At 46.5% G+C, this 144179-nt stretch overlaps 5 protein-coding genes across 9 annotated transcripts in view; 3 read left to right on the top strand and 2 right to left on the bottom strand.

Moving 5' to 3' along the window:
* The window catches only part of lmnb1 (lamin B1), a 20951-nt gene extending 15131 nt beyond the window's left edge, over positions 1-5820 (bottom strand). Inside the window, exons 1-2 of one of the 2 annotated variants that reach the window (XM_029647109.2) lie at positions 5728-5820; positions 5049-5428 (exon numbers count right to left, since the gene is read on the bottom strand). In XM_029647109.2, the coding sequence (XP_029502969.1) occupies positions 5049-5413 (365 nt within the window). In that variant the 5' untranslated portion in view covers positions 5414-5428; positions 5728-5820. Of the gene's footprint in view, positions 1-5048; positions 5429-5647 lie in introns of both variants that reach the window. The other variant, XM_029647103.2, reaches the window with a different exon arrangement.
* A 25758-nt stretch (positions 5821-31578) lies between these two features.
* LOC115118470 (la-related protein 6-like) lies at positions 31579-34682 on the top strand. Its single transcript, XM_029647087.2, has 3 exons — positions 31579-31871; positions 32232-32445; positions 32597-34682. Exons 1-3 carry the CDS (start codon positions 31846-31848, stop codon positions 33641-33643), a joined length of 1287 nt encoding a protein of 428 aa, XP_029502947.1. The 5' UTR covers positions 31579-31845; the 3' UTR covers positions 33644-34682.
* A 223-nt stretch (positions 34683-34905) lies between these two features.
* phax (phosphorylated adaptor for RNA export) lies at positions 34906-39094 on the bottom strand. The gene is made up of 5 exons (XM_029647093.2): positions 38959-39094; positions 36942-37570; positions 36646-36766; positions 36334-36417; positions 34906-36172 (listed from the first exon to the last, which is right to left on the bottom strand). Exons 1-5 carry the CDS (start codon positions 39061-39063, stop codon positions 35885-35887), a joined length of 1227 nt encoding a protein of 408 aa, XP_029502953.1. The 5' UTR covers positions 39064-39094; the 3' UTR covers positions 34906-35884.
* A 6341-nt stretch (positions 39095-45435) lies between these two features.
* Positions 45436-52264, top strand: aldh7a1 (aldehyde dehydrogenase 7 family, member A1). The gene is made up of 18 exons (XM_029647075.2): positions 45436-45745; positions 46739-46792; positions 47220-47285; positions 47387-47467; positions 47695-47818; positions 48374-48506; positions 48756-48800; positions 49016-49093; positions 49238-49335; positions 49440-49481; positions 49691-49785; positions 49938-50022; positions 50158-50264; positions 50565-50681; positions 50877-50974; positions 51242-51315; positions 51397-51472; positions 51787-52264. Exons 1-18 carry the CDS (start codon positions 45449-45451, stop codon positions 51839-51841), a joined length of 1725 nt encoding a protein of 574 aa, XP_029502935.1. The 5' UTR covers positions 45436-45448; the 3' UTR covers positions 51842-52264.
* Positions 52265-52365: 101 nt separating this feature from the next.
* LOC115118437 (rab-like protein 6) lies at positions 52366-93548 on the top strand. 4 transcript variants are annotated; one of them, XM_029647045.2, is made up of 18 exons: positions 52366-52703; positions 54086-54187; positions 54410-54562; positions 57349-57483; positions 57976-58023; positions 58568-58594; positions 59911-59963; positions 62399-62490; positions 63528-63668; positions 64139-64244; positions 70376-70479; positions 70753-71225; positions 75283-75418; positions 78365-78568; positions 79688-79946; positions 89870-90008; positions 90165-90223; positions 90310-93548. In XM_029647045.2, exons 3-18 carry the CDS (start codon positions 54433-54435, stop codon positions 90481-90483), a joined length of 2280 nt encoding a protein of 759 aa, XP_029502905.2. In that variant the 5' UTR covers positions 52366-52703; positions 54086-54187; positions 54410-54432; the 3' UTR covers positions 90484-93548. The 4 variants fall into 4 exon arrangements, with proteins under 4 accessions (XP_029502905.2, XP_029502900.2, XP_029502924.2 ...); XM_029647040.2 differs by having other exon boundaries at positions 54387-54562; XM_029647064.2 differs by lacking the exon at positions 58568-58594 and having other exon boundaries at positions 54086-54562.
* Positions 93549-144179: the final 50631 nt, after the last annotated feature.

Below are 144179 nucleotides of genomic sequence, written 5' to 3'. Positions count from 1 at the left end.
ACTGGCAAATAATGGGCATCTGTTGTTCAATGTAATCTTCCAACAGGTGTAGAGTCTGCTTGATGCTTCAGTCAATCAAAATGGCTTCCAACAACACTTCCTAGTTCAATTAAAAGATGTCACATGTTTGTCGCCATACTTTGCCAAGAGGGAGAAACAAAATTATTATCATAGGCTGTAGAAAAATGTGATACATTTCCAAGTTGTGTGAGAAAGGAGGAGTTGTGGAATGTTCCCTTTGCGAATCACGTGTAGAAATGCATTTCTTAAATTGCTACGTCCCAAAGTCTTGAGGGCAAATATGCATAGCTGTGCAAAGCCACTATAGGCAGATGTTCTGAGGAACCAGTAAACCATGTGTTTGCACACACTTCAGTGCAACTGCCTGCTACTTCATCTTCAGCGACAACGCATTCAAATCTTCATAGTGGAACGAGTAATGTTCTAACGTTAGTCTAGACTACAAAATGACAACATATGGCCACCATCATTTTTACAGAGCACAGGTGTTAAAGCTAGAGGTCGACCGATTATGATTCTTCAACGCCAATACAGATTATTGGAGGACCAAAAAAGACTGATTAATATGACCAATTTTGTTTTTGTTACATTTATTTGTAATAATGACAATTACAACAATACTGAATGAACACTTATTTTAACTTAATATAATACATCAATAAAATAAATGTAGCCTCAAATAAATAATGAAACATTCTCAATTTGGTTTAAATAATGAAAAACAAAGTGTTGGAGAAGAAAGTAAGTGCCATGTAAGAAAGCTAACGTTTCAGTTCCTTGTTCAGAACATATGAAAGCTGGTGGTTCCTTTTAACATGAGTCTTCAATATTCCCAGGTAAGAAGTTTCAGGTTGTACTTATTATAGGAATTATATGACTATTTCTCTCTATACCATTTGTATTTCATTAACCTTTGACTATTGGATGTTCTTATAGGCACTTTAGTATTGCCAGTGTAACAGTATAGCTTCCGCCCCTCTCCTCGCCCCTACCTGGGCTCGAACAAGAAAAACCACAGCCACCCTCGAAGCAGCGTTTACCCATGCAGAGCAAGGGAAACAACCATGTTAAGGCTCAGAGCGAGTGATGTTTGAAACGCTATTAGCGCGCGCTAACTAGCTAGCCATTTCACGTCGGTTACACCAGCCTCCTCTCGGGAGTTGATAGGCTTGAAGTCATAAACAGCGTGATGCTTAACGCACAACGAAGAGCTGCTGGCAAAACACACGAAAGTGCTGTTTGAATTTATGTTTACGCGCCTGCTTCTGCCTACCACCGCCCAGTCAGATACTTAAGATACTTGTATGCTCAGTAAGATTATATGCAACGCAGGACACTAGATAATATCTAGTAATATCGTCAACCATGTGTAGTTAACTAGTGATTATGATTGATTGTTTTTTATAAGATAAGTTTAATGCTAGCTAGCAACTTACCTTGACTTACTGCATTCGCGTAAGTCTCCTTGTGGAGTGCAACAAGAGAGAGGCAAGTCGTTATAGCGTTGGACTAGTTAACTGTAAGGCTGCAAGATCGGATCCCCCGAGCTGACAAGGTGAAAATCTGTCGTTCTGCCCCTGAACGACGCAGTTAACCCACCGTTCCTAGGCTGTCATTAAAAATAAAAGTGTTAACTGACTTGCCTAGTTAAATAAAGGTGTTAAAAATATATATTATAAATACAATCGGCCAAATCGGTGCTCAAAAATACTGATTTCCGATTGTTATGAAATCTTGAAAATCAGCCCTAATTAAATCGGCCATTCCGATTAACCGGTCGACCTCCAATACAAACTGAACAAGTTCCACAGACATGTGACTAACAGAAAGGGAATAATGGGTGCCGAACAAAGGGGGGTGCAAAATCAAAAAAGTAAGTCAGTATCTGGTGTGGCCACCAGCTGCATTAAGTGCTGCAGTGCATCTCCTCCTCATGGACTTTACCAGATTTGCCCGTACCCCAATCTTCCACCAACGCACCTCTGCAGATCCCAGACATTTCTGGGGGGAATGGATGGCCCTAGCCCTCACCCTCCGTTCCAACAGTTCCCAGACGTGCTCAATGGGATTGAGATCCGGGCTCTTCACTGGCCATGGCAGAACTGACATTCCCGACTTGCAGGAAATCATGCACAGAACGAGCAGTATGGCTGGTGGCATTGTCATGATGGAGGGTCACGTCAGGATGAGCCTGCAGGAAGGGTACCACATGAGGGAGGAGGTCTTCCCTGTAACGCACAGTGTTGAGATTTCCTGCAATGACAAGCACAGTCCAATGATGCTGTGACACCGCCCCAGACCATGACAGACCCTCCACCTCCAAATCGACCCTGCTCAAGAGTACAGGCCTCAGTGTTACGCTCATTCCTTTGACGATAAACGCAAATCCGACCATCACCCCAAGTGAGACAAAACAGTGACTCGTCAGTGAAGAGCACTTTTTTGCCAGTCCTATCTGGTTCAGCGACGGTGGGACTGTGCCCATAGGCGACGTTGTTGCCGGTGATGTCCTGCCTTACAACAGGCCTACAAACTCTCAGCCCAGCCTCTCTTAGCCTATTGTGGACAGTCTGAGCACTGATGGAGGGATTGTGCGTTCCTGGTGTAACTCTGGCAGTTGTTGCCATCCTGTACCTGTCCCGCAGGTGTGATCTTCGGATGTACCGATCCTGTGTTGTTACACGTGGTCTGCCACTGCGAGGACGATCAGCTGTCCGTCCTGTCTCCCTGTAGTGCAGTCTTAGGCGTCTCACAGAGCGGACATCGCATTACCATGTGTACTGTAAATGCATGTTGTCAACAGTAGACTGCTGATCAGGAAGTAACGTGTTTTAACACTCCCCAATAGAAATCTATATGGAATAGTAGTATGTGTGTGAACTTTATTGCTGTTCAAATGACCTCTTATAGGCTAACAAAACCTGCCATGTGACTGTATAATCACATGATCAGGAATAGTACAAAAAGCTTAATTACTTCTGAATATTCAAATTGCCCATCTGGACAGTCTTCCAAACTGACCCCAGTCTAGTTCTGCCCAAAAAAAAACAAGCCTTTTTTATCTGGCAATAGAGTATGCAAATGAGCAAATAATTGGATAAAGCATTAGAGGAAAGAGGCAAGACGTCAGGAATTGGTTTGCGGATTATAGACCCCTTTCCAGTTGACACACTGACGTCACGCAGATATGCGCGCGAACACTCGATGGCAGTCAGATAACCGTCGCCATCTGTTCCCATTCAACATAGCCTAGATTTACATTTGTATTACTTCTAAAAATAACTTTTTGCGATTCTCATACACTTACGATGTTTTGATTCTTGCTTGTCACTAAGATTATATTTGGTTGTGATCTTTGCAAAGTAACTATTTTGGATGCAGCATTTGTTAGCTAGAATGCTAACGCTCATTTATATAGTCTGTAGCAAAAGTTAGACAGAGCTATTTTACTGGTTGAAGTGTTTTTTAAAGTTTAATAATTTGCGATGACAAAACATTAAACAGTACAGCATTAAAATCCAAAAGTAGCTTGAAATGCACTCGTAAACAACATGTAAAGAGGCTAATTTTGCTGGTGTTTTAAGAACTCCTCCTTGATCTGCTGCCCTCATGCGACAATGTTTGCAAACACAGAAAGGGTCTACTGTGAACTCTGAGATGGGCGAAATCAGCATTTTACCTATACTTTCAATTGATATGAATGTACTGGTTGTTTTTATTCTTAGACAAACTCAAGGGCTGTAAATGTGTGGATATTATCCAAATGAGTCAACGCCTCTAATATACTAACTGTAACCAGCCAGTAGAAAATTATCGTACTGATTTTAAAGTCACATGTACATGCTACTTTGTTAGCCCTAAACACCAAAACAAGTCTGTGGCAATCAAGCGTAAACAGTCATTCAGACTTGTCAAGTGACTTCTACCTGCCTCTCGTACCATTGACTTACAGCATTTACATGCAGCCAGAGGGTGGGGATAAGGATAGTGGACAGTTCATGTGGTACTGTAGTAAATTCCTACAACATTCATCATAATCATTGGCTCATTTCATTCCCCTCTTCCTTCGATGACTATGAATAATTGTTGTGGGAATGACTACTTCTGAATCCTCTCCCTGACTCAAATAGCTCTGGGCCATCTACACCTCGGGAGAACCACAACATTCCCTGCATGTTTTACAGCTTACAACTTTATAGGCAGGAAGTTAGTAGAGAAAAGTAGAAAGTGAAGTGACCAAGCCCAAAAGCATTTACAGCACCAAGTGACCAAGCCCAAAAGCATTTACAGCACCAAGGGCTCAAATGCCAAGTGAGATAAGGGCTTGTAAAGTAAGCATTTCCTTGTAAGGTCTACACCTGTTGTAGTCAGCACATGTGACAAAATTTTATTTGAAAAGTCATGATTTTGGAGTTACAGTCCACTTTAGTAGGATACTATAGAAATTATGTCGTATAAGAGTTTATATTGTATCATGTTACTTTTTGATAGAAAACAAATGACAAACAATGAGTTTGTATACACTCAAGTTGTATTTTGATGGGCAGTGGTCGCTTGGAATGGCTCAGATTTCAAGATTGAGACAATGACGCTATGAGATCCATTCAACCGTTAGGATGGGGGAGGGGCGCCTACCTTAATTCCTATCAAAAAGGTGTGGCACTTGGAAAAGACAGTAACACCCATGCTTGAATTTATACGGAAAACAAAACTGACTCAATTGAAAAACAAAAACGAATAAAAGTTGTTTGTATACATTAGTGTTCTACTAAAACCAGTTATAAAAGGGAACAAACAAACTGTGTGTTTTCAACGTAGGCTACTTGTTCACATTCTCGTGGGTAGACCATTCGTGAACAGTAAAGAAATTGGATACATTTGAAACAACTTTACCGAGGTTATCGGTCTGATGTTGCAACCACTTGGCTCCAATGTTGCAATTCATTCACAAATGTGCAACACTTCGGCGAATTTTCACATAGGCCTAATTTCAACAAATGTTCTCGTAAATAAAATAAGTTACTTACTTCTGCAATAACTGCTCATGGTCGGATTTGATCTTTCCCAATTCAATCTGCAACCTCGCGCGTTCTTTGGCGGTGTCATCGAGAGATCTTCTAGCGTCAGCGAGCTCGGTTTCATACAGTGATTTCAAACCAGTAAGCTCCCGGGTTCTTACATCTTCCTTCTCAGAAATCTGCAGGTGAAGAACGCTGTTCTCGGACTCTAGACTCCGGACTTTGTCGATATAAATGGCTAGACGGTCGTTCAAATTGCAGAGGTCTTCTTTCTCCTGCAACCTGGATATCCTCGTGGGGCTCAATGGAGTGCTACCGGCGGTCGAGCGGGTGCTTATTCTTTGGCCGGCCGGAGTTGAAGTTGCGGTTGCCATTATGAAGCAAAAATGCTGAATCAAATAGAGAAATATACATTCAATTAAATACGGTTTAAAAACGACAAAATATATATTTTAAACGGTGGGAAAATTATGACCACGGCAGACTAAATTTGGCAAAGCTGTAGGACATGAAATACAGGTCGCTTATCCGCTAACCTAAGCAACAACAAAAAAGGTTACAAAATACATCAATTTACAACAGAAGGAAGTAAACCAAAAGTAGCTCACGTAATGCAATATAAAGCAGGCAGGCGGTGGAATGGGGTTAGAAATATAAGAAAGCCGCCAAGCTCATGCAAGTATCTTACTTTGTCTCAACCAAAAGAAAGCAGGCTTGACGAATATGGCCGCTCATGAATATGTAAAACTAACGTGACCTCAACCAACCAATGGTAACATGCAACGCAATATGTCCTTTCAACTTTAGCATTCGAGACAAAATTCAAAATAGATGGAATGCGTTTTCATGCTGCGCATCGTGTACTCCCTAGGCGGACGGTTGCCTCCCACAATGTATCCAATGTTGCGCCACAATAACCACTAAAACAACCACACGTGGTCAGTATGAGAAACCTCTGTATTTTATGCAACATATATGTATATATATTTATGCGTGTGTCGTATAAAATACAGAGGTTTCTTATATATATATATATGGCCTAATATTTAATTTTTATGGATTTACTTAGCATTTAATTAGATATCCATATTATTAAATATTTAATTTGTAGTCCATTGTGACACTTTTAGTGTAGGCTACATAACACACACAAAATGTATGTTTTGATGATGACCATTTAAGCTATAACCTCTTGCCTCATATGAAAGATTTGAAAGATTTAATTAACAGAGTTGGTAAGCTCAGTGTAGTGTTGTAAACTGTGAAGGCATGTAGGCCTATGTAAAAGTATATAAGCCCCCCATCACACCTGTCACTAGGCTACCACAAGAGCTCCTGCCAGATGGTCAACTTCACAGCACCGACAGACAACAACAAGCAGTGGAGGCTGCTGAGGGAGGACAGCTCATAATAATGGCTGTAAAGGAGCGTATGGAATGACAGTATTTGATACAATTCGACTAATTCCGCACTAGCCATTACCACAAGCCTGCCCTCCCCAATTAAGGTGCCACCAACTCCTGTGACAACAAGGCTTAACAGGGCATGTGATAAATAACATACTAGTCAAGAGATCTTTTCTCTGGGTTTCCAAGATATTACACAGAAGTTTATAGGCTTGTCATTGCTCTCAAGTAGCCTAATCAAAGTAGTAACTCTGTCATTGGTGTTATTTTAAATATGCCAGTGAGTGAATAGATCATTCATACAATCCACAAAACATCACAATATTTAAAAAAATCTATAAATCTATTGATCTGTGTCTAATATGGGGTAGTACAGAACATGTACTGTAGGTGTAGTACTGTACAGTTGTGGGACACATTGACACTTTATTTTGTCTACAGTCAACCCTGTTCACTGCCTCAGGCTTGTATTTCCTGGCATGTCTGCTGTCTGTCTACTGTACTCTGACAATATGGTAATGAATCAATACATGCATCTCACAGTATAGGACCTTTGTACAGAAGCTGCCTGTATTTTGGGGGGTTTGTTAAAGTTGCATGGTGTTTATTTCTTATTATCATAATTGTAACTTTCTTTTCATTTTATTCTTTCTGCTTGTATTTATATTTTGATGTATTTTCTGTCATTTATGTTATTCAGGTCTCATCTGTAAAAGACACATTGGTCTCAGTATGACTCCCTGATAAAATAAAGGTTACATTTAAAAAAAAATAAGATTACAATTATGACATAACATTCGATAACAAACAAAAGCTTGATTACAAAATAAAATTAAAAGATAAATGTATGAACAAATATATTTGATGATGATAGCATTTTATAAAGCAAATCCTGACAGGCCTCTAAAAGGTTTTGGTCAGAGGGGCCAAGATGGACTTTGCAGACACCCTCTTTTGACTGAAACCAGTTGGAGGTGTAAGCACATTATTTGACACGATGTAATGCAACTTACTTTCCTTTTACAGGCTGACCTTCACTTCTCCTTGTGATGCCTATCTCTCCTAAACAGATTCAAGGCATCAATCAATCAAATGCTATTTTGTCACATGCTTCGTAAACAACAGGTTTAGACTAACAGTGAAATGCTTACTTATGGGTCCTTTTCCAACAATACAAAGTAAAATATATATATTTTTTAAATAGAAATAGTGAAACCAGGAATAAATACACAGTGAATGAGTAAAAAATAACATGGCTATATACGGGGTTTTCCAGTACCGAGTCGATGTGCAGGGGTAAAAGGTAATTGAGGTAGCTATAGACATATAGGTAGGGGTAAAGTGACTAGGCAACAAGATATATAATAGCAGTAACAGCAGTGCATGTGGGGAGTGTAAAAGTTTGTGTGAGGGGTCCGTATGCATGTGTGCGCATGTTATATGTGTGTGGACATATGTCTTTTGTGTGTGTGTGTGTTGGGGTGTCAGTGTAAGTATGTGTGAGTTGTGGGTAGAGTCTAGTGTGTGTGCATAGAGTCCGTGCAAGAGAGTTAGTACAAAAAAGGGTCAATGCAGGTAAGCAATTTGAATAGCTATTTAGCAGTCTTGTTTAGCAGTCTTACGGCTTGGGGGTAGAAGCTGTTCAGGGTCCTGTTGGGTCCAGACTTGGTATACTCTACCGCTTCCCGTGTGGTAGCAGAGAGAACCGTCTATGACTTGGGTGGCTGAAGTCTTAGAATTATTTTAAGGCCTTCCTCTGACACCGCCTGGTATAGAGTTCCTGGATGTCAGGGAGCTCAGCTCCAGGGCTGTACTGGGCCGTACTCACCACCCTCTGTAGCGCATTGAGGTTGGGTGCCTTGCAGTTGCCATACCAAGCGGTGATGCAGCCAGTCAAGATGCTCTCAATGGTGCAGCTGTAGACCTTTTTGAGAATTTGAGGGACCATGACAAATTTTATCAGCCTCCTCAGGGGAAGAGACGCTGTCATGCCCTCTTCACAACTGTGGGTGTGTGTGGACCATGTTAATTCCTTAGTGATGTGGACACAGGAACTTGAAGCTTTCGACCTGCTCCACTACAGCTCAATCGATGTGGATGGGGGTGTGCTCGCCCCTCCGTTTTCTGTAGGCTGCCTCATCATCATTGGCGATCAGTCCTACCACCATTGTGTTGTCAGCAAACTCGGTGATGGTGTTGGAGTCATGCGCGGCCACACAGTCTAGGATGAACAGGGATTACATTAGAGGATTAACTACACACCCCTGAGGGTCCTGAGCTTGGTGATGAGCTTGGAGGGGTGTTGAATTCTGAGCTGTAGTCAATGAACAGCATTCTTACATAGGTATTCCTTTCGTCCAGGTGTGTGAGGGCAGTGTGGAGTGCAATAGAGATTGCGTCATCTGTGGATCTGTTGGGTAGTATGCAAATTAGAGTGGGTCCAGAGTGTCTGGGATGATTGTGTTGATGTGAGCCATGACCAGCCTTTCAAAGCATTTCATGGCTATGGATGTGAGTGCTATGGGGCGATAGTCATTTAGGGCAGGTTACCTCAGCGTTCTTGGGTAGGGGAGACTATGGTGGTCTGCTTGAAACAAGTTTATATTACAGACCGGGTCGGGATAGGTTGAAAATGTCAGTAAAGGAACTTGTCAGCTGGTCAGCGCATGCTCTGAGTACGAGTCTTGGTATTCCATCTTGCCTTGCGGGAATGCGAATGTTAACCTGTTTATAGATCTTATTCGCATTAGCTCTGGAGAGCGAGATCACACAGTCGCCCCAAACAGCTTGTGCTCTTATGCATGGTTCAGTGTTGTTTGCCTCTAAGCAAGCATAGAAGGTATTTATCTTGTCTGGCAGGCTTGCACCGATGGGCAGCTCGTGGCTGGGTGTCCCTTTGTAATCCGTGATAGTTTGCAAGCTTTGCCACGGGCATCAGAGCCGGTGTAGTAGGATTCCATATTTGTCCTGTATTGGCATTCTGCCTGTTTAATGCCTGTTTAGGTTTAGGCATGAACAAATCCACATATTTTCAGAAATGTATCATATCTGTAGTTACCTGATCATTTATGTATCCATTTTTTTTATGTATAATTTCAATAAATATCCTAACATGATATGTAATATTCATCCTCATATGTATGATAGAAAATAGGCTAAATCTGACTCATGAATGTCCAACGCCCAAATAATTTTACCTTTTCAGGCACCGAAAATCATAGTGCTTCTTCACATGAAGGTGATACATCTGAGCATGCATTTGCATCACATTCAGTAGTAGGCTATACAAGGCACAGAAAGGCAAACATCGTCATCTTTAATCCAAGTTGCTATTTCCAAAGCACATCTCTGCTATTTCTGTTTAAAAGATGCAGCATAGGAAATCCAAAACTCCAATCACAACACATGTTTTCTGTAAAGATGCAAACGTAGGCCAATCTTTGCTAAAAAACGTGTTTTATTCACACCCTAAATCCCCCTGCTTGCCCTATTTGTGATGGACGATGGATGCAGATTGGGTGGCCTAGTGGTTAGAGCATTGGGCTAGTAACCGGAAGGTTGCAAGTTCAAATCCCCGAGCTGACAAGGTACAAATCTGTCGTTCTGCCCCTGAACAGGCAGTTAACCCACTGTTCCTAGGCTGTCATTGAAAATAATAATTTGTTCTTAACTGACTTGCCTGGTTAAATAAAGGTAAAATAAAAAAGTGGTCCCTCACAGTCCAGACCCAATGTGGTGGTAGTGTTGGTCTGTGATCCACTCCAAACTGTAAATGCATAAATAATTCATACAAATTGTGCCAATATTGCACAAAAATAATGTAATTTCAAATATTACCACAAGGTAAATACATAAATAATTCATACAAATTGTGCCAATATTGCACAAAAATAATCAAATTGAGAAAACTAACTGGAACAAGCTAACGTTAGCTAGCTAAGTTGCTAGTTACAGTTCCTTGCGAAAGTATTCGGCCCCCTTGAACTTTGCCACATTTCAGGCTTCAAACATAAAGATATAAAACTGTATTTTTTTGTGAAGAATCAACAACAAGTGGGACACAATCATGAAGTGGAACGACATTTATTGGATATTTCAAACTTTTTTAACAAATCAAAAACTGAAAAATTGGGCGTGCAAAATTATTCAGCCCCTTTACTTTCAGTGTAGCAAACTCTCTCCAGAAGTTCAGTGAGGATCTCTGAATGATCCAATGTTGACCTAAATGACTAATGATGATAAATACAATCCACCTGTGTGTAATCAAGCCTCCGTATAAATGCACCTGCACTGTGATAGTCTCAGAGGTCCGTTAAAAGCGCAGAGAGCATCATGAAGAACAAGGAACACACCAGGCAGGTCCGAGATACTGTTGTGAAGAAGTTTGAAGCCGGATTTGGATACAAAAAGATTTCCCAAGCTTTAAACATCCCAAGGAGCACTGTGCAAGCGATAATATTGAAATGGAAGGAGTATCAGACCACTGCAAATCTACCAACACCTGGCCGTCCCTCTAAACTTTCAGCTCATACAAGGAGAAGACTGATCAGAGATGCAGGCAAGAGGCCCATGATCACTCTGGATGAACTGCAGAGATCTACAGCTGAGGTGGGAGACTCTGTCCATAGGACAACAATCAGTCGTATATTGCACAAATCTGGCCTTTATGGAAGAGTGGCAAGAAGAAAGCCATTTCTTAAAGACATCCATAAAAAGTGTCGTTTAAAGTTTGCCACAAGCCACCTGGGAGACACACCAAACATGTGGAAGAAGGTGCTCTGGTCAGATGAAACCAAAATTTAACTTTTTGGCAACAATGCAAAACGTTATGTTTGGCGTAAAAGCAACACAGCTCATCACCCTGAACACACCATCCCCACTGTCAAACATGGTGGTGGCAGCATCATGGTTTGGGCCTGCTTTTCTTCAGCAGGGACAGGGAAGATGGTTAAAATTGATGGGAAGATGGATGGAGCCAAATACAGGACCATTATGGAAGAAAACCTGATGGAGTCTGCAAAAGACCTGAGACTGGGACGGAGATTTGACTTCCAACAAGACAATGATCCAAAACATAAAGCAAAATCTACAATGGAATGGTTCAAAAATAAACATATCCAGGTGTTAGAATGGCCAAGTCAAAGTCCAGACCTGAATCCAATTGAGAATCTGTGGAAAGAACTGAAAACTGCTGTTCACAAATGCTCTCCATCCAACCTCACTGAGCTCGAGCTGTTTTGCAAGGAGGAATGGGAAAAAATGTCAGTCTCTCGATGTGCAAAACTGATAGAGACATACCCCAAGCGACTTACAGCTGTAATCGCAGCAAAAGGTGGCGCTACAAAGTATTAACTTAAGGGGGCTGAATCATTTTGCACGCCCAATTTTTCAGTTTTTGATTTGTTAAAAAAGTTTGAAATATCCAATAAATGTCGTTCCACTTCATGATTGTGTCCCACTTGTTGTTGATTCTTCACAAAAAAATACAGTTTTATATCTTTATGTTTGAAGCCTGAAATGTGGCAAAAGGTCGCAAAGTTCAAGGGGGCCGAATACTTTCGCAAGGCACTGTACCTAGCTAGCTAAGTTAGTTAACTGGCTATCTAATATTAACTAGTAATACAAAATACGCCTAAACGCATTAAAACGTTAGCTGTCACCTTGAACCTTGATTGGGGGTTAAACAAAATTCCTTATGGGAAGGCAATTTTGTTATTAGTTAGCCAGCTATCCCTACTGGTTGCTGGGCAAATTAGCTAAAGTTTTTGATTCTAGTTACTAAGATAAATAAAACATCTCAAATTAGCTATTCACTTTAGCGTTAGGTGAGGTATTTTCTGAACAGCTTCTCACTTCTTTGTTTCCCCAGTCGTCAGTTCGAGCACACACCGTTTACACACTCATTTGTGGCGCCAAAATGTAAAAATTACATTTTTACATTACATTTAAGTCATTTAGCAGACGCTCTTATCCAGAGCGACTTACAAATTGGTGCATTCACCTTATGACATCCAGTGGAACAGCCACTTTACAATAGTGCATCTAAATCTTTTAAGAGGGGGTGAGAAGGATTACTTTATCCTATCCTAGGTATTCCTTAAAGAGGTGGGGTTTCAGGTGTCTCCGGAAGGTGGTGATTGACTCCGCTGTCCTGGCGTCGTGAGGGAGTTTGTTCCACCATTGGGGGGCCAGAGCAGCGAACAGTTTTGACTGGGCTGAGCGGGAACTGTACTTCCTCAGTGGTAGGGAGGCGAGCAGGCCAGAGGTGGATGAACGCAGTGCCCTTGTTTGGGTGTAGGGCCTGATCAGAGCCTGGAGGTACTGAGGTGCCGTTCCCCCTCACAGCTCCGTAGGCAAGCACCATGGTCTTGTAGCGGATGCGAGCTTCAACTGGAAGCCAGTGGAGAGAGCGGAGGAGCGGAGTGACGTGAGAGAACTTGGGAAGGTTGAACACCAGACGGGCTGCGGCGCTCTGGATGAGTTGTAGGGGTTTAATGGCACAGGCAGGGAGCCCAGCCAACAGCGAGTTGCAGTAATCCAGACGGGAGATGACAAGTGCCTGGATTAGGACCTGCGCCGCTTCCTGTGTGACGCAGGGTCGTACTCTGCGGATGTTGTAGAGCATGAACCTACAGGAACGGGCCACCGCCTTGATGTTATTTGAGAACGACAGGGTGTTGTCCAGGATCACGCCAAGGTTCTTAGCGCTCTGGGAGGAGGACACAATGGAGTTGTCAACCGTGATGGCGAGATCATGGAACGGGCAGTCCTTCCCGGGAGGAAGAGCAGCTCCGTCTTGCCGAGGTTCAGCTTGAGGTGGTGATCCGTCATCCACACTGATATGTCTGCCAGACATGCAGAGATGCGATTCGCCACCTGGTCATCAGAAGGGGGAAAGGAGAAGATTAATTGTGTGTCGTCTGCATAGCAATGATAGGAGAGACCATGTGAGGTTATGACAGAGCCAAGTGACTTGGTGTATAGCGAGAATAGGAGAGGGCCTAGAACAGAGCCCTGGGGACACCAGTGGTGAGAGCACGTGGTGAGGAGACAGATTCTCGCCACGCCACCTGGTAGGAGCGACCTGTCAGGTAGGACGCAATCCAAGCGTGGGCCGCGCCGGAGATGCCCAACTCGGAGAGGGTGGAGAGGAGGATCTGATGGTTCACAGTATCGAAGGCAGCCGATAGGTCTAGAAGGATGAGAGCAGAGGAGAGAGAGTTAGCTTTAGCAGTGCGGAGCGCCTCCGTGATACAGAGAAGAGCAGTCTCAGTTGAATGACTAGTCTTGAAACCTGACTGATTTGGATCAAGAAGGTCATTCTGAGAGAAATAGCGGGAGAGCTGGCCAAGGACGGCACGTTCAAGAGTTTTGGAGAGAAAAGAAAGAAGGGATACTGGTCTGTAGTTGTTGACATCGGAGGGATCGAGTGTAGGTTTTTTCAGAAGGGGTGCAACTCTCGCTCTCTTGAAGACGGAAGGGACGTAGCCAGCGGTCAGGGATGAGTTGATGAGCGAGGTGAGGTAAGGGAGAAGGTCTCCGGAAATGGTCTGGAGAAGAGAGGAGGGGATAGGGTCAAGCGGGCAGGTTGTTGGGCGGCCGGCCGTCACAAGACGCGAGATTTCATCTGGAGAGAGAGGGAGAAAGAGGTCAGAGCACAGGGTAGGGCAGTGTGAGCAGAACCAGCGGTGTCGTTTGACTTAGCAAACGAGGATCGGATGTCGTCGACCTTCTTTTCAAAATGGTTGACGAAGTCATCTGCAGAGAGGGAGGAGGGGGGGGGAGGAGGATTCAGGAGGGAGGAGAAGGTGGCAAAGAGCTTCCTAGGGTTAGAGGCAGATGCTTGGAATTTAGAGTGGTAGAAAGTGGCTTTAGCAGCAGAGACAGAAGAGGAAAATGTAGAGAGGAGGGAGTGAAAGGATGCCAGGTCCGCAGGGAGGCGAGTTTTCCTCCATTTCCGCTCGGCTGCCCGGAGCCCTGTTCCGTGAGCTCGCAATGAGTCGTCGAGCCACGGAGCGGGAGGGGAGGACCGAGCCGGCCTGGAGGATAGGGGACATAGAGAGTCAAAGGATGCAGAAATGGAGGAGAGGAGGGTTGAGGAGGCAGAATCAGGAGATAGGTTGGAGAAGGTTTGAGCAGAGGGAAGAGATGATAGGATGGAAGAGGAGAGAGTAGCGGGGGAGAGAGAGCGAAGGTTGGGACGGCGCGATACCATCCGAGTAGGGGCATTGTGGGAAGTGTTGGATGAGAGCGAGAGGGAAAAGGATACAAGGGAGTGGTCGGAGACTTGGAGGGGAGTTGCAATGAGGTTAGTGGAAGAACAGCATCTAGTAAAGATGAGGTCGAGCGTATTGCCTGCCTTGTGAGTAGGGGGGGGAAGGTGAGAGGGTGAGGTCAAAAGAGGAGAGGAGGGGAAAGAAGGAGGCAGAGAGGAATGAGTCAAAGGTAGACGTGGGGAGGTAAGTCGCCCAGAACTGTGAGAGGTGAGCCATCCTCAGGAAAGGAGCTAATCAAGGCATCTAGCTCATTGTTGAACTCTCCGAGGGAACCTGGAGGGCGATAAATGATAAGGATGTTAAGCTTGAAAGGGCTGGTAACTGTGACAGCATGGAATTCAAAGGAGGCGATAGACAGATGGGTAAGGGGAGAAAGAGAGAATGACCACTTGGGAGAGATGAGGATCCCGGTGCCACCACCCCGCTGACCAGAAGCTCTCGGGGTGTGCGAGAACACGTGGGCGGACGAAGAGAGAGCAGTAGGAGTAGCAGTGTTATCTGTGGTGATCCATGTTTCCGTCAGTGCCAAGAAGTCGAGGGACTGGAGGGAGGCATAGGCTGAGATGAACTCTGCCTTGTTGGCCGCAGATCGGCAGTTCCAGAGGCTACCGGAGACCTGGAACTCCACGTGGGTCGTGCGCGCTGGGACCACCAGATTAGGGTGGCCGTGGCCACGCGGTGTGGAGCGTTTGTATGGTCTGTGCAGAGAGGAGAGAACAGGGATAGACAGACACATAGTTGACAGTTTGAACTCCACAGTAGATGTGATTCTTGTTGCTAGGCTACAAGTTACTGTGGTTTTAGCTTATGGATTGAGCGTGTTTATCCAGAGGGAATACAAAAATTATAGCTAGTGTCTGAAAGAATGATACTCATTAAATATTTGTCAAATTATTGAGCCATATCCTCAAAATTCAAATGAGCATAAAAAAATGTGTCCTTAATAAGCATATCAAAATGCATATAATAATCCTGATATGGTCCTCAGTCAAGAGCATGTGCATTGTATATGCTGAGAAAACATACTATGTAGACCTACTGTCAGTATTTGTCAACATGAAAATAGCATGTCACATACTTCAAGATATTGAATGAGCCCATATCCGGCCATAGGAAATGTCGATGTGTGATATTCGGAGTCATCCCTATATCAAATGTTGAAAAGACACATACAGATTCAGAATTTGTCAGGATATGGTGCATATCCACAAAACTCAAAATATTCATTGGAAATGGTCTATATTCTGTAGAATATCAAAAATGTGTCATGTAAAGATATCCCCTGAAATGGAAACTTTTTAACCAGTGAATGCTATCGGATGACGCAGTCTGTGCTAGCGAAACAGTCCTGTAGCTTATCATCCACTTCATTGGACCACTTCAGAATTTAGCGTGTCACTGGTACTTCCTGTTTGAGTTTTTGCTTGTAAGGAGGAAGCAGAAGGATAGAGTTATGGTTTGATTTGCTAAAAGGAGGATGAGCGAGGGCTTTGTGTGCATTTCTGTGTGTGGAGTAAAGGCAGGGTTGGGTTACTTTCTAAATGTAATCAGTTACAGTTACAAGTTACCTGTCCAAAACTGTAATCTGTAATGTAACTTTTGGATTACCCAAACTCAGTAACGTAATCTGATTACATTCCGTTACTTTTAGATTACTTTCCCCTTAATTAAGAGGCATTAGAAGAAGACAAAAATGTATGTTACCAATTGAACGACATCTATTGCAGGAAAATCAACGTCAAAGTTTATATAGCTGGCCATATATGGATGTTACATTTTATTTTATGGGTTGGTTATGTAGGCTTCTTCTAACCCATCAGCTTTCTACTACATATAATAATAAGATTAAATTATATCTTTACATTAAAATCCAAAGTCTATCTGAATTCCAGTCATTCCAATAAATGTTATACCCCTTGATCTTCAAGAATAGGACTTGGAAATATGAACGTATAGATTAGCCAAATTGTTTTACCTGTGTCACACCCTGATCTGTTTCACCTGTTCCTGTGATTGTCTCCACCCCCTCCAGGTGTCGCTTATTTTCCCCAGTGTATTTATCCCTGTGTTTCCTGTCTCTCTTAGCCAGTTCGTCTTGTATGTTAGTCAAGTCAACCAGCGTGGTTTTCCCTGTTCTCCTTTTGCTATTCTCTTTTTGATAGTCTTCCTGGTTTTGACCCCTGCCTGACGCTGGACAACTTTCTCGCCTGTCTGATCATCCTGCCTGCCCTGACCTTGATTCTGCCTGCCCTTCGGTATCTTTTGGACTCTGAACTGGTTTTTAACCCTTTTTCCTGTCCACGACCATTCTCTTGCCTTACCCTATTGGATTAATAAATAAATATTGTTAGACTCCAACCATCAGCCTCCTGGGTCTCGTCTTGTGTCGTGATAACCTGAACAACCCCAAAACTACTACCCTACTCTGTTGTTTATTATTTTGTTGTCATGGAGGACTGATTGGGTTCATTGATTCAAGTTGAAAAATAAATGCTGCACTCATGGAACGGCATGCTTTGAGCACTACTGAAAAGTGCTATTTACATGTGAAAAATGAATGCCATATGCTGCATTTGCTATAGGCCTATTGTTTACCATTTTGTTGGTAACACTATGATATCTTGATAATATGCAGATGTTTAAATTGAAAATCCACAGATGAAACTATAACAAAACAGTCACCCCGCCTCTGTTTTGGTACAAAGCTGAGGCATGGGCCTGTAAAAATGTAACCACTCTCAGATTAATAGACAGAGCTATGGATGCAAGGACTGACCATCCATGATATCAAAATGTATGTTTTAACTGTGTTTTGAGGCTATACAGTAATAGTTCACATTTACAAACATTGGAGAAAGACAAGTTCATATTTTGGGTTCTCATGGAGTGTGACAGTTGAACTAAGCACATGAGGCATTTATAAACTATATTCTCCAACAATAAATGGATATATATAATTTATAGGTCCAAAAATTGATGTAGCAACTACAGATGGCCCCTTTATGTCTATCAAAAGTGTGTGAGTTTGAGCATGTGTCCATTAGGCTTATGGATTAAAAATAATTATTACCAGGAATTTGATTGAGCAATAAAAGCCCCACTTTTATTCCATAGGCTGGGATCCGCACTATGCAGCAGTTGCAAGAGTGCATTTTTCACTGGCTTTCCGCTAGTTTAAAAAACAATGATTGACAGGCAGTTTAAACTTCTTGAATTCAACCATTATTGTGTTCAAATACATTTTTAGATTTGTTAACAGCCATCCACAACAACCAACATCCGTAAGGCGCAAATAGCTAAATGAGAGAGCAGCAGTGTGATTCACATCAATGCGCTATGTAGATATCAATAATAAGTGATATCCGCATCGCCATCGTTTACACCACTGCTGTCATCCTTACCTCCAAGCGTTTATTCAAGTTGGATAATCTTTGGATGCCAATAGCAGCCACACCATTGGAAGACATAGCTTGGACTGTAGCCTACAAAAGCCTATTCCTGCTCTTTGCCCACGATCTAACAAACACGTGGTGTGTCATCATAGTGGTGTCTGGCTTGTGGTTAGACTCGTTCAGGTGGAACAAACTTAAACGTGCACCTTTTTTCAATGCTGATTTGAATGTCGTTGAGAAAACAGAGAAGTGTCAAAGATTTTTTTCCGCAAACATCCTGCAACGCCTGCTCCCACTTGTCATGACGTTGGCCTGGGGGTAGGTTTATGACAGTCATAAATACCTCTTCCCCCCTTTTTCCTCTCTCTACCCTACTGATGTTACATTTGCAAACCCCTTTGGTTAATATAGAGATTCTAGGAACATCAGAAGGTGGGGGGAAATTAACTATATTCTGGTAATCTGATTGAATTGAACATATGCAGTGGTACTTAATGAATATGATGTCAGTTCGGTTGTCATCTGAGATATTCTCATCAATGATAAGATGACAAACTCTACAGTGGAAAGTCTACACATCAGAGTTATCGGATTCACATGGAATTGTTGTTCAATTTAAATGTTTGAATATGAAATTATTCATGATGGGATGAAATGTGATTTTAGCTTCTAAAATGTGAGATTTGGGTTATCATAAGGTAGGGCTCTGCTCAATCAGTGGCCCGCCCCTGTGAATGGACATGGGCTATAAAACTTTTCAAACACGCCCTCCTCTCCCTTCCTATATAAAGCCTTGACGACAATATAACCTCCTGTTCCGAGGACGTGAGGACGACGGTCCGATGTCAGAATGGTTCAGATAATAACTACAGAACAAAGCCAACATCAGCGTGAGCTTTGGTTGCGAATGGTATGAACATTGAACTCTTATTCACTACAGAAGTGATACCTCCTAGCCGTTGAGTTAGCAACAGCAGCTGCAAACGAGGTTTAGGAAGGAACAGACAGAGTATCCCGTCTACCACACAATGACGTTACTACAACATATTCAATTTACCAGCAGAGACATTCTTCAAAGGACAAAGGACTCGGTTGGGCAACACGGCCTTCCATCTACCACCAACCTACCGAAGCGCAGCACAGAGTAAATATTTATTGCATTTTCCTTTTCCAAATGGGTGGTAATTTAGAATGCATAAGATACTGTATTTACGACAGCACAGCTTCTCCCTTTGTCCCTCAGTCTTCCCACTCTTTCACTCAAACCCAGACCCTTTTCTTTTGTGTAACCAGCTGTCATATCTGTTCCGCCCGCTTGGGACATTTTCCTTTATGACGTAATTTGTAATCAAGTTATGATTTAAATATGTGTATGTGTAATTCTGTGTGATTAGTTAGGTATTTAGGAAATAAATAATTAAACCCAATTTTGTATTTGTCACGTTCTGACCATCGTTCGTATGTGTTTTCCTTGTTTTAGTGTTGGTCAGGACGTGAGCTGGGTGGGCATTCTATGTTGTGTGTCTGGTTTGTCTATTTCTATGTTTGGCCTGATATGGTTCTCAATCAGAGGCAGGTGTTAGTCATTGTCTCTGATTGGGAACCATATTTAGGTAGCCTGTTTTGTGTTGGATTTTGTGGGTGATTGTTCCTGTCTCTGTGTTTGCACCAGATAGGACTGTTTAGGTTCTCACTTTTCTTGTTTTGTTTAGTCTGTTCATGTATAGTCGTCTTTATTAAAAACATGAATAACCACCACGCTGCATTTTGGTCCGCTCTCTTTCACCAGAAGAAAACCTTTACAGCATTGCTGATTCAAATTGTTAGCCAGGGTTCGTGCAGATAACCAAGAATTTATAACATTCAGATGAGACTGAATTAAGATGACGATTAATATTGACTGCTATTGATGTAAAATATTACTAGGTCTTTAAGAGTTTATTGGGAAGTTAACAGCTCTATAAATATTATTTCGTGGTGCCCGACTCTCTAGTTAATTACATTTACATGATTAGCTCAATCAGGTAATATTAATTACGGAGAAATTATTTTATAGAATAGCATGTCATATCACTTAATCCGGCATAGCCAAAGACAGGACACACTCCTTCTCCCCAGCATTACGCACTCCTGCCATCATCAGTACGCACACCTGCCTTTCCCCGTCACGCGCATCAGAGTATTATTGGACTCAATCTCCTGTTTATTATCTCCCCTATATTTGTCTGTTCCCCACGGCTGCATTGATTGTCGAATGTCGTTGTGTTGCCCGTGTGCCGACGCTGTGCGTGTCTTGTTTCCTGTCTGTTCCTTATTAAATGTTGACTCCCTGTACCTGCTTCTCATCTCCGGAGTCGGTCTTACAGAATGCAGCAGCTACCAAATGAAGCATCGGTGGTGGTCACGTCGGGGGCCACCATCGATGGAACAGTGGGTGCCTAAACCAGCTCGTCAGGCTGTCAAGCTCTAGCTGGCTTGAGAGGTTTTTTGCCCAGGTTGGCTCGGAGGAGCCCATCCCATGTCAGGCTTCAGCTGGATCATCAGGTTTTTATGCCCGGCCGGCTCATCAGGCTGCTACACCTCCTCTGGATCATCGGACTCCCACGCCTCAGCAAGATTGACAGGCCTCAGCCGGATCGTCGGGCACCTATGCCACAGCCGGCTTGCCAGGCTCTCACGCCTCTGCCGGTTCTTTGGGATTTCACGCCCAGCTGGCTTGTCCAGTACCCGTGCCTCGGCCGGCCCATCAGGCTCGCCCAGGGGGATGCCGGGTGGCGCCCCTAGAGGGAGGGTACTGTCACTCCCGCTCCCGCTCGATCTCCCTGGCACTCGAAGGTGCCAGGCTCCCCAGCATTACACATTCTTGCCACCATCAGTACGCACACCTGCCTTTCCCCGTCATGCCCATCAGCATATTATTGGACTCACCTGGACTCAATCTCCTGTTTATTACCTCCCCTATATTTGTCAGTTCCCCATCTCTGTTCCCCGCGGCTGAATTGCTTATCGAATGTCGTTGTGTTGCCCGTGTGCCGACGCTGTGCCTGTCTTGTTTTATGCCTGTTCCTTATTAAATGTTGACTCCCCCGTACCTGCTTCTCATCTCCGGCGTCGGTCCTTATACATCCTTTCTCAATTTAAAAATAATCCTCAAAGTAATCATCAAGTTTTTCAAAAGTATCTGCAATCAGATTGCAATATTTTTTGCTGGTAACGTAATCCCTTTAATATAAATAAAAAATATGCCTCCTAGACTGATCTCTCTGCTACCGCATGGCAGGCAGTACTGGAGCACCAAGTCTACATTGATGATGGCTCCGACAGAGATGGTCACCTCGCTTCGAGTTCTTAGGAAACTACGCAGTATTTCGTTTTTTAATGTATTATTTCTGACTTTGTTACCCCAGGAAATCTTAAGTCTTATTACATACTGCCGGGAAGAACTATTGGATGTAAGAGCAACGTCAACTTACCAACATTACGACCAGGAATACCACTTTCCCGAAGAGGATCCTCTGTTCAGACCACCACCCAGGACAATGGATCTAATTCCAGTAGTCGACCCAAAACAACGGCGCCGCAGAAGGGGCAGACGAAGCGGCCACCTGCTCCGTAGACGTGCACATCGCCCACCACTCCCAAGTACACTACTAGTCAATGTCCAGTCTCTTGACAAGAAGGTCAATTAAATTCGAGCAAGGGTCTGTTTCACGGAAACATGGCTCTCTCGGGATATGTTGTCGGAATCGGTTCAGCCACTGGGCTTCTCCATGCATCGCGGGTGTATGCTTCATGATTAACGACTCATGGTGTAATCATAATAATAACATACAGGAACTCAAGTCCTTTTGCTCACCTGACCTAGAATTCCTTTCAATCAAATGCCAGCCATTTTACCTACAGTACCAAGAGTATTCTCGTCAGTTATAGTCACAGCTGTGTACATTCCCCCTCAAGCAGACACCAAGACAGCCATCAAAGAACTTCACTGGACTATATGCAAACTGAAAACCATCCTGAGGCTGCATTTATTGTAGCTGGGAATTTTAACAAAGCAAATCTGTGAACAAGGCGACCTAAATTCTACCAGCATTTTGATTGCGCTACGCACATGGGCAATACCCTCGACCACTGCTACTCTAACTTCTGCAATGCATACAAAGCCCTCCCCTAGGCAAATCTGACCACGACACCATCTTGCTTCTACCATCTTATCAGCAGAAACTCAAACAGGATGTACCAGTGACGAGAACCATTCAACGCTGGTTCGACCAATCAGAAGCCATGCTTCAAGATTGTTTTGATCACACTGACTGGAATATTTTCCGGTCAGCCTCAGAGAACAACATCTACCTATACGCTGACTTGAGGAGTATATTTATAAAGAAGTGCATTGGAGATGTTGTACTCACTGTGACTATTAAAACCTACACTAACCAGAAACCGTGGATGGATGGCGGCATTCGCGCATCCACCGCATTTAACACGATCCACCCCATTTAACCATGGAAAGAGGTCTGGGAATATGACTAATATACACAGTGGTTATTCACTCCGTAAGGCAATCAAACAAGCAAAATGCCAGTACAGGGACAAGGTGGAGTCGCAATTCAACGGCTCAGACACGAGACATATGTGGCAGGGTCTACAGGAAATCACAGACAACAAAAAGAAAACCACCCACTCTCCTTCTCCGTGGCTGATGTAAGTAAAACATTTAAACGTGTTAACCCTCGCAAGGCTGTGGCCCAAACGGAATCCCTAACCACGTCCTCAGAGCATGCGCAGACCAGCTGGCTGGTGTGTTTACGGACATATTCAATCGCTCTCTATCCTAGTCTGTTGTCCCCACATGCTTCAAGATGGCTACCATTGTTCCTGTACCCAAGAAGGCAAAGATAACTGGACTAAATTACTAACACTCCGTAGCACTCACTTCGGTCCTCATGAAGTGCTTTGAGAGGCTAGACAAAGATCATATCACCTCCACCTTACTGACCACCCTAGACCCACTTCAGTTTGCATACCGCCCCAACAGGTCCACAGACGACACAATCACCATCACACTGCACACTGCCCTATCCCACCTGGACAAAAGGATTACCTATGAAAGAATGCTGTTCATTGACTACAGCTCAGCATTCAACACCATAGTACCCTCCAAGCTCATCATCAAGCTGGAGGCCCTGGGTTTCAACCCCGCCCTGTGCAGTTGGGTCCTGGACTTTCTGACGGACCGCCCCCAGGTGGTGACGGTAGAAAACAACATCTCCACTTCACTGGCCCTCAACACTGGGGCCCCACAAGGGTGCATTCTCAGCCCCCTCCTGTACTTCCTGTTCACTCTCCATGACACCTACAGCACCCAATGTCAGAGAACGGCCAAAAAGATCATCATGGACATCAACCACCCGAGCCACTGCCTATTCACATCGCTACCATCCAGAAGGCGAAGTCAGTACAGATGCATCAAAGCTGGGATGAGAGACTGAAAAACAGGTTCCATCTCAAGACCATCAGACTGCTAAACAGCAATCACTAACTCAGAGAGGCTGCTGCCTACATTGAGACCCAGTCACTGGCCACTATAATAAATGGATCACTAGTCACTTTATACAATGCCACTCAATAATGCCAGTTTAACAATGTTTACATATCTTACATTACTCATATCACATGTATATATTGTATTTTATTCTCACATTTGTAATAAAGATGAGACCAAGGCACAGCGTGGTATGTGTACATTCTTATTTACTTAAAGAATGAACACCTAACAAAATAACAAAACGAAACATGACTCTTTACAAACGAGTGCTGTCAGGCAACTACACATAGACAAGATCCCACAAACACCAAAGGGAAATGGCTACCTAAATATATAAAATATAAAAATTAAAAAAGATCTGTGTGTATTAGGTAGTTATTGGGGAATTGTTAGGTTACTTGTTAGATATGACTGCACTGTTGACTGCACTGTCAGGAACTAGAAGCATAAGCATTTCGCTACACTTGCTTTAACATCTGCTAACCATGTGTATGTGACAAATCAAATTTGATCTGATTTGACTGTAGGTCCAAGAGGCTCCTTAACAGCTTCTACCCCCAAGCCATAAGACTGCTGAACAGTTCATCAAATGGCTCCGCGGATTATTTGCATTAACCCCCCCCCCCCTCCCTCTTTTTAAGCTGCTGCTACTCATTGTTTATTATCTATCCATAGTCACCTTACTCCTTACTCCTACCTACAATTACCTCGACTGACCTGTACCCCTGCACATTAACTTGGTACTGATACCCCCTGTATATAGCCTAGTTATTGTTATTTTATTGTGTTACTTTTTATACTTAAGTTTATTTAGTAAATATTTTCTTAACTCTTATTTTTCTTAAAGCTGGTTTAAGGACTTGTAAGTAAGCATTTTTACACCTCATTTTTACACCTCTTGTATTCGTCACATTTGACCATTTGATTTGATTTGATTTGAATGTGACTTTTCTTGTTTGCTTACGGTCCTATGCAGCTGGTTGAGTGCGGTCTTAGTGCCATCATCGGTTTGTGGTGGCAAATAGAAATCTACAAAAAATATAGATTAAAACTATTTTGGTAAATAGTTTGGTCTGCAGCTTATCATGTGTTATTCTAACTCAGACGAGCAAAAACTAAAGATCACACACCAGTTAAAAAGAGACACACCCCTCCTCCCTTTATCTTACCCGAGTGTGCTGTCCGGTCTTGACAGTGCATAAAAAAAACAGCGAGTCCTCGTTCAGTCCCGACTCTGATAAATATAGGATATTACAGTTTTTCAGGTCCTTTTGATAGGATAGTCTGAGCTCATCCAGTTTGTTCTCCAGTGACTGAACGTTGGCCAATAGAACTGAGGGCAATGACGGTCTATTTGCTCGAGGACGTAGGTTGCTGCCTCCCCTGTCTCTCTTTCACCCCCACTTCCTCTTTCAAGTCCCTGGATTCGGGCCTAGTCCGGAGTAAGCAGAACGTCCTGGGCTGCCTACTCGTTGAAGTAGACATTTTCTTCTAAATCGAGGTTAGTGATCGCTGTTCTGATGTCCAGAAACCATTTTAGATCAAGGCCAGAGACATTATGTATATATTTATTTTAGATAACTGTAAAAAAAGACTAAAAAAACACAAATTGGTCAGGAGCTCATAAAACAGCTTCTATCCACTGTAGTCGCCATCTACATTTGACTGACAATTCGGCCTACCTCTATAATGACAATTAGGCCTACCTCTATAATGACAATTAGGCCTACCTCTATAATGACAATTAGGCCTACCTCTATAATGACAATTTGGCCTACCTCTATCATGACAATTAGGTCTACCTCTATAATGACAATTAGGCCTACCTCTATAATGACAATTAGGCCTACCTCTATAATGACAATTAGGCCTACCTCTATCATGACAATTAGGTCTACCTCTATAATGACAATTAGGTCTACCTCTATAATGACAATTAGGCCTACCTCTATCATGACAATTAGGCCTACCTCTATAATGACAATTTGGCCTACCTCTATCATGACAATTAGGTCTACCTCTATAATGACAATTAGGCCTACCTCTATAATGACAATTAGGCCTACCTCTATAATGACAATTAGGCCTACCTCTATCATGACAATTAGGTCTACCTCTATAATGACAATTAGGTCTACCTCTATAATGACAATTAGGCCTACCTCTATAATGACAATTAGGCCTACCTCTATAATGACAATTAGGCCTTCCTCAATAATGACAATTAGGCCTACCTCTATAATGACAATTAGGCCTACCTCTATCATGACAATTTGGCCTACCTCTATTTGTTTGCAGATCCAAGAGGACCAAACAGTAGATTAGTAATGATTCTACTTTTGATTAATAACATCAATTTAAGTAGTGATCCTGATTAATACATTATGTAATTGCACAGTGGGCCTTCTTGGATGAGACAAAATAAATTATTGTGTAATGATTGAGGCCTATGGCTCCAACAGAGGACATAACTGTAACGATGTGCGCTGAGAGTCTGGAAGCAAGTTCAGGGAGTGAGTGTTTTAATAAATAACCACAACATAATACAACATAAGAACCACAAACAACACACAGACATGACACAGGAACAGAAACAATAATGCCTTGGGAAGGAACCAAAGGGAGTGACATATAGGGAAGGTAATCAGGGAAGTGATGGAGTCCAGATGAGTCTGATGACACGCAGGTGTGCATAACGATGGTGACAGGTGTGCGCCACAACGAGCAGGCTGGTGACCTAGAGGCCAGAGAGGGAGCACACGTGACAATATCATAGAATGTGCAGTGTTTGCTTTTAGGCATTACTTGCATCCTACATATCAAAAGCTTTGCGATGATGAAATTACAGAATAAGATATAGAAATTCCTGATAAATGTCCTCTGCCTTATCACCAACTTTGTGAACAGAGTGGGATAAAACAGAGGCTAGTCCGCGAGACCAGTTCCCTTCAAAGAAGGGAATATCTCATTGAGCATTCCCTGAAAGCTCCCTGATAATGCCAAATATCTAATCTCAAACTGAAGTATCATGTTGTTTGTTCTCCTATTCCAAGACAAGCCCCCTTTGGCCCTGGCAAAGGAGAAGGGAGTGTGTTGGCTACATACCAGTCAATCCTCACAAATGAATCACATTTTATTTGTCACATGAGCAGAATACAACAGGTTACAGGTCACCAGGTCACCTTACAGTGAAATGCTTACGAATTGGGAATTCTATAGTGTTTTGCACATTGCAATTGTTTTGCCTAAATTGTTTGACCATCTCCCATGAACCGCCAGCTCCCCGAACTACTTTATAGGTGAAAGAAGCCAACATGAACCATTTCAGACAACAAAATGAGCTGCTAACGCAGGAGAGGTTAGAAGGTGTGACATGTTGTAGGTTTACATTGACCTTAGGCTAAAGTTGTCCTGAACACTTCACCCCTCAATTCCTCAAGTATCACCTTTAAAGTTATACATTAACTTCCTCAATTATCTTGTCAGCAGAACAACGGTTTTGGAATTTCTAGTGTGTTTAGATGTTCAAAGCGAAACATACCTTACTATGAGGTGCTATGCCAAAATTACATTGTGTAAACCGAATCCCATCCAATGAACACAACAGGTCAAATTGTGTTATTTTACATGTTTCTCAAAGCTATAGTTTGCCACTATACTGAACAAAATTATAAATGCAACATGTAAAGTGTTGGTCCTATGTTTCATGAGCAAAAATAAAAGATCCCAGAAATGTTCCATATGCACAAAAAGCTTATTTCTCAAAAATTGTACGCAGAAGTTAGTTTACATCCCTCTTAGTGAGAATTTCTTCTTTACCAAGATAAACCATTCAGCTGACAGGTGTGGCATATCAAGAAGCCGATTAAACAGCATGATCATTACACAGGTGCACCTTGTGCTGGGGACAATAAAAGGCTGCTCTAAAATGTGCAGTTTTGTCACACAACACAATGCCACAGATGTCTCAAGTTTTGAGGGAGTGTGCAATTGGCATACTGACTGCAGGAATGTCCACCTGAGCTGTTGCCAGAGACTTGAATGTTAATTTCTCTAAACTGCCTACAATGTCGTTTTAGAGAATTTGGGGTCCAACTGGCCTCACAACCGCATACCACGTGTAACTACGCTAGCCCAGGGCCTACACATCCGGCTTCTTCACCTTTTGGATCACAATCAAAATCACATCAAATTAATTTATATAGCCCTTGGTACATCAGCTGATATCTCAAAGTGCTGTACAGAAACCCAGCCTAAAACCCCAAACAGCAAGCAATGCAGGTGTAGAAGCACGGTGGCTAGGAAAAACTCCCTAGAAAGGCCAAAACCTTTGAAGAAACCTAGAGAGGAACCAGGCTATGTGGGGTGGCCAGTCCTCTTCTGGCTGTGCCGGGTGGAGATTATAACAGAACATGGCCAAGATGTTCAAATGTTCATAAATGACCAGCATGGTCAAATAATAATAATCACAGGCAGAACAGTTGAAACTGGAGCAGCAGCACGGCCAGGTGGACTGGGGACAGCAAGGAGTCATCATGTCAGGTAGTCCTGAGGCATGGTCCTAGGGCTCAGGTCCTCCAAGAGAGAGAGAGAAAGAAAGAGAGAAAGAGAGAATTAGAGAGAGCATACTTAAATTCACACAGGAAAACGGATAGGACCGGAGAAGTACTCCAGATATAACAAACTGACCCTAGCCCCCCGACACATAAACTACTGCAGCATAAATACTGGAGGCTGAGACAGGAGGGGTCAGGAGACACTGTGGCCCCATCCAATGACACCCCCGGACAAGGCCAAACAGGAAGGATATAACCCCACCCACTTTGCCAAAGCACAGCCCCCACACCACCTGAGGGATAACTTCAACCACCAACTTACCATCCTGAGACAAGGCCGAGTATAGCCCACAAAGATCTCCGCCACGGCACAACCCAAGGGGGGGGCGTCAACCCAGACAGGAAGTTCACATCAGTGACTCAACCCACTCAAGTGACGCACCCCTCCTAGGGATGGTCTGAGACCAGCCACCTGGACAGCTGATGAAACTGTAGGTATGCACAACCAAAGAATTTCTGCACAAACTGTCAGAAGTCGTCTCAGGGAAGGTCATCTGCATGCTCGTCATCCTCACCAGCGTCATAACCTGACTGCAGTTCAGCATCGTAACTGACTTCAGTGGGCAAATGCTCACCTTCACTGGCCACTGTCATGCTGGAGAAGTGTGCTCTTCACGGTTGAATCACGGTTTCAACTGTACCGGGCAGATGGCAGACAGCGTGTATGGCGTCATGTGGGCAAGCGGTTCACTGATATCAGCGTTGTGAACAGAGTGCCCCTCGTGTTTCCACATGATAATGTATGGCCCCATGTCGCAAGGATCTGTACATAATTCCTGGAAGCTGAAAATGTCCAGTTCTTCCATGGCCTGCATACTCACCAGACATGTCACCTATTGAGCATGTTTGAGATGCTCTGGATCGATGTGTACGACAGTGTGTCCCAGGTCCAGACAATATCCAGCAACTTCGCACAGCCATTGATGAGGAGTGGGACAACATTCCACAGACCACAATCAACAGCCTGATCAAGTCTATGTGAAGGAGATGTGTCGCACTGCATGAAGCTAATGTTGGTCCCACCAGATACTGATTGGTTTTCTGATCCACACCTCTACCTTTTTTTAAAGGTATCTGTGACCAACAGATGTATATCTGTATTCCCAGTCATCAATCCATAGATTAGGGCCTAATTTATTTATTTCAATTGACTGATTTCCTTATATGAACTGTAACTCAGTAAAATCTTCGAAATTGTTGCATGTTGCTTTTATATTTTTGTTCAGTGTTTATAACAACTATATAACTTTTATACTTGCAAAGTTTGTGTCTGTAAACATCTGAAAGCTTAATGCCTCTTAAGTTTATGAAGTAACTTAATTAAGTGCATGTACTGTATGTAACTACTGAGAAACAACAATTCATTTTGAACTTCCTAAAAATCTGACCATAGCTTTGACGGTATCAAAGCTCCAACTTGCCAACTAAGCATGTCTGACAAAGTCCTTGCTGGCTGCAGGACAGAGACCTCTGTTCTGTCGGCTTGCAGTTTAGAGTTGGTGATTTGTAGATAAGCCAGTGTGTTCTACTAAACCCACCATTATAGCATGCTTGTGCCGCCTGTGCTGTAATTTACTGTGAACAAACTGTTAGGAGGAGACCCCAGAGCCTGTAATTCTACTGGTTGTCCTCTTCAGAGGGGCTGGAGGACAGATTACTTCTGAATTTCAGTCGGTTTTGGTGGGATGGAGTTTTGGCCTGCCTGGTGACATCAACAGGTGGTAAATTAGTTAATAGACCAATAAAGAGACTTCCAAAGCTCTATGCAAATAACAGCTAATTTTCAGTTTTCCCTTCCCCCCACTCAGACCACTCCCAGACAGTCCGAGCAAAATTCTTACTTGAGAAATTGCTCTTTGTTAAGAAGCTATTTTCGTTTCTTTTTGAAAATTTTAATTGAACTGTTTGCAATGATGTTAGGCTGATGTATTTTTGTGGCGTCATGTTTGTTGAAAAAAATTATGGTGCTCCTGGGTGGCGCAGCGGTCTAAGGCACTGCATCTCAGTGCTAGAGGCGTCACTACAGACCCTGGTTTGATCCTGGGCTGTATCACATCCGGCCGTGATTGGAAGTCCCATCGGGCAGAGCACAATTGGCACAGTGTCGTTAGGGTTTGGCCAGGGAGGCCGTCATTGTAAAAAAGAATTTGTTCTTAACTGACTTGCCTAGTTAAATAAAATAACAATTACGTTAAATAAAATGTAAAAATAACCAGGTTGTATACTGTTAATAAACATATGTGTTTCATTTTGCTACACATGGATGGAGAGAGAGATATGAAGGACAGAGGTTTGAGTCCCCCTGCTGGACATCAGATACTGTCATGTTTTCCAGCTGCTTGTCAACAGTAAAAGAAGGACAAGTGCATAATGAAGAGTTGAATTAACTCAAGGTTGAGTTAACAGGTTTAGTTAACAGGCTAACTCAAGACAATGAATAAGTGAAAAGTGATTATGAAATAATCATAACAATGATAGCAAAAAACACAAGGATACTAGAAATGGCTTAGGGTGTTATTCTTGTTCCAATAGTGCTGTATGGTATTTTATATTAATAAAGCTTTATATAATAAGTATCAGCACATTATGTAGTTAGTTATATATGGTCTGTGCTATCTGGGATCCTTGGGACATCGCTATCCCATTGAAGTTGACATTTTATATGGTAAAGTTTAGGGTTAAGGTTAAGTTCAGGTAAGGGCTGTGGTTAAGGTTAAGGTAGGGATTAAAGTTAGGGTAAGAGTTTAGGGTATGGACGTCCCAAGGACCCCAGATAGCACTGACTATTTATATATGGTGTGGGATAATGTCTGTATGGAAAGGATAATAAAACAATGTTGCTTATGGCATTGTCATTCAGTTGAAACGTTTTTCTTTACTCTCTTTTGCTTTTATGTAAAAAACAAATATTTACAGTACTGTATAATACCATAGGCCTAATTATATGTGTATATCAAGGTGATGCCAGAAAGCAAAAAAAAACAACGTAAATACCGGTTGCCTAATTGAAGCAATCTAAATGATCTCAAAATCTGAAGAGAGAGTTGGGACCAACCCTCAAATACATTTTAGGTACATATGGTAACATACCGTTACATCTCATGGCTGTTATTATACCCATCTATGGCCGTTCCTGAGATCATTTGTCTGGTAGAACTTTTCTCTTGTTTCCTTTTATTTCAAGAACATCCGTTTCTTTATGACCAAGTTGTGCCTCCTTGGGAACGGTTTGAATTGTTGCAATAACGTCAGACGGAAGCAATATCCTTTTTTGGTGATATCCTGTTAAGAGTTATTTTGAATGGCTCGTCAGACAATTGAAAAGTGTAGCCTATTTTGAGACCACACAAACTCGAGAGCTGCTTCGTGATGACAGCCCCCGCAATCTCCACTTGACCGGTGCGGCTCGAGACTATAAATTGGCTCGCAATGGTCATGGGGAGGACATGAACACCTGTATCTGCAAGTAGATTGTAGTTGGGGAAATGTAACTGATCTCGTCAGAGAAGCTTTTCGAAAGCAAGAAGAAAAGTCTAATGTTCAGGAGGACCAGGGACGGAGAGCAGAAATGGAGAGCCCCATAATTGAAGACAGGCAAGTCATATTATCTATGTTGTTTTAATTTGCCTACAAGTTGACAAATTAAAAGGTATGTCTGGTCATTGAATGGCTTAAATTGAATGCACAATCTGGGATATCAATGAATGACATTGACTCTTGAAGAATATAGGCCTATGCCTTATGATCCTATTCGTTGTATAACTGTCATGCCCAGAACAACCAATATTCCATGGTGTTATGGTTATTTGAGTCTTGGTAAACAGATTCCAGAATGTGGTTTTAATTTAACAAAATATAGGAAATGATGCATTTAAATACTGTTATCATACAGTATGGTAATTGTGGTCTGAAAGATCATTTTTTAAATATTGTTTTTTACATGATTTCTCTTAGATTTATCTGCCAACCTTTTTACAAGGAAAATCATAAAGACATGGAGTTGGATGATTGGTCACCTCCAGCTGCTGATCTTACACAGAAGATGGTGACCCAAATTGAACACTATCTTTCCGATGAAAATCTAGCAAAAGATGCATTCCTTTTAAAACATGTGAAAAGAAACAAAATGGGTTATGTGAACATAAAGCTGCTGACATCTTTTAAAAAGGTGAGATACTTTTCTTTTCCCTAATATTCCAACTAATGCAATTGAAAAAAAATATCCTGTTTTAAATATGTTGACTTCAATTTTGTTATAACACATTTTTATATCAAGGCATTGAGATATTAATTTGATATTTACATCCATGTTCTATTAGATGAAGCCCCTGACCAAAGATTGGCGAGTCACAGCCTACGCCCTAAATTACTCCTCCAAACTAGAAGTCAACAAGGAGGGCAACAAGGTCCGTCGCAAAGACCCAGTACCAGAGTCCCTCTTGGTTCAGGTGCCCAGCAGACTTCTGTTTATGTGGAACATCTCTGCTGAGCTGACGTCGAGTGGCAATGGTGGTGATGAAGACGTCCCTGCACCCCAGAGGAGCACTATGGAAACGGCCATCACTCTCCTGGAGCCCTTTGGAAGCATCTGCACAGTGAGGGTGTTCCGGCCGGGGAAGGAGCTCCCACAGGAAGTCCAGAGGTTCGCCAACAGGTACCCTGAGCTGTGCTCCCAGGAAAGTGTTCTGGTAGAGTATGAGGACTTGGAAGGCGCCGGCAGAGCCTACCACCAGCTGTCCCAGTCCGAGGACTTTGTGAGAGTCGTCCTGATCGGGATGACATCGAAAAAGAAAGCAGGGCATAAGATGGGAGGCTGCGTTGAGAACAGAGGTGCCGGTAAAGGGGTATCAATCGCCAACCGCTGCTTGGAGCAGCTCCAGTTCCAAGGGGAAGACTCTTCTGCGTGGAGTTCGTCCGGCGAATCCGAGATGGCCTCTCCGATGCACATGCCTAGGTTCTCCTCAGGCCAGGTATGCAGGAGCCCCTGGGACAGCCCTCGCTCTAGCCCCTACCACAGCCCCAGGGTCCTCCGGGCACCTCTTCCCACCCTTCCGCGGGTCTCTCCGCTCCTGGCCTCCGAGATGTGGAGGAGCCCCGACACCAGCCCGGATCTCAGTCGACGCAACTACGAGAACCCGGCCGATAGCAGCAGTCTCTGGTTCCAGAGGCGTAAACTGGCTGCGGTGCAAACCTCCTCCCTGGATGACAGCAGCAGCAGTAAGCAGGGTCGTCTGGGTATTAAGAGGGTCCTAATGGGGGATTCCCTGCCCCCCGGGGTCATCCGGTTCCCCTACGGGCCAGATGGGACAAGAGGATTTCCCAGCTCCTTCGTAGGAAGAACACTTCAGTACACCCTCAAGACATGACTTCAGACCAATGCTGTTCATGTTGTTTGTTATGTTTTAGAAAGTAATCTACTGAATTGTACAGATTTTATTTTATAGTCTCGTATAGACCTGTGTGCAGGAAAAATTGTAACAAGCATCTTGAAGGTGAATTCTAGAAATAACATTTAGGGACGGTATCCCGAAAATGCTTAGTTCGGGACTAAGATGCACTTACAATGGAGTATCTCCATTAACTTGCTATAAGGACTAGGACTTCTGTTATGCTGTTAAATCCTGTGGCTAACATCTCAACATCTACCCACACAGTGACTATATCTTAACTTCCTATCTTTCCTCATTCTATGACTCAGCTGCAGTTATTAATATTCTTAAAAGGCCCAGTGCAGTCAAAAACGTTCTTGTGTTCTATATATATTTCAACACTATGAGGTTGGAATTGTGTTAATTGCCTGTTAGTGTAAGAACTGTTTGAAAAAGCCACCTGATTTGGTGGGAATTTTGGTGACATCACCAGGCAGTATATTAGTTAATAGACCAATAAGAGTTCCAAACCTCTCTGCCAATAACAGCTAGTTTTCCCCTCCCCACTCAGACCACTCCCAGACATTCCTAGCAAAATTCTTGCTTGAAAAATTGTTCTTTGCTTAGAAGCTTTGTTTCTTTTTGGCAATGTTTAATTGAAAGCAATCATAAGCTAATTGTTACCCAGAAATGATTTGAAACAGCTGCTGTTTTGACTGAGTGCAGGTCAACATTGCACCGTGTTCTAGTGAAGAAAAGCTATTTGTATAGCCCAGTTATGATATAGCCTGAAAATAAACTTGAGTATGTCGATTTGAATGAGAAACTGCCAATATGAATGTCGCCATGACAACATGGGAAACTGTCTGAGCCCTCTAGTACTGTGTCGAGAGTCCCTGCACCACAGCAAAGGGCTTCTATTCTGATTCAAAAAGCTGACAAAGGGGTTTGACAATGACGAAAATGATGCCTCATAAGAGCTCTTTTGTTGCCAATTTCGGCGTGTCAATTAAAATGTACGACGAAGTCTCTTGAATGGCTGAGGAGTGTTTATATGATTACTGTGAACCCCCCCCCAAATCATCATAAATTCACATTAGTATGAAAAGTAGGGGACCAAAAAGAAAAGAAAAGCATAATTTCCCATCCCATATCTGTTACTGGCCAATCAATGACCACCACAGGGCGAGATAACACACATCAGCCTGAATCGTGTACACTACCCATTCAGATGTGAAGAAAGACAAATCAAAATACAGTATGATGTAATCAATTGTATTAAAGCAAAGGGTGGACAATGAATGAGTTTAATAATATTTTATGTAAGGAATGTGTTAAAACACAGAAAATGTATTTTTCCGAGATGTCTTGTCCAGAGACAGGGGGGGCAGCAATGGGTTAGGAAACTGGAACAATTTAGTGCTTTATCTCACAACACAACATATTCCGAACCCATCTCAACATAAACAAATTAAAAAACAGACCATGGGTCCTCTGAAGATGCATGCATTTTTCACAACACTCAAAATCACTGGCATGTGATCAAATTCTTTTAAAAGGGTCAAACAAACTAATTTTATTTAATAAAAGAAAAATCTCAAAACGGATTTGATCTTACTTCTAAGGATTGGTCTTAGTGCAGTTCCCCTGTACATGACAAACACTCAGATCCTGTTCAATCCAACTAGCTCACAAACAAATACTCCCTATAAACATATACAGTAGATAGCAAGTACTGTAGCTGGCATACTGATTGTGCCATTCCTTTGGAGTGGTGCCACATTTGCCTTACATGCCATATTTTTACTTTACATTTGACATTGTGGACAAACAGAGCATTAGTAAAAAAAAGCCATACTAAATCTTATGCTTTCCAGGATGCAAATATATGAGGGGTTGGTATCCATTTATGGAGAAAAACATTTTCTGTTGTTGAAATTATCAGTCAGGTGGTATCTGTGGTTACTAACTAGCTGCTCTGTAAGCACGTTACTAATGCTAACAAATCCTGATGCAAGCGTTGGTCTTCAACTGACTGATAAAGAAGACAACTTAATCTGTTAGACAAACATGAGGATGAAGGTCTAGTATTACATAGCGCTGTCGTGGACAGTAACTTACAGTGCATTCACCATTTTGTATCTGAGCAGCGTCCACCTGTCACAGTGGATGCCACAGCCTCATGGGACGTCCTCATTGGGACGTGCATAAGTTCAGACACTGGACAGCCATTTTGGATCAAAAGACCTCCAGGTCGGCAGCATTGTAGACTACGGGTGTGTCCTCAGTGCCCATGGCAGGTTCTGGTTCCGGTTCCTGTTGGCCCTCCTCTTCGGCAACCACCTCGAGAGACTCCAAGGCCTCGTTGGTGTCGCTTGCGAACGTTTCTCTGGAGACGTCGTCGTGTTCCTGCAGGTTCAGTGTGTTGATGGCCTGCTTCATCTTCTTGGCAACCACGTGTCGCCTTCGCTTCTGCGCTGACTTCTTGCCCTTATACTCCTTCTGGGTTTCGTCATAAAATATTTCCTATTTAAAAATGAAATGTTTACAGAAATGTGATTATTAAAAACGTAGTGTGTGCATATAGGAAGTACAGAAAAAAAAGATAGGCCAACACTGATTCAGTGGACAGGATTAGAGAAGTGCACGAAAAGCCACTTGATTTTACAGTGTCAAAAGTGTCATACCTTAAGGTGCTCACTAGAGATACTGGGAGTGTTCTTCAGCAAGTTGAGATACACCCCTCCAGGAGTCCGTCGCCTGCTGCCATCCTACAGTGAGGTGAACATATCAAATCATTTCACACAGACTTAACAAATGGTTACAGAACAATCTAGCATAAGGGTACTAATTCAAATATGTTTTAGAAAGGCATGCAGTTACACAAGTGATGATTCATTGCGATGAGAATTGGGACATTATGGATATCATATAACAGGAGTTGTCAATTAACTCAGCTGTATCTCTATCTCTAAACTGAAACAAGAACAGATGCATACCATAATGTACACACCACCAGTTTCCTCAAGTGTGGCGGTCTCTCCAAGCAGTTCTATTGCTTTCTTCTTCCCAATGACTCTCACAATTCGCTCAATCAATTCCTTTTTGGGCTCTTGTAGCCTTGAGGGGAGAAAATGGATCCGCAAGTTAGTATGAGGTTATTGTACGACTGTGTGATATTGTTGACACTGTGGAAAGAAGAAAATAATGACATTTTATTTAGCCCGCATGGCAAGCCAAACATTTCATATGGCCAAATATGAAATAGCCGAGACATTCCAACCAACCAGCTCACCTGTGGGCTATCTCTTCAATCACCCTGTCGTCTGGGTCTTCCTCTGTGATCTCATACCGACCCTCGATGTCCATCTCAGCCCTGGGGCCCAGCCTCTCTTTGGCCGATCGCTTCCTCTTAAAATGGCCGCCTCCATTCTCTTCGGCTGCCGGCCCGCCACGCTTCATGTACTCGTCCAGCTGAGTGTCCAACATGGCTACCTCACCCGGCTCCTGTTCCTCCCTCTCCTTCTCCATGAGCTTGCGGGCCAGGACGTAGTTATAGGTCTCCACCTGCCTGCTGGCCATGCTAATGGCACCATCCACACCAAGGAAATCCAGCTCAGCTTCCACTGCCTGCTGGGTCTGCTCCTGAACCACAGAGCCCCAGATGTTGTTGACTTTGCGGCCGCCTGGGTTAGCCTGGGGGGCTCCGAAGTGGGGAGTGGGGACCGGGGCAGGTTGGGGAGCGTTGGAGCACTTCTGCCGCTTCCGCCTCCACACCGCTGCGTCCTCATCCGAGTCTGGTTCGCTATCGCTGGAGTCCGCGGTTCTCATGGTGCTACGGTAGCTTGTGGCTGACGTGGCTGTCTGTGGAAGGGCCCTACTCTGGAAAGACTGGCCACTGAAAACAGGAGCTGCTGCAGGCATCTAGTTGGTAAGAGAAGACTGTCAGATCATTTTCCAATTTAATTATACAAGGCCTGACTTTGAGCGGTTCTGGACTGATTCCCACCTACGTGTGTGTGTGTGTATACAGGGCGCTCTGTGAATGGCGCAAAATAAATTGTTGTGCACTCCGTGGATGCTCTCTTGGTCCCACTTCACATGCCATTCTCCTCTCTCACCTGACATGCAGTATGTAAAATCTGACACTTCACTTGCATAAGGAGTGACATGTCACATTTTCTGGCCTATCCAGACAAAGGATCGATTTCCTTCGCCTGTGATACTCGCAGCTCCGCTTACAATACTGGATATGAAACAGGAGGCCCTAGAGATTGCAGCAAAATCACTGTGATATTCTCAGATGGATTTAGAGCTCTCAACATGAAAAATACCAAATCATTTTGTAGAATTGACACAAGACCACTTTCCCTTCGTCACAAAGGGATGAATCGGTGCTTAAAGCCGATGGTGTAATGAGTCAGCAGGCATTTGAATGGAGTCTCTGCTTCGCTCAAAGGACACTGGGCAGAAAATGCTCTGTTGTAAGTTATATGAAATGGTGCTAAATTTGTATTTTACAGTTATAAGAAAGGTGAAATATTATAGTATGTCCTTTCTAAATAGATGTCTAAACTATATTTATAAAGCATTTCAAACCTTATTCCCCCCACTTTGTGGAATAGGAAAACAATGTATGATTTTTCATATTTGTATATTCATATTTGTACTGTGTACTGGAGTCCTGAAAAGTGATTACCTCAGCAATTTATAGCTATTCATACCAGAAAGGTGCGATTTTAATATATTTCTGGCAGTATAACTAGGTATTGTTTATGGCCCTCATGATAAATAATTACTTTTGGGTATTTACATTTTTACATAAAATTGTACAGGTTTTAATACCAAAGTAGTAGGCTCTTCTCATTACCGGTAGTTGACATGTAACAGTTAATCTATCGTGGACAGATTCATGTGAAGTGACACTTTTGCAATAATTGTACTTCTAGATAACCGAGATTAGTCATTCGTATAGTCATTGCCTAGTTAAATAAAAAAAGGAGTCTAGATTAAATGCAGCAGCATAAATTAGCTTGAGTGGCCACACCAGCTAAATGTAGCACACGCTTTCGATGCACTGGGACCACTGAGACTTGCAAAAACTATATAGCAATCTTTGTGGACAACGTGCTCCTCTAGCAAACTGTAACTAAAGACTGTTCTTCAATTTGTGCTGTAGCTACGTTGCAAAGCTAGCGTCGCGAACGTAGCTAGCTAGCTTTAGCTAACGTTTGCTTCCATTCCCACGTTTGCAGAATCAGACAATCCATATTGTTAATGTTTAAGAACGTCTAATTGAATTATTTTCATACCTGGGGTTTAACGTCAACTGTTGTTCCCATTTCTGAATCAGAGTTTGATCCAGAAATCTCTCCATCCTCCAAATCATCCATTGTATCTCTGTTAACACCCGCCATTTCTCCAGTCTTACTCGGAAGTAAATAAAAGTACCAACATCTACGTCACAACTTTTCCCCTCTTGATAAATTATATTTAAATTGTCATAGTTTGTGATTCAAAAACAAGACATGAACAATACCCGTGTAAATATAGATTGTATGTATTTATATTTATTTAACTACAGTTTGCTGGTATGTTACTATACAAATTCAAATGGAAAAATAGTTAGCAGAGAACGGTTTCGATCCGTCGACTTCTGGGTTATGGGCCCAGCACGCTTCAGGTCAAATGTTATTTGTCACATGCGCAGAATACAACAGGTGTAGACCTTACAGTGAAATACTTACTTACAAGCCCGTAACCAACAATGCAGTTTTAAGGGAAAAAATAAGATAAGATAAGAATAACAAATGATTAAAGAGCAGCAGTAAATAACAATAGCGGGGCTATATACCAGGGGTACCGGTACAGTGTGCGGGGACACCATGTCGAGGTAATTGAGGTAATATGTACATGTAGGTAGAGTTATTAAAGTGACTATGCATAGATAATAACTGAGAGTAGCAGCAGCGTTCCATTGAGGGGGCAATGCATATAGTCTGGGTAGCCATTTGATTAGCTGTTCAGGAGTCTTACGGCTTGGGGGTAGAAGCTATTTAGGAGCCTCTTGGACCTAGACTTGGCGCTCCGGTACCGCTTGCCATGCGGGAGCAGAGAGAACAGTCTATGACTAGGGTTGCTGGAGTCTTTGACAATTTTTACAGCCTTCCTTTGACACCGCCCCTGGGGCCAAGCTTCCTGGATGGCAGGAAGCTTGGCCCCAGTGATGTACTGGGCCGTACGCACTACCCCCTGTAGTGCCTTGCGGTTGGAGGCCGAGCAGTTGCCATACCAGGCAGAGATGCAACCCAGGATGTTTTCGATGGTGCAGCTGTTAAACCTTTTGAGGATCTGAGGACCCATGACAAATATTTTCAGTCACCTGTGGGGGAATAGGTTTTGTCGTGCCCTCTTCACGACTGTCTTGGTGTGCTTGGACAATGTTAATTTGTTGGTGGTGTGGACGCCAAGGAACTTGAAGCTCTCAACCTGCTCCACTACAGCCCTGTCGATGAGAATGGGGGCATGCTTGGTCCTCCTTCTCCTGTAGTCCACAATCATCTCCTTTGTCTTGATCACGTTGAGGGAGAGGTTGTTGTCCTTGCACCACACGGTCAGGTCTCTGACCTCCTCTCTATAGGCTGCCTCATCATTGTCGGTGATCAGGCCTACCACTGTTGTGTCATCAGCAAATTTTATGATGGTGTTGGAGTCGTGCCTGGCCGTGCAGTCATGAGTGAACAAGGAGTACAGGAAGGGACTGAGCACACACCCCTGAGGGGCCCCCGTGTTGAGGATCAGAGTGGCGGATGTGTTGTTACCTACCCTTACCACCTGGGGGCGGTCCATCAGAAAGTCCAGAATCCAGTTGCAGAGGGAGGTGCTTAGTCCCAGGGTCTTTAGCTTAGTGATGAGCTTTGAGGGCACTATGGTGTTGAACGCTGAGCTGTAGTCAATTAATAGCATTCTCACATAGGTGTTCCTTTTGTCCAGGTGTGAAAGGTCAGTGTGGAGTGCAATAGAGATTGCACCATCTGTGGATCTGTTGGTGCGATATGCAAATTGGAGTGGGTCTAGGGTATCTGGGATGATGGTGTTGATGTGGGCCATGACTAGCCTTTCAAAGCATTTCATGGCTACAGACGTGAGTGCTACAGGTCGGTAGTCATTTAGGCAGGTTACCTTAGTGTTCTTGGGCACAGGGACTATGGTGGTCTGCTTGAAACATGTTGGTATTACAGACTCAGACAGGGAGAGGTTGAAAATGTCAGTGAAGACACTTGCCCGTTGGTCAGCGAATGCTCGGATTACACGTCCTGGTAATCCGTCTGGCCCTGCTGCCTTGTGAATGTTGACCTGTTTAAAGGTTTTTCTCAGATCGGCTGCAGAGATCGTGATCACACAGTCGTCCGGAACAGCTGATGCTCTCATGCATGTTTCAGTGTTACTTGCCTCGAAGCGAGTATGGAAGTTATTTAGCTCGTTTGGTAGGCTCGTGTCACTGGGCAGCTCTTGGCTGTGCTTCCCTTTGTAGTCTGTAATAGTTTGCAGGCCCTGCCACATCCGACGAGCGTTGGAGCCGGTGTAGTACTATTCGATCTTAGTCCTGTATTGATGCTTTGCCTGTTTGATGGTTCGTCGGAGGGCATAGCGGGATTTCTTATAGAGTCTAACATTGTATCAATTTACAGTCCCACTGTAACAAAGTGCTTATATCCTTCAGTAAACTTTTTTGAAGGTATCCCGTTTCTCTAATCACCATCACTATTATTATTATTATTAGTATTTTTTTTTTTTTTACTGTTATTGTTGATGTCATTATCGGACTTCGATAGTGTCTTTGTCATTCATGCTAATAAAGCTTAAATTAATCTGAATCTCCCATCACAGAGCATCAATACAGTTATGATGTTTACAATAAATCAAACTGAACTGTTTAGTTGACATTTTATTTCTACTGTCATCATTAGTTACTTTGTCACTACCTTCAAAGAAACAGATTTGAATGTATTCAGATGAGATTGTTTCAGTAAATTAAATTCCAATTAATTCCAGATTAAATTCAAGAATTCATGATGCACGCATTTTCACAGTACTAGATAAATATTTACCATCTATATGCCAAAAGCCTGGGCCTCTGATAGAGACTGTAGAAGTGTCATCAAAGCATGCTTCAGTATTCCCCCTTCTCTCTAGGAACATTTGTGTGCCCAGGCCCCATAGGCGTGTCAAAAGGATCCCACTCTGGTAACCAATGTAGCTGACCGATGTAGAGAGAGACAAGTGCCTCAGCAAAATGCAATCTAAAGCATGTGTGGTCCAAAGATGAGAACTACCATCTTTGGCAAAAGCCTGGGCTCCAGACAGGGACAGTAGAATTCTCCCCACTGCATGTTACAACAGTAAAATAATATGTTTTTCACCTCGTCAAACTGATTCTATATTTAATGTCGTCTTTGAGATGCTCAAACAAGCATGTGTGTATCTGTAGTTGGTGTTCTTCAAATGTATAATGCACTAGACTGTGCAAGACAGAATCCACAAAGAAAAGAGAACAGGCAAATGCATATGTGGTCCCAATGTCTAAAGAGGGATGGCAGGGCTAGTTCAAATTGCAGTAGGATAATTCTCCTCACAGTTTAGTGAATCAGCCTATGCCTGGTGAAGAGCACTTGGTTGATCTCAGGGAGTGGGACACAGGAGAGCTGAATAGATCATGTGAGACAAAAGTGAGAGACATGAATGAATAAAATAAATCATCACAGAAAAGGAATGTAGTTTGTGAGCTAGAAAATAAACATCCTGAGTCTGAGGCAGGGTGCTCTGCAATCATCCTACTCCAACTATTGACAGGGATAATATGGCATGTCTAGTTTGTCAGTATGAATGAAATGAGTGGGTCCTGCATTGATGACTGTATTAGATTTACACTACTTGTCCTATCAATTGTTGCAGTGTTAAATTATTACTTGGAATAAACTGATAGCTAAAATGCTCCTTGTCCTGGTATGGCGAGATAACTTGATCCCGCGTTGGAATATGGTGATACGAGCGATTATTTCAAAGACCACTACCGTAAACCACGCCCCTGTGGGCAGATCTAGGCATGTTGCACTGGGACGTGAAGAAAATTATCTTATTTTACAATTGGTCCGCCGTGGTTCTATGTAGCCTAGTTATGCTAATATATTTGAGACGAGTGTATTGCAGTTAAATTCATCTTTGATTTAATAAGTCAAATATCTTTGAGTAGTGTAGAGGACTGCTAATTCCTATGTAGGTGACATTACATTACTGCTAATTCCTATGTAGGTGACATTACACTACTATAGCTGAGACACATAGTAAAACAGGTCGGGCCCCATACAGGATATTTCTCACACACACACTCACTGTAATCATCCAGAACACTGTCACAACAGGATACTCCTAGCCACAGGTGCTAGCCGGCAGTTCCGCCACAACTCCCCTGAAGATAGGGACGCACACACTTTACACACTGACCCCAGAAGACAGGGATGACGCACATACAGTACACACATAGCTGCCGAGGACACCCAGATAAGACACCCACAGATTGGCAGAAAGCCTAGACTTAGTGACTGAAGATAGCGCACACACCAGATCTCCTTTTCATCTGAACATGGTGTGACGACCAAGAACAGGCATGGCAGGATTCTACGATGACGGACAGACAACAGAGCCAATGCCGGATGACTACACCCCAGCCTGATCCAATCCGAAGATCCGATCTCCTAGATATCAACCTACTTTCTGTTCTGTATATGAAGCTTGTACCCATTGTTAACTAGTGCCTTTTTGCTAGTCTCTGATGAGCTAACAGAGGGGCCCGTATATACGCTGTACCAGATATCTCCACTCTGAAATAAACCTGTCGCTTGTCGTACAATCTACCACCTTGTCTGCATCGATCCTTGACCGAGTCACCCTTTATCATATCCCATTATTAACAGTAGTAAACAGGGAAACAACAACGAGTCCCAGACAGTTCGCAACAGAACATACCAGAGGGGACCATTGTTTTCTAGGCTACCTACATTATTGGGATCAGTGTTTGCAGTGGTGTAAAGTACTTAAGTAAAAATACTTTAAAGTACTATTTAAGTAGTTTTGGGGGGGTATCTGTACTTTACTATTTATATTTTTGACTGCTTTTACTTCACTACATTCCTAAAGAAAATGTACTTCTTACTCCATACATTTTCCCTGACACCCAAAAGTAGTCATTACAATTGAATGCTTAGCATGACAGGAAAATGGTCAAATTCACGCACTTATCATGAGAATATCCCTGGTCATCCCTACTGCCTGGCGGACTCACTAAACACACGTGCTTAGTTTGGAAATCAAATCAAATGTATTTTATATAGCCCTTCGTACATCAGCTGATATCTCAAAGTGCTGTACAGAAACCCAGCCTAAAACCCCAAACAGGTGATGAAGCACGTTGGCTAGGAAAAACTCCCTAGAAAGGCCCAAACCAGGCTATTTTTTAACCTTTACTTAACTAACAAGTCAGTTAAGAACAAATTCTTATTTTCTATGACGGCCTAGGAACAGTGGTTTAACTGCCTGTTCAGGGCTAGAACAACAGATTTGTACCTTGTCAGCTTGGGGATTTGAACTTGCAACCTTCCGGTTACTAGTCCAACGCTCTAACCACCAGGCTACCCTGCTGCCCTATGATGGGTGGCCAGTCTTCTTCTGGCTGTGCCGGGTGGAGATTATAACAGCACATGGCCAAGATGTTCATAAATGACCAGCATGGTCAAATAATATGTCTGGGACAGGTTCTCATTTACAACTGCGACAAGTTCTCATTTACAACTGCGACCTGGCCAAGATAAAGCAAAACAGTGAGACAAAAACAACACAGAGTTACACATAAACAAACGTACAGTCAATAACACAATAGAAAGATCTATGTACAGTGTGTGCAAATGTAGAAGAGTAGGGAGGTAAGGCAATAAATAGGCCATAGAGGTGAAATAATTACAATTTAGCATTAACACTGGAGTGATAGATGTGCAGATGATGTGCAAGTAGAGGTACTGGGGTGCAAAAAAGCAAGAGGATAAATAACAATATGGGGATGAGGTAGTAGGGTGGGCTATTTACAGATTGGCTGTGTGCAGGTACAGTGGTTGGTAAGCTGCTCTGACAGCTGATGCTTAAAGTTAGTGAGAGAGATATGAGTCACGGCCATTAGACATGGGAACATGTTTAGAATTGCAAGACAATTTGCTTCAAAAGGTCAACATTTTCTTTGCAACCCATGACAAAATATGTAGAATTGCAGCATATAAGCTAAATTCTCTCCACCAAGAAGGGGTGTGAACAGTTTGTGTCATGAATAGGGAGGGAGGGGGGGGGGGGGGGGTCCTTGCAGTCTAGAGTCCTAGGGACATCCTTCCTCCCATTGAAGTTGAAATGTAAAATGGTTAAGGTAAGGGGGGTGGTGGAAAAAGTACACAATTGTCATACTTTAATCAAATTAAAGTATAGATGCCTCCTGTCCTGCTAAGCATTCAAAATGTCATGACTACTTTTGGGTGTCAGGGAAAATGTATAGTGTGAAAATGTCATTATTTTCTTTAGGAATGTAGTGAAGTAAAACTAAACGTTGTCAAAAATATAAATAGTAAAGTGAAGTACAGATACCCTCAAAAACGTAGTACTTTGAAGTATGTTTTACTTAAGTACTTTACACTACTGGGTTAGGGTAAGATAAGAGCTTTAGAGTAGGAACGCCCCAAGGATCCCGGATAGTACTAACAGATTATGTCTGAAGGAGGTGCTGCGCGTGGACCAATCACTGGCGAATGTCACGAGGCCCAAGTGGAACTGGTGGAGCACGCCGTTTATTGCACCGGATATCCAACCATGCAGCGCTGCTTCACATTAACCATTGTACGGCACTGGGCCCTTCGAAAGAAACTTTTCACTATCAGCTACCAACAATCAGCAGCCATGTCTACACTTCTGATAAACCAGCCCAAATATGCCTGGTTGAAAGAATTAGGCCTGAGTGAGGATAATGACGGTGTTTACAACGGGAACTGGGGAGGCAAAGGAGAGGTAAAACATGCAAGGGGATTAGCTAGCTACACGTTATGTGGGTCCTGAATTCTAAATATAAATCCAGACATTATCGGCAAGCTAACTAGGCCACATAGTGGACTTTGCTTAGTACGTTAAGCTAAAAGCCCAAGTTTGACAATTGAGACAGATCAAAATGTTACGCAAACTTGTCCGAATAGTTTGTTGCTTTGACTTTTGAGTTTCTTAATTCATTGACACATTTGATAGGTTATACAATGTAACGTTAGTAATCAAATTCAACCAATTTCAGTAGTTATGTTTCAGCGAATATGTCTCCACTGTACTTGGTTAGCATAGCAAACTAAGTTAGCTAGGTAGCTGGTTTACTTTGCTACCTAGATACGTCGTCGAGTTTCTTGAGATACAGGAACCTACTTTACGCGGTCTAGCTGGCTAGCATAACGTTACCTAGCTAGCACATGGTCTCTACAGGTAACAAAAAGCCGTGCGACAGATTTACAGCTGTCAAACTATTACATGACACTTACAGACATACAGTACTTAACGAGGCAGTTATGAAGTCACTGTAAATGTAAACTGAACTTCCTACAGTTTTCTTTTGTCGTTTATATATTTTTTTGCGCACTGCACATGTCTTACCCTACAGCGACACCTATCGGCCAGATATGATACCTATCGGCCAGATATGATAGGAGGTTGAATTTGATTCAATTGTACTGAAAACTTAGTAATTTACTCTCACTAACCCCCAATGCAATTGTCAGGCAGTATCATGGTATAACCCATCGACACCATTCCCTTTTACTGTATTCTTTATAGACTAACGTATAAAGAGTAAGCTACATAATGTCAAGTATAAGTAGTGGACAGTGTGTGTTGAAAAGTGCACTGCTATCTCAGTGGCTTCAGATAGCAATGAAGTATCCAATTCAAAGGCTGTGAACTGTATACAGTAATAATTTCCCTGCTCCTGTGGTGGGGTGTTCTAATCGGTGTTCTTTCTTCAAGGTCATCACCTCATATTGCCCTGCCAACAATGAGCCCATCGCCAGAGTACGCCAGGTAATGTCAATAAGGTCTCACAGTTCTATCAGAGTATACCACTGTCACCATTTCTAAAAATATAAACCACTGCTACCATTTTGCAATTTAACATAGAAATTGTGCATGGCCCCAATTGTGGTTTTCTGTTCAATTCTGCTCACCCAAATGTCAACATGGTTTGTTTAAAATGGCCGACCATCTCATTTTCCAAAAGCTTCTGAATGGCCTTGTCTTCAAGGCGTCAGTTGTTACTTGTTCGAGCCAAACCAGGTTTATATTCATAATGCTTCACTAAAGATCAAAAGTCCAATATTAATCATCTGACCTGGATTCAAAGTTACTTTATATACTTTATTTTTTTTAAGTCTCTCTTAAAGGAGCCTTACTGACCCCAATGCAAAACGTTAATGTAGTGAAGTTACTGGATACTGTTTCCTTTGTTCAGGCAACCATGGCAGAATATGAAGAAACTGTGCAGAAATCGAGGGATGCCTGGAAGGTGTGGGCAGATGTAAGTATGGTGGCTTAACCAAGAATGTGTCTTCATTGCTCATTTCATTTCACCTTTTGAACACGCCAACACTAAAAATCACATTTTCTCGTCAAATCTAGATTCCGGCCCCTAAAAGAGGAGAGATTGTGCGTCAGATTGGTGACGCACTGAGGAAAAAGATCAAAGTCCTGGGCAGTTTGGTAAGACCTATCACAAATGTGACCGCTGTAGTCTTGGCTGCAATCACACAGTAAAAGGGCAACATAACTACGATGATGAGATTCATAGCAGCTCTGTAGACTTTGACACTACCATGCTAGAGCTTGTCTCTTTGGTGTTTCAGGGGAGAGGACAGAGCCATGCTAATAAGGGATGCAGTACTCAAAATGGAACAGTGCTCAAAAGGGAAACTGTTTTCTGTTTGTAGGTGTCCCTGGAGATGGGAAAGATCTATGTTGAGGGAGTCGGCGAGGTGCAGGAATACGTTGACGTCTGTGACTACGCTGTTGGCTTGTCTCGCATGATCGGCGGTCCAGTTCTCCCCTCTGAAAGTAAGTCTGCAGTTAACAATCCATTAAATATAGTCTTATTTATATAGGCTTTTTGCTCCATTTCGGCTCGAACACACCTGATCCTGCTCATCAGTTGCTCACCACAAACTTGTGAACAGGGCCACATATCTAGCATCTGTCCCTGTAGTCTTATTCATTATAATCTAAAAAGGCTAAACTGACCCTAGATCTGCACTCTGAGATGCTTTGTGGATACGGGCCCACGGGCGGCAGGGTAGCCTAGTGGTTAGAGCATTGGACTAGTAACCGGAAGGTTGCAAGTTCAAACCCCCGAGCTGACAAGGTACAAATCTGTTGTTCTGCCCCTGAACAGGCAGTTAACCCACTGTTCCTAGGCCGTCATTGAAAATAAGAATTTGTTCTTAACTGACTTGCCTAGTTAAATAAAGGTAAAACATTTAAAAAGACTGAAGGACAAGCCTGCACACCCAATACTTTTCCAGGACCGTAGTTGGATGTTAGAGAATCTTGGGATAGGAAATGGTGGTGTTAAATACAATTTAGTCAATTTGAAGTAATGTGATGTCTCTTTAGGACCGGGCCACGCGCTGATCGAGATGTGGAACCCTGTCGGTCTGGTGGGCATCATCACAGCCTTCAACTTCCCTGTGGCCGTCTACGGCTGGAACAACGCCATCGCCCTCATCTGTGGCAACGTCTGCCTCTGGTGAGCGCCTATAGGTTCACACTGTTAACTGTTCTACATCATTGAAATTATAGTGTGTATCAGTCTTTCTCTGCCAGTTTCATTTGAGTGATGTCTTTTAATGTTTACACCATGTCGCAAATAATTTCTGCAAGGGGACAAAGTCTAAGCTAGAAGGACTCAAACCTGTTTGAAGGGAATCAGGTTCACATTATGGCAATATACACAGCTCCTATTCCAGTTCTGAAATGTTTGTTGATTTTCCTCTAGGAAAGGAGCTCCCACCACCCCTCTAACCAGTGTAGCTGTAACCAAGTAGGTGTTTTGGGGTATTTTATCAGAGATTGAAGAGTTAATGCAAATTCTCTTATTTTAGTTACTGTCACGTTGAAGACAGAATGTAGACTACATTTGCTCATACTCCAAAATAGACGAGGCTCAATTAGACCACCAAACCATTTTTCAGCAACACACAGATGTGTAGGATTTAGTTGGATTGTGCTCAGTTGTGTCCGTGCGTGTTCCAACAGAATCGTGGCTGAGGTGTTGGAGCAAAACAACCTGCCAGGTGCCATCTGCTCCATGACATGCGGTGGCGCTGACATCGGGTGAGTCCCCTCCCCTAGTGACGGTCTTCTGTCCTTTCTCCTGGTACACTACTCCCTAGAAATACAAAAGGATTTTATTGGATGTAGGCAAGAGGGAGTGTCCAACATATTTCTTACACTAGTCTTTCCCTTTCGACCCCACAGCACAGCAATGTCGAAGGACGAGCGCGTCGACCTGGTCTCATTCACTGGCAGCACCCACGTGGGCAAGATGGTGGCCATGTTGGTGCAGGAGAGGTTTGGTGAGTCGGCACCTTTTTCACCTCTCAACCAAACTTGACCACATTTGGGACGCATTGCTTTATTTATTTTTTAAAGGTGACTTAATAGTGTTCATTTTGTACAGGTCGTAATTTGCTGGAGCTTGGCGGGAACAACGCCATCATAGGTAAGGGCGTGAAGACACTAGCTTGTTGATTATTGTCATGATACTGCGACGTTATACATGCATGAGCAGACATATTATGAATTGCCTCAGAGTAGCTAGCACGGAATGGTATGATAATTACGACTGAGAATAATAGCCTGTCCATTTAATTTCTCAGGAAGTGTGTATATACGGTTATGTTTCTCAGTTGACAGTATGTGTGTCTTCAGTGTTTGAGGATGCTGATCTGAACCTTGTGGTGCCTTCTGCCGTCTTTGCTTCTGTGGGAACTGCTGGACAGCGCTGCACCACCACCAGGAGGCTGGTAAGTTGACGGCAACATATAGACCACTATGCTCATATCTGACCAATGAAACGCGCACATGCAGCAGTCACACTCTGAGCTACAATCCAAGGCCCAGTTCAAATTATTTTACACTCCCTTTCTCCTTAAAGTTACTGATTACTTTGTTTTAGATGCTGCACGGAAGCATCCATGACGTAGTGGTGGAGAGGGTAGCCAAAGCCTACAAACAAGTCCGCATTGGAGACCCCTGGGACTGTAAGTGCTTCTGTAAAACGGATCAGCAAATTCTGTTCAACTTCTATACTAAGGTGGCTGAACATGTGACCACAATACAAGTGTGAATAGCATGGTGCATGTTTTTAATATAGACGCCCCCTTTTTCCCCTACAGCGAGCACTATGTACGGCCCGCTCCACACCAAGCAGGCTGTGGACCAGTACCTGGCAGCCATCGAACAGGCCAAGCAACAGGGTGGCACTGTAGTGTGTGGAGGAAAGGTACTGTGCTCCTGCTGTGTACATAGAGCACCTCTGTGTGATGTGGGCTGTTATGTAGTCTTTATCTCAAGGAGAAAAACCTGTTTAAATGCCATTATAAGAGGACACCTTAAGTTGAAAAATGACACTTGCACTACACAATCCTTTACTCTTTTAGCTCTAGCACAAAATATCAATGGATCAATTTGTAACCCAGTAGAAACCGTAAATAAGACCACAAACCGTTATCTGCTAATGTACGCAATAGCTGTCAAATAAAACCTGAAAAGTGGGAATATCAGAGTTTGTTTTGGTTGCCAGGTAATGGATCGTCCTGGAAACTACGTGGAGCCCACCATCATCACAGGGCTGGCTCACGATGCGCCCATCGTTCACACAGAGACATTCGTCCCCATCCTCTACGTCCTCAAATTCCAGGTAGGGCATCCATTACCTTCTGTCTCAGGAGCCTGGTTAAAGGAGGCGTAACACTGCACTTAGTCTGGTTCAACCAGATAAGCTGTACCCTGTGCAATGTTGAAAACCAGAGAAGGTGGCTACTGGCTCATTTTGATTCTTGGTTATTCGGGGGGGGATCAAATTCCTGCTAACTCTTATCTGTTGTCCACTCAGACTGAGGAGGAGGCGTTTGCCTGGAACAATGAGGTCAAGCAGGGCCTCTCCAGCAGCATCTTCACCAAGGACATGGGCCGAGTCTTCCGCTGGCTGGGGTAAGAGCTGGGTGTTGTGTATGAAGAAGTCCTTCTGAGGTGACGTGGTTCCTGAATGTTAGTGGGATTTGGGTTGTGGCTGAGGACTGGGTCTTAGCTTGAAAACAGGTTTGATCCACTTGATGGACAACAAGAATACAGTCTCAGGTGGACCACAGTACACAACGCTGTGTGTACAGTGCAATATAGCATCTAGTCTAAGTGGTGTAGTAGACATTGGAAAGTGGAGGTAGGCCTATTCATTGGAAAGAAGCTTTCTTCCTCTAGACCTAAAGGATCGGACTGCGGCATCGTGAACGTCAACATTCCTACCAGCGGAGCTGAGATTGGAGGAGCCTTCGGTACGTTGGCTGTCTATCCTTCTGTCTGTAGGCTTCCCTGTGTGCGTTAGGCTAACTGCTGACGTGTGTGTTTGTTTCCAGGTGGGGAGAAACACACAGGAGGTGGACGGGAGTCAGGCAGCGACTCTTGGAAGCAGTACATGAGAAGGTCCACATGGTGAGTGAATAAAATAAATGCTCTCTGCCAAATCACACCCCACAGGAATATTTCAGATTGTTCCACATCTCATCTTTATGGCAGACCCTCTATCACAGTTGGAACACTGCCATGTAATTTCTTCAACGCATAAGCCCCAAATTCACCGCACTATAAACCATGGTTTTACCTGGGTCTCCCGTCAGTATATTTGGGTTATCATACTCCTTTTATAAAGGGTTGGAACGATTACAGACTATGTAATTGAGGGAGGGGGGGGTGGATACTTGATTGACACAGTTTTCCTATTCTAACTTGTTCTTCTCCCCCTTCAGCACTATCAACTACAGCAAGGATCTTCCTCTAGCTCAAGGAATCAAATTTGAGTGAAGCGGGCACACAAGGAAACCGGACCCAGTCAACCTTGATGAATCTACAAGGGAAACTTAAACACTAACTAACCATTTGGACTTTGCATAGTTTATTCTCCAAAATGATAAACTTCTGTCCTAGCAACTTTTACAATCAGAAGAATAATTGGACTTGGCCAAGTGGGGCAACCGGGTGCGTTTTGGGTTGGTCATGGTGGTGGAATGCGGTTCAAGTATATATATATTTTTTGTGACTTTAGGGTTTGGTTGGAAATGGAATATTAATACTCCCATTTTTCTATTGTAAAGATGTTATATTTGGCTGAAGCGGTCATAGAACTAACCACCCTAGTTGTGTGCAATTTGTTTGTGGCACTTAACTCTGCTTTCTAATACTGTACCAGGTGCTTTGTACAAATAAATCATGCCTTTGTTTTGGGAAGATGTTTGTTTATTTTATCAGATTTTTATTGCAGACAGCAAAACAATTTGACAAGCACTATATTGGTGTGTGGCACATGTGTGCAAATGTTGAATCACATCACTTCCCATTTCACATGATTCATTAAGGGGTGTAAAGGTGCATGTAGCCTAATATGGTCCATTTGTTACATAATGCAAAACAAACGACATGCCTGCCAACAGGTATTAGTACTGTACAGTGTGTACTCGCAATATATTGGCTCCACTAGGGGCACCATTGAGCCTGAAATAAAGGTTTATCCAAAACTCCTCTTCTTGATGTTCTGCAGTTCTCGTCGGGATGATGAAGGATAGCAGCCAGCTAGGGAAATGGCTCTTATTGCTTTCAAATGAATGATTCCCAGATTTCTTGCATAAACCATTGGGCTGGGATGGTTTGTTCGGTGGCTGACTGTCAGGTAATTTAACGAATTCATGATAAAACACAGGTCGAGAAGACGAGGATGTGACATAGCTATGTTGTGACGGATAGCTAGGGCTAGTTAGCTATGTTAGCCTCGGCAGAATTGAATACCAATGAACGTGGGCAGTCTTGACACGTAGCAGTTAACACGGGCAGAAGACAGTGGATAAAATCCAGGATATGCACGAATGTAAATCGGGCTGTCGTAGTATGCACTCGGCAGGTTGTTTGTGGAATGTTTTATTGCATATTTAGGTAACTAGCTTACAACGTTATACAGCTGGCTAGATGTCAGCTCAGGCTCTGATGTGACACGTGTGAGAAAGGGTGCACAGAATGATAAGCGCTGTATAGCCCGTGGATGAAACGAGTTAGCGAATGCAATAATTAATAGAAACGCTATTCCTCTAAAAGTATTAGTTAATTCTGCTCTACTGAATTCATAACACTTCTATCTACCTGACAACTTTAGATGGGCTAGGACGTGTATAAGAGCTCCACAGTGGAGTTCTCATAATACCCATAACATCTAACTGTCAAACGGGGAAAGGGTCCCAATTGTTTTTCCACCATAAATATTTCCCACAGGGTATTTTAGAAACACTTAAAAATAAGGGCTGTGTTTCATGTAGGCTTACACTGGCGTGATATTTTGATAACCATGCGAATCTCTCTCGGACAAGGTGATTTATCAATATATTCTGCCCTATTCACTCTCAGATTCGAAAATGTTAATTAGCATCAAAGTAGACCTCATGCTAAACTACAAATCCCTGCAAGTCATTTCTAGCTGACATCTTTGCTAACAGGTATTGTTTCATTTTAAAACTTGCACAAGACAGTTCACAGAATTGTCCATTTTAAATACAGTTAGCCAATTTATTAATTACTACATTTAGCTATCATTAGATAGTTAATCCAGCGATTCTTACCTTTGCCTCAATTCATCAGTCTCTTTCAGATCATGGCATTTGTAATTCTTTAAGATAGCCACATTTAGCATTTCGTTTTTGGGGGTTAAATACAGGCGTACATATTGATAAGTCTCCTTGTCCTAGAGACATTGACACAGTTATCAAAATGTCACACCAGAGTAGCCTACACAAAACACAGCCCTTTATTTCAAGTGTTTCTATAATCTCTTATGGGAAAAATGAATGGTGGAAAAACAATTGGAACCATTTCCCTGTTTGACCTCCAGGTTCTATGGGTATTATGACTCATACTGTGGTACTCTAAACAACATGGGATTTGATTCATTAAACCATCTCATATGGCATACTTACCAGGTACTGCTTTATTTCTCCCTGTATGAACATGTGGGTGAAGTTTAAAAAATCCATGAATGTTCTTCAATTTTCTGTCTCTCTTTTGCAGATATCTACTTGATGGATTCCATTGAACATTATTATTAGAATGCAACCAACTGCCTCAATCACTGAAGACTTTGACAAAGTATCACCTTGCTTGACAGAACAGGTGCTTCTTGTGAAGGAGGCCTCCAAACTGTCCTCGATTTACTGAACTGGAATGCAAAATGAAGACATCCCAGACCATAAATCATGACTCTGGTTTACCTGTCGATTTTTGACGGACGTATAAAATAATCACTTGATGTTTCGGTGTGTGTCTGCAGGATACTGACTCTTTCTCTCTCTCTCTCACACACACACTAAAGGACAACTTCTTGTATCAATCCAGAGTTCCCAAAGAGGACCGTCAAAATGTTTTCGGCTCTTAAGAAGCTGGTGGGCACCGAGCCTGGCCAGCTAGGAAACAAAAGCATTCCAGCTGGTTTGCAGTCAATGAACCAGAGCCTACAGAGAAGGTTTGCCAAGGGAGTACAGTATAACAGTAAGTAATTCAGCTCTTGAAAGTGATATCAAGAAGACCTGAAGCCCGGGATGTTGTCTTAAAGTAATTGTCCAGTGGAAATCTCACTTTCATATTCTGTTCATATTCTGTTAACTCATAACCAAATAATGTTGTTGACTCGTTCTACACTCGTCTTTATTTATTTATTTATTTTATTTCACCTTTATTTAACCAGGTAAGCAAGTTGAGAACAAGTTCTCATTTACAATTGCGACCTGGCCAAGATAAAGCAAAGCAGTTCGACACATACAACGACACAGAGTTACACATGGAGTAAAACAAACATACAGTCAATAATACAGTAAAAAAAAAAAAAAAAACAAGTCTATATACAATGTGAGCAAATTAGGTGAGAAGGGAGGTAAAGGCAAAAAAGGCCATGGTGGCAAAGTAAATACAATATAGCAAGTAAAACACTGGAATGGTAGTATTGCAATGGAAGAATGTGCAAAGTAGAAATAAAAATAATGGGGTGCAAAGGAGCAAAATAAATAAATAAATTAAATACAGTTAGGAAAGAGGTAGTTGTTTGGGCTAAATTATAGGTGGGCTATGTACAGGTGCAGTAATCTGTAAGATGCTCTGACAGTTGGTGTTTAAAGCTAGTGAGGGAGATAAGTGTTTCCAATTTAAGAGATTTTTGTAGTTCGTTCCAGTCATTGGCAGCAGAGAACTGGAAGGAGAGGCGGCCAAAGAAAGAATTGGTTTTGGGGTGACTGAGATATACCTGCTGGAGCGTGTGCTACAGGTGGGAGATGCTATGGTGACCAGCGAGCTGAGATAAGGGGGACTTTACCTAGCAGGGTCTTGTAGATGACATGGAGCCAGTGGGTTTGGCGACGAGTATGAAGCGAGGGCCAGCCAACGAGAGCGTACAGGTCGCAATGGTGGGTAGTATATGGGGCTTTGGTGACAAAACGGATAGCACTGTGATAGACTGCATCCAATTTGTTGAGTAGGGTATTGGAGGCTATTTTGTAAATGACATCGCCAAAGTCGAGGATTGGTAGGATGGTCAATTTTACAAGGGTATGTTTGGCAGCATGAGTGAAGGATGCTTTGTTGCGAAATAGGAAGCCAATTCTAGATTTAACTTTGGATTGGAGATGTTTGATATGGGTCTGGAAGGAGAGTTTACAGTCTAACCAGACACCTAAGTATTTGTAGTTGTCCACGTATTCTAAGTCAGAGCCGTCCAGAGTAGTGATGTTGGACAGGCGGGTAGGTGCAGGTAGCGATCGGTTGAAGAGCATGCATTTAGTTTTACTTGTATTTAAGAGCAATTGGAGGCCACGGAAGGAGAGTTGTATGGCATTGAAGCTTGCCTGGAGGGTTGTTAACACAGTGTCCAAAGAAGGGCCGGAAGTATACAGGATGGTGTCGTCTGCGTGAGGTGGATCAGAGACTCACCAGCAGCAAGAGCAACATCATTGATGTATACAGAGAAGAGAGTCGGTCCAAGAATTGAACCCTGTGGCACCCCCATAGAGACTGCCAGAGGTCCGGACAGCAGACCCTCCGATTTGACACACTGAACTCTATCAGAGAAGTAGTTGGTGAACCAGGCGAGGCAATCATTTGAGAAACCAAGGCTGTCGAGTCTGCCGATAAGGATGTGGTGGTTGACAGAGTCGAAAGCCTTGGCCAGATCAATGAATACGGCTGCACAGTAATGTTTCTTATCGATGGCGGTTAAGATATCGTTTAGGACCTTGAGCGTGGCTGAGGTGCACCCATGACCAGCTCTGAAACCAGATTGCATAGCAGAGAAGGTATGGTGAGATTCGAAATGGTCGGTAATCTGTTTGTTGACTTGGCTTTCGAAGACCTTAGAAAGGCATGGTAGGATAGATATAGGTCTGTAGCAGTTTGGGTCAAGAGTGTCCCCCTTTGAAGAGGGGGATGACCGCAGCTGCTTTCCAATCTTTGGGAATCTCAGATGACAAGAAAGAGAGGTTGAACAGGCTAGTAATAGGGGTGGCAACAATTTCGGCAGATAATTTTAGAAAGAAAGGGTCCAGATGCATAGATAGGAGAAAAAGAAAACACTTGAAAAACCCTAAAAAAAGCTTGCTATGTCCTCATATGACTTCATGTTAGCTAATTTTATAAACAGTTTGACTTTTTCATACTCTGTGCTCACACAGAGCTCTGTTAGTACAGTGTTGTAGGACTACATTAGAGAAGATAATTAAAAATGAATCATGGCTATCGGATCACCTTACCCAATGGTCTATTTTTCTATGGGGTCGAAACAAGTATTGTTTGTTTAGGCCTTGTCTTTTGAATGTCAATAACATTGACATGTTCCATACCTGCAGCAGGATGCCTGCAGCTATTCATTTGGAAAGAATATTATGTTTTACGTAAGCTATGTACCTGACTGTTTCTGCACTCAACAACGTTGTCTTATCTGACTACTAAAGCAGAAACATACTGGCACACAGGCTGTTTCACATTAAAAGGTTAGTTCACCCAAAATACAAATCAACAACATTTTGTGAAGAGGCCTACCTAGAATGTAGTGTTTGGACCTGGAGAGTTAGCCACCCAAGATTTGGGTTTGTTTATTTAGCTACAGCATTAGCATTGTCTGCTCAAATCAATAGGAGTGATAGGGTTCCAGTTAGCATACTCCAGTCTGCGTACCTAAGCCTAAATTCCTCAGGAAGATTTCTGTTATTGTTGCATTCTCTCCATGAGGGTCTTAAATAATATCACAAAAATGTCTCCCTGCTTTCCCTCTCTCTCTCTGTCTCGTTTAGTGAAGATCATCATCCGTGGAGACCGGAACACGGGAAAGAGTGCCCTATGGCACCGACTACAGGGGAAGAAGTTTCTGGAAGAGTACATCCCCACACAAGAAATCCAGGTCTCCAGCATCCACTGGAACTATAAAAGTAAGATGCCGTGTGTTTGTGTGAGAGCCACACACTAGTGGTCCTCTGTAGCTCAGTTAGTGGAGCATGGCTCTTGCCACGTCAGGACAGTGAGTTCGACTCCTGGCATCACCCATACGACAAATGTATGCACACATGACTGTAAGTTGCTTTGAATAAAAGCGCCTGCTAAATGGCATATACTATAATGTTATTTGTACAAGGCGTCAAGTCTATTAGCTATCATGTGTATTGTATGGAGAAAACAACTGCCCAAGCCTTTCAAAAGCGCTTCCACAGAGAGAATAGCATCGTAGTATAGACCTATGTACTGAGATGTGACTTTTAAACAACATCGAAGGATTAAACAAACCTTCAGTTTTTAACCATAGGAATGTTGAAAGCTGTAGTCAAATGTTCCCAAACTGTTGATTCAGAATTGTCTGACTTGTTACAGTTTTCTTATTATCAAAGGCATTTTAGTGATTGCAGATTGTGTTTTTTCCCTCTTAGCGACAGACGACGTTGTCAAGGTGGAAGTTTGGGATGTGGTGGACAAAGGTGAGCCTACAGTGTTGCTCAATGTGATTTGCTGTAAAGCAAAAGTGACCAATGTCATCTGCGGTAGATAGGAATGGGTGCAGGCTTTTGTTCCAGCCAAAGAGTATTTTCATTTAAGATTAATTTAATCTGGTGTTACTGAATTGTTTGGTTAAAACAAAAGCCTCTACCAGCATTGCGTCTCTGCAGAAGTGTGTTTACGTTTGGCCAACCGCTTCTTTAAAGAAAGCTTACTGAAGTGTTCCTGTTGAATGTAAAACACACGTTCAACAAAATGAGGTATTCATAAAACAAACTGTGTACAATCTGTAGTTTTGTTCGCATTGAATTCCATGGAATGTTAGTTGACAGTCAATCTGTTACAAACACACGGACATAATTTAAGCTATAACACTGCCATATTGTTCTACCTCTGTCTGTCCGTCTGACTGTCTGTCTTGATTCATCAGTCATTTCAACTAACTAAAAAACATTTCATGATTTTATTTTTGCCATTCGTGTTGGTGTTTTCTCATGCATTTTCTACTTCCTGTCACCTCTGTAGGCCAAAAACCTCCTCCTGAGGGCTTAGGTGAGAGGTAGCCTAGCCTGTGGTATTGTGAACTAGTCTAGACTGCCTGTGCAGCTAGGACTGAGTCCTAACCTGAGATCTACAACAAAACTTCCACGTCTGTGGAAATCTCCCATTTATGTCAATCTGTTATTGATATCAATGTGTGATTTATTTAGTTGCACTTGTGTATCTCAAGTAGGAATCAGCCCTTGCATTGACTTTGACATCTTGTCCTGTGTGCTGTGCTTTCTGGAAACATATTCTGGGCTTTACATGGAGTGCTGTGTGGCCATGTTGTAGCCATGGTCAATGGTTTTGTTCTATTGTAAAACATAAATATACTTGAGTGGTTTGGTGATAAGTAGCCTAAATGAAGATGACTGCACCATGAAGGGACTCTGAAGGGTTGGGATTATACGGCCTATGTGGCAGAATAGTGGTGATAATATTAAAGTTAGACCAAGAGATATGACAATATCACTGTACATAGCAGGGCAACTTCCTGCTTACAGAAATGAACAACAACCAAATCTGCCAAGATTACTGCCTCTATTGTCTCAACGGAGGGCATCGATTGAAGAGAAAAGACTTGGCAGATGTAAATGACGTGGTTGTTGATAAATGTAATCAGGAAGACACCCCGCTGTGTATGATGTCATGTTGCTGAGTTTACCTTTAATGTAGACTGTTGATGGAATAGCGTGCATAATCATTCTATTGAAATAGCGCTGCAGGTAGATGAATGCCTTGGTTTTGACATTTCTCCTCCTTAAATGACAGGTAGTGAACACCGTGGAGAGCTGAATATGTTAGGTGCCATTTTGAAACCGTGACCTGCTTTTCTATCATCTTGATTATAAATACGATACAATACGATATACTTTATTGCCCAGTTACATGGACATTCATTTCGTGAAGTCATCATACAAATACAGAAACACAACACACTATAAATAGACTTTATGATTCGGGTGGGACAGCCTCTTTCTGCCAAACAGAATGTCAGCTGAATGAAAAACATTAAGAAACTATTTTAAGTTTCTCTGGATCACAATAAACCTGGAGAAAAATCTAACTTGCTTGCCTATATGTGTTGCGGTTGAGCAAATACCCATATTGATAAATGATCAATATGTTAGACACATGGAATTGATTTGCACATAAGCCTACATATTTTAGCATAGTTACCCACTGCTACTTCAAGTATGTGTTGTCTTTCCTCTTATGCATTTTGGTATGCTATACGTCCTCTGTGTGAAACCACGGTAAGTGCCTTTCCTTAATTGCTTTTCTGCCTCGCTAATTGTAATCTCCTGTTTTCCCAACCACTGCAGGGAAAGGCAAGAAGCGAGGAGAAATGCTGAAAACGGAGAATGAACCCCTGGAGGTAAGTGCCGTATGATTGTTAATCATCAATAACAAATTACCTTCATTTCTTACCATTTCTTTTCAAATACAACCAAAAGAGAATCCCCCTGCTTTGAACAGCGCTCATTTGGGGTGGCAGGGTAGCCTAGTGGTTAGAGCGTTGGACTAGTAACCGGAAAGTTGCAAGTTCAAACCCCCGAGCTGACAAGGTACAAATCTGTCGTTCTGCCCCTGAACAGGCAGTTAACCCACTGTTCCTAGGCCGTCATTGAAAATAAGAATTTGTTCTTAACTGACTTGCCTGGTTAAATAAAGGTAAAATAAAAAAAATAACAGAGCTTGAAGTCTCCTTAGCCATGTGTAATATGTCCAATTATAGCACGGCTAAGGGCTGTTCTTAAGCACGACGCAATGCGGAGTGCCTGGATACAGCCCTTAGCTGTGGTATATTGGCCACATATCACAAACCCCCAAGGTGCCATATTGTTATTATAAACTTGTTACCAACGTAAGTAGAGCAGTAGAAATTAATGAATACTTGTGATATACGGTCTGATATACCACGGCTGTCAGCCAATCAGCATTCAGGGCTCAAACCACACAGTTTATAATTAGCTATATGACATATTTTAGTAATTGCAATGACAAGAAAGGACTTCAAGATTCTGTTGGTTGGAGGATGGTTTTTATATAACCATTTTAGTATCAACCTTCCATGTAAATGAGTTGGATATAAATTATATTTCATAATTCATATATAGGCCTTTATTTATTGATATATATGTACACACACACACACACAGTGCATTTGGAAAGTATTCAGAACTTTTCCCACATTTTATTATGTTACAGCCTTATTTAACATTTAAGTCATTTAGCAGACGCTCTTATTCTAAAAGTTATTAAATTAATGTTTTTCCTCATCAATCAAGTTTTTAGAAATACCTTATTTTTAGAAATACCTTATTTACAGAAGTATTCAGACCCTTTCCTATGAGACTCGAAATTAAGCTCTGGTGCATCCTGTTTCCAGGATACACCTATTTCCAGATGTTTCTACAATTTGATTGGAGTCCACCTGTGATAAATTCAATTGATTGGACATGATTTGGAAAGGCACACACCTGTCTATATAAGTTCACACAGTGCATGTGCATGTCAGAGCAAAAACCAAGCCATGATGTTGAGGGAATTGTCCGTAGAGCTCTGAGACAGGATTGTGTCAAGGCACGTGTATGGGGAAGGGTACCACATTTCTGCAGCATTGAAGGTCCTAAAGAACACAGTGGCCTCCATCATTCTTAAATGGAAGGAGTTTGGAACCACCAAGACTTCCTAGACCTGGCCGCCCAGCCAAACTGCGCAAAAGGGGGAGAAGGGCCTTGGTCAGGGAGGTGACCAAGAACCTGATGGTCACTCTGACAGAGCTCTAGAGTTTGTCTGTGGAGGTGGGAGAACCATCCAGAAGGACAACCATCACTGCAGCACTCCACCAATCAGGGCTTTATGGTAGAGTGGCCAGACGGAAGCCACTCCTCAGTAAAAGGCACATGACAGCCCGCTTGGAGTTTGCCAAAAGGCACCTAAAGGACTCTGACCATGAGAAACAAGAGCCTCTGGTCTGATGAAACCAAGATTGAACTCTTGGCCTGAATACCAAGTGTCATGTCTGGAGGAAACCTGGCACCATCCCTACGGTGAAGCCCTGGTGGTGGCCTACAGTGAAGTATGGTGGTGGCAGCATTATGCTGTAGGGATGTTTTTAGCAGCAGGAACTGGGAGACTTGTCAGGATCAAATGAAAGATGAACAGAGCAAAGTACAGAGAGATCCTTGATGAAAACCTGCTCCAGAGCGCTCAGGACCTCAGACTGGGGCGAAGGTTCACCTTCCAATAGGACAACAACCCTAAGCACATAGCCAAGACAACGCAGGAGTGGCTTCGGGACAAGTCTCTGAATGTCCTTCAGTGTCCAAGCCAATGCCCGAACTTGAACCCGATCGAACATCTCTGGAGAGACCTGAAAATAACTGTGCAGCGACGCTCCCCATCCAACCTGACAGAGTTTGAGAGGATCTGCAGAGAAGAATGGGAGAAACTCCCCAAGTACAGGTGTGCCAAGCTTGTAGCGTCATACCCAAGAAGACTCGAGGCTGGTGTCGCTGGCAAAGGTGCTTCAAAAAAGTACTGAGTAAAGGGTCTGAATACTTAGGTAAACGTGATATTTCATTTTTTTTTTTTTTTAAATACATTTTCAACATTTTGGAAAACCTGTTTTTGCTTTTCATTATGAGGTATTGTGTGTAGATATAATTTTTGAATATGGCTGTAACTTAACAAAATGTGGAAAAAGTCAAGGGTTCTGAATACTTTCCGAATGCGCTGTAAATAGCTCTGAATATGAATGAATGAAGGCCTAATGGAGAATGGTTTTCTCCTCTGTTGCGTTACTAGAATGAGACTGAGATGGCTCTGGATGCAGAGTTCCTGGACGTGTACAAGAACTGCAATGGAGTCATCATGATGTTCGACATCACCAAACAATGGTGAGCCTCTGTCTTTCTCTTGATCTCTCTCCTGTCCTCTTTCTTTTTTATAGATCACTCCCTGTCTGGCTTTCTTTCTGTTTCTCCTTCCCTGCCCCCAACACACATCATGTAAAGTGACTTGGGCTACAGGGCAACTAGACAGTCAAGAATTCAATTATATCTGGGTCGGTGTGTGACAGCCAGTGATACGACTATCTGACCCAGGTCAGTGTGTGACAGCCAGTGATACGACTATCTGACCCAGGTCAGTGTGTGACAGCCAGTGATACGACTATCTGCCCCAAGTCAGTGTGTGACAGCCAGTGATACGACTATCTGACCCAGGTCAGTGTGTGACAGCCAGTGATACGACTATCTGACCCAGGTCAGTGTGTGACAGCCAGTGATACGACTATCTGACCCAGGTCAGTGTGTGACAGCCAGTGATACAACTATCTGACCCAGGTCACAAAGATGTGCACAGAACTGGAAAAAAAGTATCTCTGATTATTAATGTCTGTTTGAAGAGCCAGAACTTGATAACCCACCTCTAGTTGACTCTTTGTGAATGACTTAAACCAAGGCTTATTTTAGAAATTGTTGTTCAGCTAGCTTTCAAATCAAATCACATTTTATTTGTCACATACACGTGTTTAGCAGATGTTATTGCGGGTGTAGCGAAATGCTTGTGTTTCTAGCTCCAACAGTCCAGTTAGTGGTTTGACAAGATATTGTATTTCAGTTCACTAATTTATTTTCTGTTGCTCTTGATAAGATAAATAAAAGGTTCCCAGCTTTGCATCTCTAGATATCCCAGCTTTACTAGTATAATCTGCATATTGAAGAACCACACAAGATTGACAGTACAGTACATTATTACAGTATTATTGAGACACAACCATCCTCTTCCTATGCATTTTTATAAATCTCAAGTCGGGAGTGTTTTTGAATCCCTCTTTAATTTGTATATTTATTAACAATTAACCTACTACAATACCCTTTCATTCTTCCCTCTAGCTTATATTTTGCGCTCAAGTCATGGGTCTATTTCACAGGACATTTGACTACATCGTGCGGGAGCTGCCCAAAGTGCCTACCCACGTGCCTGTCTGTGTGTTGGGCAACCAGAGGGACATGGGCGAACACCGGGTCATCCTACCCGACGACACCCGAGAGTTCCTCTGTCACCTCAACAGGTAGGGGGTGTCACAACTGCCGCGGCGTACATTCAGTTGACTCATTCTGTTACTCTCAAGGAGTTATGATGGTCAATGCTTTGCAGGAGTCTATCACTTCAGTTTTCTTCTCCAATGGTAAAAGTGTGCAAAACTCTCTACCCTCCTCTATCTATTACAGAGTGCTACACCACTCACCTAGTCCTTCACATGCAGAAATATCTGTCTCGAAGGGCCACATTTAAGGGAGTGTTGCGCTGTAACCCCTGAACTAATCATATTGAAATCTCTAGCTTTGTTAGTCTTTGTCAATAGATTTCATGAAACACATTCCTGATCAGTGATGTAGTGGTGAAAAAATACGTGGCTATACTGGCCCCCTATACTTTCAATGCATTTTTCAGCAAAAGGTGGGTGAACTGCGTTACTGTCGTTTACCCTCCACTACACCACTGGTCCTGATATGTCCTCTACTTGCTTTGCGTTTTCAGGCCTCCAGGTTCTTCTTACATCCACTACGCTGAATCTTCCATGAAGAATGGCTTTGGCCTCAAGTACCTGCACCGCTTCTTCAATATCCCCTTCTTACAGCTGCAGGTCAGTCCAAATAAAATGGCTGCTTCAATATCCCCTTCTTACAGCTGCAGGTCAGTCCAAATAAAATGGCTGCTTCTTCAATATCCCCTTCTTACAGCTGCAGGTCAGTCCAAATAAAATGGCTGCTTCTTCAATATCCCCTTCTTACAGCTGCAGGTCAGTCCAAATAAAATGGCTGCTTCTTCAATATCCCCTTCTTACAGCTGCAGGTCAGTCCAAATAAAATGGCTGCTTCTTCAATATCCCCTTCTTACAGCTGCAGGTCAGTCCAAATAAAATGGCTGCTTCTTCAATATCCCCTTCTTACAGCTGCAGGTCAGTCCAAATAAAATGGCTGCTTCTTCAATATCCCCTTCTTACAGCTGCAGGTCAGTCCAAATAAAATGGCTGCTTCTTCAATATCCCCTTCTTATAGCTGCAGGTCAGTCCAAATAAAATGGCTGCTTCTTCAATATCCCCTTCTTACAGCTGCAGGTCAGTCCAAATAAAATGGCTGCTTCTTCAATATCCCCTTCTTACAGCTGCAGGTCAGTCCAAATAAAATGGCTGCTTCTTCAATATCCCCTTCTTACAGCTGCAGGTCAGTCCAAATAAAATGGCTGCTTCTTCAATATCCCCTTCTTACAGCTGCAGGTCAGTCCAAATAAAATGGCTGCTTCTTCAATATCCCCTTCTTACAGCTGCAGGTCAGTCCAAATAAAATGGCTGCTTCTTCAATATCCCCTTCTTACAGCTGCAGGTCAGTCCAAATAAAATGGCTGCTTCTTCAATATCGCCTTACAGCTGCAGGTCAGTCCAAATAAAATGGCTGCTTCTTCAATATCCCCTTCTTACAGCTGCAGGTCAGTCCAAATAAAATGGCTGCTTCTTCAATATCCCCTTACAGCTGCAGGTAAGTCCAAATGAAATGGCTGCTTCTTCAATATCCCCTTCTTACAGCTGCAGGTCAGTCCAAATAAAATGGCTGCTTCTTCAACATTCCTATGGAATATGTGGAAAAGGCCCCCTTTTTCTCCTAGATTGGTCCTTTGAGCTGCGTATATACGAGTTGCCCCTAATTACTGATGCCAGGATTGTGGGTTCGATTCCCTTCGGGGACCAGTATGGGGGGGAAAAGTATGAAAATGTAGGCACTCACTACTGTAAGTCACTCTGTATAAGAGAATCTGCTAAATGACGAAAATGTTTTTTTTTTTTAAGAATAATAATAATAATTATCCCCTTAAAATCTCTTAAGGATTCGCCCCTTTTTTTTCAATTTTCACCTAAAATGACAAACCCAAATCTAACTGCCTGTAGCTCAGGACCTGAAACAAGGATATGCATATTCTTGACACCATTTGAAAGGAAACACTTTGAAGTTTGTTGACATATGAAATGAATGTAGGAGAATATAACACATTGTGTCTGGTAAAAGATAATACAAAGAAAAAAACGTGTTTTTTGTACCATCATCTTTTAAATGGAAGAGAAAGGCCATAATGTATTATTCCAGCCTAGGTGCAATTTTGATTTTGGCCATAGATGGCAGCAGTGTATGTGCAGTCTTAGACTGATCCAATGAACCATTGCATTTCTGTTCAAAAATTTGTGACTGCCCAAATGTGCCTAATTGGTTTATTAATAACTTCAAGTTCATAACTGTGCACTCTCCTCAAACAATAGCATGGTATTCATTCACTGTAATAGCTACTGTAAATTGAACAGTGCAGTTAGCTTAAATTCTTGTTAATCTTTCTGCCAATATCAGATATGTCTATGTCCTGGGTTACTTACAACCTCATGCTAATCGCATTAGCCTACATTAGCTCAACCGTCCCAAGGGGGACCCACCAATCCTGTTGAGGTTTTAATGGTTTACGGATAGGTGAAGGGAAGGGTTGTCTAATCTTAGACCTGCAACTTCTACCTCGAGCTTCCTTCAGATGCAGTTTAGTCAAAACAAAATGTCCACCATCAAGGCCCAATTGGTTATATATGGCATCCCCTCTAACCATGAGCCCTCTTTCTATTCATGATTACTTCATCAATGAGTAACACAGGGAAAGAGAAGCCAATACTCTTTTTAAGTGAATGATGAACTACCACCCCAGTACGTGTCAGAGATGATCAGACTATTTTAGACATGGCTTCGGTGTTGTGCATCGATGTCTTGAGAGTAGGGTATAAATATGCAGCACACACTGGCTCGCTATAATGTTCAACACTGTAACTTTACTCTTACGAACACTGCCCTGTCCACGGTTGGTGTTAAAAATTTACAGAGTCATTGTTCATTCAGTGGTGTTACATTATTCAAGGCGAAAATGACACGGGGCACGGAGTCCTGTATCCTCTTCTCTTCTGTCGTTTGAATTTTGGCTGAAAATGAACATTCAGGTTTAATTAGTCGTATGTACAAGATACATACGTAATACACTGTCCAATGAAATGCTCACGTGCAGGTTCCTTCTCGACAATGCAACAACAATAAGAAATAATATAAGAATACGATCATGAAGTTAACAGCTCAGTAGAATAGAATAAAATGTTTAGCATAAGGATAGTACAGGAAGGTACAATTTAGTATAGATATGGACCAACTTTTCCTGATTACCTGACGTCTTTAGCTTTCCCCCCTTTCTTGTTCTTTCTGAAATGTATGGTTGAACACCTGGGCTGAATCTCATGAATGTTTCAGTGCAGGGTAGTATGGCTTCTCGCCTCCCTTCTTCACAGATCTATTTCTCCGTAAGTTCAGAGGGAGGTGGAAGCAAATTAGAGACTGGAGTGGAGGATGAGGGAGGAGGGGATCAGAGAGAGAAGGGAGGAGTGGAGGATGAGGGAGGAGGGGATCAGAGAGAAAAGGGAGGAGTGGAGGATGAAGGGATAAGAGGGTGGAAGGGAAAAGTTGCCTCGTGACTTTTGAAAAACTCAGATAATTGCCTATACTAACGTAGAACAACGCTACATCTTACCGTTACCGGAAGAACCAGATTTTGCATGGAAATAAAATGTTGTTCCAATATTTATGATGATGTATGACAAATGAGGACCCTATAATGTGACATTGGCATACAACAGATCTCGTGTATACATCAGAAGAGGAGATTTCACAGTTGTTAAATGTTGTTTTAGGAATTTCTATCTTTCTCTCAAGGGATTGAATTTCTCGACTACTACAGATATAGGCCTAGCTCAGGCGTCGGCATGTGAAACCCTTGACTGCTAACTACAGAAATAGGCCTAGCTCAGGCGTCGGCATGTGAAACCCTTGACTGCTAACTACAGATATAGGCCTAGCTCAGGCGTCGGCAATGTGAAACCCTTGACTGCTAACTACAGATATAGGCCTAGCTCAGGCGTCGGCATGTGAAACCCTTGACTGCTAACTACAGATATAGGCCTAGCTCAGGCGTCGGCATGTGAAACCCTTGACTGCTAACTACAGATATAGGCCTAGCTCAGGCGTCGTCATGTGAAACCCTTGACTGCTAACTACAGATATAGGCCTAGCTCAGGCGTCGGCAATGTGGAAACCCTTGACTGCTAACTACAGATATAGGCCTAGCTCAGGCGTCGGCAATGTGAAACCCTTGACTGCTAACTACAGATATAGGCCTAGCTCAGGCGTCGGCAATGTGAAACCCTTGACTGCTAACTACAGATATAGGCCTAGCTCAGGCGTCGGCAATGTGAAACCCTTGACTGCTAACTACAGATATAGGCCTAGCTCAGGCGTCGGCAATGTGAAACCCTTGACTACTAACTACAGATATAGGCCTAGCTCAGGCGTCGGCATGTGAAACCCTTGACTGCTAACTACAGATATAGGCCTAGCTCAGGCGTCGGCATGTGAAACCCTTGACTGCTAACTACAGATATAGGCCTAGCTCAGGCGTCGGCATGTGAAACCCTTGACTGCTAACTACAGATATAGCCCTAGCTCAGGCGTTGGCATGTGAAACCCTTGACTGCTAACTACAGATATAGGCCTAGCTCAGGCGTCGGCATGTGAAACCCTTCTGGATGGAAACTCTTAAGAGCTTGAGTGCCTCTGCTTCATTTCCCACATAACAACACATCCCTGATACGTGCCATGTCCCACGACAGTGGTTTGAGGTTTTGCTCACATGAAAGCCTTTCAGTGTTTTCCACAAGTACCTGGAGTAGCCAGCCTTAATATAAAATGTAGCCAGCCAGGCCTCCCTGGGCTTGTCCTCTTGGGTTCGGAAACCTTTACTGAACGACCTACATTTTGCTTGTTTCTTGTACATTCTAATGCCTTGATTCCATCAGAAATACACAGCTAAATGAATATACCTTCCAAATTGGAAAAAGTAGTTGTGATATTATGTAGAAGGACATGACTTTACAATTAATATGTATGAAAATGGATGAATTCAGTGTATTGTTAGTGGTTTTGCATAATGTCTAGGCTTATATGATCAGGATTATTTTCTAAGTAAAATAATATTAAACATGTTTGAACATTTAACCTGTCTTCTCTTGAGATTAAGGTCTTATTTACATGTTTACTGCAAGATTGAATTGCCACAATGGTGTTTGTTCTTGCCACAATGAAATGTGGCTGCTATATGAAACACGCAAAAGAAAATAGATGAATGTCCCGGGAAACAAAAAATAGAAGGAGCACAAAGAAATGTAGGCGCACAATGAAAGTATTTGAGGAAGAGTGTTTTTGTGATAAGAAATTACTAAAAGTTAATGAATTAAAGGTTTTTTTGGGGGGGGGGTGTTCAATGCTCAATAAAATACAATGTATTCTAAAATATTTCAGTCACTTAGGTGAGAAAACATTTTTAAGGGGCGGGCCTTTACCGTGGTAGAGGTAGGATTCCCATGTTTGTCTGAGAGATGACATCCCTTTACTAGTAGCAGTTGAGAACTCAAATTAACAACAACCTAGTGTGTGTGAACAGAACGATGTAAATAGCCAAGAAACACGAGGACAAAGTCACACTTTCGTAGACTTTTAGATAAATTAGACCAACTTCTATGCTTGTGTGCTTCTAAAAATGAATCTTTCAGCACTTCACTCACATTGCACACACCACTCCAGGCACTGTTGCTGCGCGTGAGGTGGGATATATATATATATAATTTCTTTCTTTCTTTATTATTATTATTTTTTTCACCTTTATTTATCCAGTTAAGCTAGTTGAGAACAAGTTCTCATTTACAACTGTGACCTGGCCAAGATAAAGCAAAGCAGTGTGACACAAACAACAACACAGAGTTACACGTGGAATAAACAAACGTACAGTCAATAACACAATAGGGGAAAAAAGAAAGTCTATATACAGTCTGTGCAAATGGCATGAGGAGGTAAGGCAGTAAATAGGCCATAGTAGCGAAGTAATTACAACATAGCAAATTAACACTGGAGTGATGGATGGGCAGATGGTTATGTGCAAATAGAAATGCTGGTGTGCAAAAGAGTAGAAAATTAAATAAAAACAATATGGGGATGAGGTAGGTAGATTGGGTGGGCTATTTACAGATGGGCTATGTACAGCTGTAGCGATCGGTTAGCTGCTCAGATAGCTGATGTTTAAAGTTAGTGAGGGAACTAACACAGAAATTAGGTGAAGTAGTAGAATTTTAGCAACCGGGAAATGGCGGAGCGATGTCTGCATAGTGCACCTTTTAATTTAAGTGGATAAAGTAGGTGCTAGTGGAAAACTCAGGAGATCTAGTTGATGCGTCCAGAACCAGAAATAGAGGAAGACGTGTCACATCAGCTTGCTGCATTTTATCAAATGCCTGGGCCAAATTAATGACTATAATTATATGATATTTGCATCATTATGTTGTGCTTTGTAGGATAATAAAGTCAACAGTACATGCACATAAACCTTCTTCAGGCCTCATGCAATTAAAACCAATATTTATTTAGTTTCTTCAGGTGTGCTCTAGCAGGGCTGGATCAAAAACCTGCAGACCAGGTAGGAGGGTTGGCCACCTCTCTGCTAAACTGTTGGGTTTTGTGGTGTCTGTGGTAAACGGTTGAGCATCGCTAATTTGGATTGGCTGGTTATTGTTGGTGCCATTTTGTTTTCTATTGATTAGCTGTCCACAGCTAGCCTTGACTGATAGACTTGCCTCTATCTCGTTCTCTTTCTCTGCAGAGGGAGACCCTGCTGAGACAACTGGAGACCAACCAGCTGGACATAGACGCTACTCTGGAGGAGCTCAATGTTCAGCAGGAGACTGAGGACCAGAACTATGGCATGTGCGTATTTGCTAACATGCAGGCAGGCTTACACACACACACACACACACAGAGAGAGGAATAGAGAAAGACGTTGAACACACAGACAAACACAGATGCCAATAACCTATCTGTTTCTCGCGATCAGCTATTGCAAATGTATAAGAGCATTATAAAGGTTATTATGATCATTAAAATCACTGTATATTTCCTTGTAAATACTTTGTAAACAAAATGTTGATTGAAATTATATGTTATTATTCATGATCAAATCTGCTGTTTTGACCTCTCCAGTTTCCTGGAGATGATGGAAGCCAGAAACAAAGCTGGCTTCAGCTCCCCGGGGGGCCCTTCCAACGGCCAGAGCCCCTCCTCAGGCTCCCAGTCCCCCATCGTCCCGCAGAGCGGGCCCTCTACTCCTGGGGCCTGTCCCAGCCCCTGCACCCCCCAGCAACCCCCTCTCCCACCACCGCCTCTAACTATCTCCAACCCTATCCCCAGGTCAGTTCAGGGTCCCCCCTCCTACACCAACCCTAACCTTAACCCCTGTCCCCCTCTCCAGAACACTGCACTCCCTAGGGGTCCAGGTCACCCACAGCAGCCCCCGGCCCCCCAGCCACTGCCCCCAACCCCTCAGGGGCTCCACCATGGGGGAACCACACCTGTCCCGACCCCCCAGTCACCCAGTGTCACCCAGGCCCCCCCTGCCCAGAAGAGAGGCTTCATGTCGCGCCTCTTTGGATCAGCCACCTCTGAGACTCCCGCTGGTGAGTGTTAGAACCACACTGAACAATGATATAAACGCAACATGCAACAATTTCAAAGATTTTCCAGAGTTACAGTTCATATAAGGAAATCAGCCACATAAAATAAATAAATTAGGCCCTAATCTATGGATTTCACATTACTGGGAATACAGATATGCATCTGTTGGTCACAGATACCTTTAAAAAAAAAGGTATGGATCAGAAAACCAGTCATGGCGGTTATCTGGTGTGACCACCATTTGCCTCATGTAGTGCGACATCTCCTTCACATAGAGCTGATCAGGCTGTTGATTGTGGTCTGTGGAGTGTTGTCCCACTCCTCTTCAATGGCTGTGCGAAGTTGCTGGATATTGGTGGAAACTGGAAACCGCTGTCGATCCAGAGCATCCTAAATATGCTCAATGGGTGAAATGTCTGGTGAGTATGCAGGCCATGGAAGAACTGGGACATTTTCAGCTTCCAGGAATTGTGTACAGATCCTTGTGACATGGGGCTGTGCATTATCATGCCGAAACATGAGCTGATGGCGGCAAATGAATAGCACGACAATGGACCTCAGGGTCTTTCAAATTGCCATTGATAAAATGCAATTGTCTTCGTTGTCTGTAGCTTATGCCTGCCCATACCATAACCCCACCACCACCATGCTATACTCTGTTCACAATGTTAACATCAGCAAACTGCTCACCCACACGACGCCATACACGCTATCTACCTGGTACAGTTGAAAACCGGATTCATCCGTGAAGAACATACTTGTCCAGCGTGCCAGTAGCCATCGAAGGTGAGCATTTCCCCACTGAATTTGGTTACGATGCCAAACTGTAGTCAAGTCAAGACCGTGGTGAGAACGACGAGCACGCAGATGAGCTTCCCTGAGACGGTTTCTGACAGTTTGTACAGAAATTCTTCGGTTGTGAAAACCTGGTTGGTCTCAGATGATCCTGCAGGTTGTGAAGCCGGTTGGACGTACTGCCAAATTCTCTAAAATGACGTTGGAGTCGGCTTATGGTAGAGAAATTAACATTAAATTCTCTGGCAACAGCTCTGGTGGACATTCCTGTAGTCATTATGCCAATCATCCCTTAAAAACTTGAGACATCTGTAGTATTGTGTTGTGTGACAAAACTACACATTTTAGTGGCCTTTTATTGCCCCCAGCACAAGGTGCACCTGTGTAATGATCATGTTGTTCAATCAGCTTCTTGATATGCCACACCTGTCAGGTGGATTATCTTGGCAAAGGAGAAATGCGTACTAACAGGGATGTAAACTAATTTCTGCACCAAATTGTTGTGCCAATACAACATTTCTGGGATCTTTTATTTCAGCTCATGAAACATGGGACCAACACTTTCTGTGGCATGTAATAGTGCTACAGCTTGGTTTGGCTGTGAAGGTTGGCTGGGGCTGAGAGAGCTAAGGTTTATATCATAGGCTGAATACGGAGAAGGGGAGGACTTTTGGCCAAGGTTTCCATCATCTAGCTAGGTTTCCATCATCTAGCTAGGTTTCCATCATCTAGCTAGGTTTCCATCATCAAGCTAGGTTTCCATCATCAAGCTAGGTTTCCATCATCAAGCTAGGTTTCCATCATCAAGCTAGGTATCCATCATCAAGCTAGGTTTCCATCATCAAGCTAGGTTTCCATCATCTAGCTAGGTTTCCATCATCTAGCTAGGTTTCCATCATCAAGCTAGGTATCCATCATCAAGCTAGGTTTCCATCATCAAGCTAGGTTTCCATCATCAAGCTAGGTTTCCGGTTTCCATCATCAAGCTAGGTTTCCATCATCAAGCTATGTTTCCATCATCAAGGTTTCCATCATCATGCTAGGTTTCCATCATCAAGCTAGGTTTCCGTCATCAAGCTAGGTTTCCGTCATCAAGCTAGGTTTCCGTCATCAAGCTAGGTTTCCGTCATCAAGCTAGGTTTCCGTCATCAAGCTAGGTTTCCGTCATCAAGCTAGGTTTCCGTCATCAAGCTAGGTTTCCGTCATCAAGCTAGGTTTCCGTCATCAAGCTAGGTTTCCGTCATCAAGCTAGGTTTCCGTCATCAAGCTAGGTTTCCATCCAATTGGTTACAGATTTTAATGTGAATATTCTAAAATCCACTTAACTATTTGAGCATTTTCCTACCAGAGATATTTCTTATTGCGTATAAATGGCTGTGCGTGATGACGTAGTGCACATAAAAATAACTTTTAAATTCCCATGTAACAAATAACATTTTTGTATTAAGTTAAATGGGTTTCCATTGCATTTTCAACTCTAATGATGGTTTTGTCACAAATGTGTTGTGTTATATAGCGAATGTGCCCTCCCTGGTATTGGCATGTGCTCTTTAGCCAACAGCTCACAGATACAGTGCGGGTATATGCTGGCCTCACGTGCGCATGGGAAATAGGGAACTGGGACCTAGGAAGTGGTCATTCTGGCATGATTTGTGTTCAAGTGATTTTGAAGTCGGAACAATTCTTCAACCAGTATGATTTTACCTAGCTTGATAGGCTTGCAAACATTGCTTGTAATAAAGTTAGTTAGCTTGCTTAACATTGATAATATGGTTTGAATATCTACATTATCCATATTGATACGGTTGTAATTATAAAACATTTACTTGTTTCAAACTTTTAGTTGAAAAGGTCAGTGGTGAAACGTCACAACTCGGGCAACAACATTTTTCTCTGAGTTTCCCACTTGTAATTACGACTTGGAGGGTCATTAAAGTGAAATTTCCAACTGGGTACTAGGAGCTTCAGATAACTCCGATAGCATGTGAATGTGGCAGTAGCCAACCTACTTGATGAGATTATTATAGACAAAATAGCGATATTAGTGGGAGAGGAATTGAGCATTTCTGGCACAGTTCATATTACTGACACAATAACATCCCACCATGTCTAGCGTCATTTCTTTTGTCGACATTTGAAAAGTTTACCGGGAAAAAATGTGCTCTTTCCATCAGGCCTGTCGTGTACTTCACTCACATAAAAAGGTTGGAGTGTAACCTGGTTAATGTCTATAAACTCAAAATAGCAACCAGTCTACTAATGAATAATGCCTACCAAAGGTAAGAGGAAGCCATTTCAGAAGTGATCACTTCGGCATAATGTGATTGAATCAACAGTCATACACATTAACTGGCGTGAAATCCTTTGAGATAGAGGAGGATCTTTTTGATTTGCATTTTGGTTTATTCATTGAAAATTACATGCTTGAAATAATGTGGCAGCAGCAGCAGGAGGCAGCAGCTAGAGACAGGTAGGCAGCTAGAGACAGGTAGGCAGCTAGAGACGGGTAGGCAGCTAGAGACAGGTAGGCAGCTAGAGACAGGTAGGCAGCTAGAGACAGGTAGGCAGCTAGAGACAGGTAGGCAGCTAGAGACAGGTAGGCAGCTAGAGACAGGTAGGCAGCTAGAGACAGGTAGGCAGCTAGAGACAGGTAGGCAGCTAGAGACAGGTAGGCAGCTAGAGACAGGTAGGCAGCTAGAGACGGGTAGGCAGCTAGAGACGGGTAGGCAGCTAGAGACGGGTAGGCAGCTAGAGACGGGTAGGCAGCTAGAGACGGGTAGGCAGCTAGAGACGGGTAGGCAGCTAGAGACGGGTAGGCAGCTAGAGACAGGTAGGCAGCTAGAGACAGGTAGGCAGCTAGAGACGGGCAGCTAGAGACGGGCAGCTAGAGACAGCAGAAAGATGGTTTTCCATTGAATTCTCATTCACATCACAAACTAGCACTATGCCAATCAAGCGCAGAAAACAAATACTGTTTGAAGCCAGGTCTGGTATCCGTACCACCCATTATCATCACCACCATGTTGGGGCGGTAGGTAGCCTAGTGGTTAGAGCATTGAACTAGTAACTGAAAGGTTGCAAGATTGAATCACCAAGCTGACAAGGTAAAAAAGTCTGTCGTTCTGCCCCTGAACAAGGCAGTTAACCCACTGTTTCTAGGCCGTCATTGAAAATAAGAATGTGTTCTTAGCTGACTTGCCTAGTTAAATAAAGGTTCAAATAAATAAAATGTTCATCCTTCCTCTCCCACTCTTCTCTCCTCAGATGGCACAGACGAGAAGGTGCGGAATGTGGATGACTTTGTTCCCGATGTGGGCACGGCCCGTAGCTTCCCGGAGGAGGGGGCTGCTGCCAAAGCCAAGGAGAAAGCTGGAAGAGCAGGCAACATGGACAGTGACAGGTAGGTCCTCACTCCCTAATAATCACCATGATCTTCTATGACCCATGTCCAGGCTTGTGGCTTTGGATAGGTATATAAGTAAGTGTGGAAATAAGGACTTTTTCAATATTTGGACTACTTTGATAGGCTTGCCAACCCTCCACCTGGAGAGCAACTGGAAGCAGATCAAACTCTCCCTGTGTACTAGAACACGTTTCTAATGATCATTGTTTAGTGAAGAAGATCAAACTCTCCCTGTGTACTAGAACACGTTTCTAATGATCATTGTTTAGTGAAGCAGATCAAACTCTCCCTGTGTACTAGAACACGTTTCTAATGATCATTGTTTAGTGAAGCAGATCAAACTCTCCCTGTGTACTAGAACACATTTCTAATGATCATTGTTTAGTGAAGAAGATCAAACTCTCCCTGTGTACTAGAACACGTTTCTAATGATCATTGTTTAGTGAGGAAGATCAAACTCTCCCTGTGTACTAGAACACATTTCTAATGATCATTGTTTAGTGAAGAAGATCAAACTCTCCCTGTGTACTAGAACACATTTCTAATGATCATTGTTTAGTGAAGAAGATCAAACTCTCCCTGTGTACTAGAACACGTTTCTAATGATCATTGTTTAGTGAAGAAGATCAAACTCTCCCTGTGTACTAGAACACATTTCTAATGATCATTGTTTAGTGAAGAAGATCAAACTCTCCCTGTGTTCTAGAACACATTTCTAATGATCATTGTTTAGTGAAGCAGATCAAACTCTCCCTGTGTACTAGAACACATTTCTAATGATCATTGTTTAGTGAAGAAGATCAAACTCTCCCTGTGTACTAGAACACATTTCTAATGATCATTGTTTAGTGAAGAAGATCAAACTCTCCCTGTGTACTAGAACACATTTCTAATGATCATTGTTTAGTGAGGAAGATCAAACTCTCCCTGTGTACTAGAACACATTTCTAATGATCATTGTTTAGTGAAGAAGATCAAACTCTCCCTGTGTACTAGAACACATTTCTAATGATCATTGTTTAGTGAAGAAGATCTACCGTTGCTGTGCAGTTCAGACACCCACAGTCAATATGTTCTTCAATATAGTGGAGGTGAATGTATTTCAGCTCTATCTTAAAGGGGCATTTCAAACATGTTCATCATCTCTAGCACCAACCCAGCATCAACATATGTGAAAAAGATAGAGGACGATAATAGTTGCGTCAAGTGATTTTTAACCAATTATGAGTAGGCTTTGCCTATTAAGACATTTTCCTTTAATGTGCTTGGTGGGAGGAGGATGAGGGGAGGAGACGTCGCGGAGGAAAGGGGTGAGGGGAGGAGACGTCGCGGAGGAAAGGGGTGAGGGGAGGAGACGTCGCGGAGGAAAGGGGTGAGGGGAGGAGACGTCGCGGAGGAAAGGGGTGAGGGGAGGAGACGTCGCGGAGGAAAGGGGTGAGGGGAGGGGACGTCGCAGAGGAAAGGGGTGAGGGGAGGAGACGTCGCAGAGGAAAGGGGTGAGGGGTGAGGTTTTTGTTCCATCAGGTCTCCTCTGCTCAGAATCTAGGTCATTCATCACTCATTTGCTAGAGAGAGAAAGAGGGAGGGGTGAGAGAGAAGGCACTTTATTTTATTGGATAAGACTTAAAGGGGCGATCTGTAGTTGCTACGTCCATTTCTGGACATAAATTGTTATCTGTATCTATTCATTCTTGAAGAATATTACCTTATGAATGCCTCATCACTTCCCATCAGAACCCAAAATGTAAGCTTGTTTTCCTCCAATGGTTGTAAATGTAAACAAACACTGTATAGTTTCAATACATGGTTAAAATGATCATTTTGATGGTCAGTTCTTGCAGTTCTAGCTTTTGTCGGGAAAACTTCTTTGTTAATGTACATCTAAACTGCGGATTTCCCCTTAATACAGTCTTACGTTATAGAAATGTGAAGCGAGTAATGATTCTTTTTAAATCGGTCAGATTCCTGCGTTTATAATGAAGGGAATCAACTTGAGCTTGAATTTGAAGGAGAGAATTGTCCTACAGGGGCCGTTTGCTATTTTGGAAAATGAGAAATGAGGCTTGAAGTGCTTTGATGTTAGAAGATTAACTTAAAATTATGAAGTTAAAAGGAGAAGTGGAGAGTGGATGTGAGACACACACACACACACACACATGATAGCTTAGTGCTAATAATAAACAACTCTCTTTCACTGAATCAGTCTTCAGGGCTGACTTTTTGAACTGTCATTCTGGTTAAGATTTGAATGGAGCATCAGGTTATCAAGTAAGTGTGTAGATAATGGCAAAATAAGTTATTGTTAATGTAATGACTTTTCGATAACATCCCAGTAGGCTATAACTGGATGATGTAATAATATATGAACAGATAATGCAATAATGTTCAAATCAAATTTATTTGTCACATACGCATGGTTAGCAGATGTTAATGCGAGTGTAGCGAAATGCTTGTGATTTAGTCACTGTTCATTTCATTAACTGTAAGTAAAACGATAGTAGTGGGGAACCTGTAGTTGAACCTTTTGTCCAAGCGCAGCTGAAATACTGACATCAGCAACGTTACAGACGTTAACCATGTTATAAGCCGACATGTTATCCAGCTCATGTGCTACATTTCTTAACATAATTCTAACAGAAGGTTTAAAGAACAATTCTACAGGTGTCACAAACAACATTAATACAACTTTTTTTTTTTTTTTTTAAATGGTTAGAACATCAGACTAAACAAGAGTAGCTTCAAAGTCCTGCATTTGGAAATACATTTAAAACGGTGTGACTTTTCCAGCAGGTGTTGCTTAATGGGGTATCATTACTCAGACGCAAATTATAATCATTTAAAAAGAAATTTGTGGTGCTTGGCCCATCATATTGCTCATGTGTTGGTTATTCTTACATCAGGACATCAGAACTTACCACGTCTCTCTCTGTCCATGTTTTACAGTGACGGTGAGGGCCGAGGGGGGAACCCCATGGTGTCAGGGTTCCAGGACGATTTTGCCCCAGATGAGCTGTGCCAGTCTGTCCCCAAATCTGTGCCCAAGGCAGCCACCGTCCCCAGCATGGGCATCACCCTGACCAGCGATGAAGAAGATGAGGGGACGAAGGCACTTAACGTCGTCCAGGACGGTGGATCGGACAGAAGGAGGTATGGGTGGGAAGAGAACTTGAATTGCATAACCTCAGGTTTTTCTTAAGATGCTAGTATTATACAGTATGTAGATAGAGATTAATGTAGTTATTGGTCAATAGAGATTGATGTAGTCATTGGTCAATAGAGATTGGGTGGTAGAGATTGATGTAGTCATTGGGCGATAGAGATTGATGTAGTCATTGGGCGATAGAGATTGATGTAGTCATTGGTCGGTAGAGATTGATGTAGTCATTGGTCGGTAGAGATTGATGTAGTCATTAGGCGGTAGAGATTGATGTAGTCATTGGGCGATAGAGATTGATGTAGTCATTGGGCGATAGAGATTGATGTAGTCATTGGGCGATAGAGATTGATGTAGTCATTGGGCGGTAGAGATTGATGTAGTCATTGGGCGGTAGAGATTGATGTAGTCATTGGTCGGTAGAGATTGATGTAGTCATTGGGCGGTAGAGATTGATGTAGTCATTGGGCGGTAGAGATTGATGTAGTCATTGGGCGGTAGAGATTGATGTAGTCATTGGTCGGTAGAGATTGATGTAGTCATTGGGCGATAGAGATTGATGTAGTCATTGGTCGGTAGAGATTGATGTTGTCATTGGGCCATTTTTTACATCAGCAGTTGTCACAAAGTGCTTATAGAGAAACCCAGCCTAAAACACCTAAAAAACCCAAAGAGCAAGCAATGCAGATGTAGAAGCACAGTGGGTAGGAAAAACTCATGTACCTATGAAGAATCCTAGAACTAGGCTCTGAGGGTTGGCCAGTCCTCTTCTGGCTGTGCCGGGTGGAGATTATAAAGGGACATGGCCATTAAGGCCAGATTGTTCTTCAAGATATTCAAACGTTCATAGATGACCAGCAGAGTCAAATAAGAATCAGTGGTTATAAAGGTTGCAACAGGTCAGCACCTCAGGAGTAAATTTCAGTTGGTTTTTCATAGCCGAGCATTCAGATGTTGAGACAGCAAGTACAGTAGAGCGAGGGGGAGATTGAGAGAGAGAGAAACAACATGTCCGGGACAAGGTAGTATGTCTGGTGAACAGGTCAGGGTTAACTTATTGATGTTATCATGCATCTTTTAATATTTAGATCTGTATTGTGCTTTCTGATCAGATCCTCCAACGCTTTGAAGACTCAAAACAAGACCGGAGAAGCCAAGAAACCAGCGGGCTTAAAGATGTCGTCCGAGCCCGTCTCATTCCTGAACCCGACCCTAGCCCCGGTGCAGTCCATGCGGGCAGGCAAGAAGAAGGGAGGGGATGAATCCTCCCACTCAGACCAAGAAGCTCCAGGGGACGATCAGATGCTCTCCTTCGTCATGGACGAACCAGACTATGAGGACGAGGAGTTTGAGAAGCCCAAGAAAAAGAAGGTGCCGTTACAGTAGACTGCTCTGTTACAGTAGACTGCTCTGTGGTCTGTTACAGTAGACTGCTCTGTGCTCTTACAGTAGACTGCTCTGTGCTCTTACAGTAGACTGCTCCGTTACAGTAGACTGCTCCGTTACAGTAGACTGCTCCGTTACAGTAGACTGCTCTGTTACAGTGGACTGCTCTGTGGTCTGTTACAGTGGACTGCTCTGTTACAGTGGACTGCTCTGTTACAGTGGACTGCTCCGTTACAGTGGACTGCTCCGTTACAGTAGACTGCTCCGTTACAGTAGACTGCTCCGTTACAGTAGACTGCTCCGTTACAGTAGACTGCTCTGTGGTCTGTTACAGTAGACTGCTCCGTTACAGTAGACTGCTCCGTTACAGTAGACTGCTCTGTTACAGTAGACTGCTCTGTGCTCTGTTACAGTGGACCGCTCTGTTACAGTGGACCGCTCTGTGCTCTTACAGTAGACTGCTCCGTTACAGTAGACTGCTCTGTGCTCTTACAGTAGACTGCTCTGTTACAGTAGACTGCTCTGTGGTCTGTTACAGTGGACTGCTCTGTTACAGTGGACTGCTCTGTTACAGTGGACTGCTCTGTTACAGTAGACTGCTCTGTTACAGTAGACTGCTCCGTTACAGTAGACTGCTCCATTACAGTAGACTGCTCTGTGTTCTGTTACAGTAGACTGCTCTGTGCTCTGTTACAGTAGACTGCTCTGTTACAGTAGACTGCTCCGTTACAGTAGACTGCTCCGTTACAGTAGACTGCTCCGTTACAGTAGACTGCTCTGTTACAGTAGACTGCTCTGTGCTCTGTTACAGTGGACCGCTCTGTTACAGTGGACCGCTCTGTGCTCCGTTACAGTAGACTGCTCCGTTACAGTAGACTGCTCCGTTACAGTAGACTGCTCCGTTACAGTAGACTGCTCTGTTAGAGTAGACTGCTCTGTTACAGTAGACTGCTCTGTGCTCTGTTACAGTGGACTGCTCTGTTACAGTGGACTGCTCTGTTACAGTAGACTGCTCTGTGCTCTGTTACAGTAGACTGCTCTGTTACAGTAGACTGCTCTGTTACAGTAGACTGCTCAGTTACAGTAGGCTGCTCTGTTACAGTAGGCTGCTCTGTTGCAGTAGGCTGCTCTGTTGCAGTAGGCTGCTCTGTTGCAGTAGACTGCTCTGTTACAGTAGACTGCTCTGTTACAGTAGACTGCTCTGTTACAGTAGACTGCTCTGTTACAGTAGACTGCTCTGTGTTCTGTTACAGTAGACTGCTCTGTGCTCTGTTACAGTAGACTGCTCCGTTACAGTAGACTGCTCTGTTACAGTAGACTGCTCTGTGTTCTGTTACAGTAGACTGCTCTGTTACAGTAGACTGTTCTGTTACAGTAGACTGCTCTGTTACAGTAGACTGCTCTGTGCTCTGTTACAGTAGACTGTCTCTGTGCTCTGTTACAGTAGACTGCTCTGTTACAGTAGACTGTTCTGTTGTAGAGTGCTCTGTTACAGTAGACTGCTCTGTGCTCTGTTACAGTAGACTGCCCTGTTACAGTAGACTGCTGTCTGTTACAGTAGACTGCTCTGTGCTCTGTTGTAGACTCCTCTGTTACAGTAGACTGCTCTGTGCTATGTTACCGTAGACTGCTGTGTGCTCTGTTACAGTAGACTGCTGTGTGCTCTGTTACAGTAGACTGCTCTGTGCTCTGTTACAGTAGACTGCTCTGTGCTCTGTTACAGTAGACTGCTGTGTGCTCTGTTACAGTAGACTGCTGTGTGCTCTGTTACAGTAGACTGCTGTGTGCTCTGTTACAGTAGACTGCTGTGTGCTCTGTTACAGTAGACTGCTCTGTGCTCTGTTACAGTAGACTGCTCTGTTACAGTAGACTGCTCTGTGCTGTTACAGTAGACTGCTCTGTGCTCTGTTACAGTAGACTGCTCTGTGCTCTGTTACAGTAGACTGCTCTGTGCTCTGTTACAGTAGACTGCTCTGTGCTCTGTTACAGTAGACTGCTGTGTGCTCTGTTACAGTAGACTGCTGTGTGCTCTGTTACAGTAGACTGCTGTGTGCTCTGTTACAGTAGACTGCTGTGTGCTCTGTTACAGTAGACTGCTCTGTGCTCTGTTACAGTAGACTGCTGTGTGCTCTGTTACAGTAGACTGCTCTGTTACAGTAGACTGCTCTGTGCTGTTACAGTAGACTGCTCTGTGCTCTGTTACAGTAGACTGCTCTGTGCTCTGTTACAGTAGACTGCTCTGTGCTCTGTTACAGTAGACTGCTCTGTGCTCTGTTACAGTAGACTGCTCTGTGGTCTGTTACAGTGTGCTCTGTTACAGTAGACTGCTGTGTGCTCTGTTACAGTAGACTGCTGTGTGCTCTGTTACAGTAGACTGCTGTGTGGTCTGTTACAGTAGACTGCTCTGTGCTCTGTTACAGTAGACTGCTCTGTTACAGTAGACTGCTCTGTGCTGTTACAGTAGACTGCTCTGTGCTCTGTTACAGTAGACTGCTCTGTTACAGTAGACTGCTCTGTTACAGTAGACTGCTCCGTTACAGTAGACTGTGCTGTTACAGTAGACTGCTCTGTGCTGTTACAGTAGACTGCTCTGTGCTCTGTTACAGTAGACTGTGCTGTTACAGTAGACTGCTCTGTGCTGTTACAGTAGACTGCTCTGTGCTCTGTTACAGTAGACTGCTGTGTGCTCTGTTACAGTAGACTGCTCTGTTACAGTAGACTGCTCTGTGCTGTTACAGTAGACTGTTCTGTGCTCTGTTACAGTAGACTGTGCTGTTACAGTAGACTGCTCTGTGCTGTTACAGTAGACTGCTGTGTGCTCTGTTACAGTGGACTGCTCTGTTACAGTGGACTGCTCTGTTACAGTAGACTGCTCTGTGCTCTGTTACAGTAGACTGCGTTACAGTAGACTGCTCTGTTACAGTAGACTGCTCTGTTACAGTAGACTGCTCTGTTACAGTAGACTGCTCTGTTACAGTAGACTGCTCTGTGCTCTGTTACAGTGGACTGCTCTGTTACAGTGGACTGCTCTGTTACAGTAGACTGCTCTGTGCTCTGTTACAGTAGACTGCTCTGTTACAGTAGACTGCTCTGTTACAGTAGACTGCTCTGTGCTCTGTTACAGTAGACTGCTCAGTTACAGTAGGCTGCTCTGTTGCAGTAGGCTGCTCTGTTGCAGTAGGCTGCTCTGTTGCAGTAGACTGCTCTGTTACAGTAGACTGCTCTGTTACAGTAGACTGCTCTGTTACAGTAGACTGCTCTGTGTTCTGTTACAGTAGACTGCTCTGTGCTCTGTTACAGTAGACTGCTCCGTTACAGTAGACTGCTCTGTTACAGTAGACTGCTCTGTGTTCTGTTACAGTAGACTGCTCTGTGCTCTGTTACAGTAGACTGTTCTGTTACAGTAGACTGCTCTGTTACAGTAGACTGCTCTGTGCTCTGTTACAGTAGACTGCTCTGTGCTCTGTTACAGTAGACTGCTCTGTTACAGTAGACTGTTCTGTTACAGTAGAGTGCTCTGTTACAGTAGACTGCTCTGTGCTCGGTTACAGTAGACTGCCCTGTTACAGTAAACTGCTCTGTGCTCTGTTACAGTAGACTGCTCTGTGCTCTGTTACAGTAGACTCCTGTGTGCTCTGTTACAGTAGACTGCTGTGTGCTCTGTTACAGTAGACTGCTCTGTGCTGTTACAGTAGACTGCTCTGTTACAGTAGACTGCTCTGTGCTCTGTTACAGTAGACTGCTGTTACAGTGCTCTGTTACAGTAGACTGCTGTGTGCTCTGTTACAGTAGACTGCTCTGTGCTGTCTGTTACAGTAGACTGCTCTGTGCTCTGTTACAGTAGACTGCTGTGTGCTCTGTTACAGTAGACTGCTCTGTGCTGTTACAGTAGACTGCTCTGTTACAGTAGACTGCTCTGTGCTCTGTTACAGTAGACTGCTCTGTGCTCTGTTACAGTAGACTGCTCTGTGCTCTGTTACAGTAGACTGCTGTGTGCTCTGTTACAGTAGACTGCTCTGTTGTGCTCTGTTACAGTAGACTGCTCTGTGCTCTGTTACAGTAGACTGCTCTGACTGCTCTGTTACAGTAGACTGCTCTGTGCTCTGTTACAGTAGACTGTTGTGCTCTGTTACAGTAGACTGCTCTGTTACAGTAGACTGCTCTGTGCTGTTACAGTAGACTGCTCTGCTCTGTTACAGTAGACTGCTCTGTGCTCTGTTACAGTAGACTGCTCTGTGCTCTGTTACAGTAGACTGCTCTGTGCTCTGTTACAGTAGACTGCTCTGTTACAGTAGCTCTGTTACAGTAGACTGCTCTGTTACAGTAGACTGCTCTGTTACAGTAGAGTAGTTACAGTAGACTGCTCTGTTACAGTAGACTGCTCACTGCTCTGTTAGACTGCTGTGTGCTCTGTTACAGTAGACTGCTGTGTGCTCTGTTACAGTAGACTGCTGTGTGGTCTGTTACAGTAGACTGCTCTGTGCTCTGTTACAGTAGACTGCTCTGTTACAGTAGACTGCTCTGTGCTGTTACAGTAGACTGCTCTGTGCTCTGTTACAGTAGACTGTGCTCTGTTACAGTAGACTGTTCTGTTCTGTGCTGTTACAGTAGACTGCTCTGTGCTCTGTTACAGTAGACTGCTGTGTGCTCTGTTACAGTAGACTGCTCTGTTACAGTAGACTGCTCTGTGCTGTTACAGTAGACTGCTCTGTGCTCTGTTACAGTAGACTGTGCTGTTACAGTAGACTGCTCTGTGCTGTTACAGTAGACTGCTCTGTGCTCTGTTACAGTAGACTGCTGTGTGCTCTGTTACAGTAGACTGCTCTGTTACAGTAGACTGCTCTGTGCTCTGTTACAGTAGACTGCTCTGTGCTCTGTTACAGTAGACTGCTCTGTGCTCTGTTACAGTAGACTGCTCTGTGCTCTGTTACAGTAGACTGCTCTGTGCTCTGTTACAGTAGACTGCTCTGTGCTCTGTTACAGTAGACTGCTGTGTGCTGTTACAGTAGACTGCTGTGTGCTGTTACAGTAGACTGCTCTGTTACAGTAGACTACTCTGTGCTCTACAGTAGACTGCTCTGTTACAGTAGACTGCTGTGTGCTCTGTTACAGTAGACTGCTGTGTGCTCTGTTACAGTAGACTGCTCTGTTACAGTAGACTGTGCTGTTACAGTAGACTGCTCTGTGCTGTTACAGTAGACTGCTCTGTGCTGTTACAGTTGACTGCTCTGTGCTCTGTTACAGTAGACTGCTCTGCTCTGCAGTAGACTCTGTGCTCTGTTACAGTAGACTGCTCTGTGCTCTGTTACAGTAGACTGCTGTGTGCTCTGTTACAGTAGACTGCTCTGCTGTTACAGTAGACTGCTACAGTGACTGCTCTGTTACAGTAGACTGTGTGCTCTGTTACAGTAGACTCTAGACTGCTCTGTGCTCTGTTACAGTAGACTACTCTGTGCTGTTACAGTAGACTGCTCTGTTACAGTAGACTGCTGTGTGCTCTGTTACAGTAGACTGCTCTGTGCTCTGTTACAGTAGACTGCTGTGTGCTGTTACAGTAGACTGCTCTGTGCTCTGTTACAGTAGACTGCTCTGTGCTCTGTTACAGTAGACTGCTCTGTGCTCTGTTACAGTAGACTGCTCTGTGCTCTGTTACAGTAGACTGATTGATGATTTCCTGCATTTATCAGTGTGCCATCAACTAACCTGATTTCAGATGTGTCCATGTAAACAGGATTATTAGGAAAATCATTCTTCTTGCAAAGCATGTAAACGTTTTAATCAAACTATTATATTAATCTGATTATCCACAATAATCGCATGATTGTGTGCATGTAACCGTACTCAGTGATTGACAGAATGAGAACTTGGATTTTATTTGACAGTAGTTAGACCTATGGGTGGCAGCCTTTCTCAACCTAGTCCTCAGGGCCCATATATTTGGCTGGGTTTAGAAATGCTGATTTAGACTGAATGTGAAATAGAAAAGGTCCATCTATTGTAACAACCTCTTTCTCCTACTTTCTATATTAATCTGATTATCCTAATCTGATTGTGTGCATGTCCCTCTGACTCATTCTCAGTAGTTAGACCTGGCAGCCCTTCTTCCTGTCTTTCCATCTGTCTTTGTCCCCTACTCATTCTCTATCGCGCTCCCCTTCTTCCTGTCTTTCCATCTGTCTTTGTCCCCTACTCATTCTCTATCGCGCTCCCCTTCTTCCTGTCTTTCCATCTCTCTTTGTCCCCTACTCATTCTCTATCGCGCTCCCCTTCTTCCTGTCTTTGTCCCCTACTCATTCTCTATCGCGCTCCCCTTCTTCCTGTCTTTCCATCTCTCTTTGTCCCCTACTCATTCTCTATCGCGCTCCCCTTCTTCCTGTCTTTGTCCCCTACTCATTCTCTATCGCGCTCCCCTTCTTCCTGTCTTTCCATCTGTCTTTATCCCCTACTCATTCTCTATCGCGCTCCCCTTCTTCCTGTCTTTATCCCCTACTCATTCTCTATCGCGCTCCCCTCCCTTCCTGTCTTTCCATCTGTCTTTATCCCCTACTCATTCTCTATCGCGCTCCCCTCCCTTCCTGTCTTTCCATCTGTCTTTATCCCCTACTCATTCTCTATCGCGCTCCCCTCCCTTCCTGTCTTTCCATCTGTCTTTATCCCCTACTCATTCTCTATTGCGCTCCCCTCCCTTCCTGTCTTTCCATCTGTCTTTGTCCCCTACTCATTCTCTATCGCGCTCCCCTTCTTCCTGTCTTTATCCCCTACTCATTCTCTATCGTGCTCCCCTTCTTCCTGTCTTTATCCCCTACTCATTCTCTATCGCGCTCCCCTTCTTCCTGTCTTTATCCCCTACTCATTCTCTATCGTGCTCCCCTTCTTCCTGTCTTTATCCCCTACTCATTCTCTATCGCGCTCCCCTTCTTCCTGTCTTTATCCCCTACTCATTCTCTATCGTGCTCCCCTTCTTCCTGTCTTTATCCCCTACTCATTCTCTATCGCGCTCCCCTCCCTTCCTGTCTTTATCCCCTACTCATTCTCTATCGCGCTCCCCTTCTTCCTGTCTTTCCATCTGTCTTTGTCCCCTACTCATTCTCTATCGCGCTCCCCTTCTTCCTGTCTTTATCCCCTACTCATTCTCTATCGCGCTCCCCTTCTTCCTGTCTTTCCATCTGTCTTTGTCCCCTACTCATTCTCTATCGCGCTCCCCTCCCTCCCTTCCTGTCTTTCCATCTGTCTTTATCCCCTTCTCATTCTCTATCGCGCTCCCCTTCTTCCTGTCTTTATCCCCTACTCATTCTCTATCGTGCTCCCCTTCTTCCTGTCTTTATCCCCTACTCATTCTCTATCGTGCTCCCCTTCTTCCTGTCTTTATCCCCTACTCATTCTCTATCGCGCTCCCCTTCTTCCTGTCTTTATCCCCTACTCATTCTCTATCGCGCTCCCCTTCTTCCTGTCTTTATCCCCTACTCATTCTCTATCGCGCTCCCCTTCTTCCTGTCTTTATCCCCTACTCATTCTCTATCGCGCTCCCCTTCTTCCTGTCTTTATCCCCTACTCATTCTCTATCGCGCTCCCCTTCTTCCTGTCTTTATCCCCTACTCATTCTCTATCGTGCTCCCCTTCTTCCTGTCTTTATCCCCTACTCATTCTCTATCGCGCTCCCCTTCTTCCTGTCTTTATCCCCTACTCATTCTCTATCGCGCTCCCCTTCTTCCTGTCTTTCCATCTGTCTTTGTCCCCTACTCATTCTCTATCGCGCTCCCCTCCCTTCCTGTCTTTCCATCTGTCTTTGTCCCCTACTCATTCTCTATCGCGCTCCCTTCCCTTCCTGTCTTTCCATCTGTCTTTATCCCCTACTCATTCTCTATCGCGCTCCCCTCCCTCCCTTCCTGTCTTTCCATCTGTCTTTATCCCCTACTCATTCTCTATCGCGCTCCCCTTCTTCCTGTCTTCATCCCCCACTCATTCTCTATCGCGCTCCCCTCCCTCCCTGTCTTTCCATCTGTCTTTGTCCCCTACTCATTCTTTATCCTGCTCCCCTTCTTCCTGTCTTTGTCCCCTACTCATTCTCTATCGTGCTCCCCTTCTTCCTGTCTTTGTCCCCTACTCATTCTCTATCGCGCTCCCCTTCTTCCTGTCTTTGTCCCCTACTCATTCTCTATCGTGCTCCCCTTCTTCCTGTCTTTGTCCCCTACTCATTCTCTATCGCGCTCCCCTTCTTCCTGTCTTTATCCCCTACTCATTCTCTATCGTGCTCCCCTTCTTCCTGTCTTTATCCCCTACTCATTCTCTATCGCGCTCCCCTTCTTCCTGTCTTTATCCCCTACTCATTCTCTATCGCGCCCCTTCTTCCTGTCTTTATCCCCTACTCATTCTCTATCGTGCTCCCCTTCTTCCTGTCTTTATCCCCTACTCATTCTCTATCGCGCTCCCCTTCTTCCTGTCTTTATCCCCTACTCATTCTCTATCGCGCTCCCCTTCTTCCTGTCTTTATCCCCTACTCATTCTCTATCGTGCTCCCCTTCTTCCTGTCTTTATCCCCTACTCATTCTCTATCGCGCTCCCCTTCTTCCTGTCTTTCCATCTGTCTTTGTCCCCTACTCATTCTCTATCGCGCTCCCCTCCCTCCCTTCCTGTTTTTCCATCTGTCTTTATCCCCTACTCATTCTCTATCGCGCTCCCCTTCTTCCTGTCTTTATCCCCTACTCATTCTCTATCGTGCTCCCCTTCTTCCTGTCTTTATCCCCTACTCATTCTCTATCGCGCTCCCCTTCTTCCTGTCTTTATCCCCTACTCATTCTCTATCGTGCTCCCCTTCTTCCTGTCTTTATCCCCTACTCATTCTCTATCGCTCCCCTTCTTCCTGTCTTTATCCCCTACTCATTCTCTATCGCTCCCCTTCTTCCTGTCTTTATCCCCTACTCATTCTCTATCGCGCTCCCTTCTTCCTGTCTTTATCCCCTACTCATTCTCTATCGCGCTCCCCTTCTTCCTGTCTTTATCCCCTACTCATTCTCTATCGAGCTCCCCTTCTTCCTGTCTTTATCCCCTACTCATTCTCTATCGCGCTCCCCTTCTTCCTGTCTTTATCCCCTACTCATTCTCTATCGTGCTCCCCTTCTTCCTGTCTTTATCCCCTACTCATTCTCTATCGCGCTCCCCTTCTTCCTGTCTTTATCCCCTACTCATTCTCTATCGCGCTCCCCTTCTTCCTGTCTTTATCCCCTACTCATTCTCTATCGTGCTCCCCTTCTTCCTGTCTTTATCCCCTACTCATTCTCTATCGCGCTCCCCTTCTTCCTGTCTTTGTCCCCTACTCATTCTCTATCGCGCTCCCCTTCTTCCTGTCTTTGTCCCCTACTCATTCTCTATCGCGCTCCCCTTCTTCCTGTCTTTCCATCTGTCTTTGTCCCCTACTCATTCTCTATCGCGCTCCCTTCCCTTCCTGTCTTTCCATCTGTCTTTATCCCCTACTCATTCTCTATCGCGCTCCCCTCCCTCCCTTCCTGTCTTTCCATCTGTCTTTGTCCCCTACTCATTCTCTATCGCGCTCCCCTCCCTCCCTTCCTGTCTTTCCATCTGTCTTTATCCCCTACTCATTCTCTATCGCGCTCCCCTCCCTCCCTTCCTGTCTTTCCATCTGCCTTTATCCCCTACTCATTCTCTATCGCGCTCCCCTTCTTCCTGTCTTTATCCCCTACTCATTCTCTATCGCGCTCCCCTCCCTTCCTGTCTTTGTCCCCTACTCATTCTCTATCGCGCTCCCCTCCCTTCCTGTCTTTCCATCTGTCTTTATCCCCTACTCATTCTCTATCGCGCTCCCCTCCCTCCCTTCCTGTCTTTCCATCTGTCTTTATCCCCTACTCATTCTCTATCCCGCTCCCCTCCCTTCCTGTCTCCCCTTTACCAAGGAGCCTTCGGCTGTACTGGAGGACCTGAAGCTGGTCCAGTCCTCTGTTCTCCCCATCAAGAGTGACGACCTGGACCTGTTTGGACTGGGATTCCAGGATGTGGCGCCCAAGAGCAAGGAAAGCAGTGAGGACCAAGATGGTGAGCAAGGTTCCGAAGCAAAGTCATTGGAAATCATTGGAGTCATGATCACTATTCTGGACTAGTGTGTCTGTGTGTTTTATACTTTCACAGTTTGGGTATATGTATTGGTAAAACAATTCAGAGTTGTCTTAATTTTGCTAACTTGTCTTGCAGACCGAGAAAGTAGATCCTCAACAAAGGACAAGAAGAAGAAGAAGAAGAAAAGCAAAGAGGTAAGGTGAAAGGAGATGAGTCATCTTTACACCCTGTTTGTCATCCTCAACCAATAGTAACTATGGGACACGTCTGCTCCTTGCAGGAGGACGACAAAAGCAGCAAGAAACGACACAAACAGAAGAAAAAGGAGGAGTCAGGGAGCGGAGACGAGAAAGAGAAGAAAAAGAAGAAGTCAAAGTCGACCAAGAAAACCGGAGGCGTGGTTGACGACCTGGAGTCTTTCCTCGCCGGAGACGTAGACTACGAGGAGATGTAGAATATCCCCCCCAGCATCCAATCAGGACTACGTTCTACTTCAGCGTTCTAGGGTCAGGATGTAGCCATGAAGACGAGAGAATGCGTCGACTGACTGGCTGAGTGATCGAAGACTGCAATTCTCATTGGGTGATAGTTATTTCCCACTTCCTGACATTGTGGTGCCTCTACAGTGGTTAGATTTTGATAATTTGTGATTGACATTGACGTTGTTTGTTTTGCTTACCCTTTTACTGTACATGCAACACTACCGTCATACAACAACACTACCGTCATACAACAACACTACTGCAAAACTGTAGCTGGTATATCCAGGTTTTGAGTTTACGCTCAGAGGACAAAACCACCATTACTTTGATGTTTCCACGGTTGAATGCACTTGGGTACACTCACTGCAATGTCTTTGCTATTCCATTAGTCTTTTTCCATTGGGCCTGCTTTCTGGGAAAGGCTTTAGAACTGACCCTAGTACGGAGTTGTGACTTTCTATATGGGAGCGCTCTCCTTTACGCTGACCAGTGTTCAGGAGTCGGGGGACGTGTGTGCATTCATTATGAATTATGTTGAACATTGCTTCAGCAGCGATATAAATGTTATTTATGTTTATCTGGTGTTGGCTTTTCGAACTACGACTATGTCTAGGTACAGTAGGAGTTTGTGAGTGTTTACTGAACAAGACATTTTGGGAGTTTCTCTGAACTGATTCAGCAAATTTCACTGTGCATGATCATTTTGTTTTGGTTTGATGTCAATGCCTTAAGGAAAGCTTTACTTCAACACTGGAAAGGGTTACTTTAACACTGGAAAGGGTTACTTTAACACTGGAAAGGGTTACCTTAACACTGGAAAGGGTTACTTCAACACTGGAAAGGGTTACTTCAACACTGGAAAGGGTTACTTCAACACTGGAAAGGGTTACTTTAACACTGGAAAGGGTTACTTTAACACTGGAAAGGGTTACTTTAACACTGGAAAGTGGCGATATGAATGCCTTTTAGTAGTAGAGATCTGATTGTTCAATGATGCCGTCATTCTGGCAAAACACAATGCAAGGGAAGCCAAGATACAATGTTTTTTTTTTTCAACCTGCCGTTCTGTCATGTTGTTGTTTTTACTATGGGGCAGTTGTACAATGTCATTTGACATTTTTTCTCATTTCTTCCGTTAACCAAATGATGTGTTTCTTGAGACATGTTTTAATATTTCCGTGGTTACCTGTAACTTTTACACTAGTTTGCTTGGATCCTATTTCTTGATGTTGCTGAGCACCATGTGGGATGGTTTTGCTGTGTAGAGTGATATCTCATAGCCCTTACTGAACTTGTTTACTTTACTGTAGGGGAGTGTGGAAGTCTGCTAGTCAGTCATAACTACACACTACTATCTATCTACACTCCGATCCAGGGGATGTTTACAACAAAGTAAATGGCCTAAAGCTATTCATTCCACCTTAAGTCCCCTTAGAAAGAATTGACAAAATATCAGGAATGTATTTAGATATCATACAAGTATGCATTGTTACCATTCCATATTTATTTTGAAATATTAAGAAAATATTTTTGGACATTAAACAAATCCCATGTTAATATATCCATTATAGAAAAGTATATGCACAAATATTTATTCATGCATTTGTACTGCATATTTCTCTGTGTGTTTTTACCTTGCTCCTCTCTGTTGTCTCTAAAATAGGTATTTTGGACTGTCTTTAAAAGAGACACTACATATCCAATTCCACCCAGCCATCTAGGAGCCGTGACTCTAGTTTACTGCTAGTTAGGTATCCTTACCACTGCCTCACTGTATATCATCAGGGAGAACATGCAACATTTCCAGACTGTGTATCGGAACCTACTGTACATCAATAGAACTCTTACTTACGTCAATAGAACTGTTCCATCAATAGAACTCTTACTTACATCAATAGAACTGTCCCAAGAGACGGCTCTGCGAGCGTTTGTTGAATCAGGTAGACCTCTAGCTCTGTCTTTCCCTGACCGCTCGTATATTCTTGGTTCTCTCTGGTTGAAGGCGGTATACTCTGGGGACACCGGGGTCCCCTCACACCTTATCCCCTCTTCTGGCTTAGTCCTCTTTCTCACCCTAGGGAGTGATGTCATTTTTTGCTGTAGCCTAACCCTCCCAGCTGGCTTGACGGGAGGGAACCCAATGTGGCGAGGTGGACTCCCAGGCTGACCATGTGGTCATCCTCATGCAGCTGTCAGGCTAGCTGCTAGGCCAGGGCACCCACCCCTACCGCTCACTATGGAGCAAATCCTAACTTCCTCTCCAGTCAAATAATGTCAGTTGGTGTCCTGTTGACATTAACGCATGACTAAGTGGAAGTTAGGAGTCACCCCTATGAAAGTCAAATCCCAGGCGAGCCATGTCAACTCATCTGCATGAGCGTCACTGTGAGAAACAACAACACACCTGGCTGTATCACTGTAGAATTTGAATTTGTAGAACAGACATTGTTAGTGCATACATTATGGAGGAATAGTGTCTTTTCTAGGCATTCTAATTCTGTGTTTATGTAATATAACCCAGTCCTACCCAGACCTGTTTTGTTTTTTGGTGGTTGATTTTGTTTCATTGAATTATTCTGCTTTTTGTTCAATGATGTGTGAAGGAATTTATTTTGATTCATGTAGCTCAAACCAATGCAACTTTTTGTTTACTGCTTTTTCTGTGGTATGATGTCTTCTGGGTAAAGTTAAAACAGGAACCATCCAAATCATGCAAACTGCCAGTGAAATGTGGCAACAAGCGAACTTATTGCTGTTACCTCTTGGTTACATTTTCCCAAAAATTCCACCTTGATTGTAAATGTAATATCCGTTGTGCATTGTCTTCATCTTGCTCCCTGCATATTGTCTTTGTTGAGGTAGTTGTGTGTATAGTTGATTGAACTGTTGGTTGAATTTGGTCTGTTTATGTGTATGCATCTGAATATATTGAGAGATGGTGGGCAACTGGGGGGGGAAGAGATTATTTTGACATTCCTCTTATGCATCTACACACTGTAAGTGATAAAATTGTCTAATAAATGCAAAAATAATTTCATTTTTTGCCACAAAATTTCATGAATTGGCATGTTTGTAATGACCAGAGTTATTGTCTAAACCTTTATTTTACAGTATGTAGTCTGTTCCATTATAGTCTGGTGATAAAACAATCAGCTGAAATACAGAAACAGATATAGCAGTTGTAAGACCTATGTAACAACAGTTGTAAATACAGTCCATTATTTTTGTGACAGCTAAATGTAAAGTGGGATATCTTTTCTGCTCTCCAGAAGCCGTACTTCTGGTTTCAGGTCTAAAAGATCTACATTCATTCAGATGACCAAAACATTACACTTACACACATTGTCATACCGTTGAAGGGACAGTTCAGCAGAATCTTTCTCTTTTTCAATCCATTGCTCCCAAAAGGTATGTTTTCTCTGCAGCCACTGGGGGGCAGTGTGATAAAATAGATGAATGTTTCGACAGGTCGTTCAACTCAAGGCCCAGTGTGTGAAATGCACGAGTGCATTAGGTTCTATAGAGCACTGGATTTCATAAGCGCCAAAGTGCAGTGAGATGAATATACTAACTCTCAATGACAAATTACTCGCATTAAAGACAATGTAACTTTCCAACTTTTTTGCGAGTCAAGTGAAGAGAGCAGTTGGTTTGGTAATTGGTACTTCTGATATCTATACATTTACTGTGTGTCCATGTATTGCTCATTGAGGAATTGCTTTGCCTATGAAGGTTTTCAGTTTTTCTGTGAAGCTCACAGGACGTGTTACTTAGCAACAGGGTTGGGGTCAATTCCATTTCAATTCCAGTCAATTCAGAAAGTAAGCCAAATTCCAAATCCAAACTTTCCTTATTGAAATGCATTGAAAAGAATTGGAATTTCCATGTACTTCCTGAATTGACTGGAATTGACCTCAACCCTGCTTTGCACCACTTCACAGCAAAACTCCATTATTTTCTGTCAACATATTGTTGCAGTATTATCTCCAGCCAGTATGGTCAATCACATGGGACTAACATTGCATTGCAATTCATTCTTATAATTGTACGGCTTTGATGCAAACCTCTGAAATCCATTCTCTGTTATTCTTCGATGATTTGTTGATATAATTTGCAGTGAAGTGAACTAGATGAACGGTATGCTTGTCCCAGGCGATATGCTGCGAAAAATATATGGTGCATAAAGCCATACAATATCAAATGTCATTGAGAATTATGAAGTTGATTTTCTTACGGTAATGGAAATTGTTTTCTATGTGTCAAGTGCAAGACCTGGCTCTACATGTTTTGAAACACATGAACACCCTATATACATGACTCCCAGGTTAATCTCATAATAGTACATGTGGAGATTTCATGGTTTTTATCATCATTGTCATGAAGTGTATGCCGTTTTCACAGTGAGATGGTTATACATAGTCAGACCTGACAGGGCCACACCTGCAGCAATTAAGAACCTGTCAGCTCATGATGTACTTCACTGAGAACTCTCTGCAAAGCTTTGTCTGTCTTTCACGCTCGCTCTCGCTCTCTCTCTCTCTCTCCCTCTCTCTCTCGCTCTTTCCCTCACTCCTCTCTCTCTCTCTCTTGCTCTCTCTCTCCCTCCCTCCCTCTCTCTCGCTCTTTCCCTCACTCCTCTCTCTCTCTTGCTCTCTCTCTCTTCCACTCTCTCTCCCTCTCCCTTTCTCTATCTCCCTCACTCTCTCTCCCTCCCTCTTGCTCTCTCTCCCTCACTCTCTCACTCTCTCTGTCTCTCTTGCTCTTTCTCACTCTCTCTCTCTCTCTCCCTCCCTGTCTCTCTTGTATTGCCCTTTCGTTGGCCTGAGTTTTATTTTTAGCACAATTCATTTTTGCACAAGGGAACCAATTATTGGAATGACACTGGATACTTGACATTGTTTTTCATTCAACGCAGAGAAAACAGGTTTCAAAAGCGATCCAGTGGAGTGGTCACTTTTGTTTACACCACGTCTTTGAAAACTGTTATTTAAATAGGCTTCTATCATAATGTGGACTTTAGGACTTTTGTTTACAACACATCTTTGAACACTTATTTAAATAAGCTTCTATCATAATGTGGACTTCAGGACTTTTGTTTAATTAAAAGAAGGAACCGTCCACACAGACCTGGGTACTCTTCTTTAAGGCTTTTCCAGAGGAAATGAATACCTTATTCTCAGTTCCCCGCTGCACTCCCAGGAGGACGAATACATACATACACTCCAAAACTAAATAAACAACTTGCAGTGTGATGGTGCATACCCCTCACAGCAGCATTCATTTATGACACTGCTATGGTCCCGTATTCTGAAATTGCATCCTGACTCTATCCTATTGGCTGTTGAGGTTGGTTGCCTAGGAGACAGACAATGTCCTGATAGGCAGTTGAGAGAGCCAGCGCTGTCTGAATGTGAGTGATGTTCTCTCTTGGTTAATTCCTTTTCACATCCAGGAAAATGCTGGCAATGTTCCCCACAGTTGATCAATTCAATGTTGTTGAAATTCCCTGCATAGCCTACGTGGAAATGCTAGAATGGATTATGTATGTGATTGGATCACTCTTTAATTTCTAATTAAAGCAACTTTGGGAATTAATTTGATCAGTATTACTTAGTATGCCAAGTATACACCCTTCAGAAGTACAACCTATAATTATTTTCAGAAGTGCTTAACACTCCTATATTCTTCTTCCAATAACTGCAGTTTGGAGGTCACCGCATATTTTATGTGGTTGTTGTGGTTGTTGATCTAAATGTATAGAGCTGTGTAGCTCTTATGAATGGCCTGTTATGAACCATACACTAACGTGTTACAGCATTAGCTCAACTGAGTAGATGTTTGACCCTGCACTTGACTGCACCATATTTAATCCCACCCTGTTCTGTGCTTTAGGATCAACAGACAGGCCGAATAAATTGAACAGATTTATATGAGAGCATGAAAATATCACTTTCTTGTGGTTTAACAGAGCCGTAAATGAGTGTGAAAAGCTCATATCCAAACCAGCACAGTTTGGTTCGGGTCAGTGCAATGGTGTATAAAGGGTATTGGAAAGCACCATCCTGACAAACGGACAACTCTCAGACACAGATGTTACTGTACATGTGCATCCTTGACATAATGGAATCTAGTAAATGATCAACAGACTAGTTGACCTATTGTATCAACAGATATTAGTATTGAACCAAAGTTTCTGACCTAGAAGCAGAATTAATTTTTTCCTATGTGGAAATGGATGTTGCTATTAGATCACTTTTCCAATGGCATTATCACCATTATGATCTCCAGAGGCTGTTTGACACACGTGATCTCCAGATCACAACCCTCCCCTGTCCAACAAGGTTTAAAGAGGGTGCTGTGAATGAATGTATATGTAGAATGTATATAGTGCTGTGTTGGTCCTACTGTCAATGGTCTCCATAGGCTTGACTTCCTACCTATGTCCTATTCTAATTGACAGTTGTCCTTTCTGGATATAGATTTCTACTTCTATAGAATGCCAAGGTTAACCCACACAAACCAGGGCGTAAAGTTCTGCACCAATTAAAGACTCTCAACAAAAGTTACGGTGAAATGTAGTCAGGGAAGGTCTGAAATGTGACTGTAAGGTGTTACTCATGAACCGTCTGACGTAAAAGACGTGTTTCGGTGTTTTCTCTCTGTTGTTGGTGGTGGAGAGGCGTTGAATGATAAAGCCTCTACTGAAGAGGAAATATTAGCTCCTCAATTGCTCTACTTAGTTTTCCCCGCAGATGTTTCCTGGGATAGTGTATATCTGCGCATGTGTAGGCCTATTTGTGAATGCTGCTATGTAATCAGGAGTGTACTGTAGGTGACTTCTGTGTGTTTCTGAGCTTACATATGCTAATATCCACACGTGTGTGAGTGGGTCCGGTCCATTCACATCCCTATTAAGACGTGGTCTATGAAGACTCTTCAACAGCATGGCAACAGATGGTCCTGTCACTACCTGGTCATGGTACAAACACAATAATAACTCATAACGGTTCGGTACGGGACAATTCCCCATGCAACCACCGCCAATTACTGACAATGCACTGAGACATGCAACCACCGCCAATTACTGACAATGCACTGAGACATGCAACCACCGCCAATTACTGACAATGCACTGAGACATGCAACCACCGCCAATTACTGACAATGCACTGAGACATGCAACCACCGCCAATTACTGACAATGCACTGAGACATGCAACCACCGCCAATTACTGACAATGCACTGAGACATGCAACCACCGCCAATTACTGACAATGCACTGAGACATGCAACCACCGCCAATTACTGACAATGCACTGAGACATGCAACCACCGCCAATTACTGACAATGCACTGAGACATGCAACCACCGCCAATTACTGACAATGCACTGAGACATGCAACCACCGCCAATTACTGACAATGCACTGAGACATGCAACCACCGCCAATTACTGACAATGCACTGAGACATGCAACCACCGCCAATTACTGACAATGCACTGAGACATGCAACCACCGCCAATTACTGACAATGCACTGAGACATGCAACCACCGCCAATTACTGACAATGCACTGAGACATGCAACCACCGCCAATTACTGACAATGCACTGAGACATGCTACCACCGCCAATTACTGCAGTCTTATCCCCTACCCCCATCTCACTGAAGTCTTATCCCCTATCACCCCCCATCTCACTGCAGTCTTATCCCCTATCACCCGCCATCTCACTGAAGTCTTATCCCCTACCCCCCATCTCACTGAAGTCTTATCCCCCATCACCCCCATCTCTCTGAAGTCTTATCCCCCTATCACCCCCATCTCACTGAAGTCTTATCCCCTATCACCCCCATCTCACTGCAGTCTTATCCCCTATCACCTGCCATCTCACTGCAGTCTTATCCCCTATCACCCCCCATCTCACTGAAGTCTTATCCCCTATCACCCGCCATCTCACTGAAGTCTTATCCCCTATCACCCCCATCTCACTGAAGTCTTATCCCCTATCACCCCCATCTCACTGCAGTCTTATCCCCTATCACCCCCATCTCACTGCAGTCTTATCCCCTATCATTCCCCATTTCACTGCAGTCTTATCCCCTATAATTCCCTATCTCGCTGAAGTCTTATCCCCTATCACCCCCATCTCACTGCAGTCTTATCCCCCTATCACCCCCATCTCACTGCAGTCTTATCCCCCTATCACCCCCATCTCACTGCAGTCTTATCCCCTATCATTCCCCATCTCGCTGAAGTCTTATCCCCATCACCCCCAGCTCACTGCAGTCTTATCCCCCTATCACCCCCAATCTCACTGCAGTCTTATCCCCTATCACCCCCATCTCACCGCAGTCTTATCCCCCTATCACCCCCATCTCACTGCAGTCTTATCCCCCTATCACCCCCATCTCACTGCAGTCTTATCCCCTATCACCCCCATCTCACTGCAGTCTTATCCCCTATCATTCCCCATTTCACTGCAGTCTTATCCCCTATCATTCCCCATCTCACTGAAGTCTTATCCCCTATCACCCGCCATCTCACTGAAGTCTTATCCCCTATCACCCCCATCTCACTGAAGTCTTATCCCCTATCACCCCCATCTCACTGCAGTCTTATCCCCTATCACCCCCATCTCAATGCAGTCTTATCCCCTATCATTCCCCATCTCACTGCAGTCTTATCCCCCTATCACCCCCATCTCACTGCAGTCTTATCCCCCTATCATTCCCCATTTCACTGCAGTCTTATCCCCTATCATTCCCCATCTCACTGAAGTCTTATCCCCTATCACCCGCCATCTCACTGAAGTCTTATCCCCTATCACCCCCATCTCACTGAAGTCTTATCCCCTATCACCCCCATCTCACTGCAGTCTTATCCCCTATCACCCCCATCTCAATGCAGTCTTATCCCCCTATCATTCCCATTTCACTGCAGTCTTATCCCCCTATCATTCCCTATCTCGCTGAAGTCTTATCCCCTATCACCCCCATCTCACTGCAGTCTTATCCCCCTATCACCCCCATCTCACTGCAGTCTTATCCCCTATCACCCCCATCTCACTGCAGTCTTATCCCCCTATCATTCCCCATCTCGCTGAAGTCTTATCCCCCATCACCCCCAGCTCACTGCAGTCTTATCCCCTATCACCCCCAATCTCACTGCAGTCTTATCCCCTATCACCCCCATCTCACTGCAGTCTTATCCCCTATCACCCCCAATCTCACTGCAGTCTTATCCCCCTATCACCCCCATCTCACCGCAGTCTTATCCCCCTATCACCCCCATCTCACTGCAGTCTTATCCCCTATCACCCCCATCTCACTGCAGTCTTATCCCCTATCACCCCCATCTCACTGCAGTCTTATCCCCCTATCATTCCCCATTTCACTGCAGTCTTATCCCCTATCATTCCCCATCTCACTGAAGTCTTATCCCCCTATCACCCGCCATCTCACTGAAGTCTTATCCCCTATCACCCCCATCTCACTGAAGTCTTATCCCCCTATCACCCCCATCTCACTGCAGTCTTATCCCCCTATCACCCCCATCTCAATGCAGTCTTATCCCCCTATCATTCCCCATCTCACTGCAGTCTTATCCCCTATCACCCCCATCTCACTGCAGTCTTATCCCCTATCATTCCCCATTTCACTGCAGTCTTATCCCCTATCATTCCCCATCTCACTGAAGTCTTATCCCCTATCACCCGCCATCTCACTGAAGTCTTATCCCCTATCACCCCCATCTCACTGAAGTCTTATCCCCTATCACCCCCATCTCACTGCAGTCTTATCCCCTATCACCCCCATCTCAATGCAGTCTTATCCCCTATCATTCCCCATTTCACTGCAGTCTTATCCCCTATCATTCCCTATCTCGCTGAAGTCTTATCCCCCTATCACCCCCATCTCACTGCAGTCTTATCCCCTATCACCCCCATCTCACTGCAGTCTTATCCCCCTATCACCCCCATCTCACTGCAGTCTTATCCCCTATCATTCCCCATCTCGCTGAAGTCTTATCCCCCATCACCCCCAGCTCACTGCAGTCTTATCCCCCTATCACCCCCAATCTCACTGCAGTCTTATCCCCTATCACCCCCATCTCACTGCAGTCTTATCCCCTATCACCCCCCAATCTCACTGCAGTCTTATCCCCTATCACCCCCCATCTCACCGCAGTCTTATCCCCTATCACCCCCATCTCACTGCAGTCTTATCCCCTATCACCCCCCATCTCACTGCAGTCTTATCCCCTATCACCCCCATCTCACTGCAGTCTTATCCCCCTATCATTCCCCATTTCACTGCAGTCTTATCCCCTATCATTCCCCATCTCACTGAAGTCTTATCCCCTATCACCCGCCATCTCACTGAAGTCTTATCCCCTATCACCCCCATCTCACTGAAGTCTTATCCCCCTATCAACCCCCATCTCACTGCAGTCTTATCCCCCTATCACCCCCATCTCAATGCAGTCTTATCCCCCTATCATTCCCCATTTCACTGCAGTCTTATCCCCTATCATTCCCTATCTCGCTGAAGTCTTATCCCCTATCACCCCCATCTCACTGCAGTCTTATCCCCTATCACCCCCATCTCACTGCAGTCTTATCCCCCTATCACCCCCATCTCACTGCAGTCTTATCCCCTATCATTCCCCATCTCGCTGAAGTCTTATCCCCCATCACCCCCAGCTCACTGCAGTCTTATCCCCTATCACCCCCAATCTCACTGCAGTCTTATCCCCCTATCACCCCATCTCACTGTAGTCTTATCCCCCTATCACCCCCATCTCACTGCAGTCTTATCCCCTATCACCCCCATCTCACTGCAGTCTTATCCCCTATCACCCCCATCTCACTGCAGTCTTATCCCCTATCATTCCCCATTTCACTGCAGTCTTATCCCCTATCATTCCCTATTTCGCTGAAGTCTTATCCCCTATCACCCCCATCTCACTGCAGTCTTATCCCCTATCACCCCCTCCCCCATCTCTCATCTTCCATTCAGCCACCAACAGACAGTAATTATTTTCGTCAACAGAAAGTTTGGCATCCAGCCAAGTCTACTCATTACTCAGGAAAAAAAATTGCATTTCACAGCATGGGACTAAAGGAACCATCAAAGGCAGCTTGCCTGACAGCTTTCGCTTCCACAGGAGAGGAGAGAGAGAGATAAAGAGAGGGAGAGCGACCACTGATGAGTAAGCGGTAGACATTTACATTATAGGGGGAGGGAGAGAAAGCTCACACTAAGAGAGTGAACGTTATTTATAATAAGGGTTACATGGAGGAAATTTGACCTCTCTGAAGTGAACGTGGATGGCCCTCCCTTCAGCAAAATATATTTGACCTAAACCCTCCCTAAATGCTTAAAAAATCAAGCAAGAGTCATGTAATTCGTCCTGTAAGAATTACATGGCAACACAAGAATTAGGGCTGATTGCCAGAAGGTTGTGGCTTTGCAGACCACTGTAGACAAGAGTAAGACCTTTTCAAAGTAAAATAATTGGAAGTCTGAGAAAAAATGTACTTTATAAACATTTCATGCAATTATACCTCATTTTACATATTAGCTGAATCTTTTTTAATACCACACAAATTAAATGACAGGCTGAGAATGGATAGAAAGATAGGCCTGTGTGTTCATCTTATCATATTTCTCCAATGCAAATCAGTGTCTTGTTTGCAATGAAATTGTCCCTGTTTGCAAATAATTAAATATGAGACATCATTAAGAATCTGACCATGGTACTTTAAAAAGTTGGGTCTACCTTTCCACCCCAGACAGAGTAGGTCTACCTTTCCACCCTAGACAGAGTAGGTCTACCTTTCCACCCTAGACGGAGTAGGTCTACCTTTCCACCCCAGACAGAGTAGACCTACCTTTCCACCCCAGACAGAGTAGACCTACTTTTCCACCCCAGACAGAGTAGACCTACCTTTCCACCCCAGACAGAGTAGGCCTACCTTTCCACCCCAGACAGAGTAGGCCTACCTTTCCACCCCAGACAGAGTAGGCCTACCTTTCCACCCCAGACAGAGTAGGCCTACCTTTCCACCCCAGACAGAGTAGGCCTACCTTTCCACCCCAGACAGAGTAGGCCTACCTTTCCACCCCAGACAGAGTAGGCCTACCTTTCCACCCCAGACAGGCCTACCTTTCCACCCCAGACAGAGTAGGCCTACCTTTCCACCCCAGACAGAGTAGGCCTACCTTTCCACCCCAGACAGAGTAGGCCTACCTTTCCACCCCAGACAGAGTAGGCCTACCTTTCCACCTAGACAGAGTAGGTCTACCTTTCCACCCCAGACAGAGTAGGCCTACCTTTCCACCCCAGACAGAGTAGACCTACCTTTCCACCCCAGACAGAGTAGACCTACCTTTCCACCCCAGACAGAGTAGGCCTACCTTTCCACCCCAGACAGAGTAGGCCTACCTTTCCACCCCAGACAGAGTAGACCTACCTTTCCACCCCAGACAGAGTAGACCTACTTTTCCACCCCAGACAGAGTAGACCTACCTTTCCACCCCAGACAGAGTAGACCTACCTTTCCACCCCAGACAGAGTAGGCCTACCTTTCCACCCGAGACAGAGTAGACCTACTTTCCACCCCAGACAGAGTAGGTCTACCTTTCCACCCCAGATAGAGTAGACCTACCTTTCCACCCCAGACCCAGCCTACCTTTCCACCCCAGAGTAGACCTACCTTTCCACCCCAGACAGAGTAGACCTACCTTTCCACCCCAGACAGAGTAGGACCTACCTTTCCACCCCAGACAGAGTAGGCCTACCTTTCCACCCCCAGACAGAGTAGACCTACCTTTCCACCCCAGACAGAGTAGACCTACCTTTCCACCCCAGACAGAGTAGGCCTACCTTTCCACCCCAGACAGAGTAGACCTACCTTTCCACCCCAGACAGAGTAGGCCTACCTTTCCACCCCAGACAGAGTAGGCCTACCTTTCCACCCCAGACAGAGTAGGTCTACCTTTCCACCCCAGACAGAGTAGACCTACCTTTCCACCCCAGACAGAGTAGGCCTACCTTTCCACCCCAGACAGAGTAGACCTACCTTTCCACCCCAGACAGAGACCTACCTTTTCACCCCAGACAGAGTAGGCCTACCTTTCCACCTAGACAGAGTAGGTCTACCTTTCCACCCCAGACAGAGTAGGCCTACCTTTCCACCCCAGACAGAGTAGGCCTACCTTTCCACCCAGACAGAGTAGGCCTACCTTTCCACCCCAGACAGAGTAGGCCTACCTTTCCACCCCAGACAGAGTAGACCTACCTTTCCACCCCAGACAGAGTAGGCCTACCTTTCCACCCCAGACAGAGTAGACCTACCTTTCCACCCCAGACAGAGTAGACCTACCTTTCCACCCCAGACCACCCCACCCCAGACAGAGTAGGCCTACCTTTCCACCCCAGACAGAGTAGGCCTACCTTTCCACCCCAGACAGAGTAGGCCTACCTTTCCACCCCAGACAGAGTAGGCCTACCTTTCCACCCCAGACAGAGTAGGCCTACCTTTCCTGCCTTTCCACCCCAGACAGAGTAGGTCTACCTTTCCACCCCAGACAGAGTAGGCCTACCTTTCCACCCCAGACAGAGTAGGTCTACCTTTCCACCCCAGACAGAGTAGGTCTACCTTTCCACCCCAGACAGAGTAGACCTACCTTTCCACCCCAGACAGAGTAGGCCTACCTTTCCACCCCAGACAGAGTAGACCTACCTTTCCACCCCAGACAGAGTAGACCTACCTTTCCACCCCAGACAGAGTAGGCCTACCTTTCCACCCCAGACAGAGTAGTCCTACCTTTCCACCCCAGACAGAGTAGACCTACCTTTCCACCCCAGACAGAGTAGGTCTACCTTTCCACCCCAGACAGAGTAGGTCACCTTTCCACCCCAGACAGAGTAGGTCTACCTTTCCACCCCAGACAGAGTAGGTCTACCTTTCCACCCCAGACAGAGTAGGTCTACCTTTCCACCCCAGACAGAGTAGGCCTACCTTTCCACCCCAGACAGAGTAGACCTACCTTTCCACCCCCAGACAGAGTAGGTCTACCTTTCCACCCCAGACAGAGTAGGACCTACCTTTCCACCCCAGACAGTAGCCTACCTTTCCACCCCAGACAGAGTAGACCTGCCTTTCACCCCTACTACCTTTCCACCCCAGACAGAGTAGGCCTACCTTTCCACCCCAGACAGAGTAGACCTACCTTTCCACCCCAGACAGAGTAGACCTACCTTTCCACCCCAGACAGAGTAGGACCTACCTTTCCACCCCAGACAGAGTAGGCCTACCTTTCCACCCCAGACAGAGTAGGTCTACCTTTCCACCCCAGACAGAGTAGGTCTACCTTTCCACCCCAGACAGAGTAGGTCTACCTTTCCACCCCAGACAGAGTAGACCTACCTTTCCACCCCAGACAGAGTAGGCCTACCTTTCCACCCCAGACAGAGTAGACCTACCTTTCCACCCCAGACAGAGTAGGCCTACCTTTCCACCCCAGACAGAGTAGACCTACATTTCCACCCCAGACAGAGTAGGTCTACCTTTCCACCCCAGACAGAGTAGACCTACCTTTTCCACCCCAGACAGAGTAGGCCTACCTTTCCACCCCAGACAGAGTAGACCTACCTTTCCACCCCAGACAGAGTAGGCCTACCTTTCCTTTCCACCCCAGACAGAGTAGACCTACCTTTCCACCCCAGACAGAGTAGGTCTACCTTTCCACCCCAGACAGAGTAGGTCTACCTTTCCACCCCAGACAGAGTAGACCTACCTTTCCACCCCAGACAGAGTAGGCCTACCTTTCCACCCCAGACAGAGTAGACCTACCTTTCCACCCCAGACAGAGTAGACCTACCTTTCCACCCCAGACAGAGTAGGCCTCCACCCCAGACCTTTCCACCCCAGACAGAGTAGACCTACCTTTCCACCCCAGAGAGTAGGTCTACCTTTCCACCCTAGACAGAGTAGGTCTACCTTTCCACCCCAGACAGAGTAGGTCTACCTTTCCACCCCAGACAGAGTAGACCTACCTTTCCACCCCAGACAGAGTAGGCCTACCTTTCCACCCCAGACAGAGTAGACCTGCTTTCCACCCCAGACAGAGTAGACCTACCTTTCCACCCCAGACAGAGTAGGACCTACCTTTCCACCATAGACAGAGTAGGCCTACCTTTCCACCCCAGACAGAGTAGGCCTACCTTTCCACCCCAGACAGAGTAGGTCTACCTTTCCACCCCAGACTACCTTTAGGCCTACCTTTCCACCCCAGACAGAGTAGACCTACCTTTCCACCCCAGACAGAGTAGGCCTACCTTTCCACCCCAGACAGAGTAGGCCTACCTTTCCACCCCCAGAGTAGGTCTACCTTTCCACCCAGACAGAGTAGGTCTACCTTTCCACCCCAGACAGAGTAGACCTACCTTTTCACCCCAGACAGAGTAGGTCTACCTTTCCACCATAGACAGAGTAGGTCTACCTTTCCACCATAGACAGAGTAGGTCTACCTTTCCACCCCAGACAGAGTAGGCCTACCTTTCCACCCCAGAGAGTAGGTCTACCTTTCCACCCTAGACAGAGTAGGTCTACCTTTCCACCCCAGACAGAGTAGGCCTACCTTTCCACCCCAGACAGAGTAGACCTACATTTCCACCCCAGACAGAATAGGTCTACCTTTCCACCCCAGACAGAGTAGACCTACCTTTCCACCCCAGACAGAGTAGGCCTACCTTTCCACCCCAGATAGAGTAGACCTACTTTTCCACCCCAGACAGAGTAGACCTACCTTTCCACCCCAGACAGAGTAGGCCTACCTTTCCACCCCAGACAGAGTAGGCCTACCTTTCCACCCCAGACAGAGTAGACCTACCTTTCCACCCCAGACAGAGTAGGCCTACCTTTCCACCCCAGACAGAGTAGGCCTACCTTTCCACCCCAGACAGAGTAGACTTCCACCCCAGAGTAGTAGGTCTACCTTTCCACCCCAGACAGAGTAGGTCTACCTTTCCACCCCAGACAGAGTAGACCTACCTTTCCACCCCAGACAGAGTAGGTCTACCTTTCCACCCCAGACAGAGTAGACCTACCCCACCCCAGACAGAGTAGGCCTACCTTTCCACCCCAGACAGAGTAGGTCTACCTTTCCACCCCAGACAGAGTAGGCCTACCTTTCCACCCCAGAGAGTAGGTCTACCTTTCCACCCTAGACAGAGTAGGTCTACCTTTCCACCCCAGACAGAGTAGCCTACCTTTCCACCCCAGACAGAGTAGACCTACCTTTCCACCCCAGACAGAGTAGGCCTACCTTTCCACCCCAGACAGAGTAGACCTACCTTTCCACCCCAGACAGAGTAGACCTACCTTTTCACCCCAGACAGAGTAGGTCTACCTTTCCACCATAGACAGAGTAGGTCTACCTTTCCACCCCAGACAGAGTAGGCCTACCTTTCCACCCCAGAGAGTAGGTCTACCTTTCCACCCTAGACAGAGTAGGTCTACCTTTCCACCCCAGACAGAGTAGGCCTACCTTTCCACCCCAGACAGAGTAGGCCTACCTTTCCACCCCAGACAGAGTAGACCTACCTTTCCACCCCAGACAGAGTAGGCCTACCTTTCCACCCCAGACAGAGTAGGCCTACCTTTCCACCCCAGACAGAGTAGGTCTACCTTTCCACCCTAGACAGAGTAGGTCTACCTTTCCACCCCAGACAGAGTAGATCTACATTTCCACCCCAGACAGAGTAGGTCTACCTTTCCACCCCAGACAGAGTAGGTCTACCTTTCCACCATAGACAGAGTAGGTCTACCTTTCCACCCCAGACAGAGTAGGCCTACCTTTCCACCCCAGAGAGTAGGTCTACCTTTCCACCCTAGACAGAGTAGGTCTACCTTTCCACCCCAGACAGAGTAGGCCTACCTTTCCACCCCAGACAGAGTAGACCTACATTTCCACCCCAGACAGAATAGGTCTACCTTTCCACCCCAGACAGAGTAGACCTACCTTTCCACCCCAGACAGAGTAGGCCTACCTTTCCACCCCAGATAGAGTAGACCTACTTTTCCACCCCAGACAGAGTAGACCTACCTTTCCACCCCAGACAGAGTAGGCCTACCTTTCCACCCCAGACAGAGTAGGCCTACCTTTCCACCCCAGACAGAGTAGACCTACCTTTCCACCCCAGACAGAGTAGGCCACCCCACCCCAGACAGAGTAGGCCTACCTTTCCACCCCAGACAGAGTAGACCTACCTTTCCACCCCAGAGAGTAGGTCTACCTTTCCACCCTAGACAGAGTAGGTCTACCTTTCCACCCCAGACAGAGTAGACCTACTTTTCCAACCCAGACAGAGTAGGTCTACCTTTCCACCCCAGACAGAGTAGACCTACCTTTCCACCCCAGACAGAGTAGGCCTACCTTTCCACCCCAGACAGAGTAGGCCTACCTTTCCACCCCAGACAGAGTAGGCCTACCTTTCCACCCCAGAGAGTAGGTCTACGTTTCCACCCTAGACAGAGTAGGTCTACCTTTCCACCCCAGACAGAGTAGACCTACCTTTCCACCCCAGACAGAGTAGGCCTACCTTTCCACCCCAGACAGAGTAGACCTACTTTCCACCCCAGACAGAGTAGACCTACCTTTTCACCCCAGACAGAGTAGGTCTACCTTTCCACCATAGACAGAGTAGGTCTACCTTTCCACCCCAGACAGAGTAGGCCTACCTTTCCACCCCAGAGAGTAGGTCTACCTTTCCACCCTAGACAGAGTAGGTCTACCTTTCCACCCCAGACAGAGTAGGCCTACCTTTCCACCCAGACAGAGTAGACCTACATTTCCACCCCCAGACAGAGTAGGTCTACCTTTCCACCCCAGACAGAGTAGACCTACCTTTCCACCCCAGACAGAGTAGGCCTACCTTTCCACCCCAGACAGAGTAGACCTACCTTTCCACCCCAGACAGAGTAGACCTACCTTTCCACCCCAGACAGAGTAGGCCTACCTTTTCCAGTAGACCTACCTTTCCACCCCAGACAGAGTAGGCCTACCTTTCCACCCCAGACAGAGTAGACCTACCTTTCCACCCCAGACAGAGTAGGCCTACCTTTCCACCCCAGACAGAGTAGGCCTACCTTTCCACCCCAGACAGAGGACCTACCTTTCCACCCCAGTAGGTCTACCTTTCCACCCCAGACAGAGTAGGTCTACCTTTCCACCCCAGACAGAGTAGACCTACCTTTCCACCCCAGACAGAGTAGGACCTACCTTTCCACCCCAGACAGAGTAGGCCTACCTTTCCACCCCAGACAGAGTAGGTCTACCTTTCCACCCCAGACAGAGTAGGTCTACCTTTCCACCCCAGACAGAGTAGGCCTACCTTTCCACCCCAGACAGAGTAGGCCTACCTTTCCACCCCAGACAGAGTAGGTCTACCTTTCCACCCCAGACAGAGTAGGCCTACCTTTCCACCCCAGACAGAGTAGGTCTACCTTTCCACCCTAGACAGAGTAGGTCTACCTTTCCACCCCAGACAGAGTAGACCTACCTTTCCACCCCAGACAGAGTAGACCTACCTTTCCACCCCAGACAGAGTAGGCCTACCTTTCCACCTTAGGTCTACCTTTCCCAGACAGAGTAGGCCTACCTTTCCACCCCAGACAGAGTAGACCTACTTTCCACCCCAGACAGAGTAGACCTACCTTTCCACCCCAGACAGAGTAGGCCTACCTTTCCACCCCAGACAGAGTAGGCCTACCTTTCCACCCCAGACAGAGTAGGCCTACCTTTCCACCCCAGACAGAGTAGACCTACCTTTCCACCCCAGACAGAGTAGGCCTACCTTTCCACCCCAGACAGAGTAGACCTACCTTTCCACCCCAGACAGAGTAGGCCTACCTTTCCACCCCAGACAGAGTAGACCTACCTTTCCACCCCAGACAGAGTAGACCTACCTTTCCACCCCAGACAGAGTAGGTCTACCTTTCCACCCTAGACAGAGTAGGTCTACCTTTCCACCCCAGACAGAGTAGACCTACCTTTCCACCCAGACAGAGTAGGTCTACCTTTCCACCCCAGACAGAGTAGACCTACCTTTCCACCCCAGACAGAGTAGGCCTACCTTTCCACCCCAGACAGAGTAGGCCTACCTTTCCACCCCAGACAGAGTAGGCCTACCTTTCCACCCCAGAGAGTAGGTCTACCTTTCCACCCTAGACAGAGTAGGTCTACCTTTTAGACCTACCTTTCCACCCCAGACAGAGTAGGCCTACCTTTCCACCCCAGACAGAGTAGACCTACTTTCCACCCCAGACAGAGTAGACCTACCTTTTCACCCCAGACAGAGTAGGTCTACCTTTCCACCATAGACAGAGTAGGTCTACCTTTCCACCCCAGACAGAGTAGGCCTACCTTTCCACCCCAGAGAGTAGGTCTACCTTTCCACCCCTAGACAGAGTAGGTCTACCTTTCCACCCCAGACAGAGTAGGCCTACCTTTCCACCCCAGACAGAGTAGACCTACCATTTCCACCCCAGACAGAGTAGGTCTACCTTTCCACCCCAGACAGAGTAGACCTACCTTTCCACCCCAGACAGAGTAGGCCTACCTTTCCACCCCAGACAGAGTAGACCTACTTTTTCCACCCCAGGCAGAGTAGACCTACCTTTCCACCCCAGACAGAGTAGGCCTACCTTTCCACCCCAGACAGAGAAGGCCTACCTTTCCACCCCAGACAGAGTAGACCTACCTTTCCACCCCAGACAGAGTAGACCTACCTTTCCACCCCAGACAGAGTAGGCCTACCTTTCCACCCCAGACAGAGTAGGCCTACCTTTCCACCCCAGACAGAGTAGGCCTACCTTTCCACCCCAGACAGAGTAGGCCTACCTTTCCACCCCAGAGAGTAGGTCTACCTTTCCACCCTAGACAGAGTAGGTCTACCTTTCCACCCCAGACAGAGTAGACCTACCTTTCCACCCCAGACAGAGTAGGCCTACCTTTCCACCCCAGACAGAGTAGACCTACCTTTCCACCCCAGACAGAGTAGACCTACCTTTCCACCCCAGACAGAGTAGGTCTACCTTTCCACCATAGACAGAGTAGGTCTACCTTTCCACCCCAGACAGAGTAGGCCTACCTTTCCACCCCCAGAGTAGGTCTACCTTTCCACCCCAGACAGAGTAGGTCTACCTTTCCACCCCAGACAGAGTAGGCCTACCTTTCCACCCCAGACAGAGTAGACCTACCTTTCCACCCCAGACAGAGTAGGCCTACCTTTCCACCCCAGACAGAGTAGGCCTACCTTTCCACCCCAGACAGAGTAGGTCTACCTTTCCACCCCAGACAGAGTAGGTCTACCTTTCCACCCCAGACAGAGTAGGTCTACCTTTCCACCCCAGACAGAGTAGGTCTACCTTTCCACCCCAGACAGAGTAGGTCTACCTTTCCACCCTAGACAGAGTAGGTCTACCTTTCCACCCCAGACAGAGTAGGTCTACCTTTCCACCCCAGACAGAGTAGGTCTACCTTTCCACCCCAGACAGAGTAGGCCTACCTTTCCACCCCAGACAGAGTAGGTCTACCTTTCCACCCCAGACAGAGTAGGTCTACCTTTCCACCCCAGACAGAGTAGGCCTACCTTTCCACCCCAGACAGAGTAGACCTACATTTCCACCCCAGACAGAGTAGGTCTACCTTTTCCACCCCAGACAGAGTAGACCTACCTTTCCACCCCAGACAGAGTAGGCCTACCTTTCCACCCCAGACAGAGTAGACCTACTTTCCACCCCAGACAGAGTAGACCTACCTTTCCACCCCAGACAGAGTAGGCCTACCTTTCCACCCCCAGACAGAGTAGGCCTACCTTTCCACCCCAGACAGAGTAGACCTACCTTTCCACCCCAGACAGAGTAGGTCTACCTTTCCACCCCAGACAGAGTAGGCCTACCTTTCCACCCCAGACAGAGTAGACCTACCTTTCCACCCCAGACAGAGTTCTACCTTTCCACCCCAGACAGAGTAGGTCTACCTTTCCACCCCAGACAGAGTAGACCTACCTTTCCACCCCAGACAGAGTAGGTCTACCTTTCCACCCCAGACAGAGTAGGCCTACCTTTCCACCCCAGACAGAGTAGGCCTACCTTTCCACCCCAGACAGAGTAGGCCTACCTTTCCACCCCAGACAGAGTAGACCTACCTTTCCACCCCAGACAGAGTAGGTCTACCTTTCCCCCAGACAGAGTAGGACCTACCTTTCCACCCCAGACAGAGTAGACCTACCTTTCCACCCCAGACAGAGTAGGCCTACCTTTCCACCCCAGACAGAGTAGACCTACTTTCCACCCCAGACAGAGTAGACCTACCTTTCCACCCCAGACAGAGTAGGTCTACCTTTCCACCATAGACAGAGTAGGTCTACCTTTCCACCCCAGACAGAGTAGGCCTACCTTTCCACCCCAGACAGAGTAGGTCTACCTTTCCACCCTAGACAGAGTAGGTCTACCTTTCCACCCCAGACAGAGTAGGCCTACCTTTCCACCCCAGACAGAGAGGCCTACCTTTCCACCCCAGACAGAGTAGGCCTACCTTTCCACCCCAGACAGGCCTACCTTTCCACCCCAGACAGAGTAGGCCTACCTTTCCACCCAGACAGAGTAGGTCTACCTTTCCACCCCAGACAGAGTAGGCCTACCTTTCCACCCCAGACAGAGTAGGCCTACCTTTCCACCCCAGACAGAGTAGACCTACCTTTCCACCCCAGACAGAGTAGGTCTACCTTTCCACCCCAGACAGAGTAGACCTACCTTTCCACCCCAGACAGAGTAGACCTACCTTTCCACCCCAGACAGAGTAGACCTACCTTTCCACCCCAGACAGAGTAGACCTACCTTTCCACCCCAGACAGAGTAGGCCTACCTTTCCACCCCAGACAGAGTAGGCCTACCTTTCCACCCCAGACAGAGTAGGTCTACCTTTCCACCCCAGACAGAGTAGACCTACCTTTCCACCCCAGACAGAGTAGACCTACCTTTCCACCCCAGACAGAGTAGGTCTACCTTTCCACCCCAGACAGAGTAGGTCTACCTTTCCACCCAGACAGAGTAGACCTACCTTTCCAACCCAGACAGAGTAGACCTACCTTTCCACCCCAGACAGAGTAGGCCTACCTTTCCACCCCAGACAGAGTAGGCCTACCTTTCCACCCCAGACAGAGTAGGCCTACCTTTCCACCCCAGACAGAGTAGGCCTACCTTTCCACCCCAGACAGAGTAGGTCTACCTTTCCACCCCAGACAGAGTAGGTCTACCTTTCCACCCCAGACAGAGTAGGCCTACCTTTCCACCCCAGACAGAGTAGACCTACCTTTCCACCCCAGACAGAGTAGGTCTACCTTTCCACCCCAGACAGAGTAGGCCTACCTTTCCACCCCAGACAGAGTAGGCCTACCTTTCCACCCCAGAGAGTAGGTCTACCTTTCCACCCTAGACAGAGTAGGTCTACCTTTCCACCCCAGACAGAGTAGACCTACCTTTCCACCCCAGACAGTGTAGGCCTACCTTTCCACCCCAGACAGAGTAGACCTACCTTTCCACCCCAGACAGAGTAGACCTACCTTTCCACCCCAGACAGAGTAGGTCTACCTTTCCACCCTAGACAGAGTAGGTCTACCTTTCCACCCCAGACAGAGTAGGCCTACCTTTCCACCCCAGACAGAGTAGGCCTACCTTTCCACCCCAGACAGAGTAGGTCTACCTTTCCACCCTAGACAGAGTAGGTCTACCTTTCCACCCCAGACAGAGTAGGTCTACCTTTCCACCCCAGACAGAGTAGACCTACCTTTCCACCCCAGACAGAGTAGGCCTACCTTTCCACCCCAGACAGAGTAGGCCTACCTTTCCACCCCAGACAGAGTAGGCCTACCTTTCCACCCCAGAGAGTAGGTCTACCTTTCCACCCTAGACAGAGTAGGTCTACCTTTCCACCCCAGACAGAGTAGACCTACCTTTCCACCCCAGACAGAGTAGACCTACCTTTCCACCCCAGACAGAGTAGACCTACCTTTCCACCCCAGACAGAGTAGGCCTACCTTTCCACCCCCAGACAGAGTAGGCCTACCTTTCCACCCCAGACAGAGTAGGCCTACCTTTCCACCCCAGACAGAGTAGGTCTACCTTTCCACCCCAGACAGAGTAGGCCTACCTTTCCACCCCAGACAGAGTAGGTCTACCTTTCCACCCCAGACAGAGTAGACCTACTTTTCCACCCCAGACAGAGTAGACCTACCTTTCCACCCCAGACAGAGTAGACCTACCTTTCCACCCCAGACAGAGTAGGCCTACCTTTCCACCCCAGACAGAGTAGGCCTACCTTTCCACCCCAGAGAGTAGGTCTACCTTTCCACCCTAGACAGAGTAGGTCTACCTTTCCACCCCAGACAGAGTAGACCTACCTTTCCACCCCAGACAGAGTAGGCCTACCTTTCCACCCCAGACAGAGTAGGACCTACCTTTCCACCCCAGACAGAGTAGACCTACCTTTCCACCCCAGACCTACCTTTCCACAGAGTAGGCCTACCTTTCCACCCCAGACAGAGTAGGCCTACCTTTCCACCCCAGACAGAGTAGGCCTACCTTTCCACCCCAGACAGAGTAGGCCTACCTTTCCACCCCAGACAGAGTAGGTCTACCTTTCCACCCCAGACAGAGTAGGACCTACCTTTCCACCCCAGACAGAGGCCTACCTTTCCACCCCAGACAGGTAGACCTACCTTTCCACCCCAGACAGAGTAGGTCTACCTTTCCACCCCAGACAGAGTAGGCCTACCTTTCCACCCCAGACAGAGTAGGCCTACCTTTCCACCCCCAGAGAGTAGGTCTACCTTTCCACCCTAGACAGAGTAGGTCTACCTTTCCACCCCAGACAGAGTAGACCTACCTTTCCACCCCAGACAGTGTAGGCCTACCTTTCCACCCCAGACAGAGTAGACCTACTTTCCACCCCAGACAGAGTAGACCTACCTTTTCACCCCAGACAGAGTAGGTCTACCTTTCCACCATAGACAGAGTAGGCCTACCTTTCCACCCCAGACAGAGTAGGCCTACCTTTCCACCCCAGACAGAGTAGGTCTACCTTTCCACCCTAGACAGAGTAGGTCTACCTTTCCACCCCAGACAGAGTAGGCCTACCTTTCCACCCCAGACAGAGTAGGCCTACCTTTCCACCCCAGACAGAGTAGGCCTACCTTTCCACCCCAGACAGAGTAGGCCTACCTTTCCATCCCAGACAGAGTAGGCCTACCTTTCCACCCCAGACAGAGTAGGTCTACCTTTCCACCCCAGACAGAGTAGGTCTACCTTTCCACCCCAGACAGAGTAGGCCTACCTTTCCACCCCAGACAGAGTAGACCTACCTTTCCACCCCAGACAGAGTAGGCCTACCTTTCCACCCCAGACAGAGTAGGCCTACCTTTCCACCCCAGACAGAGTAGGCCTACCTTTCCACCCCAGACAGAGTAGGTCTACCTTTCCACCCTAGACAGAGTAGGTCTACCTTTCCACCCCAGACAGAGTAGACCTACCTTTCCACCCCAGACAGAGTAGGCCTACCTTTCCACCCCAGACAGAGTAGACCTACCTTTCCACCCCAGACAGAGTAGGGCTACCTTTCCACCCCAGACAGAGTAGGCCTACCTTTCCACCCCAGACAGAGTAGGCATACCTTTCCACCCCAGAGAGTAGGTCTACCTTTCCACCCTAGACAGAGTAGGCCTACCTTTCCACCCCAGACAGAGTAGGCCTACCTTTCCACCCCAGACAGAGGCATACCTTTCCACCCCAGACAGGTAGGCCTACCTTTCCACCCCAGACAGAGTAGGCCTACCTTTCCACCCCAGACAGAGTAGACCTACCTTTCCACCCCAGACAGAGTAGACCTACCTTTCCACCCCAGAGAGTAGGTCTACCTTTCCACCCTAGACAGAGTAGGTCTACCTTTCCACCCCAGACAGAGTAGACCTACTTTTTCCAACCCAGACAGAGTAGACCTACCTTTCCACCCCAGACAGAGTAGACCTACCTTTCCACCCCAGACAGAGTAGGCCTACCTTTCCACCCCAGACAGAGTAGGCCTACCTTTCCACCCCAGAGAGTAGGTCTACCCTTTTCCACCCTAGACAGAGTAGGTCTACCTTTCCACCCCAGACAGAGTAGACCTACCTTTCCACCCCAGAGAGTAGGTCTACCTTTCCACCCTAGACAGAGTAGGTCTACCTTTCCACCCCAGACAGAGTAGACCTACTTTTCCACCCCAGACAGAGTAGACCTACTTTTCCAACCCAGACAGAGTAGACCTACCTTTCCACCCCAGACAGAGTAGACCTACCTTTCCACCCCAGACAGAGTAGGCCTACCTTTCCACCCCAGACAGAGTAGGCCTACCTTTCCACCCCACAGAGTAGGTCTACCTTTCCACCCAGACAGAGTAGGTCTACCTTTCCACCCCAGACAGAGTAGACCTACCTTTCCACCCCAGAGAGTAGGTCTACCTTTCCCCCAGACAGAGTAGGTCTACCTTTCCACCCCAGACAGAGTAGACCTACCTTTTCCACCCCAGACAGAGTAGACCTACCTTTCCACCCCAGACAGAGTAGGCCTACCTTTCCACCTTTAGGCCTACCTTTCCACCCCAGACAGAGTAGGCCTACCTTTCCACCCCAGACAGAGTAGGTCTACCTTTCCACCCCAGACAGAGTAGGTCTACCTTTCCACCCCAGACAGAGTAGGCCTACCTTTCCACCCCAGACAGAGTAGACCTACCTTTCCACCCCAGACAGAGTAGGTCTACCTTTCCACCCCAGACAGAGTAGGCCTACCTTTCCACCCCAGACAGAGTAGGCCTACCTTTCCACCCCAGAGAGTAGGTCTACCTTTCCACCCTAGACAGAGTAGGTCTACCTTTCCACCCCAGACAGAGTAGACCTACCTTTCCACCCCAGACAGTGTAGGCCTACCTTTCCACCCCAGACAGAGTAGACCTACTTTCCACCCCAGACAGAGTAGACCTACCTTTTCACCCCAGACAGAGTAGGTCTACCTTTCCACCATAGACAGAGTAGGTCTACCTTTCCACCCCAGACAGAGTAGGCCTACCTTTCCACCCCAGAGAGTAGGTCTACCTTTCCACCCCAGACAGAGTAGGTCTACCTTTCCACCCCAGACAGAGTAGGCCTACCTTTCCACCCCAGACAGAGTAGGCCTACCTTTCCACCCCAGACAGAGTAGGCCTACCTTTCCACCCCAGACAGAGTAGACCTACCTTTCCACCCCAGACAGAGTAGGCCTACCTTTCCACCCCAGACAGAGTAGACCTACTTTCCACCCCAGACAGAGTAGACCTACCTTTTCACCCCAGACAGAGTAGGTCTACCTTTCCACCATAGACAGAGTAGGTCTACCTTTCCACCCCAGACAGAGTAGGTCTACCTTTCCACCCCAGAGAGTAGGTCTAGGACAGAGTAGGTCTACCTTTCCACCCCAGACAGAGTAGGTCTACCTTTCCACCTAGACAGAGTAGGTCTACCTTTCCACCCCAGACAGAGTAGGCCTACCTTTCCACCCCAGACAGAGTAGACCTACATTTCCACCCCAGACAGAGTAGGTCTACCTTTCCACCCCAGACAGAGTAGACCTACCTTTCCACCCCAGACAGAGTAGGCCTACCTTTCCACCCCAGATAGAGTAGACCTACTTTTCCACCCCAGGCAGAGTAGACCTACCTTTCCACCCCAGACAGAGTAGGCCTACCTTTCCACCCCCAGACAGAGTAGGCCTACCTTTCCACCCCAGACAGAGTAGACCTACCTTTCCACCCCAGACAGAGTAGGCCTACCTTTCCACCCCAGACAGAGTAGACCTACCTTTCCACCCCAGACAGAGTAGGCCTACCTTTCCACCCCAGACAGAGTAGGCCTACCTTTCCACCCCAGACAGAGTAGACCTACCTTTCCACCCCAGAGAGTAGGTCTACCTTTCCACCCTAGACAGAGTAGGTCTACCTTTCCACCCCAGACAGAGTAGGTCTACCTTTCCACCCCAGACAGAGTAGACCTACCTTTCCACCCCAGACAGAGTAGGCCTACCTTTCCACCCCAGACAGAGTAGGCCTACCTTTCCACCCCAGACAGAGTAGACCTACCTTTCCACCCCAGACAGAGTAGGCCTACCTTTCCACCCCAGACAGAGTAGGTCTACCTTCCACCCAGACAGAGTAGGTCTACCTTTCCACCCCAGACAGAGTAGGCCTACCTTTCCACCCCAGACAGAGTAGGACCTACCTTTCCACCCCAGACAGAGTAGACCTACCTTTCCACCCCAGACAGAGTAGGCCTACCTTTCCACCCCAGACAGAGTAGGCCTACCTTTCCACCCCAGACAGAGTAGACCTACCTTTCCACCCCAGACAGAGTAGGCCTACCTTTCCACCCCAGACAGAGTAGGCCTACCTTTCCACCCCAGACAGAGTAGGCCTACCTTTCCACCCCAGACAGAGTAGGTCTACCTTTCCACCCCAGACAGAGTAGGTCTACCTTTCCACCCTAGACAGAGTAGGTCTACCTTTCCACCCCAGACAGAGTAGGCCTACCTTTCCACCCCAGACAGAGTAGACCTACCTTTCCACCCCAGACAGAGTAGGCCTACCTTTCCACCCCAGACAGAGTAGGCCTACCTTTCCACCCCAGAGAGTAGGTCTACCTTTCCACCCTAGACAGAGTAGGTCTACCTTTCCACCCCAGACAGAGTAGACCTACCTTTCCACCCCAGACAGAGTAGGCCTACCTTTCCACCCCAGACAGAGTAGACCTACTTTCCACCCCAGACAGAGTAGACCTACCTTTTCACCCCAGACAGAGTAGGTCTACCTTTCCACCATAGACAGAGTAGGTCTACCTTTCCACCCCAGACAGAGTAGGCCTACCTTTCCACCCCAGAGAGTAGGTCTACCTTTCCACCCTAGACAGAGTAGGTCTACCTTTCCACCCCAGACAGAGTAGGCCTACCTTTCCACCCCAGACAGAGTAGGCCTACCTTTCCACCCCAGACAGAGTAGACCTACCTTTCCACCCCAGACAGAGTAGGCCTACCTTTCCACCCCAGACAGAGTAGGCCTACCTTTCCACCCCAGACAGAGTAGGTCTACCTTTCCACCCTAGACAGAGTAGGTCTACCTTTCCACCCCAGACAGAGTAGATCTACATTTCCACCCCAGACAGAGTAGGTCTACCTTTCCACCCCAGACAGAGTAGGTCTACCTTTCCACCATAGACAGAGTAGGTCTACCTTTCCACCCCAGACAGAGTAGGCCTACCTTTCCACCCCAGAGAGTAGGTCTACCTTTCCACCCTAGACAGAGTAGGTCTACCTTTCCACCCCAGACAGAGTAGGCCTACCTTTCCACCCCAGACAGAGTAGACCCTTTCCACCCCAGACAGAGTAGACCTACCTTTCCACCCCAGACAGAGTAGACCTACCTTTCCACCCCAGACAGAGTAGACCTACCTTTCCACCCCAGACAGAGTAGGCCTACCTTTCCACCCCAGACAGAGTAGGCCTACCTTTCCACCCCAGACAGAGTAGACCTACCTTTCCACCCCAGACAGAGTAGGCCTACCTTTCCACCCCAGACAGAGTAGGCCTACCTTTTTACCTTTCCACCCCAGACAGAGTAGACCTACCTTTCCACCCCAGAGAGTAGGTCTACCTTTCCACCCTAGACAGAGTAGGTCTACCTTTCCACCCCAGACAGAGTAGACCTACTTTTCCAACCCAGACAGAGTAGGTCTACCTTTCCACCCCAGACAGAGTAGACCTACCTTTCCACCCCAGACAGAGTAGGCCTACCTTTCCACCCCAGACAGAGTAGGCCTACCTTTCCACCCCAGACAGAGTAGGCCTACCTTTCCACCCCAGAGAGTAGGTCTACGTTTCCACCCTAGACAGAGTAGGTCTACCTTTCCACCCCAGACAGAGTAGACCTACCTTTCCACCCCAGACAGAGTAGGCCTACCTTTCCACCCCAGACAGAGTAGACCTACTTTCCACCCCAGACAGAGTAGACCTACCTTTTCACCCCAGACAGAGTAGGTCTACCTTTCCACCATAGACAGAGTAGGTCTACCTTTCCACCCCAGACAGAGTAGGCCTACCTTTCCACCCCCTACCTTTCCACCCTAGACAGAGTAGGTCTACCTTTCCACCCCAGACAGAGTAGGCCTACCTTTCCACCCCAGACAGAGTAGGCCTACCTTTCCACCCCAGACAGAGTAGGTCTACCTTTCCACCCTAGACAGAGTAGGTCTACCTTTCCACCCCAGACAGAGTAGATCTACATTTCCACCCCAGACAGAGTAGGTCTACCTTTCCACCCCAGACAGAGTAGGTCTACCTTTCCACCATAGACAGAGTAGGTCTACCTTTCCACCCCAGACAGAGTAGGCCTACCTTTCCACCCCAGAGAGTAGGTCTACCTTTCCACCCTAGACAGAGTAGGTCTACCTTTCCACCCCAGACAGAGTAGGCCTACCTTTCCACCCCAGACAGAGTAGACCTACATTTCCACCCCAGACAGAATAGGTCTACCTTTCCACCCCAGACAGAGTAGACCTACCTTTCCACCCCAGACAGAGTAGGCCTACCTTTCCACCCCAGACAGAGTAGACCTACCTTTCCACCCCAGACAGAGTAGGCCTACCTTTCCACCCCAGACAGAGTAGGCCTACCTTTCCACCCCAGACAGAGTAGGCCTACCTTTCCACCCCAGAGAGTAGGTCTACCTTTCCACCCTAGACAGAGTAGGTCTACCTTTCCACCCCAGACAGAGTAGACCTACCTTTCCACCCCAGACAGAGTAGGCCTACCTTTCCACCCCAGACAGAGTAGACCTACTTTCCACCCCAGACAGAGTAGACCTACCTTTTCACCCCAGACAGAGTAGGTCTACCTTTCCACCATAGACAGAGTAGGTCTACCTTTCCACCCCAGACAGAGTAGGCCTACCTTTCCACCCCAGAGAGTAGGTCTACCTTTCCACCCTAGACAGAGTAGGTCTACCTTTCCACCCCAGACAGAGTAGGCCTACCTTTCCACCCCAGACAGAGTAGACCTACCTTTCCACCCCAGACAGAGTAGGCCTACCTTTCCACCCCAGACAGAGTAGACCTACCTTTCCACCCCAGACAGAGTAGACCTACCTTTTCACCCCAGACAGAGTAGGTCTACCTTTCCACCATAGACAGAGTAGGTCTACCTTTCCACCCCAGACAGAGTAGGCCTACCTTTCCACCCCAGAGAGTAGGTCTACCTTTCCACCCTAGACAGAGTAGGTTTACCTTTCCACCCCAGACAGAGTAGGCCTACCTTTCCACCCCAGACAGAGTAGGCCTACCTTTCCACCCCAGACAGAGTAGACCTACCTTTCCACCCCAGACAGAGTAGGCCTACCTTTCCACCCCAGACAGAGTAGGCCTACCTTTCCACCCCAGACAGAGTAGGTCTACCTTTCCACCCTAGACAGAGTAGGTCTACCTTTCCACCCCAGACAGAGTAGATCTACATTTCCACCCCAGACAGAGTAGGTCTACCTTTCCACCCCAGACAGAGTAGGTCTACCTTTCCACCATAGACAGAGTAGGTCTACCTTTCCACCCCAGACAGAGTAGGCCTACCTTTCCACCCCAGAGAGTAGGTCTACCTTTCCACCCTAGGCAGAGTAGGTCTACCTTTCCACCCCAGACAGAGTAGGCCTACCTTTCCACCCCAGACAGAGTAGACCTACATTTCCACCCCAGACAGAATAGGTCTACCTTTCCACCCCAGACAGAGTAGACCTACCTTTCCACCCCAGACAGAGTAGGCCTACCTTTCCACCCCAGATAGAGTAGACCTACTTTTCCACCCCAGACAGAGTAGACCTACCTTTCCACCCCAGACAGAGTAGGCCTACCTTTCCACCCCAGACAGAGTAGGCCTACCTTTCCACCCCAGACAGAGTAGACCTACCTTTCCACCCCAGACAGAGTAGGCCTACCTTTCCACCCCAGACAGGCCTACCTTTCCACCCCAGACAGAGACCTACCTTTCCACCCCAGACAGAGTAGGTCTACCTTTCCACCCAGACAGAGTAGACCTACCTTTCCACCCCAGACAGACCTAGGTCTTTTCCAACCCAGACAGAGTAGGTCTACCTTTCCACCCCAGACAGAGTAGACCTACCTTTCCACCCCAGACAGAGTAGGTCTACCTTTCCACCCCAGACAGAGTAGGTCTACCTTTCCACCCCAGACAGAGTAGGCCTACCTTTCCACCCCAGAGAGTAGGTCTACCTTTCCACCCTAGACAGAGTAGGTCTACCTTTCCACCCCAGACAGAGTAGGCCTACCTTTCCACCCCAGACAGAGTAGACCTACCTTTCCACCCCAGACAGAGTAGGCCTACCTTTCCACCCCAGACAGAGTAGACCTGCTTTCCACCCCAGACAGAGTAGACCTACCTTTTCACCCCAGACAGAGTAGGTCTACCTTTCCACCATAGACAGAGTAGGTCTACCTTTCCACCCCAGACAGAGTAGGCCTACCTTTCCACCCCAGAGAGTAGGTCTACCTTTCCACCCTAGACAGAGTAGGTCTACCTTTCCACCCCAGACAGAGTAGGCCTACCTTTCCACCCCAGACAGAGTAGGCCTACCTTTCCACCCCAGACAGAGTAGACCTACCTTTCCACCCCAGACAGAGTAGGCCTACCTTTCCACCCCAGACAGAGTAGGCCTACCTTTCCACCCCAGACAGAGTAGGTCTACCTTTCCACCCTAGACAGAGTAGGTCTACCTTTCCACCCCAGACAGAGTAGATCTACATTTCCACCCCAGACAGAGTAGGTCTACCTTTCCACCCCAGACAGAGTAGGTCTACCTTTCCACCATAGACAGAGTAGGTCTACCTTTCCACCCCAGACAGAGTAGGCCTACCTTTCCACCCCAGAGAGTAGGTCTACCTTTCCACCCTAGACAGAGTAGGTCTACCTTTCCACCCCAGACAGAGTAGGCCTACCTTTCCACCCCAGACAGAGTAGACCTACATTTCCACCCCAGACAGAATAGGTCTACCTTTCCACCCCAGACAGAGTAGACCTACCTTTCCACCCCAGACAGAGTAGGCCTACCTTTCCACCCCAGATAGAGTAGACCTACTTTTCCACCCCAGACAGAGTAGACCTACCTTTCCACCCCAGACAGAGTAGGCCTACCTTTCCACCCCAGACAGAGTAGGCCTACCTTTCCACCCCAGACAGAGTAGACCTACCTTTCCACCCCAGACAGAGTAGCCTACCTTTAGGCCTACCTTTCCACCCCAGACAGAGTAGACCTACCTTTCCACCCCAGAGAGTAGGTCTACCTTTCCACCCTAGACAGAGTAGGTCTACCTTTCCACCCCAGACAGAGTAGACCTACTTTTCCAACCCAGACAGAGTAGGTCTACCTTTCCACCCCAGACAGAGTAGACCTACCTTTCCACCCCAGACAGAGTAGGCCTACCTTTCCACCCCAGACAGAGTAGGCCTACCTTTCCACCCCAGACAGAGTAGGCCTACCTTTCCACCCCAGAGAGTAGGTCTACGTTTCCACCCTAGACAGAGTAGGTCTACCTTTCCACCCCAGACAGAGTAGACCTACCTTTCCACCCCAGACAGAGTAGGCCTACCTTTCCACCCCAGACAGAGTAGACCTACTTTCCACCCCAGACAGAGTAGACCTACCTTTTCACCCCAGACAGAGTAGGTCTACCTTTCCACCATAGACAGAGTAGGTCTACCTTTCCACCCCAGACAGAGTAGGCCTACCTTTCCACCCCAGAGAGTAGGTCTACCTTTCCACCCTAGACAGAGTAGGTCTACCTTTCCACCCCAGACAGAGTAGGCCTACCTTTCCACCCCAGACAGAGTAGACCTACATTTCCACCCCCCAGACAGAGTATGTCTACCTTTCCACCCCAGACAGAGTAGACCTACCTTTCCACCCCAGACAGAGTAAGCCTACCTTTCCACCCCAGATAGAGTAGACCTACTTTTCCACCCCAGGCAGATTAGACCTACCTTTCCACCCCAGACAGAGTAGGCCTACCTTTCCACCCCAGACAGAGTAGACCTACCTTTCCACCCCAGACAGAGTAGACCTACCTTTCCACCCCAGACAGAGTAGGCCTACCTTTCCACCCCAGACAGAGTAGACCTACCTTTCCACCCCAGACAGAGTAGGCCTACCTTTCCACCCCAGACAGAGTAGGCCTACCTTTCCACCCCAGACAGAGTAGACCTACCTTTCCACCCCAGAGAGTAGGTCTACCTTTCCACCCTAGACAGAGTAGGTCTACCTTTCCACCCCAGACAGAGTAGACCTACTTTTCCAACCCAGACAGAGTAGACCTACCTTTCCACCCCAGACAGTAGGCCTACCTTTCCACCCCAGACAGAGTAGGTCTACCTTTCCACCCTAGACAGAGTAGGTCTACCTTTCCACCCCAGACAGAGTAGGCCTACCTTTCCACCCCAGACAGAGTAGGCCTACCTTTCCACCCCAGACAGAGTAGGCCTACCTTTCCACCCCAGACAGAGTAGGCCTACCTTTCCACCCCAGAGAGTAGGTCTACCTTTCCACCCTAGACAGAGTAGGTCTACCTTTCCACCCCAGACAGAGTAGACCTACCTTTCCACCCCAGACAGAGTAGACCTACCTTTTCACCCCAGACAGAGTAGGTCTACCTTTCCACCATAGACAGAGTAGGTCTACCTTTCCACCATAGACAGAGTAGGTCTACCTTTCCACCCCAGACAGAGTAGACCTACTTTTCCACCCCAGGCAGAGTAGACCTACCTTTCCACGCCAGACAGAGTAGGCCTACCTTTCCACCCCAGACAGAGTAGGCCTACCTTTCCACCCCAGACAGAGTAGCTCTACCTTTCCACCCCAGACAGAGTAGACCTACCTTTCCACCCCAGACAGAGTAGGCCTACCTTTCCACCCCAGACAGAGTAGACCTACCTTTCCACCCCAGACAGAGTAGGCCTACCTTTCCACCCCAGACAGAGTAGGCCTACCTTTCCACCCCAGACAGAGTAGACCTACCTTTCCACCCCAGAGAGTAGGTCTACCTTTCCACCCTAGACAGAGTAGGTCTACCTTTCCACCCCAGACAGAGTAGACCTACTTTTCCAACCCAGACAGAGTAGGTCTACCTTTCCACCCCAGACAGAGTAGACCTACCTTTCCACCCCAGACAGAGTAGGCCTACCTTTCCACCCCAGACAGAGTAGGCCTACCTTTCCACCCCAGACAGAGTAGGCCTACCTTTCCACCCCAGAGAGTAGGTCTACCTTTCCACCCTAGACAGAGTAGGTCTACCTTTCCACCCCAGACAGAGTTGACCTACCTTTCCACCCCAGACAGAGTAGGCCTACCTTTCCACCCCAGACAGAGTAGACCTACTTTCCACCCCAGACAGAGTAGACCTACCTTTTCACCCCAGACAGAGTAGGTCTACCTTTCCACCATAGACAGAGTAGGTCTACCTTTCCACCCCAGACAGAGTAGGCCTACCTTTCCACCCCAGAGAGTAGGTCTACCTTTCCACCCTAGACAGAGTAAGTCTACCTTTCCACCCCAGACAGAGTAGGCCTACCTTTCCACCCCAGACAGAGTAGACCTACATTTCCACCCCAGACAGAGTAGGTCTACCTTTCCACCCCAGACAGAGTAGACCTACCTTTCCACCCCAGACAGAGTAGGCCTACCTTTCCACCCCAGATAGAGTAGACCTACTTTTCCACCCCAGGCAGAGTAGACCTACCTTTCCACCCCAGACAGAGTAGGCCTACCTTTCCACCCCAGACAGAGTAGGCCTACCTTTCCACCCCAGACAGAGTAGACCTACCTTTCCACCCCAGACAGAGTAGACCTACCTTTCCACCCCAGACAGAGTAGGCCTACCTTTCCACCCCAGACAGAGTAGGCCTACCTTTCCACCCCAGACAGAGTAGGCCTACCTTTCCACCCCAGACAGAGTAGGCCTACCTTTCCACCCCAGAGAGTAGGTCTACCTTTCCACCCTAGACAGAGTAGGTCTACCTTTCCACCCCAGACAGAGTAGACCTACCTTTCCACCCCAGACAGAGTAGGCCTACCTTTCCACCCCAGACAGAGTAGACCTACTTTCCACCCCAGACAGAGTAGACCTACCTTTTCACCCCAGACAGAGTAGGTCTACCTTTCCACCATAGACAGAGTAGGTCTACCTTTCCACCCCAGACAGAGTAGGCCTACCTTTCCACCCCAGAGAGTAGGTCTACCTTTCCACCCTAGACAGAGTAGGTCTACCTTTCCACCCCAGACAGAGTAGCCTACCTTTCCACCCCAGACAGAGTAGGCCTACCTTTCCACCCCAGACAGAGTAGGCCTACCTTTCCACCCCAGACAGAGTAGGTCTACCTTTCCACCCCAGACAGAGTAGGTCTACCTTTCCACCCCAGACAGAGTAGATCTACATTTCCACCCCAGACAGAGTAGGTCTACCTTTCCACCCCAGACAGAGTAGGTCTACCTTTCCACCATAGACAGAGTAGGTCTACCTTTCCACCCCAGACAGAGTAGGCCTACCTTTCCACCCCAGAGAGTAGGTCTACCTTTCCACCCTAGACAGAGTAGGTCTACCTTTCCACCCCAGACAGAGTAGGCCTACCTTTCCACCCCAGACAGAGTAGACCTACATTTCCACCCCAGACAGAATAGGTCTACCTTTCCACCCCAGACAGAGTAGACCTACCTTTCCACCCCAGACAGAGTAGGCCTACCTTTCCACCCCAGATAGAGTAGACCTACTTTTCCACCCCAGACAGAGTAGACCTACCTTTCCACCCCAGACAGAGTAGGCCTACCTTTCCACCCCAGACAGAGTAGGCCTACCTTTCCACCCCAGACAGAGTAGACCTACCTTTCCACCCCAGACAGAAGAGCCCTACCTTTCCACCCCAGACAGAGTAGGCCTACCTTTCCACCCCAGACAGAGTAGACCTACCTTTCCACCCCAGAGAGTAGGTCTACCTTTCCACCCTAGACAGAGTAGGTCTACCTTTCCACCCCAGACAGAGTAGACCTACTTTTCCAACCCAGACAGAGTAGGTCTACCTTTCCACCCCAGACAGAGTAGGCCTACCTTTCCACCCCAGACAGAGTAGGCCTACCCCCAGACAGAGTAGGCCTCTACCTTTCCACCCCAGACAGAGTAGGCCACCTTTCCACCCCAGACAGAGTCTACCTTTCCACCCTAGACAGAGTAGGTCTACCTTTCCACCCCAGACAGAGTAGACCTACCTTTCCACCCCAGACAGAGTAGGCCTACCTTTCCACCCCAGACAGAGTAGACCTACTTTCCACCCCAGACAGAGTAGACCTTCCTTTTCACCCCAGACAGAGTAGGTCTACCTTTCCACCATAGACAGAGTAGGTCTACCTTTCCACCCCAGACAGAGTAGGCCTACCTTTCCACCCCAGAGAGTAGGTCTACCTTTCCACCCTAGACAGAGTAGGTCTACCTTTCCACCCCAGACAGAGTAGACCTACCTTTCCACCCCAGACAGAGTAGGCCTACCTTTCCACCCCAGACAGAGTAGGCCTACCTTTCCAACCCAGACAGAGTAGGCCTACCTTTCCACCCCAGACAGAGTAGGCCTACCTTTCCACCCCAGAGAGTAGGTCTACCTTTCCACCCTAGACAGAGTAGGCCTACCTTTCCACCCCAGACAGAGTAGGCCTACCTTTCCACCCCAGACAGAGTAGACCTACCTTTCCACCCCAGAGAGTAGGTCTACCTTTCCACCCTAGACAGAGTAGGTCTACCTTTCCACCCCAGACAGAGTAGACCTACTTTTCCAACCCAGACAGAGTAGACCTACCTTTCCACCCCAGACAGAGTAGACCTACCTTTCCACCCCAGACAGAGTAGGCCTACCTTTCCACCCCAGACAGAGTAGGCCTACCTTTCCACCCCAGAGAGTAGGTCTACCTTTCCACCCTAGACAGAGTAGGTCTACCTTTCCACCCCAGACAGAGTAGACCTACCTTTCCACCCCAGAGAGTAGGTCTACCTTTCCACCCTAGACAGAGTAGGTCTACCTTTCCACCCCAGACAGAGTAGACCTACTTTTCCAACCCAGACAGAGTAGACCTACCTTTCCACCCCAGACAGAGTAGGCCTACCTTTCCACCCCAGACAGAGTAGGCCTACCTTTCCATCCCAGACAGAGTAGGCCTACCTTTCCACCCCAGACAGAGTAGGCCTACCTTTCCACCCCAGACAGAGTAGGTCTACCTTTCCACCCTAGACAGAGTAGGTCTACCTTTCCACCCCAGACAGAGTAGGCCTACCTTTCCACCCCAGACAGAGTAGACCTACCTTTCCACCCCAGACCGAGTAGGTCTACCTTTCCACCCCAGACAGAGTAGGCCTACCTTTCCACCCCAGACAGAGTAGGCCTACCTTTCCACCCCAGAGAGTAGGTCTACCTTTCCACCCTAGACAGAGTAGGTCTACCTTTCCACCCCAGACAGAGTATACCTACCTTTCCACCCCAGACAGTGTAGGCCTACCTTTCCACCCCAGACAGAGTAGACCTACTTTCCACCCCAGACAGAGTAGACCTACCTTTTCACCCCAGACAGAGTAGGTCTACCTTTCCACCATAGACAGAGTAGGTCTACCTTTCCACCCCAGACAGAGTAGGCCTACCTTTCCACCCCAGACAGAGTAGGCCTACCTTTCCACCCCAGACAGAGTAGGTCTACCTTTCCACCCTAGACAGAGTAGGTCTACCTTTCCACCCCAGACAGAGTAGGCCTACCTTTCCACCCCAGACAGAGTAGACCTACCTTTCCACCCCAGACAGAGTAGGCCTACCTTTCCACCCCAGACAGAGTAGGCCTACCTTTCCACCCCAGACAGAGTAGGCCTACCTTTCCACCCCAGAGAGTAGGTCTACCTTTCCACCCTAGACAGAGTAGGTCTACCTTTCCACCCCAGACAGAGTAGACCTACCTTTCCACCCCAGACAGAGTAGGTCTACCTTTCCACCCCAGACAGAGTAGACCTACCTTTCCACCCCAGACAGAGTAGGGCTACCTTTCCACCCCAGACAGAGTAGGCCTACCTTTCCACCCCAGACAGAGTAGGCATACCTTTCCACCCCAGAGAGTAGGTCTACCTTTCCACCCTAGACAGAGTAGGCCTACCTTTCCACCCCAGACAGAGTAGGTCTACCTTTCCACCCCAGACAGAGTAGACCTACTTTTCCAACCCAGACAGAGTAGACCTACCTTTCCACCCCAGACAGAGTAGACCTACCTTTCCACCCCAGACAGAGTAGGCCTACCTTTCCACCCCAGACAGAGTAGGCCTACCTTTCCACCCCAGAGAGTAGGTCTACCTTTCCACCCTAGACAGAGTAGGTCTACCTTTCCACCCCAGACAGAGTAGACCTACCTTTCCACCCCAGAGAGTAGGTCTACCTTTCCACCCTAGACAGAGTAGGTCTACCTTTCCACCCCAGACAGAGTAGACCTACTTTTCCAACCCAGACAGAGTAGACCTACCTTTCCACCCCAGACAGAGTAGGCCTACCTTTCCACCCCAGACAGAGTAGGCCTACCTTTTTCCACCTTTCCACCCCAGACAGAGTAGGCCTACCTTTCCACCCCAGACAGAGTAGGTCTACCTTTCCACCCTAGACAGAGTAGGTCTACCTTTCCACCCCAGACAGAGTAGGCCTACCTTTCCACCCCAGACAGAGTAGACCTACCTTTCCACCCCAGACCGAGTAGGTCTACCTTTCCACCCCAGACAGAGTAGGCCTACCTTTCCACCCCAGACAGAGTAGGCCTACCTTTCCACCCCAGAGAGTAGGTCTACCTTTCCACCCTAGACAGAGTAGGTCTACCTTTCCACCCCAGACAGAGTAGACCTACCTTTCCACCCCAGACAGTGTAGGCCTACCTTTCCACCCCAGACAGAGTAGACCTACTTTCCACCCCAGACAGAGTAGACCTACCTTTTCACCCCAGACAGAGTAGGTCTACCTTTCCACCATAGACAGAGTAGGTCTACCTTTCCACCCCAGACAGAGTAGGCCTACCTTTCCACCCCAGAGAGTAGGTCTACCTTTCCACCCTAGACAGAGTAGGTCTACCTTTCCACCCCAGACAGAGTAGGCCTACCTTTCCACCCCAGACAGAGTAGGCCTACCTTTCCACCCCAGACAGAGTAGGCCTACCTTTCCACCCCAGACAGAGTAAGCCTACCTTTCCATCCCAGACAGAGTAGGCCTACCTTTCCACCCCAGACAGAGTAGGCCTACCTTTCCACCCCAGACAGAGTAGGTCTACCTTTCCACCCCAGACAGAGTAGGCCTACCTTTCCACCCCAGACAGAGTAGACCTACCTTTCCACCCCAGACAGAGTAGGCCTACCTTTCCACCCCAGACAGAGTAGGCCTACCTTTCCACCCCAGACAGAGTAGGCCTACCTTTCCACCCCAGAGAGTAGGTCTACCTTTCCACCCTAGACAGAGTAGGTCTACCTTTCCACCCCAGACAGAGTAGACCTACCTTTCCACCCCAGACAGAGTAGACCTACTTTCCACCCCAGACAGAGTAGACCTACCTTTCCACCCCAGACAGAGTAGGGCTACCTTTCCACCCCAGACAGAGTAGGCCTACCTTTCCACCCCAGACAGAGTAGGCATACCTTTCCACCCCAGAGAGTAGGTCTACCTTTCCACCCTAGACAGAGTAGGCCTACCTTTCCACCCCAGACAGAGTAGGCCTACCTTTCCACCCCAGACAGAGTAGGCATACCTTTCCACCCCAGACAGAGTAGGCCTACCTTTCCACCCCAGACAGAGTAGGCCTACCTTTCCACCCCAGACAGAGTAGACCTACCTTTCCACCCCAGACAGAGTAGACCTACCTTTCCACCCCAGAGAGTAGGTCTACCTTTCCACCCTAGACAGAGTAGGTCTACCTTTCCACCCCAGACAGAGTAGACCTACTTTTCCAACCCAGACAGAGTAGACCTACCTTTCCACCCCAGACAGAGTAGACCTACCTTTCCACCCCAGACAGAGTAGGCCTACCTTTCCACCCCAGACAGAGTAGGCCTACCTTTCCACCCCAGAGAGTAGGTCTACCTTTCCACCCTAGACAGAGTAGGTCTACCTTTCCACCCCAGATAGAGTAGACCTACCTTTCCACCCCAGAGAGTAGGTCTACCTTTCCACCCTAGACAGAGTAGGTCTACCTTTCCACCCCAGACAGAGTAGACCTACTTTTCCAACCCAGACAGAGTAGACCTACTTTTCCAACCCAGACAGAGTAGACCTACCTTTCCACCCCAGACAGAGTAGACCTACCTTTCCACCCCAGACAGAGTAGGCCTACCTTTCCACCCCAGACAGAGTAGGCCTACCTTTCCACCCCAGAGAGTAGGTCTACCTTTCCACCCTAGACAGAGTAGGTCTACCTTTCCACCCCAGACAGAGTAGACCTACCTTTCCACCCCAGAGAGTAGGTCTACCTTTCCACCCTAGACAGAGTAGGTCTACCTTTCCACCCCAGACAGAGTAGACCTACTTTTCCAACCCAGACAGAGTAGACCTACCTTTCCACCCCAGACAGAGTAGGCCTACCTTTCCACCCCAGACAGAGTAGGCCTACCTTTCCACCCCAGACAGAGTAGGCCTACCTTTCCACCCCAGACAGAGTAGGCCTACCTTTCCACCCCAGACAGAGTAGGTCTACCTTTCCACCCTAGACAGAGTAGGTCTACCTTTCCACCCCAGACAGAGTAGGCCTACCTTTCCACCCCAGACAGAGTAGACCTACCTTTCCACCCCAGACCGAGTAGGTCTACCTTTCCACCCCAGACAGAGTAGGCCTACCTTTCCACCCCAGACAGAGTAGGCCTACCTTTCCACCCCAGAGAGTAGGTCTACCTTTCCACCCTAGACAGAGTAGGTCTACCTTTCCACCCCAGACAGAGTAGACCTACCTTTCCACCCCAGACAGTGTAGGCCTACCTTTCCACCCCAGACAGAGTAGACCTACTTTCCACCCCAGACAGAGTAGACCTACCTTTTCACCCCAGACAGAGTAGGTCTACCTTTCCACCATAGACAGAGTAGGTCTACCTTTCCACCCCAGACAGAGTAGGCCTACCTTTCCACCCCAGAGAGTAGGTCTACCTTTCCACCCTAGACAGAGTAGGTCTACCTTTCCACCCCAGACAGAGTAGGCCTACCTTTCCACCCCAGACAGAGTAGACCTACCTTTCCACCCCAGACAGAGTAGGCCTACCTTTCCACCCCAGACAGAGTAGACCTAACTTTCCACCCCAGACAGAGTAGGCCTACCTTTCCACCCCAGACAGAGTAGACGTACTTTCCACCCCAGACAGAGTAGACCTACCTTTTCACCCCAGACAGAGTAGGTCTACCTTTCCACCATAGACAGAGTAGGTCTACCTTTCCACCCCAGACAGAGTAGGTCTACCTTTCCACCCCAGAGAGTAGGTCTACCTTTCCACCCTAGACAGAGTAGGTCTACCTTTCCACCCCAGACAGAGTAGGTCTACCTTTCCACCCTAGACAGAGTAGGTCTACCTTTCCACCCCAGACAGAGTAGGCCTACCTTTCCACCCCAGACAGAGTAGACCTACATTTCCACCCCAGACAGAGTAGGTCTACCTTTCCACCCCAGACAGAGTAGACCTACCTTTCCACCCCAGACAGAGTAGGCCTACCTTTCCACCCCAGATAGAGTAGACCTACTTTTCCACCCCAGGCAGAGTAGACCTACCTTTCCACCCCAGACAGAGTAGGCCTACCTTTCCACCCCAGACAGAGTAGGCCTACCTTTCCACCCCAGACAGAGTAGACCTACCTTTCCACCCCAGACAGAGTAGGCCTACCTTTCCACCCCAGACAGAGTAGACCTACCTTTCCACCCCAGACAGAGTAGGCCTACCTTTCCACCCCAGACAGAGTAGGCCTACCTTTCCACCCCAGACAGAGTAGACCTACCTTTCCACCCCAGAGAGTAGGTCTACCTTTCCACCCTAGACAGAGTAGGTCTACCTTTCCACCCCAGACAGAGTAGACCTACTTTTCCAACCCAGACAGAGTAGACCTACCTTTCCACCCCAGACAGAGTAGGCCTACCTTTCCACCCCAGACAGAGTAGGCCTACCTTTCCATCCCAGACAGAGTAGGCCTACCTTTCCACCCCAGACACAGTAGGCCTACCTTTCCACCCCAGACAGAGTAGGTCTACCTATCCACCCTAGACAGAGTAGGTCTACCTTTCCACCCCAGACAGAGTAGGCCTACCTTTCCACCCCAGATAGAGTAGACCTACTTTTCCACCCCAGACAGAGTAGACCTACCTTTCCACCCCAGACAGAGTAGGCCTACCTTTCCACCCCAGACAGAGTAGGCCTACCTTTCCACCCCAGACAGAGTAGACCTACCTTTCCACCCCAGACAGAGTAGGCCTACCTTTCCACCCCAGACAGAGTAGGCCTACCTTTCCATCCCAGACAGAGTAGGCCTACCTTTCCACCCCAGACAGAGTAGGCCTACCTTTCCACCCCAGACAGAGTAGGTCTACCTTTCCACCCTAGACAGAGTAGGTCTACCTTTCCACCCCAGACAGAGTAGGCCTACCTTTCCACCCCAGACAGAGTAGACCTACCTTTCCACCCCAGACAGAGTAGGCCTACCTTTCCACCCCAGACAGAGTAGGCCTACCTTTCCACCCCAGAGAGTAGGTCTACCTTTCCACCCCAGACAGAGTAGGTCTACCTTTCCACCCCAGACAGAGTAGACCTACCTTTCCACCCCAGACAGAGTAGGCCTACCTTTCCACCCCAGACAGAGTAGACCTACTTTCCACCCCAGACAGAGTAGACCTACCTTTTCACCCCAGACAGAGTAGGTCTACCTTTCCACCATAGACAGAGTAGGTCTACCTTTCCACCCCAGACAGAGTAGGCCTACCTTTCCACCCCAGACAGAGTAGGTCTACCTTTCCACCCCAGACAGAGTAGACCTACCTTTCCACCCCAGACAGAGTAGGCCTACCTTTCCACCCCAGACAGAGTAGGCCTACCTTTCCACCCCAGACAGAGTAGGACCTACCTTTCCACCCCAGACAGAGTAGACCTACCTTTCCACCCCAGACAGAGTAGGCCTACCTTTCCACCCCAGACAGAGTAGGACCTACCTTTCCACCCCAGACAGAGTAGGCCTACCTTTCCACCCCAGACAGAGTAGCCTACCTTTCCACCCCAGACAGAGTAGGTCTACCTTTCCACCCCAGACAGAGTAGGTCTACCTTTCCACCCCAGACAGAGTAGACCTACCTTTCCACCCCAGAGAGTAGGTCTACCTTTCCACCCCAGACAGAGTAGGTCTACCTTTCCACCCCAGACAGAGTAGACCTACTTTTCCAACCCAGACAGAGTAGGACCTACCTTTCCACCCCAGACAGAGTAGCCTACCTTTCCACCCCAGACAGAGTAGGCCTACCTTTCCACCCCAGACAGAGTAGGCCTACCTTTCCACCCCAGACAGAGTAGGCCTACCTTTCCACCCCAGACAGAGTAGGTCTACCTTTCCACCCCAGACAGAGTAGGTCTACCTTTCCACCCCAGACAGAGTAGGCCTACCTTTCCACCCCAGATAGAGTAGACCTACCTTTCCACCCCAGACAGAGTAGACCTACCTTTCCACCCCAGACAGAGTAGGCCTACCTTTCCACCCCAGACAGAGTAGGCCTACCTTTCCACCCCAGACAGAGTAGACCTACCTTTCCACCCCAGACAGAGTAGGCCTACCTTTCCACCCCAGACAGAGTAGGCCTACCTTTCCACCCCAGACAGAGTAGGCCTACCTTTCCACCCCAGACAGAGTAGGCCTACCTTTCCACCCCAGACAGAGTAGACCTACCTTTCCACCCCAGACAGAGTAGGTCTACCTTTCCACCCCAGACAGAGTAGGCCTACCTTTCCACCCCAGACAGAGTAGGTCTACCTTTCCACCCCAGACAGAGTAGGCCTACCTTTCCACCCCAGACAGAGTAGGACCTACCTTTCCACCCCAGACAGAGTAGGCCTACCTTTCCACCCCAGACAGAGTAGGCCTACCTTTCCACCCCAGACAGAGTAGACCTACCTTTCCACCCCAGACAGTGTAGGTCTACCTTTCCACCCTAGACAGAGTAGGTCTACCTTTCCACCCCAGACAGAGTAGACCTACCTTTCCACCCCAGACAGAGTAGGTCTACCTTTCCACCCCAGACAGAGTAGGTCTACCTTTCCACCCCAGACAGAGTAGGCCTACCTTTCCACCCCAGACAGAGTAGGCCTACCTTTCCACCCCAGACAGAGTAGGTCTACCTTTCCACCCCAGACAGAGTAGGTCTACCTTTCCACCCCAGACACCCTTTCCACCCCAGACAGAGTAGGCCTACCTTTCCACCCCAGACAGAGTAGACCTACTTTTCCACCCCAGACAGAGTAGGACCTACCTTTCCACCCCAGACAGAGTAGGCCTACCTTTCCACCCCAGACAGAGTAGGCCTACCTTTCCACCCCAGACAGAGTAGGTCTACCTTTCCACCCCAGACAGAGTAGGTCTACCTTTCCACCCCAGACAGAGTAGGCCTACCTTTCCACCCCAGACAGAGTAGGTCTACCTTTCCACCCCAGACAGAGTAGGTCTACCTTTCCACCCCAGACAGAGTAGGTCTACCTTTCCACCCTAGACAGAGTAGGTCTACCTTTCCACCCCAGACAGAGTAGGCCTACCTTTCCACCCCAGACAGAGTAGACCTACCTTTCCACCCCAGACAGAGTAGGCCTACCTTTCCACCCCAGACAGAGTAGGCCTACCTTTCCACCCCAGAGAGTAGGTCTACCTTTCCACCCCTAGACAGAGTAGGTCTACCTTTCCACCCCAGACAGAGTAGACCTACCTTTCCACCCCAGACAGAGTAGGCCTACCTTTCCACCCCAGACAGAGTAGACCTACCTTTCCACCCCAGACAGAGTAGACCTACCTTTTCACCCCAGACAGAGTAGGTCTACCTTTCCACCATAGACAGAGTAGGTCTACCTTTCCACCCCAGACAGAGTAGGCCTACCTTTCCACCCCAGAGAGTAGGTCTACCTTTCCACCCTAGACAGAGTAGGTCTACCTTTCCACCCCAGACAGAGTAGGCCTACCTTTCCACCCCAGACAGAGTAGGCCTACCTTTCCACCCCAGACAGAGTAGACCTACCTTTCCACCCCAGACAGAGTAGACCTACCTTTCCACCCCAGACAGAGTAGGCCTACCTTTCCACCCCAGACAGAGTAGGCCTACCTTTCCACCCCAGACAGAGTAGGCCTACCTTTCCACCCCAGACAGAGTAGGCCTACCTTTCCACCCCAGACAGAGTAGGCCTACCTTTCCACCCCAGACAGAGTAGACCTACCTTTCCACCCCAGACAGAGTAGGCCTACCTTTCCACCCCAGACAGAGTAGGCCTACCTTTCCACCCCAGACAGAGTAGGCCTACCTTTCCACCCCAGACAGAGTAGACCTACCTTTCCACCCCAGACAGAGTAGGCCTACCTTTCCACCCCAGACAGAGTAGGCCTACCTTTCCACCCCAGACAGAGTAGGCCTACCTTTCCACCCCAGACAGAGTAGGCCTACCTTTCCACCCCAGACAGAGTAGGTCTACCTTTCCACCCCAGACAGAGTAGGTCTACCTTTCCACCCCAGACAGAGTAGGCCTACCTTTCCACCCCAGACAGAGTAGGTCTACCTTTCCACCCCAGACAGAGTAGGCCTACCTTTCCACCCCAGACAGAGTAGGCCTACCTTTCCACCCCAGAGAGTAGACCTACCTTTCCACCCCAGACAGAGTAGGCCTACCTTTCCACCCCAGACAGAGTAGGCCTACCTTTCCACCCCAGACAGAGTAGGCCTACCTTTCCACCCCAGACAGAGTAGACCTACTTTCCACCCCAGACAGAGTAGACCTACCTTTCCACCCCAGACAGAGTAGGTCTACCTTTCCACCCCAGACAGAGTAGGTCTACCTTTCCACCCCAGACAGAGTAGGCCTACCTTTCCACCCCAGAGAGTAGGTCTACCTTTCCACCCTAGACAGAGTAGGTCTACCTTTCCACCCCAGACAGAGTAGGCCTACCTTTCCACCCCAGACAGAGTAGGCCTACCTTTCCACCCCAGACAGAGTAGGCCTACCTTTCCACCCCAGACAGAGTAGACCTACCTTTCCACCCCAGACAGAGTAGGCCTACCTTTCCACCCCAGACAGAGTAGACCTACATTTCCACCCCAGACAGAGTAGGCCTACCTTTCCACCCCAGACAGAGTAGACCTACCTTTCCACCCCAGACAGAGTAGGCCTACCTTTCCACCCCAGACAGAGTAGGCCTACCTTTCCACCCCAGACAGAGTAGACCTACCTTTCCACCCCAGAGAGTAGGTCTACCTTTCCACCCTAGACAGAGTAGGTCTACCTTTCCACCCCAGACAGAGTAGACCTACTTTTCCAACCCAGACAGAGTAGACCTATCTTTCCACCCCAGACAGAGTAGGCCTACCTTTCCACCCCAGACAGAGTAGGCCTACCTTTCCATCCCAGACCGAGTAGGCCTACCTTTCCACCCCAGACACAGTAGGCCTACCTTTCCACCCCAGACAGAGTAGGTCTACCTATCCACCCTAGACAGAGTAGGTCTACCTTTCCACCCCAGACAGAGTAGGCCTACCTTTCCACCCCAGATAGAGTAGACCTACTTTTCCACCCCAGACAGAGTAGACCTACCTTTCCACCCCAGACAGAGTAGGCCTACCTTTCCACCCCAGACAGAGTAGGCCTACCTTTCCACCCCAGACAGAGTAGACCTACCTTTCCACCCCAGACAGAGTAGGCCTACCTTTCCACCCCAGACAGAGTAGGCCTACCTTTCCATCCCAGACAGAGTAGGCCTACCTTTCCACCCCAGACAGAGTAGGCCTACCTTTCCACCCCAGACAGAGTAGGTCTACCTTTCCACCCTAGACAGAGTAGGTCTACCTTTCCACCCCAGACAGAGTAGGCCTACCTTTCCACCCCAGACAGAGTAGACCTACCTTTCCACCCCAGACAGAGTAGGCCTACCTTTCCACCCCAGACAGAGTAGACCTACCTTTCCACCCCAGACAGAGTAGGCCTACCTTTCCACCCCAGACAGAGTAGGCCTACCTTTCCACCCCAGACAGAGTAGACCTACCTTTCCACCCCAGAGAGTAGGTCTACCTTTCCACCCTAGACAGAGTAGGTCTACCTTTCCACCCCAGACAGAGTAGACCTACTTTTCCAACCCAGACAGAGTAGACCTACCTTTCCACCCCAGACAGAGTAGGCCTACCTTTCCACACCAGACAGAGTAGGCCTACCTTTCCATCCCAGACAGAGTAGGCCTACCTTTCCACCCCAGACACAGTAGGCCTACCTTTCCACCCCAGACAGAGTAGGTCTACCTATCCACCCTAGACAGAGTAGGTCTACCTTTCCACCCCAGACAGAGTAGGCCTACCTTTCCACCCCAGATAGAGTAGACCTACTTTTCCACCCCAGACAGAGTAGACCTACCTTTCCACCCCAGACAGAGTAGGCCTACCTTTCCACCCCAGACAGAGTAGGCCTACCTTTCCACCCCAGACAGAGTAGACCTACCTTTCCACCCCAGACAGAGTAGGCCTACCTTTCCACCCCAGACAGAGTAGGCCTACCTTTCCATCCCAGACAGAGTAGGCCTACCTTTCCACCCCAGACAGAGTAGGCCTACCTTTCCACCCCAGACAGAGTAGGTCTACCTTTCCACCCTAGACAGAGTAGGTCTACCTTTCCACCCCAGACAGAGTAGGCCTACCTTTCCACCCCAGACAGAGTAGACCTACCTTTCCACCCCAGACAGAGTAGGCCTACCTTTCCACCCCAGACAGAGTAGGCCTACCTTTCCACCCCAGAGAGTAGGTCTACCTTTCCACCCTAGACAGGGTAGGTCTACCTTTCCACCCCAGACAGAGTAGACCTACCTTTCCACCCCAGACAGAGTAGGCCTACCTTTCCACCCCAGACAGAGTAGACCTACTTTCCACCCCAGACAGCGTAGACCTACCTTTTCACCCCAGACAGAGTAGGTCTACCTTTCCACCATAGACAGAGTAGGTCTACCTTTCCACCCCAGACAGAGTAGGCCTACCTTTCCACCCCAGAGAGTAGGTCTACCTTTCCACCCTAGACAGAGTAGGTCTACCTTTCCACCCCAGACAGAGTAGGCCTACCTTTCCACCCCAGACAGAGTAGGCCTACCTTTCCACCCCAGAGAGTAGGCCTACCTTTCCACCCCAGACAGAGTAGACCTACCTTTCCACCCCAGACAGAGTAGGCCTACCTTTCCACCCCAGACAGAGTAGGCCTACCTTTCCACCCCAGACAGAGTAGACCTACCTTTCCACCCCAGACAGAGTAGGCCTACCTTTCCACCCCAGACAGAGTAGACCTACCTTTCCACCCCAGACAGAGTAGGCCTACCTTTCCACCCCAGACAGAGTAGGCCTACCTTTCCACCCCAGACAGAGTAGACCTACCTTTCCACCCCAGAGAGTAGGTCTACCTTTCCACCCTAGACAGAGTAGGTCTACCTTTCCACCCCAGACAGAGTAGACCTACTTTTCCAACCCAGACAGAGTAGACCTACCTTTCCACCCCAGACAGAGTAGGCCTACCTTTCCACCCCAGACAGAGTAGGCCTACCTTTCCATCCCAGACAGAGTAGGCCTACCTTTCCACCCCAGACACAGTAGGCCTACCTTTCCACCCCAGACAGAGTAGGTCTACCTATCCACCCTAGACAGAGTAGGTCTACCTTTCCACCCCAGACAGAGTAGGCCTACCTTTCCACCCCAGATAGAGTAGACCTACTTTTCCACCCCAGACAGAGTAGACCTACCTTTCCACCCCAGACAGAGTAGGCCTACCTTTCCACCCCAGACAGAGTAGGCCTACCTTTCCACCCCAGACAGAGTAGACCTACCTTTCCACCCCAGACAGAGTAGGCCTACCTTTCCACCCCAGACAGAGTAGGCCTACCTTTCCATCCCAGACAGAGTAGGCCTACCTTTCCACCCCAGACAGAGTAGGCCTACCTTTCCACCCCAGACAGAGTAGGTCTACCTTTCCACCCTAGACAGAGTAGGTCTACCTTTCCACCCCAGACAGAGTAGGCCTACCTTTCCACCCCAGACAGAGTAGACCTACCTTTCCACCCCAGACAGAGTAGGCCTACCTTTCCACCCCAGACAGAGTAGACCTACCTTTCCACCCCAGACAGAGTAGGCCTACCTTTCCACCCCAGACAGAGTAGACCTACTTTCCACCCCAGACAGAGTAGACCTACCTTTTCACCCCAGACAGAGTAGGTCTACCTTTCCAACATAGACAGAGTAGGTCTACCTTTCCACCCCAGACAGAGTAGGCCTACCTTTCCACCCCAGAGAGTAGGTCTACCTTTCCACCCTAGACAGAGTAGGTCTACCTTTCCACCCCAGACAGAGTAGGCCTACCTTTCCACCCCAGACAGAGTAGGCCTACCTTTCCACCCCAGAGAGTAGGCCTACCTTTCCACCCCAGACAGAGTAGACCTACCTTTCCACCCCAGACAGAGTAGGCCTACCTTTCCACCCCAGACAGAGTAGGCCTACCTTTCCACCCCAGATAGAGTAGACCTACTTTTCCACCCCAGACATAGTAGACCTACCTTTCCACCCCAGACAGAGTAGGCCTACCTTTCCACCCCAGACAGAGTAGGCCTACCTTTCCACCCCAGACAGAGTAGACCTACCTTTCCACCCCAGACAGAGTAGGCCTACCTTTCCACCCCAGACAGAGTAGGCCTACCTTTCCATCCCAGACAGAGTAGGCCTACCTTTCCACCCCAGACAGAGTAGGCCTACCTTTCCACCCCAGACAGAGTAGGTCTACCTTTCCACCCTAGACAGAGTAGGTCTACCTTTCCACCCCAGACAGAGTAGGCCTACCTTTCCACCCCAGACAGAGTAGACCTACCTTTCCACCCCAGACAGAGTAGGCCTACCTTTCCACCCCAGACAGAGTAGGCCTACCTTTCCACCCCAGAGAGTAGGCCTACCTTTCCACCCCAGAGAGTAGGTCTACCTTTCCACCCTAGACAGAGTAGGTCTACCTTTCCACCCCAGACAGAGTAGACCTACCTTTCCACCCCAGACAGAGTAGACCTACTTTCCACCCCAGACAGAGTAGACCTACCTTTCCACCCCAGACAGAGTAGGCCTACCTTTCCACTCCAGACAGAGTAGGCCTACCTTTCCACCCCAGACAGAGTAGGCATACCTTTCCACCCCAGAGAGTAGGTCTACCTTTCCACCCTAGACAGAGTAGGTCTACCTTTCCACCCCAGACAGAGTAGACCTACCTTTCCACCCCAGACAGAGTAGGCCTACCTTTCCACCCCAGACAAAGTAGGCCTACCTTTCCATCCCAGACAGAGTAGACCTACCTTTCCACCCCAGACAGAGTAGGTCTACCTTTCCACCCCAGACAGAGTAGGTCTACCTTTCCACCCTAGACAGAGTAGGTCTACCTTTCCACCCCAGACAGAGTAGGCCTACCTTTCCACCCCAGACAGAGTAGACCTACCTTTCCACCCCAGACAGAGTAGGCCTACCTTTCCACCCCAGACAGAGTAGGCCTACCTTTCCACCCCAGACAGAGTAGGCCTACCTTTCCACCCCAGAGAGTAGGTCTACCTTTCCACCCTAGACAGAGTAGGTCTACCTTTCCACCCCAGACAGAGTAGACCTACCTTTCCACCCCAGACAGAGTAGGCCTACCTTTCCACCCCAGACAGAGTAGACCTACTTTCCACCTCAGACAGAGTAGACCTACCTTTTCACCCCAGACAGAGTAGGTCTACCTTTCCACCATAGACAGAGTAGGTCTACCTTTCCACCCCAGACAGAGTAGGCCTACCTTTCCACCCCAGACAGAGTAGGCCTACCTTTCCACCCCAGAGAGTATGTCTACCTTTCCACCCTAGACAGAGTAGGTCTACCTTTCCACCCCAGACAGAGTAGGCCTACCTTTCCACCCCAGACAGAGTAGACCTACCTTTCCACCCCAGACAGAGTAGGCCTACCTTTCCACCCCAGACAGAGTAGGTCTACCTTTCCACCCCAGACAGAGTAGGCCTACCTTTCCATCCCAGACAGAGTAGGCCTACCTTTCCACCCCAGACAGAGTAGTTCTACCTTTCCACCCCAGACAGAGTAGGTCTACCTTTCCACCCTAGACAGAGTAGGTCTACCTTTCCACCCCAGACAGAGTAGGCCTACCTTTCCACCCCAGACAGAGTAGACCTACCTTTCCACCCCAGACAGAGTAGGCCTACCTTTCCACCCCAGACAGAGTAGGCCTACCTTTCCACCCCAGACAGAGTAGGCCTACCTTTCCACCCCAGAGAGTAGGTCTACCTTTCCACCCTAGACAGAGTAGGTCTACCTTTCCACCCCAGACAGAGTAGACCTACCTTTCCACCCCAGACAGAGTAGGCCTACCTTTCCACCCCAGACAGAGTAGAACTACTTTCCACCCCAGACAGAGTAGACCTACCTTTTCACCCCAGACAGAGTAGGTCTACCTTTCCACCATAGACAGAGTAGGTCTACCTTTCCACCCCAGACAGAGTAGGCCTACCTTTCCACCCCAGAGAGTAGGTCTACCTTTCCACCCTAGACAGAGTAGGTCTACCTTTCCACCCCAGACAGAGTAGGTCTACCTTTCCACCCCAGACAGAGTAGGCCTACCTTTCCACCCCAGACAGAGTAGACCTACCTTTCCACCCCAGACAGAGTAGACCTACCTTTCCACCCCAGACAGAGTAGGCCTACCTTTCCACCCCAGACAGAGTAGGTCTACCTATCCACCCTAGACAGAGTAGGTCTACCTTTCCACCCCAGACAGAGTAAACCTACCTTTCCACCCCAGACAGAGTAGGCCTAACTTTCCACCCCAGACAGAGTAGGCCTACCTTTCCACCCCAGACAGAGTAGACCTACTTTCCACCCCAGACAGAGTAGACCTACTTTCCACCCCAGACAGAGTAGACCTACCTTTTCACCCCAGACAGAGTAGGTCTACCTTTCCACCATAGACAGAGTAGGTCTACCTTTCCACCCCAGACAGAGTAGGCCTACCTTTCCACCCCAGAGAGTAGGTCTACCTTTCCACCCTAGACAGAGTAGGTCTACCTTTCCACCCCAGACAGAGTAGGCCTACCTTTCCACCCCAGACAGAGTAAACCTACCTTTCCACCCCAGACAGAGTAGGCCTAACTTTCCACCCCAGACAGAGTAGGCCTACCTTTCCACCTCAGACAGAGTAGGCAGAAAATGTCAACTTTAACTGCTGGCTACTCTTCTTCTTAACCCAACGAGAGAAGGTCACAAGTGTTTCCCTAAAAGCTGTCTGGGTTTTCACATCTACTGTTGTACAGGAAGTGAATAGCTTAAACAATTGATAGTGACAGAATTGCATGACTTCCCAAGCAAAGTAATTTTTTATCTCCTCGGCTATAGAAGGTTGTAGCTCAGCCTCTTAATGTCAAAGAAACAAATCAATGATATCGCCATATGCATCGGAGTCACGTCTTTCCCGGGTATTTCACAGCTTGTTTCTAGCATAAAGCATACTGGAGGACCAGGGTTGGTGTACTGATGGGGGTACCGGAGGACCAGGGTTGGTGTACTGTTGGGGTTACTGGAGGACCAGGGTTGGTGTACTGATGGGGGTACCGGAGAACCAGGGTTGGTGTACTGTTGGGGGTACTGGAGGACCAGGGTTGGTGTACTGATGGGGGTACCGGAGGACCAGGTTTGGTGTACGGATGGGGGTACTGGAGGACCAGGGTTGGTGTACTGTTGGGGGTACTGGAGGACCAGGGTTGGTGTACTGATGGGGGTAACGGAGGACCAGGATTGGTGTACTGTTGGGGGTACTGGAGGACCAGGTTTGGTGTACTGTTGGGGGTACTTGAGGACCAGGGTTGGTGTACTGTTGGGGGTACTGGAGGACCAGGGTTGGTGTACTGTTGGGGGTACTGGAGGACCAGGGTTGGTGTACTGTTGGGAGTACTGGAAGATCAGGATTGGTGTACTGTTGGGGGTGCTTGAGGACCAGGGTTGGTGTACTGTTGGGGGTACTGGAGGACCAGGGTTGGTGTACTGTTGGGGGTGCTGGAGGACCAGGGTTGGTGTACTGTTGGGGTACTGGAGGAGCAGGGTTGGTGTACTGTTGGGGGTGCTGGAGGACCAGGGTTGGTGTACTGATGGGGGTACTGGAGGACCAGGGTTGAGGTACTGTTGGGGGTACTGGAGGACCAAGGTTGGTGTACTGTTG

Source organism: Oncorhynchus nerka, linkage group LG4 (assembly GCF_034236695.1).
Source record: "Oncorhynchus nerka isolate Pitt River linkage group LG4, Oner_Uvic_2.0, whole genome shotgun sequence".
NCBI classification, from domain to species: domain Eukaryota; kingdom Metazoa; phylum Chordata; class Actinopteri; order Salmoniformes; family Salmonidae; genus Oncorhynchus; species Oncorhynchus nerka.
The sequence above is the reverse complement of the archived record's forward strand: the minus strand, read 5'-3'. Positions and strand labels throughout refer to the sequence as shown.

What these genes read in the sequence shown, in the direction of transcription:
- LOC115118470 (XM_029647087.2), top strand. Translation starts at nt 31,846, where the DNA reads ATGGAGAGCCCCATAATTGAAGACAG. An exon ending in AGCCCCATAATTGAAGACAG is followed by an intron (nt 31,872 to 32,231) that starts GCAAGTCATATT and finishes GATTTCTCTTAG; the next exon opens with ATTTATCTGCCAACCTTTTT. An exon ending in TGCTGACATCTTTTAAAAAG is followed by an intron (nt 32,446 to 32,596) that starts GTGAGATACTTT and finishes ATGTTCTATTAG; the next exon opens with ATGAAGCCCCTGACCAAAGA.
- LOC115118437 (XM_029647045.2), top strand. Translation starts at nt 54,433, where the DNA reads ATGTTTTCGGCTCTTAAGAAGCTGGTGGGCACCGAGCCTGGCCAGCTA. An exon ending in CATCCACTGGAACTATAAAA is followed by an intron (nt 57,484 to 57,975) that starts GTAAGATGCCGT and finishes TTTCCCTCTTAG; the next exon opens with CGACAGACGACGTTGTCAAG. An exon ending in CACCTCTGAGACTCCCGCTG is followed by an intron (nt 71,226 to 75,282) that starts GTGAGTGTTAGA and finishes TTCTCTCCTCAG; the next exon opens with ATGGCACAGACGAGAAGGTG.
- aldh7a1 (XM_029647075.2), top strand. Translation starts at nt 45,449, where the DNA reads ATGTCTGAAGGAGGTGCTGCGCGTGGACCAATCACTGGCGAATGTCAC. An exon ending in CCTGGAAGGTGTGGGCAGAT is followed by an intron (nt 47,286 to 47,386) that starts GTAAGTATGGTG and finishes CGTCAAATCTAG; the next exon opens with ATTCCGGCCCCTAAAAGAGG. An exon ending in TGTGGCAACGTCTGCCTCTG is followed by an intron (nt 48,507 to 48,755) that starts GTGAGCGCCTAT and finishes ATTTTCCTCTAG; the next exon opens with GAAAGGAGCTCCCACCACCC.
- phax (XM_029647093.2), bottom strand. Translation starts at nt 39,063, where the DNA reads ATGGCGGGTGTTAACAGAGATACAATGGATGATTTGGAGGATGGAGAG. An exon ending in ATTGAAGAGATAGCCCACAG is followed by an intron (nt 36,767 to 36,941) that starts GTGAGCTGGTTG and finishes TCTCCCCTCAAG; the next exon opens with GCTACAAGAGCCCAAAAAGG. An exon ending in TCTCTAGTGAGCACCTTAAG is followed by an intron (nt 36,173 to 36,333) that starts GTATGACACTTT and finishes ATTTTTAAATAG; the next exon opens with GAAATATTTTATGACGAAAC.